The following is a 144,179-nucleotide window of genomic DNA, read 5'->3' on the forward strand; positions in this document are numbered from 1 at the left end:
GTGGGATTGTGGAAAGCCAGTTATTAAATCTGTTCCTATACCTCTTAGCTCTGAGATTATGGACAAGTAAGTTACCCACCTTCCTTGAGCCTCATTTTTTTTGTAAAATGGGTGTGATAATGGGCAATTCCATCACAGGGTTGTGAGCCAAACAGTTGAAGTATATGAAGTACAGTGTAAATGTTACTATTATGATTATTTCCCATTAAATATATTCCATATCCCCTTCTACTGAATTAAAGGGGAGCAATATTGTATAATGGAAAATATATTGGTCTTGTAGTTAGGATAAACTTGGATTCCAATCCTGCTTCTGATAATTATTGCTTTTTTTTTCTTTTTCTTTTTTTTAAATTATAGCTTTTTATTTACAAGATATATGCATGGGTAATTTTTCAGCATTGACAATTGCAAAACCTTTTGTTCCAACTTTTCCCCTCTTTCTCCCTCCCCCTTCCCCCAGATGGCAGGTTGACCGATACATGTTAAATATGTTAAAGTATAAATTAAATACAATATATGTATACATGTCCAAACAGTTGTTTTGCTGTACAAAAAGGATCGGACTTTTTAACAGTGTACAATTGGCCTGTGAAGGAAATCCAAAATGCAGGAGGACAAAAACAGAGGGATTGGGAATTCTATGTAGTGGTTCATAGTCATCTCCCAGAGTTCTTTCGCTGGGTGTACCTGGTTCAGTTCATTACTGCTCTACTGGAACTGATTTGGTTCATCTCATTGTTGAAATTGGCCACATCCATCAGAATTGATCATCATATAGTATTGTTGTTGAAGTATATAGTGATCTCCTGGTTCTGCTCATTTCACTCAGCATCAGTTCATGTAAGTCTCTCCAGGCCTTTCTGAAATCATCCTGTTGGTCATTTCTTACAGAACAATAATATTCCGTAACCTTCATATACCATAATTTACCCAACCATTCTCCAATTGATGGACATCCATTCATTTTCCAGTTTCTAGCCACTACAAAAAGAGCTGCCACAAACATTTTGGCACATACAGGTCCCTTTCCCTTCTTTAGTATTTCTTTGGGATATAAGCCCAGTAGTAGCATTGCTGGATCAAAGGGTTTGCAGTTTGATAACTTTTTGAGCATAGTTCCAAAGACACTTAATACCTTTATGGTTTTGGAAAAATTTTCTCCTCTGTAAACTGGGATACTTGTAACTATTCAGTTATTTTGGGGTTCAAATAAAATAACGCATGTAAAAGTGCATTGTAAAAACTTCAGTGGTCTTGAAACAGCAATTTCCTTGAAGTCAGAAACAGTTTATTTCCCACACTTTTGTACTCCTAGGACCAACCACAATGTCTGCTATATAGTTCATAAAATTTGAATTGAATATTTTCTATTTCAACCTTGGAGAAAGGAAACAAAATAGGGAATAAATGATGGCACCTGGAGAAGCCACAATTTGAAGGAGGCACTTGACCGTAACTGCTTCTTTTAAAGGTTGACACCTTCTAAAGATTGACTCTGGTCCTTAGTGGAGGGTAAAGAGTCATGAGGAGATTATGGTGCAGTCAGACTCTTCTTCAACCAGGTCACTAGAATGATGTGGTTGATGGGAACTCTGGACCAGCTTATTCTCAGGAATTGCTAAAACAGTCCATCCGTTTTGTGCCGTCAATCTCGATGGGAACTCAAGTTTCCCGAGGGTTGTCCTGATTAGCATATTTGAGCCTTCCCTGAGGGGGCTCAGTTTTTCCAGCATCAACATCTCAATACACGTCCTTATCTCTCCTTAAACGAATCAGATAGGTAATTTGTAAGGCTCCTTTCAGTTTTGATATTCATTGATTCAGAGTGTTACAGGTTTGTAATTGTCTGACGGGGATGGTAAGTTAGTGGGACTTGGCCAGTTTTGGGTGAGGGGTTGACCAAACCTTTGATTGCAACTGGTAATTTATGAGGATGAGTTTGCTTGTATTATACATACACTGTGATTAGTTTTCTCTCAGCTTGGGTGTAATGTTATATGGAGGCTCCTCAGGCTTTTGGAAGGAAGATGCAGCCATTTATGTAATATTAACAAATACATGTATATAAACATTACTGTAATATGCAAACATAAGTATGTATACATACAGTGGTAATACTATATTTAGGGTGGTTTATGAAAAATAGTGATATTGAATTAAAGTCAATGTTTATCATTAAGGATATATATAGTACAGGCTGTTTTACTCTAAGAATCTTCCTTTGGAATCTTTAAATATACACTCCTTGGCATTAAGTGCTTAGTAATGCTTGCTGACTGCTAGGAAGAAAAAAAAACCGGACTGGGAGAAGGAATAGGCCTTGAGCTTTATTTTCCCGATCCCAGCGTGCCCTCGGGCAGGTCCCTAATCTGTAGAATAAAGGGGTTGGCCTGGATGAACTCTTCTCTTGGGGGTTCTAGAATACCACAACTCGGTGACTCCCAGATCCCTTCAATAGGGGATCTGGGATCAAATAGTCTTCATTTTCGCTCCCTTTTTTCTCTCTGCCCCTCTCCCGTTGATTTCAAAGGAGATCATTTATTTGTCTATCCTTGAGCAAGTCCCAGGCTGCTTCAGCTCTTCATCTAAAAAATAACGGCACCTGGTACGGAGCTCTTTAAGCTAAAAGCCCCACAATTCTTTTTTCCCTAGCATTAAGCGCCTACCAAGTGCCCCACTGGACGGCCTTCTGGCCACCACGCCATTGTTTTCATCGATGTAGTGGATCACTCCCATTTCATAGCTCAGGAGACTGAGGCAAGGTGCTTGGGTTAAAGTTACGGAGGCACTGACTGCCACTGCAAAGTCAGCTCCCCCAAGCGGGCCGTGGTCATCCTCCGGGGCTCCTTTCACTGGGGGCGGGGGCGCAGCCCGCCCAGGCCACGACCTCTAGGGGTTCTTTTTCCCCTTCATCCGGCACTCCACCCAGGCGCACGCTCTTCGGCTATTCTCCCCACCCCGCCACTCCTCCTCCGCTTCTCCCCTCCCTTTCTCTGTTCGCTCGTTCCACCGCGCTGAGGTCACGCGGGAGACGTCACGGGGTTGTGACGTCACTGAGGGGCGGGGGGACTCGGGAGAGGAAGGGGCAGGGAGGGGGTGGCCCCCTCCACCCCCCGCCGGGCCGCGGCGCCTGCGCAGTGGGTGCGGCGCGGGAGGAGGAGGGAAAGGATAAGGTGGAGGTGGAGGTCTGGAGAAGCGGGGGGGAGGCGGCGGAGGAGGAGGCGGCGGCCGCGGCGGCCGCGGCGGCGCTGGGGGGGCGGGGGGTGGGGGCGGGGGCGAGCGCGGAGCGTGAGAGCGAGAACGAGAGCGAGCGAGACTTTGCCCCCATGAAGCGGTGAGAGGCCCGGGGCCTACCTACCTACCTCAGCCGGGCGGAGCGGGCTCGGGCTCGGGCTCGGCTCCGGGGGGTGGGGGGGGTGGAGCCGGGGGAGCAGCGCCCAGCGGCGGCGGCGAGAGAGGCACGGTTGTAGCGGCGGCGGCGGCGGCCTGGGCGGCGGGGTTGTCCGGCCCCCGCCATGGAGGGCATGGACGTGGACCTGGACCCGGAGCTGATGCAGAAGTTCAGCTGCCTAGGCACCACCGACAAGGACGTGCTCATCTCCGAGTTCCAGCGGCTGCTCGGCTTCCAGCTCAACCCGGCCGGCTGCGCCTTCTTCCTGGACATGACCAACTGGTGAGCCCGGCAGCGCGCCCGCCCCGGGCGGGACAGGGCGGACGGGGGCCCGGAGGGACTGCCGGGCCGGGCGTGAGGGGCTGGGGGGCAGCCTAGGGGCAGGGCCTCGAGCAGGCAGAGAGGGGGAGGAAGAAGAGGAGGTCCTGGGTCCGGGGCCCGAGGCGGCCAAAAATTAGGGGCAGAGGAGGTCCCGGGAGGAGACGGGGCTGGAGCTGGGGGGCAAAGATGAGTTGGGGGCGGGGAAGGGCCCGGGGAAAGTAGGGGAAGTTGTTCTTGGTAGGAGCGAGTGGGGCTGAGCCCTTAAAGGAGAGAGAAGGGATTGAGGAAGGTTTTGGGGGAGGGAGGCAGCCAGGAAAAAGGAGACGTGTTTTGGGGGGACTGAGTGACTTTTTTTTATTTTGTTGTTGTGGTTGTGAGACTAGGACCGTGGGGAATGGAAGAAAGGAGTAGTGGAGGTATGGTTAGGGTGACAACTCGAGGAGGGAAGAAGCCGCTAGAGAGTTCAGAGGCAGGGGCTGGAGAAAGTTTAGGAAAGGAAGCTACCTGGGAAGAAATCGCAATGCTTTGGGAGGAGAATTTTGTGAGGAAATCAGGGCTGTCTGAAGAAGAGAGGGAAGAAGTCTGGCTTAGGGACTGTCCTCATCCCTTTTCAGTAAGGGGCACAGTATCTGTGCTAAAAGGGAGGAGGGATTTAATGCGGAAGGGAGAGGAATGGAGAACAGTTCCAGTGCCTCACTTTTCACTAAGAAGCTATACTCTGGTCTGGAGGTGTGGAGGGGATGCCCCTTTACCCTTTGTGTTAGGCACTCCTCTTTTGACATGTGGCACCTTGTTTTCTTTGGCATCAATCCCACAGCCTCCTACCCTCTTTTCCTGAGTTCACTGAATTCTTTACTAACACATTTAAAGGACCACAACAGAAAAGTGACTGTAAATACAAGCTCTTGTTACAATTCTCTACCTGTCTTTGAGGTCACATGTGTTTATTGTACTCTGACACAAGCCAGGGAGTCCACTGCCACTGTCTATGTATCAGTCAGACAAGGCCTAATATTTGCTTTTTCCTGCTTCCTGCATCCTCAGAAATGCCTCCCTGTTTTCGCTTGGTAGTTTTTTTTTTGTTTTTGTTTTGTTTTTTTTTTATGGCTCTCAATAGGAGATTGAGTTAAATCCTAGTGCCTAAAAAACTTTGTCATAAATAGCAGACTGTATTTATAATCTTTTCCTATGTAGAATATACATCAGCTTTTGAGAAATTATTTTTGTATTCTACTTTGTGTATTATCATTTGATAATGCAGGGGTAGTGTGTTATGATTTAAAGCAGGCCTGTGAGGTAGGTGACACAGCTATTTCCGATGACCAAATTGAGGCTCAGAAACGAAGTCACTTGGTAGGATTATACCTTTGGCACCTGTCAGAGTTGGGATGAAAATTCAACTTTCCTGAATCTGTCTGTATAACTCTTTTCTCCATGGATGCTAGAGCTTACGGGATTCCCTCCCTTCCTCTGAATGCCTATGGCTCTCATTTTCTGTACAGCTATTTAGCATTTATCATATATTATCCATCATTAATCTAGTCTTTAAATAAATTCCTTGAGCACAGGGACTCCTTTGGATGTTCTTTATGACTTAGCATAATGCCTTTTACATTATAAATATTCAGTGAATAGTCAATGAAAAATTGAGAAGGAAACATTTATTGAAGAAGCATCTTTTGGGCATTTCTTTCCCAATTTACTAGCTCGTGTATGGTAGCACAATAATCCATTTGGCTTGGATCTCATTTGGAATAAATCATTATGTTCTTTAACTTACTAAATGTGGGAATAGTGCCCTTTAAATCCTGCTATTGTTAAGTTTAATGGTTTCATGATAGTCTTTATTTTTAGTAATAGGATAGGGTTAGGAGCTAGGCTTGTGATTTCATTGCAATATGGAAGTGAGGAAACACCTTCTATCAGTATAGTATAGGTCTTGGTAACCTACAGTTTTAGTTTAGAACAACTAATTGTAAAGTCAAATTATTTAACCAGGTTCACAAAGCCAGTATGTATCAGAAGCAACCTGCTTAATGAAAACCTTGCTGTCTAATGTAATGAATTTTATGAACCTGTTTTTGACATCTGAAATGTTTGTTTTTAAGTATTATGAAAGGTGCAGAATAGATAGTGTAAATAAAAATTTGTCACTTGAATTATTGGATTTTTAAAATTTTTAATTACATTTTTTGTTACACTTTTTTAAAAAAGCATTTTAAAGGGTGTATACTTTTAAAACCTCAAAAGTCATACATAATCGTGCAATTGGGACAATATGTAAATTACATATACATCTATGTAACTATGTAACATTAGACATAACAGTTTTTAGGGTTAAAGGTGAACTATTCAGATAAGTTTTCTGATAACTTTCAAAAAGTATGGTCTTTAAACCTATGTAAGCTTTTGGGATTTACCAAAAAGTTGTATTAAAGTTGTACTAAAGTTGTAATCCAGTTTTTAGTAACTGTATTTTTGTAGTTATAGAAGTGCTGTTTACTTCCTTTGCCTTAATTTATTCTTAATAAAAGAATTATTTAGAAAAAAAAAGTAAGAAAGGTTGTCCTTCCCATTTTATGAGTGAAAAAGCCTAAGTTATATAATCAGATACTAAGATTTTAAAATGTTTCTGTTGATCTGAGGAAAATAGCATATTTAGGTTTTTTAGTAATCAAAATCATTTCTAAATAAAATTGCTAAAAATTTAGAATGTTTTGCTAAAATAATTTTAAGTTTTAGAATGTATAGGCTTGCCTGTTAGTTAAAAGCAATTTACATGTCTATTGCTGTTGGGAATAATTGTCTTTTGGTTCATTCGAATACTCATATAGGCAGTCCTAATATGTTCCATTAGATAGTTGTACTTCTCAATGATGTCATAAGCAATATGTTTTAACTAGTAAATAAAATAACCATTCAGCAGCATAAGTGATCAAAAAATCCAGAGAAATGTTTTACCTTTGTATATTATCATGTAAAAATAAGACCAGTGTCATTCTGAATTATATGGTATATTAAGATTTTATTCAACAAGTGTGAATACTTTGCAGTTAACATATTTATTCTTTATAATTAGCAATGTAAATTAAGGTGATATCTGTCAAATCTATCTTAGTAACTTTTATAATAACTACATGGCTTCGTATTTTAGTATATTTTTGTATTATTTAGAATTTTAGATCCCAGGCTGTAAGTTACAGAACAGTTTTAAATATGCATTGATTGAGGAAGATTCCACACTAGAATTCCTATGCTAATGAATTTGTGGATCTGGCACCACCCTAAATTGTAAACAAATGCCCATTTCAGATTGAGTATTTTTGCAGTGTGTTCACATATGGAGTGGTATCAGGAAATGGGAATATGCATTTATAAAGTGCCTATTCTGTGCTGGGATTTGATCCTTACAGCAATTTTGCTAAGTAGATGCTTTATTATCTCCTTTACAGGTGAATAAATTGAGCTAAGTTGAGTAATTTACTTATGGTCTACACAAAGACTGTCTAAATTGACTAGGTTTCCTGAGAGTAAGTGTATGAGGCTGAATTTGAACTTTTATCTTTTGATTCTCCAGGCCCAATGCTCTCACTACACCAGCTAGCTAGTTGCCTCTTGTCTCCTGCTGAAGAATAAGTCTGAATTTCCCAAATGACGATGATTATAAAACAAAATTCAAGTGATGAAAAATAAGCCATGCAACTTAGCTTTTCTTTTTGAGATGATTTTTTTTAACAGAATTTGATATGTGATAGGGCCCTTAGTAGCTACCTAGTCTATCCCATAATCAAAAGGCACCCCTACTGTAGTTACCTAAATGGTCATCTACCCTTTGAAAGACCTTCAAGATGACCTTTCTTAGTAGCACATTCTACTTTTGGACTACTTTAAATTTTATAGGAAGATTTTTTTGACATCAAGCCTGAATTTGCTTCTAGGCAACTTCTACCCAGTGCTACTGGTCCTGTCTTTTGGGGCCAAATTGAACAACTAATTGTTTTTCCATATGAGAAGTTGGAACTTGAAATAACTTGTTAAAACAGTCATGTCCTCAGAATTTTCTTCAGACTAAGTAAACATCCCATATTCCTTCAACTGATCTTCATATAACATGGTTTCAAGACTATTTACCATTGTTTGGCTTATTAATTTCCTTCCTAAACTGTAGTGCTCAGAACTGAATACAGAATTCTAGATGTGGTCTGACTTTGGGCAGAGAACAGAGCTATTAGACACCTTATTCCTGGAAACCATGCTTCTCTTAAAGCAGCCCAAGATTGCATTAGCTTTTTTGGCTGCTACTTCATATTGCTGACTCATATTGAGTTTGCAATCCACTTAAACCCCCAGATCTTTTTTAGACAAACTGTTAACTATATTTTAATCATTTTCTACTTGAGAAGTTGATTTTTAAAACCTAATTATAAGACTAAGACTACATTTGTCCCTTTTGAATTTCAACTTCAGTTCAATGTTCAGCATATCAAGAGCCTTTTTAGCTCTTAATCCTGTCATACTGTGTTAATTTTATTTTGAAGCTTAGTGCACATTTGATGAAAAGGTCATATAAACCTTTTCTATAGTTTTAAGGCCCAAGATCAGTGATGTGCCCTATTATAGACATCCTGTCACATTGTAGACATCCTACCACATTGATATCTGACCATTAACAATTATTCTTGGAATCTGGTTGGTTATCTCATTAATTTTGGCTTCTCCGTCTTCACAAGAATAATGACATAATTTATTTAATGCTTTCATATAATTTAGGTATTACTGTAGCTACAGGATTCCCCAGATTTACCAGTTGAGTAGCCCTATCAAAAAAAGGTCTGGCATGACCTGTTCTAGAAGAAGCTGTGCTGACTCTTTGTAATCACCTCTTCCCTAAAAGTAAAGGATCTTTACTAGCTATCAATTTAATGATCTGTCCTACAATTTTCTTAGGAGTCAAAGCCAAACTCATTAGCTTATAATTTGCTGCATATATTCTTTCCTTTTTTGGAAAATTGAGACATTTTCCTTTCTCCAATCTTCTGGTATCTCTTTTTCTTTCCATGATCTTTCAGATAAATGTATTTCTGTCAGTGGGTTAGCAATCATACCCGCTAGTTATCTTAGTATCTAAAGGTGTAGTTTGTTGAAGCTCAGTGACTTAAATCGTTCAAGGACAACTAAATCTCTTACTGTCTGCTTTTCTTATCTCAATCATATCCCTTGTAGCCATTTTAATTGTAATTTCCAGTGCAAAGGCCATATATCTTGGCACAGAAAATAAGCAAAATAAGAATTGAACTGTTGTGTTCTCTCTTGGTTTTTGGTATTGTTATCATGACTGCTTTAAGTTCCAAGAAAAGATGACTTAGACCTTTTTTCATTCAATTTTTTCTTCAGTATAACTAAAAATTCCCCACTACTATACTAACTCCCTATCTTTAAGCTTCCTTTCATGCTTAACTTTAGCACTTCTGAATATTTCTATGGGGTTGTGCCATATTCTTTAAATCTCCTATACAATCATTTTTTTTTTTTAAATCTCCAATTTGTAGATGAGTTCCTGTCCATGTCAGTCTTTTTAAGTATTAACTATTTTTCTTCATTGGAATTGTTCCTTTTTATGTCTAAAGTATTTTATTCTTGAGTCTTTAAACTATCTCTGTAGAATTTTAATCCACAGGATCTTAACTTTCCTTTCTCTGTCCTGCCAAAATGAGAAGGCATATCAGAATACAACTGGACTTTCCTCTGTTTTTTACAAATTCTAGAAGAAAGTGGTCACTTCTCAGGATGTCCTTTCATTTTCACTCCAGCTATCAGTTCTGTGATATGAGAATCAAATTCAGAATAGAATTTCCCCTTATTAGTTCTTCCATTTTTTTAAAGACTAGAATTGTTAAGATAAGCAAAAAGGTTTGTAATTGCTTGGCTGTACCAGACTTGGGATCTGTTTCCTAAACATTCATTTATTTATTCTTTCTGTTTAGGTGGTCTGTAGTCTATTCTAATAACAAAATTGCTTATTTTTCCTTCTACTGACCTATACCCAAATGTTTTCCATATTGCTTCCTCTGCTTTGCTCCCTGGATTTCCTCGTGTAAGTTATTCAGTTTCTTTTGAGGAAAGTATTTCCATCCAGAATCTCAGTAATCATTGTGAGGTCAAATTTGCTTCCTTATTTGCCTCTAATTTTTGTTGCCTAAATCTTTTAGTCATTTGAAGTATGAAATAGTTAAGAATATATAGTAGTAAATGTTAAACCAGAAGAGAGCTCAAGCTCTATTGCATTCTAGTTTTTCATGAACGATTAATCAATCAATTAATGCCTAATCTTTTCTGTTTGTTGTCCTTTTATTTTTGGTTCCTCAAGGAATAAGACTTGTTAGACCTACATAGTATTTTAAATATAATTAAAACAAACATTATTTAATCAGTTTGCCAATTGTATATGGAATTCTGTGCTTAGGCATTAGAGGTCCAAGGAGTTTACAGTGTAATGGCATATGACAAATTCACATATAAAATCTTAACTATATTAGGGAAGTGCCAAAAAAACATGTTGGTAGGCTGAATGTGGAAAAGTTTTTTTTTTTTTTTTTTTTTTTTTTTTTTTTTTTTTTTTACTTGGGCTAGGAGACTAGGGAAGGTTTCATGAAGGTGATGACAGTATTTAGTTTGACTTTAAAGTATGGGTTTGAACTTTACATAGGAGATAAAGCATGATTATGAAAGGGAGAACTAACACAGTGAATGACAGTCAAGATTTAAAAAAATTTTTATAGGAGGACTCAGTAGTCCCTATCTACTAAGCTAGAATTTAAAAGGGATAAATGTAAACTTTAAAATTTGGCTTCAGAAATACAGAATGTGAAAGAGATCTGTAAATGTTAATAGAATGAAGGCTCAAAATGAATTTAAAAGTATGACATAGCAACCAAAAAAAAAAAAAAAAAAACACCAAAAAACAATTTAGCCTTGTACTGCATTTGGAATTCCAAGCCATAGTATCTTGATTAAGATAGGGGATAGATATATTGATTAAAGTATATCTGAGATATAGTATATTTAATTGTTGGTACCACACTCCTTTTTTGATTTTCCTGCAGCTTTGTATACATCAGATGTCAAATACATGATACTTTTTTCTATTAAATTAGCAGGAAAAAAAAGATTAGTGAAAGGAAGAAAATCCTACTCTATGCATTTTTGTCTGTGCTGTTTTTGGTAGAAAAGCCAGTAGGCAGATAGCAATAGCACAGCAAGAATCACAGAATTTGATAGTTGGAAGGTACGTCAGTGGCCATCTATTACACAAAGGAATCTCAGATACTTCAGTGGCCATCTATTACACAAAGGAATCTCTAATATAAAGCGCACATAATCTTTATCCAGTTGCTGTTTTATTGTAATGAAGTAGAAAAGTAGAATTAACTACCAGGTGAGGGTACCCTTCCATTTTGGACAGATCTAATTATTAGGTGTTTTTCCTGCTGTTGAACCTAAATTGGACTCTGCATCTGTTCTAGTTCTGTCCTCCAGGGCCAAACAGTACAAGTCTAAACCTCTTAAATATGGCAGCCCTTCAAATAATTGACCATGATAGTCACTATATCTTCCTCAAATTTTCCTCTAGGCTAAGTATGTTCAGATCCTCATATCAGGTCTCTTACCATCCTTGTTTCCCTTCTTTATACAGTCTCCAGTTTCTCAAAGTCTTTCTTAGAAATGTGGTGCCCAGAACAAAAATGAAGTGCTGCTGAAAAACAACCTTTTTGCCATAAACTGCTCTCCAAATGCAAGTAAATGGGAAGTATTACTCTATGCGGTCCATGCAAGCCATATTATATTAGAATTGACCCTACAGTTGTAAGTTTCATAAGTCAAGAACCATGACTTAATTTTTATCTTTCCTTGTCTCTTATTTGGCCCACATATCCAGTCACTTGCCATTTCTCATCATTTTTTTTTTCTATAAAATATCTCTCATCTTGATCCCTTTCTGTCATACAGCTAACAGCTTAGTTTAGGTTCTTTATTACTTTTTTCTGGCCTGTTACAGTAGCCTCCTAATTAGTCTCCCAGTCTCAAGTCTTTCTCTTCTCCAAAAGAACCTCCACTGTAGAAGGCCAGGAAGTAGGAATCCATCCCTTACTATGGTAAGGTAAGGTACTTGTCTCAACATCTCTTTTCTTTTAGCTCTCTTAAAGTATTCTGTGAACTAGTTCCTTAGGTATAATAAATTGACTTTTCTTTGGGTTTGTGTCTATGAGAAAGATCTGAATAGAAAGCCTGGGGGAGGGAAGAAGGTGATAATTCTTTCCCTCTTCCAGCATTCAAACTTCATAGTTTCTGCCCTCCTGTCTTCCTTTAGAGTACTGATAAAAGAATTTACTTTAAAGATTTAAGGAAACTGTGTCTGAGGGTTGGAGAAATACACCAAAATAGAGAATGCAGAAATTGGAAAATCTCCCAGTCCTTTTCCTTTTAACTTAATTAATGCTTTTCAGATATTATTCTTAGTCTCAGCTATCTGATTGATTTTGCCTTATTTAGAATACAATATGTATAGTATGTTAATATTAACTGGACAATAACCAATCTTATACATTTTATCTTATATATATATTCCTTTATGATATCTAATATCTTATATTTGATATCTTTCCCCTGTGTCAGTCTGGTGAAAAACTATTTCTAATGTTAAATTATTTCCAGTGATAAAGTGGTGATCATCTTCTCCCCCCCACACTTTATCCTCACTTTTTGTTATTTAATTCCCCACTTACCTGAATTGTACATGTGTGTCTAAGTGGTTACCCTTCCACGGAAGCTCTGTTCACTCGTGTGAATTTCCACTCATGCAAGGCTCAGCAGAGCCCTGTTTGAGCATCACTGTTGAGGAGTCCAGCTTCTGTAGTGAGATGAAGAGTGTGACAATCAAGAGGCCAAGCGAAAGAATTCAGTTAGAACTATTCAATTTTTATTGATCAGGACCACGAATATATATACCTTAAATGCTTATAGGTTTGATACAAAGTACACTCTTTTAGAAATGATTAAACCCCTTAAGCCCTGGATCTTGGTTACTTAGAAATGTAAATAGTTGGGATGCGCTTTAGTATAAAGTTTATTATACCATTATCTCCCAAATACCTAAATACCTTTAGTCTCCTTGTGGACATTCTTTCTTGTCCTAAGTTCAAAGGTTTTTCTGTTGAGTAGTGTTTGCATTTTGTTTCAGTCACTAGAATTACAATTTATAGTATTACCAAGCATGTCTCTGCTAATAATAAAAGAAAAGAAATGTTGGTGAGCCAAGTTATAGTAAGATTTAAGACCTGGGATGGAATCTTACCTCCTGGTACACTCCACATAACTACTAAGTTATTACCCCTTCTCAAATCATTTAATGTAAAGTTTTTTTTTTTTTTTTTTTTTACATTTTAAATTCCAAATTCCTTTCCTACTTAGTCTCTTCTCCACCCATTGAGAAGGCAAGCAAGATATGAATTATACATTATATAAATGAAGCTGTGCAAAATATTTTCATACTAGCCATGTTATCAAAAAAAGGCAAGACAAAGATAGAGAAAAAAGTATATTTGAATCTGCACTTAAAGAGTTAACGAGTTCTTTTTCTAGAGGTAGATTCCAGTTTTCATCATGGATCCTATGAAATTGTCTTGGATCATTGTGCTAATCAGATTACCTAAGTCTTTCATAGTTGATTATCATAAAATATTGCTGTTAACTGTGTATGATGTTCTCTTGCCTCTGCTCACTTTGCATCAGTTCCAAAAGAATATTCCTATAGCCCTAGTCTATCACTCTCCTACTCAGGTACTTTCAGTGGGACGTATTGCCTTTTGGACAAAATGTAAAACACGTCTTTTTTTTTTTTTTTTAAAGCTCTTCGTGGTTCATATTGAGCTACTTTTATAGACTTAATTTTCCCTTCATTCATTCTGCGTTGTAGTCAAATTGACCTTACTGTTTGGCTGTTCTCCAAATTCGTTATTTCTTACACTGCCTTGTTCCTATGCTTAGATTGTAGACCAGGCTCTCTTCTCATTTCCACCTCTTAGAATTCTTAATTTCCTTCAAGACTTGACTTCTGTGGCTATCACCTTTGAGCCCCTCTGTAGAAATTTCTTAGTGCTTTTTGTCTTAAAATTGTATACATCCTTAAATTGCCCATATGTTTTGTCCTTATCTCTGAAGTACAATGTAAATTCTTGAGGACATGGGTTATTTTTAAATTTTGGGTCCTCAGTGACTAGCATAGTGTTTTACCTAGTTGATGCTTAATAAATGCTTATTGTATTAGATTCTCTTTTGAGGCAATTGAATGTTCATGGAGTATTTTTTTTAAGCGAGATTCTTTAAGAAATATAACTTCAACATACTTTTAGAAATTCAATATAATCACTCCACAGCGATTGAACTTTGCATAGAGTTATCTCTGTGATAAAATTTTAGAATTTGAAGCATATAGGCAATAATTTTACCCTTTTTTTGCCCCTCTCATAAGTCAAATGATTTAAATAATTCCTGAAAATACAAAGTTTTCTTTCAGTTTATTAAATTTAGCTATCTTTTTATGTAACCTTCATTTCTGAAAATGTCCCTTACTCCCTCCTAACTAGTGAATTGTTTCTGGGAAGAAGTAAGAAAAAGGGAGAAAAAAATAAATCTCATAGCTACTACTACAGTCTATGAAGGGTCTCTGACCTGTAAAGGAGGGAGGGAGATAAATTTTCTTACTTCTTGTATTTAGTCACATAATATTCATAGCCATAGGATCCTTTGAGATTCTATGTATGTTCTTAATTTTGCTTATTTACTCTGCTTCAGTTAATTTAAGTTTTTTCAGGCTTCTCTTAAATTTTTCATCAACATTGTTTTTTTTACTGCATATTCCATAATTTATTAAGCTATTTCCTAATAGATATGCATCTTTTTTATTTCCTGTTCATCATTACCACAAAAAGGCTCCTGTGAATTTTTGAAATATATAGGATCTTTCTGTCTTTGACCTCTTAGGATAACATGTCAAGTTGGTGGTGGGATCTTTCTGGGTCAATAAGGATAATGCCAAATTACTGTTTAAAATGCTTTTTCTTTCAATTCTTAAATATTTTCATACAATAGAAATGACATTTTATCCTCTTGTTTTACATTAATAGTATACTGATAAAAATGTTTATGTATATAGAGCATAGGTTATAGTATGCATTTTTTATAGTATATATTCATTTTTATCCCATTCCATTAAAAAATGTTTCTTTTGCTGGTTGAATTTTGTATTTTGACTAGAACTTAAACTAACTTGGTTTTTTATATTTTCTGGCCTGTTGGCCATTTGTTATATCCTTAACATTTTTTTGAGGGGGTTGTAGATCATTTTGGCTCACAATGCCTTCCTATTGCTACTTACAGTAATTTAAACTTGAATTCATCAGGAGCTTTTAGACACTGCCCATATGGTTCTCCCTTAGGCATTCTGGATTGTATTTTCTATTCTAACTTTGCAAACTCAAGGCAGGGGAAATCCAAATGGGTCTCTTCCCTGCCTGGAGCTCCAGGTGGAGTTTCCATTAGTGTCCATAGTATATTTTAAAAAGAACCTAGAGGTATACTTACATCCAGTATGGACATTGGACAACTCTTTATATTGTTTATGGGCAGACATAGATTGGAAAAACACAGGCATGTTTTGATCTGTACTGATAAAGGGAAATAATCACATCGATGACATTTAGATTCATAATTACTGAAGCAATACTACCTCTTTCACAAAAAAATGCAAAACAATATATATTTGTGTGTATATACAAATATCTGCATATGTAAATGAATTATAGGTATTGTATGGTTGCCTTCATAAAGTTACCTACTTTTCTCATGTAACTGTCACTCAATACCTCTGGAAAAATTTCTACCTAATTTTCTTTGGCCAAGCTATGTCTTTTTCCTCTTTTAGATCTGTTGAAGATTTACTTCTTCCATGCAGCTTTTTCTAACCTTATCTGACTAGACACAGTTCATTGCCTTGCACATAGTAAATATTTGATTGCATGGCTTCTCTAACTTCTACTTTTTGTCTTCTCAGTTAATTAGCTTTTATATTTTGATTTTTTTTTCATAGTTATAGTTAGTCCATAGAATCATGATATTAGTGCTGGAGGGAATTCTAAGAATGTAAAAGTCAGTCTGATTTTATAAATGAAAGATATTTAAGCCCAATTGTTACATATGATTTAGTCTCATGATTCTTATGAGTATTTGTTTTTACATGTTATATATACATAATCGGATCTTTCTTGCTCAATAGATTGGTAAATTTTTGAGGAGGTAATTAATTTAAAACTTATGCACTAAGTGTCCAATAAATATTTTTGACCAACTTTGTCATTTTCAGATTGTCAGTCTGTATTGTGACAGATGGGAAAAGAAAAAAATTCAGTTTGCCTTCAGTATCTGTATCATGAAGTATTTCAGAGTAACTAGGTTCTTAATTAGATCAATTAACAGGAGATATAATTGCCTTCTTTTAGCCAGAATAATTAAAATTCAGGAAAGCTTTAAAATTAATTTAAACTATTAGATTTAAACTCTTCTCTCCCTCAACTTTTAACCCATCTATCAACCAGAAGCCAAAATTAAAAGTTCATTGATCCCCTTTGTCCAGGAGGTGCTGATGAGTCAAATGACCAAATAAAGCACTTTTTAATGGGAAGAGAGAGTTAGGGGCCTGGAATCATAACTTCAAGGATTGTTTTGTGCTTGTTTTGGCATCACATGTACAAAAATTAGAATGATACAGAGAATAGTGTAGCCTAGGATTACATGTAAATTCATGAAATGTTATACATTTTTGAACTGAGCATCAATTTGGTGAAAAAGCCAACTATTATATCCTTTGTTTATTTTATCTTAAATTTCCATTGAATTCTTACCAAAAATCCCAGCTTTGTTTTTGCTCCTCAGATGTTTGAAGGAAAAGACAAGGTTTCGTTATGAAAAGGTCTTTTTTGGGGTGAGATTTGAAGTGAGACTGATGTAAAAAACAAAAAGTTTCAGTAAGGAAAGGAATAGGTGTATGTGCTTTAGGTATACATTTCATTACACAGTATCTTTTTTTTTTAATTAGCAAAAATCTGCCTTCTCTTCCCTATTTTTATTGATGATGAAAAAGAAACAAACCATTTGTTAAAAATATTTTAGTCAAAACATTTCTGCATTGATTATGACATTCACATTTTTTATATTTATACATGTGTCTTTATTACCTACAGTATACATATTTACAGATATAGGGAAAGCATGCACAAAAATATAAGACTTGGAATAATACACACATATTTATGAAAACAAATTAAGGATAATCAAAACTATTTTAAGGTTTTAGAGACTTATTCTTTAATTTTGCACTCCGAATCCTTTGGAATTATAGGTGGCAAAATTCCAAAAGCTTTCATAGTTCTTTTTCTCTAAAGCATTGTTGTCATTGTTTAAATTGTTCTTTTGTATCATTCTCCATTAGTTTATATGGTTCTTTCCAGTTTTCTCTGAAACTGTCCCCTTTATCTTTTCTTATAGCATTCTTTACAATATTTCTTACAGTATTCCATCAGATTTATGTGTCATAACTTCTTCAATCATTCTCCAATTGATGAGTATCCTCTCAGATTCTTATTCTTTCGCTATTTTAGAAAGATGTTTGGTATATCTTAAAGTTTGTTTGGCTTAGTGATATGTTGGGTAGAAAACCTGTCCTAAATTCAGCCTTAGATACACACTATCTCTATTATGCTAGGTGGGTCATTTAATTACTGATTGCCTTAGTTTCATTTGTAAAACGGGGATAATAATGGCACCTATCTCCCAGGATTATTGTGAGGATTAAATGAGAATTATTTTAAAGCACTTACCACAGTGCCTGGCATCATCGTAAGCACTAAAAAAATGTTGACTGTTATTATTTTGGAATCATATGTGATAATAGTCTTTTTGGTACTTGAATTCTTTCTAGTTCCATTTGATATTTTTTTCTTTGACTGGAAGTTCTGGATTTAGATAATAATTTTCTGGGAAGTTTGGAATTATTTGTAGGAGGATTTATTGAGAAATTCAGAGACACAGGAGACCCCCAAAGTATAATGGGCTCTAAACTGATGTTACAGGTGTTCCAAAAGAATTTGAGAACTGAGATAATTTGAATCATGTGGCAAAGTTTTATTATATAATTAATTGTTAAGCATTAGTTAAAAATGGATAAATTCTGAGAGAGGATGATAGCAAAGAGCAGGGAGCAAACAGGTAAATTTGTAGAGATTTAGGAAGTACAGAACAAAGAGCAGAATAGGGTAAATGACATCATGGGATTGGTTGTCAGTATTGTTGGTGGAAATTTTGGTAATGGGCACTAACAATGAACCCCTTTTCTTCTTTCATGAAACTAAGAAGTCTTTATTGTTTGAGTCCAAGTGTGAGATACCTTTCTAGACTTTTGGATGACACACCAGACATCCTTGAAAGATAGCTTAGTGGAATAAAGATATCAGTCCCAACTCCCTTTCTTTCACACACATTCTCCAAGATTGAGCCACAGCACTCTCAAATAGCTACATTCCTAAGGTGAGATAACCTGAGGAGTAGTCTGGAGGTTTCCTGAAAAAATTTTGGGAATTCTACTGCATCAGATTCTTTCAGTTTTTACTTTACCCTCTGGTTCTGAAAGGTGGGAAGTTTCCTTTTATGATTTCTTGAAATATGTCTAGGCTATTTGGGGGCATGCCTTTCAATGACTAGAGATTAGATTTATAATTTAATTTACTTTGAATTCTTTCTTAATTTAATTCTCTTAAATTATTTATTAAATCATTAAAATCATTATTCTTAAACAATTTCTCCTGGATCTCTTTTCCAGGTCATTTGTTTTTCCTGTGACATACCTTATATTTTCTTCTATTTTTTCCCCCCTGTATTTTGACTTTGTTGTAATGTTGACTTCTATTTGATCTTTTCTAATTTTCAGGGAGTTTTGTTATTTGGGCCAGCCTGGTAATACCCTTCAGTTCCTCTTTCTAAGACTCATTTTTTTTCCCATTTTCTTTTTTTTTTTCTTTTTGTTTTCATTTGTAAAAATATTTAAAAATTCTTTTTAACTTGCTATGTTCCTTAAGAAGTACTAGTTGAACTTAAGTCCAAAACTTTCTTTGAGGCTTTGTTGTCATTTTCTTCTGTGCCTTGAGTGTTTTTATCACCGAGATAGCTTTTTATATTGGAATTCTTTTTTGGGGGAATGGGAAGGGGGTGGAAGGAGTTACTTCCTTTTTTTTTTTTTTTTTTTTTTTAAGATATTGAGAGTTGTGTTATTCTAGAATCTTGAGAAAAGCTCAGATTTATGAGTTGAAAGCTTTCTGTGCTCTCACAGTGGTTTGATCTAGGGCAGAGTTAGACAATCATTAGACTGGGACTCTTACATGGACCCTTTCATCTCTGCAGATTCCTTACTTGGGTTTGGGTACAAGTAGATGATACTGAACTTAGTTATTATCACCTATCTGCTAGTTCATAGAGACATCTGTAGGCTTGGTTTTTTGGGATTCCACCTTGGTTATTCCTCTGCAGACTTCAGACTGGGCTAGAAATTGGAACTGAGACCCTATTCCAGATCCTGAGATCTGAGCCACTGCTTGCTTCTGAACTTGTGTTTTGTTTTATACACAACTCCTCCCCCCCATGGATTACTTCCTTTAAGTGCAGGTCCTTTCTTCAGTTTATCTAGATTCTGTGACCTGGAACTGAGTGTGAGCAACGGAGCTGTCAGTTGCTACATCGTTTGGTATCTGACACAAGGTCAGACCTCTCTATTCCAGAACTAGGGCTTTTTCCCAACTGGTTCATAGCCACTCCCTAGTCTAGAATGTTTCATACCTACTAGCTCCTGGACAGATCCTATCCCATGTCCATAGACCTGCCTGTGTCTCCTATGCCATCCTGGGCTGGAAAAATTATTCACCTTTTTTTTTTTTTTTTTTTTTTTTCTTGGATTTCCTGATTCTGTTTAGTGAATTTTCTAGGTCTCTTTAAAGAAGAATAAGGTTTTTTGTTTGCTTGTTTGCATGGAGGTCAGTGATGGTTCTCTGCTTTGTTTTTGTTTGCACAGTAAAAGAATTATTTCTGAATTTTTCTAGTTGACTCTGAACATGTTCTTGTTGATGCCATTTGCTTCTACAATTTCAAGAATCTCTATGCAAGTGACTTCAGTTCTTAATCTTCAACTAAGACCTTTTTCTTCATGTTTTAAGACTCTATATCTGACTGTGGACACTTAGGTTTTCCTCTAGCTCCTAATTCAAGTTTCCCAAAATTGAGCTTACTACTATCCCTGCCTACACAATTTATTTTCCTTTCACTCAGTGGTATTTATTTTTTCCAATTACATGTAAAGCTAGTTTTCAACATTCATTTTTTATAAGATTTTGAGTCCTAAATAATAATTCACTCATTCCTTCCCCCTCCAAGATAGCAAAGCAATCTGATATAAGTAATACATGTATAAATGTATTAAACATTAGTCATGTTATGAAAGAAGAATCAAAACAAAAGGAAAAAATAAGAAAAAATTAAAAAGTGAAAATAGTATGCTTCAATCTGCATTAAGACAAATTCTTTCTCTGGATGTAGATAGCATTTTCCATCAAGAGCTTTTTGAAATTATCTTGTATCACTATAGTGCTGAGAAGAGCTAAAGCTATCATAGTTGATCATCACACAATGTTGCTATTACTGTGTACAATGGTCTGGTTCTTCTCACTTCATGCAGCATTAGTGCATGTTAAGTTTTTCTAGGTTTTTCTTAAATCTTGTTTGTTATTTCTTATAGCATTCCATTATACACATTTATTCTTACTTAGGTATTTGGTAATAAAGAATGTCAGTTTCCTACTCACTTGGGTCCACAAATTTGAATTTTGTTTTGAATTTGTTTTGAACTCTTGAATTTATTCTTTTTTTTTTTCTGCCTAGTTCAGATTCCACTAATTTTTTAGTTGCACTATTGCTATAACCTGCTCTCTAGTTATTTCTTCTTCTTTCCAATTCTGGCAATTATTGCTAGAGTCATTTTCCTAAAGCATAATTATATTCATTCTCTTTAAAAAGCTTCAGTGACTCCTACTATTGAATAAAGTTCAAACTACTTAGCTTTAGTCAAGATCCTTCCTATTCTGTTTCTAGCCAACTGTATGTTATACCAACAGTTAACTGTATTGCCTATATTTACCATCCCCAAATGAACAAAGGATAAAGGTTTGGAAATGGAAAGTAGAACACTACTTTTCCATTTCCAAACCTTTATTCTTTGTTGTTTCCTAACCAAAAATTTCTTGGGTCCTTAATGTACCCCCCTGCCTATTGAAATCTTATTCATTTTCCAGGCCATGTTCACTTCTGTTTTTGACTTGTGTGTTTTTGTCTTCACTTTTTTTTTCTTTTCTTTTTTTTGGGGGGGAAAGGCTCCTCTTTTCATCCTATCCAGTGTTGAATATGCTAAGTGTTGACCATGCTCTTTGGTTGCTATATTACTTTATGCCCCTCTAGCATCTATATGCCATGTATTTGTGCATGTAAGTTCCCCTTCTACATTTTGAAATGAAAAAATTAGATGAAAAGAAATTTTAAAATTTGTAATTAGACATTTTTTTTTGAAAGGACAGCTAAGATATAGCATTTATTTTAGTTCTGAAATAGGATTTTCATTTATCCTGTCTTGTTTTTCATTTTGTTTTAGAGCCTAAATGGGGAAGCTAGTGATTTTTTTTTTTTTTTAAGAAGGGGTAAAAGGGATGTAGAAATGAGTGAAATAAAAACAAAAAGATAATTTTTTTCAATTGTCAATGATCCATCCTTTGTTTTTTAAATGTATTTTTTACTCATCTTTTGTTTTTTATTACTTGTATTTCACAGTAGATTGCCTTCTCCTTGCCTTTTCCACAAAGAATAAAAAAGAAAAAAAGAAAACAATTCAGAAAAACTTAGCAATGCATTTGTCTTCTCTGGCATTTACATTGTTCCACACTTACAGTCTCCCATGTCTTTGAGGAAAGAAGAGAGCTATCTTTTTATATTTCTTTTTTGAGACCAGTCTTGGTTCATAATTTTATAGTATTCAGTTTCATTTGTTGTTTTCTTTCCATTTATATTGGCTTTATGTATGTTATTTCCTTGGTCTTATGCTTCATTTTGTAATAATTCATATAAATCTTCCCAGGCTTCTCTGTATACATGTGTTTTTTTTTTTTATTATTATAGCTTTTTATATACAAAACATATTGCATAAGTAATTTTCATTATTGACCCTTGCAAAAACTTCTCTTTCAACTTTTTCCCTCCTTCCCTCCACCCCCTCCCCTAGATGGTAGGTAGTCCTATACATATTAAATACATAATTTTAACCATTCCTTGGTAGATGAACATCTACTTTTTTGGTAATTCTTTGGTACTTCAGAAAATGATAGCATTTTTATCTTTAACCTCTTTGGCTAAAAAAAAAAAAAGTATATACACACATGCATATATTATTTGTGCATATATACATATATGTGTATATATATCTTAATGGAATCTTTGAATCAAAGGTTATGGACATTTTAGTCATTCTATTCTCATAATTATAAATTACTTTTATGGTAGCTTTTGCACACTTTGCCTCCTTTTCTCTGACACTCCCATCACCCTAGTGCCAGGCCCTCATCACCTGAGGTGGTGGACTATTATAATAACTTAGTAATTGGTCTCTTTACCAAAAATCTTTCCCTATTCTGATCCATCTTCCACTCAAGTGTAACGTGATCTTTCTAAAGTGCAAGTCTGGCTATGTTGTCCTCCCTTTTGCCTCCCTTCCTCTCAATTATAATGACTGATGATCAAATATAAAATCTTCTATATTGTATTTAAAGCCCTTTATAGCCTGCCTCCTTCCTCTACTTTTCCAGTCTTCTTTTACTCCTTAATGTACTCTTTTATCCAGTGATATTGGCCTCCTTGGTGTTACATAAAAAAGGTACTCCTGACTGAGGATTTTCACTACTTCTATGCTCGGAATGCTTTCCTCCTCACTTCTGCTTCCTTGCTTTTACTGAAGTATCAGCTAAAATTCTACCTTCTGCAAGAAATCTTTGCAAATTCCCTTTCATTTTGTTGATATTTTGATTTATCCTGTATATAGATTGTACATAATTGTTTGCATGCTGTTTCCTAGATTCCTTAGGAAAAGAGACTGTCTTTTGCTTTTCTTTGTGTCCTTAACAAACAGCCTGGCACATGCATAATAGGAGCTTAATAAATGTTTATTATCTGACTCATCACTTCTCTTTTGAAGTGATATATTTCTTTTAGCTGTTCATGTATCTTGAGGTCAAACTCTTATCACAAACATTTAAAATAAAGATTTTTTTCTTTTGTTATATCTTAGATATTTTAATTTTGTACACAAAAGCTTTTCAGTTTTACATAATAAAAAATTGTCTTTGTAATTTTTAATGTTCTTAATCTGGTTAAGAATTTACCCCACATAGCAAGGCAAGTTAAGCAGCAGAATTAAAGCAGAAGAGTTAGCAGGAATAGAAAAGAAATATACACAACACTACAATAAGGATCAGGAGTAGAATTTATTAGGGAAAAAAAATGTTTGGTTAGTAATCATTGATCTTAGACAAAGTCAAACTTGTAGATTTCTCTCTTGATTGAGTCTTTATTATATGTCAGCCATACTAATATTGTTTTAGATGCATGTTTACATATGGGCAAATGTGCATGAGCATGCATGGGTGTATATATATTTATACATGTTGCTCTATGTGTACTATATGTGGATGGGTGTGAATATATATGTGTGTGCATGGGATCTGGGGTGTTTTGAGGTGTGTGTGTTGTATGTATATATTTATATACATATATTTATATATATATATACATACAACACACACACACCTTAAAACACCCCAGATATAACACATATCTGCTAAAGTATAGCCTGCTTGGGAGAGGTGGGAGGGAATGAAAGGGAAAAAAATATTTTGAATCCTTCATGATCTGCTGGGCACTTGACAGAGTTGTTTTGTTTCTCTTTTCTGGTTTTCTTTTTTCTATTTTTTTAAAATTAAAAATTTAAAAAAATTCACTCCACATCCATAGCTGTTTTAAAAGTATATGATTTTATGCATCAAATTGCTTGCCTTTCTCAAGGTAGGGGAAGTTGGACAGGGAGGGAAGAGAATTTGGAACTTTGGAACTTAAATTTGGAACTTGAAATTTTGAAAAATATTAAAAATTATTTATAAAAAATTTAATATAGAAAGTAGGATTTTCTCTCTTTTTGTGGTATGCTCTTTGATATTTAGGTCATGACTTTATTGTAGAATGTGATATAAGATACTTGTCTAAGTCCCAATTTTTGCCATACTGCTTTCTAATTTTCTTAGTCTTATCAAATATGGAGTTTTCTCCTAGATAATTTATATTTTAAGGTTTATTGAACACTGAGCTCTTGATTTTCTTGATTATTGTTATTCTTGATTCTTCCTTGTCTGGCTTATTCTGTTGATTCTTTTCTGTTTTTTAGCCATTAATAAATAATGCTGATAGTTTTTGCTTTTTAAAGTAATTTCAAGTCTTGAAGTACTACTCCGTCTTCATTCCTACTTTTTCTCCATTATTTCCCTTGATGATTTAGATTTTTTGTTCTTCCAAATGAATTTATTATTTTATTTATCTCCATATAAAGTATCATTTTGATAATTTGATTGTTCTATCATTATATCTATAAATTGACTTTGATAGTATTGTTATTTTTATTTTATTGATTGCTGTGCCTTATTCTTTATTTCTTTTAAAGAACATTTTGTAATTGAGTCCATATAAATAGTTTGCTTTAATAGAATAAGTCCCATGTATTTTATGCATTTTGTAGTTATTTTGAATGGGAAGTCTTTTTTTTTCTTTTCTTTTCTTTTTTTTTTTTAAAGTTAGAAGTAATTGTTTTTAGAGGCTTTTGATGTGTTAGGACAGTATGAAATAATGGGAATTATGCAGGGTATATTGGGTATTACAAAACATAAAAAGTTAGGAATTTATTGAATTAGCAATTAGAATTTTAAAAAAACTTATAAATAAAATGTATAGAAAATGTCAGTAAATTTTAAACGCGATCCAGTTTTGTTCAGTCATTTTGTAATTGTATTCGAATCTTCATGACCCCATTTAGTGTTTTCTTGGAAAAGATATTGTAATGATTTGTCATTTCTTTCTCCAGCTTATTTTATAGATGAATAAATTAAGGCAAACTAGATTAAATGACTTGCCTAGGTTCACACAATTGCTGAGACTGGGTTTGAACTCATGAAGATGAGTCTGTCTGATTCCAAACCCAGTCCTCTGTCCACTATGTCACCTAACTACCCCAAATCTACTCTAGGGCTAAGCTGCTTATTTTTGTACTGTTTAGAAGTCTGTTTTTACATCTTTGAGTAAACTTTTAGTGTATTTTAAAATGTTAACTTGAAGTCTTTTTGTTGTTAGGTTTGGCCCTTATGACCACAGTTTGCTGACTCTTAGTGACTTGCTGACTTCCAACATGGAGTGAATTTTGAATCTAAACTCTCAAATTGGACCATTTATGTATTAATCAAATGGAAGAAATATAACTTTTTTTTAAAAGCTTATTAAGCATTATGTGATACTTAAATGTATGTGAACTCATCATTATAGGTTTTCTGACCAGGAAAGCAGATGTTGTGTGACATCTGTGACTTGTTTTAAATTTGTTGTAGTAACTCCACTCAGCATTCTGTAGGTGAATTTTTTTTTCTCTCCCTTCTTCCCTCCCTCCGTCCCTCTCTTTTTTGCTGAGGCAATTGGGGTTAAGTGACTTGCTCCAGGATCACACAACTAGGAAATGTTAAGTGTCTGAGACCAGATCTGAACTCAAGTCCTCTTTACTTCAGGGCTGGTGCTCTATTCACTGCCACAGCTGCCCCCTGATTTTCTCTTAATATTAAAAGGACATAGTGCTATACAGAGGCTATCCTTTGGTTATTCCTTATTCTTGCCTGCCATGTGACTAGCCCATTCTCACCACTTCCCCGGCTCTTCCCCCCCTCCCCCCGTTTTAATATTTAATATTTTACACTGCTTTTTCTTAGTAATTCCTTGCTTATAATATTGAACCCAACTTAAATTCACCTATCACCTCCCCCATTTCCCTTTGGGTGTGCCTCATTTTTAGTTTTTCAGAAATTGTAGTGTTATTGTTTGTGTTCATACAACACAGGAAGAATGTTGGTATTAAGAAGTTAAGTCTTTGTTATAGAGAAAAGCTGGGGAAAATTAAAAACAAAACAAAATTAAAAGTAACTTTACTTGTTTCCCAGAAGTAATACATTCTATTTGTCTATTCTTGTCTATTTTTGAGTTTCACTTATTGGCTTTTTACATTATCTGACTAAGGTTGATATGATGATGGGACTATTCATCCAATATGATAATTATAGTCTAGACCAATGTTCTTTATGCACTTGATTTTTCCTGGATATTCTTTTTTTTTTTTAAATAGTTTTTATTTACCAGATATATGCATGGGTAATTTTACAGCATTGACAATTGCCAGACCTTTTGTTCTAATTCCCCCTCCACCCCCCAGATGGCAGGTTGACCGATACATGTTAAATATGTTAAAGTATAAATTAAATACAATATATGTATACATGTCCAAACAGTTATTTTGATGTACAAAAAGAATCGGACTTTGAAATGGTGTACAATTAGCCTGTGAAGGAAATCCAAAATACAGGTGGACAAAAATAGAGGGATTGGGAATTCTATGTAGTGGTCCTATCTCCCAGAGTTCTTTTGCTGGGTGTAGCTGGTTCAGTTTATTACTGCTCTAATGGAACTGATTTGGCTCATCTCATTGTTGAAAATGGCCACATCCATCAGAACTGATTATCATATAGTATAGTTGTTGAAGTATACAATGATCTCCTGGTCCTGCTCATTTCACTTAGCATCGGTTCATGTAAGTCTCTCCAGGTCTTTCTAAAATCATCCTGTTGGTCATTTCTTACAGAACAATAATATTCATATACCACAATTTATTCAGTCATTCTCCAATTGATGGGCATCCACTCAGTTTCCAGTTTCTGGCCACTACAAAGAGGGCTGCCACAAACATTCTTGCACATATAGGTCCCTTTCTCTTCTTTAAGATCTCTTTGGGATATAAGCCCAGTAGTAACACTGCTGGGTCAAAGGGTATGCACAGTTTGATAACTTTTTGAGCATTGTCTGGATATTCTTACTAAGTGATTATGGATCCTATTCAGCAAGCTCACTGTTGTTGTTGTTTGACTTAATAAAATTGTCATCTGCAAATAGTAGCATTGCAGGATTTCAGGGAATTCCTTTTTAGTTTAGACTACATTAGATTTCCTTCAAGACAGTGGCAAACACCTTTAGTGAATATATTTTTTCCTGTTTGATGCCTCATTTGATATAAATGATCACTGTCATATTTCAAGAAATAGATTTCAAGAACTCTTGTCTTATTTTCAAATATGCATGAATGATAAACTTGTTGGGGAAGAACCTGAAATTTAAAATAGCATGTTGCTGTACCAGTTATATGGCATTAAAGATTGGTTGCCTTTTGAAAGCCTGTTTTTGTTTTTTTTGTTTTTTTGTTTTTTTAATGCCCTCTTCAATGATGATCTTGATTGTGTGTGGGCATATAACTTTGTGGTTCATAAGATTAGAAACTTAAAAGATGAGAAAATGGGACAAGATGAGGGGGAAGGGATGGGTGGCAGGGAAGAAAACGATTTGCTCAACTCATATCTTCTTAGTTCAGATAGCTCTTTAGTCCAGAGCTGGCATCTGAACCAAATCTTCTGTCTTAAGCCCTTTGCTTGTTCTATTCAACGTATATGGTTTTTACTCTTTAAAAAAAGAGTCTTTATATCACCTGCTGCCTTTAGAATTGACCCCGCAATACTTTTACACTTGTGTAACCTTTAATTACTAAGCCTAGGCTAGCAGCTTTTCCTTCTTCAGTGCCATTTGCAACATCTAATATTGTAATGAGTTGACTTCTGCTAGAGTGATCTATTAATTTACCATTATGTGGTGTGGATACTGTAAACCTGTGATCCTTGTGCAGAGAGATACAAGTAAAGATATTACTAGAGCAGTGTATGTGTGTGGCACATGGTAGAAGCTTATAATAAGTGTTTGTTGATTGGAAAAACCAAATTCTATACATTTCAGCATTTTTACCATAAATTAAACCTTAAAGACAGAAATTGTAGCAGAATGAAAAAAATAGCTAATAGGTTTCCCTGAAGATCCAAAGAAAGGATTTAGCAGACTTGGTTTTATTATATGTCCAGAAGCTTCAAGAAACATTGCATATGATGCTTGGTCATCTTCTACAAGATTATATAAGATGACAGTGCTCCTGAAAAAATATTTGGGGAAAATGTTTTGTGAATGTCTTTCTAGCTTATTGGTTGCAGAAGATAAAGAAGTAAGGGAAATTCTATAATGAATTCCTTAAGTTTGGCAGTAAAGATTATAATTTTATACAGATTTTTAATTGAATAATATAAATCAGTTACCATGATAAGGGAAATCAAAAAAGCCTTGAAAACACTTTTAAGTTAGTAAACACTTGACTTGCTTGTCAAGTGATAAGAGATGGGAACCAAAACCAACAGTATTTACCTTGTAATATCTTATAAAGAAGAATTATAGAAAATTATGAGTTAACTTGTTAGCCTCATAAAGCTGAAAGAAGTAGTAGAGGGTAATTATTAAGCAGTCATCTCCAGAATATTTAAGATTAAAAATGGAAGAATGATAACAAATAATAGAAAACTGAAATAGAGCAGCAAATTTTTTTCACCTTCAAATATGGTACAACTGCCACCATTGTATTGTAACACTAGTTCTAGATATATTTTTAGAATTGGTAAAATGAGAACTAAATAAAAATAGTTGGATTCGACAAAAGTATATGAAAACTTGGTGTGTTAGAAGTGACACAATTATAAGATTCTCAGAAGATACCCAAAGGAAGGAAACAATGCCAACAGATTTTAGGGGGAAAAATCTTGAATGTTGCTAATGATATTTAAAAAAGACAATTGAGAGAATATCAATTTACTGACCTATGTCCTTTCTTATAATTAGATAATAGATTTAGAACTGAAAGGAATCAAATTGAGTATAGCCTCCGTGATGTACAGATGAGGAAAATGAAGTTGAGACAATTTTAAGTGACTTGCCCATTATTTCACAGACAGTATTAGATAAAATAAGTATCTATTGCAGAATTTGATCTCAAGTCTTCTTGACTTCTAGTGTTCTCTCCAGGAGAGAAGAAACAATGGGGAGAGGAAAAAACAGCCATGAATTCTTCTAATTGCTTTACAAATATCTCTCTTGATTTTTACCACAGTAAGTGTTACTGTATCCACATTTTACACTGGGAATGGAAAACAGACTAAGTGACTTGCCCAGAGTATTTGTGTCTGTGATTGGGTTTTAATTTAGGATATCCAGTATGTCACTTAGTTGCCATGCCTGTTTATTCACAGTTTTTGAGATATCAATGTATACATTGAGGGGAATCCTTAAGGAAGGAGGAGGATATTGATCAAGAGTAGTCAGACTTTCACATGTGATATTAAATAGTAAACTATTTTTATCATTACATGATTAATTAGAAGATGTATAGAATATAGGATCTTGTGCTCATTTGTTAATTATGAAAAAAGCATTTGTGATTTGGTAGGAAAAGTGGTATTTAAATTCTTGCTTCCTATACAGTGTCTATCATTCACATATCAGAATCATTCAAGATTCTTTAAAGGTTATAATGATGTGACCTTCATTGAGTGATCATAAAAATCAAATGAGGAATAAAATGGGGAGAGGTATATATAACTAAAGAGTTCATTGTTGTATTGGAGGAGATCCAGCTATGCATCCAGATTGAAGGGGAATTTACTATTTTGGTTAAATCTTCCAGATGCTCTTGTTAGTACATGACAGTGATTGCATCAAGCTCTGGAATATTGCAGAGTCTTTTGGAAGGGAGCTGTACTTAAGAAATTGTCCTGATTAGCTGCAGAAAAGACCAAGTAGATAAAGAATGTTATTCATGCTATGACGTATATCTTATATACGTCATAGCATGAATAACATATCTTTTTTTTATATCTTTTGGACATATGTCCAAAGCAGGTTATGATGTTGCATGTAGATGAACAACTTATAGAAATCCTTCATTAGTATGAATTGCACTTTCTGAGACAAGGTACAAAAAAAGGTAAGTTGGGCTCAGAATTGTACAGGAGAAACAATGGGCCAAATTTCAAACTTTAGTGATCCTTTAATGAACTTAAATTTTGCCAGAAATAGGCCCGACTTTTTTATTAAAAAAAAAAAAAATTATTGATAGCTTTTGTTTTTTCTGCTACCTACATTTTCTAATATTTTCTTTCATCCTCTTAACTATTTCTTAAAGAATAGTAAAGAGGGAAAATAAACTGATTCTTTAAAACTTTTCAACTTGTTATAAAAGTCTGTTATACATAATGTTCCATGTATATAATTCCTTGCTCCATCCAAGAACCAAGTTAATCTCTTTAATTCTTATGGTGGTGTTTGGCTTTGAGAAAGCCATTATAAATGTCAGCAGGCTGTGTATATCACAATTGAAGATCTTCAAAGAAGAACAGAAAAGATATTAGGGAAATAGAAGATTTAAAAAAAGGTGAATTGATCAGCTGGCAAGACACAGGAGATAAACAGATTGAGTGTATTACATACATATATATGCCCTTGTTATTTCAGGAAGAAGTGAGGAAGCCCTATAGGTATATTTATTCCCTTTGGAAAATTTAGGAGCGGACATGGACAATAATTGCACAAAATGGATAGGTATGTATTACAACTTTGTCATCAAAGGGGAACTGCCAAGTCGATAAGGTGGCAGATTCATTTGAGTATTTGTGTGTACTTTGATACTTCTGTCACTTCATTGCAAAAATAGGCATGTCAGGGTGACAAAAGCAATGTGGGAAAATCATTCTAGATAGTTATATAAGGATATATTTATGTATACATGAATAGATATATGAATACATATACACACATAAACACATTTCTTTCCCCATATACACACACACATCATTCTTATCCTTGCTAACTCTTTGTTTTAATTTTTTTTCTCTCTTTGTCCATTCATTCTTTTTAAATCATGTGATTGTAATAAGTGGATAGGTGGGTGAGTAGACAGAGAACGGGAAAGTGAGATTTTCATCAGAATACACTGGAAAGAAACAAACTTTTATCACAGCCACTGCTGATATCTCCTGATGGACCAGGCCACTTCCATGGCACACACAATGGTACCAGCATCATGGCAACTGGGGTACCACTTGGTACCATACCTTCCCCTTGATGACCCAAGGGCCCATTCTTCACTTGCACCCTATGTTGCACTTTGAGTGACATGGCATAATTGGCATTTCAGAAGAGATTCATGGCATCCTGATGCAGTAAATTCATCACCCTTCTGGAACCACCCATCCTGGGGGGCAGCCCCATCCTCATTGATTTAGCTGACATAGATGCTAGGATCATTGGATATATATTGTTGATCTGTCTCTCCATGATGTTGAAGCCCAGCCCTGAGGATCCCTTGAAGAGGTTGATCTCTTCTATGACCAGATAATCCACTTTTCTATTCATGCTTTACCTAAGGCCCACAATTTTCCATAGTACCCCCCCCATTCCCCATAGTATTCACAGGGCTGAAGGTGTGTGTGGGAGAAAGCTCTTTGCTTTAGTTTTGCTTCCTAACTTGCCTTGCTATTACTTAGCCTCCCTTACCCATAGATTCCCTCCCTTGTCCTCTTCTCTCACCCTTTGCTTTCCCTTTCCACCCATCCCTCCCCCTTATTTCTTATAGATTTTAGAGGGTGCTATTCCTTCAGGGTATATATATATAATGTTGCCTATTTAACTCATTCCTGATGTGAGCTGGTTTTCAGAACTATGAGTTTGCTAATGTCTCTGTGTCTATTGTTCTTCCACAGCTCATTTGTAATAAAATAATTACTATTTTTACCTTAACTCTGCCCCACTCTTTCTTTTGAGCTGCCCAGTTGCTGATGTTAGTCTTAAACATATGATAAACATTTCTATGTAAAGTACATAAATAATTTGTCCATGTTAATCTTGAAATTGATCCAAATTGATCTTTGCTATGGGCTCTTATGTAGTCAATTTTCTATTGAGTTCTGGTTTGGTTGAAAGAAAGTTCTGAAAATCTGCAAGTTCATTGAATCTCCACTTTTTTCCATTCTTATAGATGAGATTTTCAAAACTCAGCTCAGATGCTACCTCCCCTACACCTTTCCAGAATCCTTCCTTGCTGCTAATGCCTTTTGTTTGTACATAAGTCCTTGTACACTTAATTCTAATTGCAACTCCAGCATATTTGAATTTTTTTTCATTTTTCTTATATTATTCTGTTGCTTTTTCATTCTTTATATTGTTTATTTCTTGGTCTCTTATAGCTTCACTGGTTTCTCCTTGCTCAATTCTAATTTTCAAAAAGTTATTTTTGTCTTTGAGACTCTTATCTCCTTTTTTTTAGTTGGGTAACTTTTTTTTTCATAATCTTTTTGTTTTCCTTGGATGGTTTTTATTTTTATTTTATACTTAATATGTCTTATTTGAGTTCTTCCATAAGTTTTTTCTGGGCAGAGAGTACTTAAAGTTGCTCTTTGGGGTAGAAGAAGCTTTTTTTTTTTTTTTTGCTTCATTGTCCTCTGAAGATGAACCCTGGTCCTCTGTTCCCATCATAAGTTTCTGTGGTTGGGTTCTTCTTTTCTAGTTAATTTTTTTTTTTAATGAGAAGTATTAGTGTTAAATCTCTAATCATGAGGTAGGAGGATAGTGTCTCTAGCTTCATTTCACCTCTCTCCTCTGATCTAGAACTCTAAGCCATCATCTGGCATGTAAGTACCCCCCAGCATGTAGCATGTCCCTACCCTACTGCCTCTGCATCCCAGTGTGCTGATTTCTTCTCACCCAGGGCTGCTTCTCTGCAGTACCATTAGGCCTGGTGTTCCTAATCAGCTGAGACTCAGATGCCCAACTCCACATGCTGTCCTAGAGGTGAAAATTCTGTGATTCCTGCTGAGACTACAGCTAAACCCAGGTAGCCCTAGAGGTCTCCAGAGGTACAGAGCTATCACAGATGTATTTGCACTTTCTACTGGTTACTCCCTAGTTTAGGATTGTCTTCAGATCTGGATTGTACAAGGAGAATCTCTGTTCTGCCTCAGGTTTTCTTGATTTTTCTGGGGGAAATCTGGAGAACTTGAAATTTACTGATCTACTCTGCCATTTTCTCAGAATCCTCAAGAATCATTCTAGAATAAAAAATCTGAGATACCAAAGAATTATAGGCTGCCTAATGGTCTCATGTATTTAGATTATCAATTATATCCTTTGAGACCTAATACACATAAAGTGCCATACATTCTGCAAATATTGCAGATGCAAAGACAAAAGAGAACAGAGGTTACATTCTCTCTCTATAAAGAGACAATGTGTGCAAATATAAGTATTAATAAACTTAGACACAGGGTAATATGAAAACAAAAGGCATTAGCAATGGAAAAATATAAAGTTGATTAAGATCCTCTACAAATTAAGGCCCTCTAGGGCCACTTGCAATAGCTTTCTTCTAGTTATATATTTAGAGCTTGTAGTAGAAACTATTGAGTCCAACCTCCTTTAATTTTTTTTCACTAGTGATGAAACTGAGAACAGAAAATTTAAATGACTTTTTATGACTGTATGTGGTATGAAATTTGAACTTAGATCTGATTCCAGCCCTTGTTGTCTTTCCTAACTGATCTTTGTATTCTAATTTATCCTCTATACTGCTGCCAGAATTATCTATTTTGTGAATGGTTCTAGTCCCATCGCTTTATTGCTTAAAATTCTTCCGTGGTTCCCCATTTATTTAAAATGCTTTGGCATCCAAGAGTGGCCAAAACGTGTGTGTCTCCTCCATGTCCCCCTTTTTAGTCATCTTTCATATTATTCCATTTCATTAGGCCATATGCAGAATGGCTAGTTTCTATCCTCCTTACCTTTTACCCTCTTTACTTTGCTGAAGAGAAAAAATGTCTAAAGCAGTTGAGAGTTCCAAATTATATAAAACTTTTTTTTAAAAAAAGAAAGATTTGCTTTGTGTTCTTTTTCAAATTCATCCAAGTATTTTTACTTTTTTAAAATATGTAGTTGTAATATAAATATGATTACAATTTCACTGATTTGGCTTCACAGTAAGTCGTATGCTATCTTTCAATGTTTCTTTTTTTGTTATTTGCATCTTTTTGTTTTATGGTTTCATTCTTGGCATTAATGTAATTCATTTGGCCAGTCTTCGCTTGTTAGATGTGTGAGGGTTTTTCCCCAGGTTTTTGAGATATTTTTCAGGGGAAGAGTTAGTAGCTAAGGATTAAAAATTTTCTTTTTCTCTTGGGTACCACATTATTGATGGAACAATTGTGAAATTTTGGTGGCTGTGTACCTCAGAGACATTGAGGGTTTGGTTCTAGACCATGGCAACTGGCAACAAAATGATTTGCAATAAAAAGCTGTGGACATTAATTTTTTTTTCCCTCAGTGCATTTACTCTGTATTTGTGGTCCATTAAGTGCAGTAGTATTATGTCTTTAAAAAGGTACATCTTAATTAAAAATACTCTATTGCTAGAAAAAATGCTAACCATTATCTGTGCCTTTGGCAAATTATAATCTTTTTGCTGGTGGAGGGTCTTGCCTTGATGTTGATGGCTGCTGACTGATCTAGATGGGGGTTGCTGAAGGTTAAGGTTACTGTGGAAATTGCTCATCTATATTGATTCTTTCTTGTATTTGAATACTTGTGGGGTTGTTTAATTTGCCCAATTTTAATAATGCTGAACCTCAGGGAATAGTAGGGCCTGAGAAGAGGGGGGGGGATGGCTGGTTGGTGAAGTATTCACAAGATTTAAATTCGCTCATATGTGGTTCATGGCACCCCAAAATACTTATAACATATTAACATCTAAGATCATATAACAGATGTAATAGTAATGACAAAGTTTGAACTATTGTGAGAATTACCAAAGTATGACACAGAGACACTATGTGAGCACGTGCTATTAGAAAAATGGAGCCACTAGATTTACTTGTTTATTTACTTTAGATAGACTTGGAGCTTGCCACAAACTTTCCATTTGTAAAAAATGCATTATCTATGAAGTTCAATAAAACAAAGTATGCCTGTATTTTTTGAATGTATTAAGAAATTGGCATTGCATTATCTATAGGTGGCAGCCTTACTTTCTTCTCTCTTCAAAGTAGGAGTGATTTGAAGTGAGATAAAAACAAGCTTGTGTGATTGTTACTTTTTAGATAACCTATGATCAGAAAATCCTTTTGTTAATTTAATTTTTAAAAATTGATGGAAACTGGAATTTAGACTCTCAGAAGATTTTTTTTTCTTTTTTTTTTCTTTTTTGATCCATGGAACCCTGGTGATCTGGTTAATTTATTAGTTGTTCCTAAATGTGGTATTTCTTCTGGTAGAACATGATATTTGCTTGCCTTGCCTTTATTCATAGTTATGGGGAAAAAGAAGGGTACCATATAGAAATTTCTTTAACTTTTATAACTTGGTATGTCAAATCTCTTGTCAAATGGAATTTATATTCCATTTGGAATGTTTAGAAGATTCTATTTTTGAGCTACTCTTATTCATACTAGAGAAAAGTAGCCACATAAAAATGTTTTAAAAATTTGATCTTGAAGAGCATGTCTCTTTCAAAACAAAATATGTAATTAGTTTTTTTTTTACCAAGTTTATTTCTGAGTAAGTTTATGAAATTTAAAAAATACTAATTAAAAATTATTTTGGGTTGTGTGTATGATACTTCTTAGAGCATAACTAGATAGTCCCAACCCTCTGCCATTTTTTCTTCATATTATCTTTTAGTATAATTATGGCTGATTTTGACTGATAATAAGTGTTACTTTTCATTTTTATAGTTTGATTAACATCACATATGCTTTAACTTTTACAATAAGATGCCAACACTGGTGCAGGTTTGACCTAAATTTTTTTCTATTAGATATATTAATTTTTGCCTTTCTTTATTTCACTAGCACTTAGCCCAATGCTTGGTACATAATAAACACTTAATAATTTAATTGTTATAGTCCTTGTGTATGTTCTTTAGTTTTGCTTTTTAAAATTCGGTACCTATCTTTCTCAGAATTCCTCATATGTTTCCTTCTTTATGATGTCAGTAATAATAAGACCTGATGATTGAGGGGCCCCCGGCGCCCATCATGTGGGGTTGATTGAACCCTAGGCCCAGTGTCACACAGAGGCTACATTTGAATTCTGGTCTTTTTGATGCCAGGTCCAGTGTTCTGTTCATTCCTTGTTCTCTAATGCAACTCTTCTTATTTTCTAATGCAACTTTGGTTATTTATTTGGAATTTATCGTAGCATAATGTATAAGATATTGGTATAAATCTGTTTTCTGCCAAGTTGCTTTTATAGCTAGCAATTTAAAATAATGTTATTATGTAATGTTATTCTGCTAATAGTTATTTTGTACTTAAACTTGTGTTTTTTTTTTTTTTTAATGCTTAAGTTTTCTGTTACAAATCTGTATCTTTTGCCATTGGTTAATTGTTTTATCAGATTTGTGAGATTGACAGTATGCTAAAAGTTTAGGGTAAATACTTTTCTTTAGCATTCTTTATCCCTTAGGACTTCTCAGTAATTGTTTCTTTACAAAGATAGAGTAGGTTTTCTGTTTTTTTGTTTTTGTTTTTGCATAGCCTTGTAACATTTTATTGATTTAGTGAAGTAGTATTGTGACAGTTTTTTTCTTTTCTTTTCTTTTTTTTAATGAATCATTGGTTTTCATATCATTCCTCTGGCTTGAGATATATACCAGTGAGATAATTAGTAATTAGCTAATTTTTTAAAGGTCTAGCTATATGCTAAGCACTAGGAATACCAAGAGAATAACCCCAAATCAAAAAAACACTAATTCTCCCACCACCCCAAAAAACACAAACCTAGTCTTAAGGAGCCTGCAGTCTCTTGAGGGAGGCAGAATATAAACAACAACAGATAAGCAAGACATATATAATAAATTGGGGGTTAGGAGGTCTTTGAAGGAAGGAACTAAGATTAAGGAGGGCCGGGGTATGATTTTTGCAGGAGATAGGAGTGTAGCTGAGACTTCAAGAAAGCTAGGAAAGCTAAGAGAGAAAAGAGAGTGTTTCAAACTTGTGGGTCAGCCAATGAAAATGTCTTTGATTTGATTTGATTTGATTAATGTTATAAGAGTCACAGAGAGCAGCAAAGAGGTGGTTGTCACTGAATGGTCTACTGTGTAGTTGGGAGTAAGGTGGGAGAAAGGTAGTTGAGAAGGAATCAAATTGTGAAAAACTCTAAAATGGAAACAGAACATTTTATATTTGTTCCTGGAAGTTAATAGGTAGCTACCAGAGTTGATTAAATTGGGAAGTGATATGGACTTAACTTGTGTTATCAAAAAAAAATTATTTTTAAGAAAAGTCTCTTAATTTTTTCCCAGTTACACATAAAGATTTGTAACATTCGTTTTTAAAAATTTTGAGTTTCAGATTACCTCTCTCCCTTACTCCCTCATGGAGGAGACAAGCAATTTGATAAAGGTTATCCATTTGCAGAAATGTAAATTTCCATATTAATCATATTTGAAAGAAGACATCCAAAAAACCCCAAGAAAAACAATATTTTTTAAAAAGCGTTTTTCAGTTTGTATTCCAATTTCATCAGTTCTTTCATTTGCATTTAATTTGGATCATTGTGTTGCTGAGAATAGTCACTCACAATTACTCAAAATAGAATATTATTGTTACTATATACAATGTTCTCTTAGTTCTGCTACTTATTTGTATTAGTTCTTATAATTTTTCTAGGTATTTCTGAAACCAGGAATTCTGTTCATCAATTCTTGTAGTATAGTATTCCATTACAGTCATATACCACAATTTGTACCTTCCCATATTGATGGACATCTCTCTACTCTCCAGTTCTTTGCCACTAGAAAGGAGTTACTGTAGGTATTCATATACATACAGGTCCTTTTCTTTTTTCTTTGATTCCTTTGTAATATATAGCTAGTATTGGTATTGCCCTAATAGGAGAGAGAGAGAGAGACAGAGAGACAGAGAGAGAGAGAGAGACAGAGAGACAGAGAGAGACACACACACACACACACACACACACACACACACACACACACACACACACCCCAGTGTTACATAATGCTTTAGACATTGTTCTCCAGAATGGTTGGTTCATTTCACAAATCCTTTTTCGTCATATTAGCCAATCTGATAGGTGTGAGATGGAATTAATTTTGCATTGCTCCAATCTGTAGTTATTTAGAGCATTTTAAAATATAATAATAGCTTTGATTCCGTCTTCCTTCTGAAAACGTACATGTTGATATCCTTTTGTCTTTTATTAATTAGGAGATGACTTGTATTAATAAATTTGACTCTTCTCTATGTGAGAACTAAGGCTTTTATCAGCAACACTTGCTGTAAACATTTTTTTCCCATTTTCTGCTTTTTTTCTTATCTTGGATGAATTGATTTTGTTTGTGCAAACCCTTTTTTAACTTAATGTAATGACAATTATCTAGTTTAAAACTTGTAATGCTCTCTGTTTTTTTTCAGTCACAAGTTCTTTTCTCATTTATAGATTTGACAGTAAACTGTTCCTTAATTTGCTTGTTGTTTCACCTTTTATACCTAGATCATCAAAATCCATTTGGATTTTATCTTGGTACAATATAAAATGTTAGTCAATACCTAGTTTCTGCCAAACTGTCTTCTTGTATTCCCAATTTTTGATCAGATAGTGAATTCTTGTTCCCAAAGCTTTGATCTTTGTTACCAAACACTATTGTCCTTACAACTGTATTGTATACCGAATCTGTTTTATTGATATACATAACAGTTTATAATCTGGTGAGACTAAGCTACCTTTTAAAACTTTTTTTTTTCATTGATTTCCTTGATATTCTTGACCTTTTTGTTCTTCCAGGTGAATTCTGTTATTTTTTTCTAGTTCTGTAAAATGATTTTTTGGTGGTTAGATTGTTATTGCTCTGAATAAGTAAATCAATTTAGGTAGAATTGTCATTTTTATTATATTGAGTCAATATTTTTCCAGTTGTTTAGTTCTGACTTTATTTGAAAAGCGTTTTGTGCTGTGTATAGTTCTTGGATTTGTCTTCATAGATAGACTCCCAAATATTTGATATTGTCTATAATTATTTTAAATGGAATTTCTCTTTCTTGCTGCTGGATTTTATTGGTAATATAAAGAAATGTTGATGATTTCTGTGGGTTTATTTTGAATCTTTTAAAAAATTTTAATTAGACTTTTTTCATTTAATAGTATTTTATTTTTTCAATTGCATGTTAAGTTTTAAACATCCTTTTTTTTTTTTTTTTTTTTTTTAAGATTTTGAGTTCCAAATTTTTTTCTCATCCTCCTCCCTTTACCAAGTCAGCAGGCAATCTGATATACAGTCATATTAAACACATTTCTATATTAGTCATGTTGTGAAAGAAGAATCATGACAAAAGGGAAAAATAATGAGAAAGAAAAAAAAACAAATGATAAATTTTAAAAATCTGAAAATAGTATATTTAATTTGGATTCAGACTCCATAATTCTGTCTCTTCATGTGGACGGCATTTTCTGTCATAAATTTTTTGGAATTGTCTTGGATCATTGTATTTCTTCTATTCTTTTCTTTTCTTTTCTTTTTTTAAATTAAAGCTTTTTACTCACAAAAGCATACGCATGGGTAATTTTCCCAACATTGACCCTTGCATAAACCCCTGGAACAAATTTTCCCTTTCTTTTCCCTTATCCCCTTCCCCACCCAACAGGCAGTCCAATATATGCCAAATACGCCGAAATACATGACAGATTCAATATGTATATACATATTCACACAGCCATTTGGTTGTGCAAAAAAAATCAGATCAAGAAGAAAAAGAAAAACTGAGAAAAAAGAAACAATGCAAGCAAATAATAACAGAGTAAGAATGTTATGCTGTGTTCTACCCTCTCTTCCCATGGTTCTCTTCATCATTGCACAAATGGAACTGGTCTGAATCATCTCAATGTTGACGAAAGCCATGTCCATCAGAATTTATCATCATATAGTCTTATTGTTGCCATATATAATGATCTCTTTGTTCTGCTCATTTTACTTTGTATCAGTTCATGTAAATCTCTCCAGGCCTCTCTGAAATCATTTTGCTGGTCATTTCTTACAGAACAATAGTGTTCCATAGCATTCATATGCCATAATTTATTCAGCCATTCTCCAACTCATGGGCATCCACTCAGTTTCCAGTTCCTTGCCCCCACTACAAAGAAGGCTGCCACAAACATTTTTTGCACATGTGGGTCCCTTTCCCTCCTTAAAGATCTCTTTGGGGTACAGAGCAGTAGTAACACTGCTGGATCAAAGGGTGTGCACAGTTTGATAACTTTTTGAGCATAGTTCCAAACTGCTCTCCAGAATGGTTGGAATCACCGTATTTCTAAGAGCTAAGTCTGCCATAGTTGATCATTGTAATGTTGCTGTTCTGCTCAGTATCAATTCATGTAAGTCCAGCTTTTTCTGAAACCATTCTGCTCAACATTTCTTATAGCACAATAGTATTCCAATACAGTCATATACCATAACTTATTCAGTCATTCCCCAGTTGATGGGTATTCCCTCAATTCCTAATTTTTTGCTGTCACAAATAAAGCTGCTATTAATATTTTTGTACATCTAGGTTTTCCCCTTTTCTTATGATCTGTTTGGTATACAGACCTAGTAGTGGTATTGCTGGATCAGAAAGTATACACAATTTTATAGCTCTATAGGCATAGTTTCAAATTGTTCTCCAGGATGGTTGGATTGGATTAGTTCATGACTCTACTAACTCCACCAACAACAATGGGACACTTGGTTTATTTTGTATGATTCTTATGGATTTATTTTATGCTCTTACTAAGTTGTGTTAAATATTTCAGCTTGATTTTTAGTTGAGTTTGTAGGGTTCTCCAACTATATTATCATGTCTCCAAAGAGGGATAATTTTATTTCCTTATTGCCTATTCCAGTACCTTTAATTTTTTTTTCTTATTTCTGTAGCTAATATTTCTAATATTTGAATATTTGAATAATAGTAGTGATAAAAATCATCCTTGTTTCACAACTCTGCTCTTATTGGGAAGACTCCTAGTTTATCCTCATAATGCTTGCTCTTGGTTTTAGATAGACCTTAACTAATCATTTTAAGGAAAATCCCACTTATTCCTGTACTTTGCATATTCCAAATAATAATGTTTTATTTTGTCAAAAGTTTTTTCTGCATCTATTGAGATAATCATGAATTTTGATGTTTTTGTTATTGATATGGTCAGTTATTAATAGTTTTCCTCTTATTGAATCATACCTGAATTTCTGATATAAATTCCACGTGGTCAATTCCACGTGTTATATATGATGTATTATAATCTTCCTAGTATTTTATTTAAAAATTTTGCCTCAATATTCATTAGGGAAATTATAACTGGTCTTTGTACTCTTCACGGGTTAGTTATCTGCACCATATTTGTGTTATAAAAGGTATTTTGTAGGACTTTTGCTTAGTTTTTCAAATAGTTTATTTAAGTATTAGAAGTAGATATTCTTTAAATGTTTGGTAGAATTCACTTGTGATTAGAATATATAATTCAACAGAGTTCATCTGGTTTGGGTTTAATTTCTTTTTTTCTAAGGTAGGATTGTTTAATTCTATTTCCTCTTTTAATCTGGGTAATTTAAATTGTAAATATTCATTCATTTCATATAGATTGTTAGAGTTATTGGCTCTTAAAACAATTGCTTTAATTTCATTGCTGAAGAATTTACCCTTTTCATTTTTTGATACTGATAATGTGGTTTTCTTTTTGTAAATCAAATTCACCAATAATTTTATCTGTTTTATTGTTTTTTATAAGACCAGCTCCTAATTTTGCTTATTAATTCAATTTTTTCCTTTGATTTTCAGATTGTTTGTTTAATTGGGGATTTTTAATTTGTTCTTTTTCTAGTTTTTTAAATTGCATTTCCAATTTATTTTGATTGGTTCTTTTTTCTAATTTATTGATAATAAGCCTTTAGAGATAGTTTTCCCCCTAAGTATTGCTTTGGCTGTATCTCATAAATTTTGGGATATTGCTTCATTGTCCTTCTCTTTAATGAAATTTCTGACTGTTTCTGTGATTTGTTCTTTGATTCACTCATTCTTTAGTAAGCCATTAGATGTGACAATTAAAAAGGACATTAGTGGGGGCAGCTAGGTGGCGCAGTGGATAGAGCACCAGCCTTAAATTCAGGAGGACCAGAGTTCAAATGTGATCTCAGACACTTAACACTTCCTAGCTCTGTGACCCACCCTGCACAAGTCACTTAACCTCAGCCTCAGGGGGGGAAAAAAAAGGACATTAGTAATTTTGGATAGAAAAAATTCAATTGATTGACATTAGAAACCAGATTAAAAAGATAAAAGAAGATAATGAGAAGAAAAGAAATGGAAGATCAATAAGATATCCCTTGTTGAGAACTATTGTCAGAATCATAGTGTTTGGATATGGGTAAATTTCAAATGCTCATCTGATGAACTGAAATGACATTTTTAAAAATTTTAAATAAACTTAATATTCCACAATAAATAATAAACTAAAAATTTAAATTATGTTGGGATAAGTCTCCAAATAAAATAAGGAAGTTTGAATCATTTGCATTTTGGTTGAATAGAAAAATAATATAATTTTATTTTTAAATTTTTAAATTTTAAATTTTTGTTGATTTGTTTTTCTGTTGATCATATTTCCAAAAGTATCCCACTCCTCTCATCTCTGCAGGTCATAAAGAACATAAAATTAAGGGGAAAATTAGAGGGGACTCTTGCTATAACCCCTTCAATGTTGACTATTGCAACATTTTTTGTAATTCTTGCTTATTGGTGTGAGGTGAAACCTTAAGATTGTTTTGATTTGCAGACCTCATTTTATGAGCGGTTTGTGTCAGTCTGTTTCTGTTGTCTCTGTTGGATATAAAACTTGTACCTGAGAAATATATTTTTCCTCCCAGTTTATCAGCTCCTTTCTTACCCCAGATGCATTAATTTTATGAAAAGCTTTTAAATTTTATTCAATAAAAATTATTTATCTTCTACAGTTCCCTCTATCTCTTGTCTGGTTAAGAATTCATCTCTACTCTTAGCTGGGAAGATAAAACATTTTCCCCTCTAATTTTTTAAATATTTAGATGACATACCCATTTATATTTATTGTGGAATATAATATAAGGTATTGGTCGAAGTCTAATTTCTGCCAGACTGCTATTGGGTTTTCCTAGCTTCTTTTAACAAATAGGGAATTCTTTCTTAATTGATTTATGGTCTTGGATTTGTGTACCACTGTGATACTGAGTTCCATTATTTCTGATTCTCTAATTTATTAAATAATCGGATCTATTACAAAATTCATTACTAAATGATTTAAATAATTAATTGCTTTCTAATATAGTCTGATATATGGAAATATTATTCCCCTATTCATATATATATAATTTTTCATTATTTTCCTTGATATTGTAGATCTTTGTTCCTCCAAATGAATTTCATCTTTATGTAGTTCTGTAAAATATCCTTTGGTAGTTTGATTATAGTATTAAATCGAGGCAGGTGGTACGGTGGTACGGTGGGTAGAGCACCAGCCCTGAAGTCAGGAGGACCTGAGTTCAAATTTGGCCTCAAACACTTAACACTTTTCTAGCTCTGTGACCCTGGGCAAGTCACTTAACCCCAATTATCTCAGCAAGGGAAAAAAAGATTATAGTATTAAATCTGTAAATTACCTTCCGTAGTATTGTCATTATTCTCTTTGTACCATTCAAATATGGAAACTGAATGTTCATCTAATTATTTAAATTGTTCTTTAAAGAATATTTTTGTGATTGAGTCTATAACCTCTATACTTAAGTAAAGTGATGGGGTTTAAGTGTATATTAAATTTAACACTATTAACAAAATTGCTCTACTTTTCTGTTTCCTTTTAAACCTTTTCCTTATGTATATTTTTCCACAGTTAAAATGTTTTCCATAAGTACCCATTCTTTATAATAAATTGTATATTTTTTTAAAAAATCAATTAAAAATAAGGAGAAAAAAGTTTAATTGAAAATACATTTACTGTACTGTAACACTTATGACCCTCCTACCTGCTCGAGGAAATTGTTGGGTCTTGTTCATTAAAATTTTGCATGGTTCATATCTTTTTTTGGTAGTTCCTTTCACTTATATTATTATTTTCATTGTTTTGGAGCTTCTAGGTAGGGAAGTGGCTAGAGCATCAGACCTGAAGTCAGGAAGACCTGAGTTGTTCCAATTATGGCCTTGTACACTAGCTGTGTGACCTTGTACAAGTCACTTACTGCAAGTCACTTAACCCTATTTGTCTCATCTGTAAAAATGAGCAGAGAGAGAAGGATATGGCAAAACACTTCAGTTTCTTTGCTAGGAAAATCCCAAGTGGGGTCACAAAATTGGATACTGCTGAAAACGATTGAGCCAACAACAAAGTCATTGTGTGTAATTCTGATGCATATTTGTTAATATTTCATTGTCATTTTCCTTTTTGGTTTTGAATCAATTTTTGATTATTCATAGCTTCTCTCATTTACCTCCATAGAGAATTTCCCTTATAACAAATAATCAAGGAAAAATCTACATATGTGTCTAATTCTGTATGATTAGTTACCTCATTATCAAAAGCCAGAAAGCATAAACTTTATTATTGACCTTCTGAAGTCCTGATCAATGTTATGAGCTGTGAAATCCTTCTGGAAGCAGTTTGCAAACTGTGAACAATGCCTACAAATATCTCTTCCTAACTACTTTTGAAATGGATGAGTCCCTTAAGTTGCTTAACTATGATATGAAGGATCTTTTTTGGTCCTTTCAAGGTTTTAAAAAAATATAGATGCTCAGGTCCTCTCTTCTCTCAAAATGACAACTTACAGATCCCTTGTTCCATCACACTTAGTCAAATATTTTAGAAAGAATAGGTTAGGGGGTAACTAAGGGGGTGCAGGAATAGAACACTATTCTTGAAATTAGGAGGATCCTTAATACTTCCTAGCTTTGTGACTTTAGAAAGGTCATTTGATCCCAATTGCCTGGCAAAAAAAAAAAAAAAGTATTCTTGTGCCTTCTACCCTTCTACAGTGCTTTAAATGTGTAAAGTATTCTAAATATTATCTGATTTTATCTTTAAAACAATCCTGTGAGGTTAGGTGCTATTATGGTCCTCATTTTATAAATGGCCATGGAGGTAGGAAATGTGTGTGAATGTATATATATTTTGTTTTTTGTTAAAGAGAATGCTTCAATCTGTATTGAGATACAATTTATTCCTTCTCTGGGTATGGATAGGATTTTTCACCATAAGTCCTTCAGAGTAATTGGATGATTTTACTACTGAGAATAACAAAGTGAGAATACAAATGGTCATTCCAGAATGTTGCTATTACTTTGCATACAGTATATTTTGCATTGTTCATTGAGGATTTTCCAGGTGTTGTTTTTTTTTTTTTTCCTGACAGCATTCCTGCTCATCATTTCCTAGAGAATAGTAATCAATCACACATTACTACAGTTTATAAAGCCATTCCGCAGTTGATGGGCATCACCTAAATTTCTTTCCCTCTCCCTCTCCCTCCTTCTCTCTCTCCCTCCTTCTCTCTCTCCCTCCTTCTCTCTCTCTCTCTCTCTCTCTCTCTCTCTCTCTCTCTCTCTCTCTCTCTCTCTCTCTCTCCTTTTCTCTCTCTCTCTCTCTCTCTCTCTCTCTCTCTCTCTCTCTCTCTCTCTCTCTCTCTCTCTCTCTCCTTTTCTCTCTCTCTCTCTCTCTCTCTCTCTCTCTCTCTCTCTCTCTCTCTCTCTCCTTTTCTCTCTCTCTCTCTCTCTCTCTCTCTCTCTCTCTCTCTCTCTCTCTCTCTCTCTCTCTCTCTCTCTCCTTTTCTCTCTCTCTCTCTCTCCTTTTTTTTGTCCTGCAAAAGAACTGCTATGAATATTTTTGTATATTTAGTCATTTGCCTTTTTTTTTCTTCTGATCTCTTTTCATATTCATACCTAGTAGTAGTATTGTTAGATCAGAAGATATGAATGAATTTGCAGCCCTTTGGGCACAGACCTTTTGATCATTATTTATTTATGGCTTATTTTTTATAAATTTGAACTCAGATCTTTCTGATTCTCTGTTCTTTAATATCTATCTACATAACTCAGTTTTGCAGTTTAGCTTTCATTACTGTGCTCTATTCTAAGGCTTTTTTGAAAGTCATCAGTAATTACTTAATAACAAAATCAAAATGCATTATTACTAAATGTTAAATGCAAAATGTTTTTTCTTTATCCTTTTTAACCTTTTTGTAACCCTTATTTATAATTCCTCCCCCTCCCCTCCCTTTTTAAAGTGACTTGGCACTTGACCCTTATAATTTGGTTTTCTTCCTTCCACTTGCTTGATATGGAAGCTTTTCTCAAGGCACACTTATAACTTTTGTTCTTTTCCAGAGGCTTCAGCTATTAAACTTTATGCAGATAACTCATATTTATTTCTCTAACCCTAAACTCTCTAAAGACCAGATTTTATTTCCAAGTGTTTATTGAAAGTAATATCCTACCAGCATATCAAACCCAGCATATCTAGAATGGAATTCCTCTTGTCTGTCTTTTTTCAGCACTTATTTTTCTTAAAATTACTCTTTCTAATTTTATAGATGAGGGGACTGAAGCTTAAAAAGGTGGTGATTTGCTTTTTCGTTTGACTTTATCTTCACCTTTATCTTTTGTCTTGCTTTTTCTCTCTGCTTTTTTTTTTTTAAATGTTACATTTATTTCTCATTAATTTTCTTTTCACAATAGAAAAAAGTTAAGCAAAATTGCTGGATACTACAATTATATATCATTCTTAATTTATAATGTTATATCTCTTTGCTTAGAGGCAGATAAGTGATATATCATTGAGTTATATACATCTTCGTGGTTTTCTTTATTCTGAGTCAGGATAGATAATTTTTAATCATATATGGTATAAGTAGTGGGATGAACAGTTTAAATAGTTTTTCTCAAATTATTAAAAATTGTTTTTCAGAACTTGCAATAACTCACCTTTCCACCAATGGTGTGTATATATACCTATATCTATACCTATCTCTGAATATCTATACCTTTATCTCTGAATATAATAGTAATGAGGGGAAATTTGAGGCTTTAAGCCTAGATGGATCAGCTCTTTTTCTGATGGTGTGATTACCTCTCTCACTTTCCCCAGAGTAACCAAGGACTGGTCCAGATAGCGAATGAATTCACTATCAATGCTGTACTTAAAACAAGGTCTTTATTGATAGTAAAGGGATAGATAGGCATTTGGCCTCCAGAAAGGCCAAACTGCCTGGCAAGGGCCAGGATGCCAGAGCAAGTTGGCGGGTACAAGGCAAGGAAAAACCCAAGTTCGAGAAATACATTTTTAGAAATTCTTTTTATACATAACCAGGGTCATAAAACAACATTTGCACAGAGATGTTATCCAAAAGGTTCCATAGATATTTGTAAATAAAACAGGAATTTCTCTTAATCATGTGTGTCTCAAGTTATCTCCTTTAACTTATCCCAAGACAAGAATTTCCAGTATCTTGAGCTATCTCTTTTTAACTTTATCAGTAGCACTCTGTAGTAATATTAGCTCCTGTAAAGGCTAAGGCAAGTGGATTGAATTTAGGAATTCCTGCATAACATTAAACTAAGTTGATTCTTGGTATCAATATGTTGACTCTCAGGATTGGGGATGCCCCCAGTTTGTTCTCCAACATTGAATATTTTTGTCTTTTATTTTCTCTTGCCAATAATTTTTTCATTATTAGTGATATGGAACACTTTCATATGATTGTTGATAGCATTTGTAATTTTGAGAACTATTTGTAACCTTGTTCTGTTTAATTTTGATAAAAATTCCGGTTTTATAGATTTTAAAGTATTTGATGTAAAGATTTTCCCAATTTTTTTTTTCTTCTCACTACATTGGATTTATTCAGATTTCTCAGTTTTTTTTTAAAGCTGTTAATCTTTACAGTATTGTTGTTATATAAATCTTTCTGCATTTCACATAGTTATTCCCAGATGTTTCTGAAAAATAATAATTTTCTCCATTCTTATGGTATAATATTCAGTTGCATTTATATAGCATAATTTGTTCAGCCATTGTACTGGGAGCTCTGCTACAGAGAACTATGCATATGAGTCCTTAACCTCTTTCTTTCTTGCCCTTGTGTTAGTGTTATTACTGGGTCTGAAGCTTTGCACAGGTTTAATTACCTGGAGCATTTACTTTCAAATTGCTTTCTTAAATGGCTGGCTAAATATTTGCTGTTTTCTTTCTTTCTGGTTTTACCAGTCTGATGATTCTGTGGTCTTAGCAATTGTTTTAATTTGCATTTTTCTAATTGATAATAATTTAAGTGTCATTTTTATTCTTCTTACCTAAATTATTATATCGGCCTAAATGAGCATTTCTCCAATTATTCAGGTCTATTTTTATTTCTGTAAAGAGTGTTCTGTATGCCATCTGCATCCAAAGAAAGAACTATAGAGACCGAATGTAGATCATAGCATACTATTTTCATCTTTTTTTGTTATTGTTTTTTCTGATGGTTTTTTCTGTGTGTTCTAATATTTATTTCCCAACATGAATCATGGAAATATGTAATAAATGGTTATGTGTGTAACCTGAATTTGGGGGATGGAGTGGGAAGGTAAGGGAAGGAAGGGGGGAAAATTGACATTCAGAATCTTACAAAAATGAATGTTGAAAACCATATTTATGTTGAGATTGGGAAGGGACTGATGTGTCCTGAAGTGTCTCAAAAGAAATTGAAGGCTGAAATCCACACCCAAGTACAGGGGCAAAGTTTATTGTAATTGTAATGCCAATTGAAGTGGGCTAAGTTCCAAAAGAATTTAGCAAAGACCTGAAAAATGGAGGCACATTTATCCAGTTATTCATGTCATTGATATATGCTAATTTTATGGCCTAGAGGTAGAACTGAGGAATGATTTCAGGAATTTGGTTATATGTGACCAGCAGATGAAGGACAACCCCTAAGGCCAAAAGACTTGACAGACAAGATTGTCAGAACAATAGCAATCTAAGATTAGAGAGTCTCAGGATCACTGATATCTTCCCTAAAGTCTAAGGGAAGAAATATTACTAGGCCAGAAGACTTTTACAATCATTGATAAACAGATTGCCAGAACAATAACACTCCATGGATATGTGTGTGTGTGTGTGTGTGTGTGTGTGTGTGTGTGTGTGTGTGTGTGTGTGTGGTGGGGAAAAGGGGTGGGGAGTATCTCAGAATCACAGATTTCAAAGCCAGAAGACTTTAGGATCATTGATAGAGTGTTAGAACAGAAGTACCCTAAAGTTAGGGGGACCTCCCTAGTGCTGTCTCCCCTAGAAGCTGTGCTTTTTCATTTATATGTAAATGGAAAAATAAAACATTAAAATAAAATTTTAAGGAAAAAAGTGTTTTGTATAGTTGCATTTATAGTTATAGTCTCTGTATGTGTCTTGGTTGATAGATTTCAAAGTATTTTACACTTTGTAATTATTTTGAATAGTTGGCATTTTTTTTCTTCCCTCCCCCTTCCCTTCCTTCTCTCCCAAAAATTTGACTACTTGTGATTATTATATTTGATTGGCATTTTCCCTTCTTTTTTTCCCTTTATTTAAAAAAATTATTTATCTGGTTTAAAATATGATAGAATATGGGGGCAGCTAGATGGCGCAGTGGATAGAGCACCAGCCTTGAATTCAGGAGGACCCGAGTTCAAATGTGGTCTCAGACACGTAACACTTCCTGGGCAAATCACTTAACCCCAGCCTTAAAAAAAAAAAAAAAAATTTAAAAAATTAAATAAAATATGATAGAATATGATATATGATAAATCATCTCATTACAAGTATGGTTTTTGGGTAAATATACTTAAAAAATTTTAATTACTGACTGAAAATTATGAAATTTGTATTAGACTGGTTAAAATTTCATGAAAACCAACAAACACTTGTTCAAAAAATTGAAATAATACTGACTTATTTTCTGTATCAGTAATTCTTAAATGTGGTGTTTATTTTGTATATTTGTACTTTTTCCTATTTTACTCATACCTCAGGTTTCCTTGGAAATTCCATTTGGCAAGAACTTTAAGAGAGTCAACTTGAGCACAATGGCAGCTTGCTTACCATTTCAGGAAGTACTTTGATAGTTTAAATTGAGTCAGTAGATGCTGTAGGTGTGAAATGACTTCTAAATGACATTTTTTAATGGAAAATCTGAATTCTTGGAAGTTAATTATGGTGAAGGGAATGACTAAGCAAAAATAAAACCACATATTAGATACTCTTTCCCTTATTGGCATCTTTATAATTTATATCTTGATGGCGAGATTACATAAATATAAAGGAAAGGAAAGGGAGAAGCTTCAGAAATTTTTCCCCTATCTGAAATTTGGTGTAGATAGACATCAAATTCCACAGGGAAACAAGCAGAAATAGATGGGGGAGAAATTAAGAGAAAGGAGAGGGAGAGACTAGTCACCAACAAAACAAATTTCCTGATTCTAAAGGGAGAATTAAAAAGGAAAAATGACATTTGAATATAATAGAATATTATTAAATTGTAAAAAATGACAAGAAAAAATTATGGAGAACTCTGTATCTTATAGTGAGCAGAACCAGGAGAATAATTTATACAAGGATAAAACCATTCTCTACTTATCTGTACTCAGATTTTTCTAAATCAAGCTTACACACTTTAAAGAAAAATAGACTGAGACTTCACCTGCAATGGTCTTTCACATGCTCTCCTTGCTTCAACTCTCTTCCCACTCAAATTCATCCTTCACAGATATCAGTCTGAATATGCAACTGCTCGGTCCCACTCTGGTGTGTATCTGTTATTTCCAGAAACATATATAACCTCCTAATATTGAGCTTATAAAACACTTCACAACCTAGCCCCAAACTCTGGCCACAATAGCAGAAATGACTGCTATTTACATTTTAGGACCCAAATATCATACATATCCTTAACTACAGATGCTGTTATTTCTTTTGTACCTCTGAACCACACTCCCCCTCCACCCTCCCTCAGAAGTTTACTGACTAGATTTCTTAAGAACCAGGTCTTAAACCAAATTCAATATGATTGTAATTGGTCGACAATAGGTCCTAGGCCAAGCTCTATTTGGTCATTGTTTAGATCCTAAAATGTTATTTCTGACATTTCTGCTTTGGCCAGAAACCCTGAGTGTCTTCAACTCCCAGAATTTTTTCTTTATTTATTTGGATCTTTTTTTGGACTAGGTGAAAGAGGAGATCCTTTGTCTCAATTCCTACATAGCCTTAATCACTGAATGGGTGCTGCCTCAGTCAAACTGAGACCTGTTGAAGACCTCAGCTTTTTTGTTTTATTACAGCAATTTTATTTTTAATACATGTTGCTTTATGAATCAAGTTGGGAAAGAAAAAATCAGGGTACAAGGGGAAAACCATGGGAGAGATAAAAAAATAGAAACAAACAAAACTCCCCCAAAACTGAGTCCCCTTTCCTTTCATATCCCCAAAACTATGTAAATTTCCAATAAAAAAAGACAAACAAAAAACCTAATTTTTGAAGGGGTTTGCTATAGGCTTCACTTTCTGCCAAACTCAAATTCCAGACACAAATTAAAATTAATCTCAAATCAAGATATAAATTGTAAAGATCCTGATATTTTTTCCTTTTTCCTTTCTACTCTGCTTTATTATTCTTTTCTCTGTAAGCTCCCAATGTAGAATTAATCCACCAGTATGACATTTTTTAATTTAATTCTCTCAAATAGTTTTTGAAGACTTCTGAAATAAAACTTCTTTCCCATTAGACTGTTAATACTATGCCCTCATATAGTCTCTTCTATGTGTTTTTATTTCAAAAAAATTTTAAACAACCTTAATTAGGCTAATTATTACTATACTAGCTCTTCATCCATGTCTTCTACAGGTGAGTGTCTATTTGCCTGGTTAATTAATACTGTCAACATCTTGTTAGTGGTCCCAAAGAGATCATAAAAAATGGAAAAAGGATCCACATGTGCAAAAATGTTATATACCTTTTCGTGGTGGCAAGGAATTGGAAACTTGAGTGGATGCTCATCAGTAGAGGAATAGCTGAATAAGTTGTGGTATATGAATGTAATAGAACACTATTCAGAAAGGCCTTGAAAGGCTTACATGAACTGATGCTAAGTGAAGTGAGTAGAACTAAGAGAACATTGTACATAGCAACACGATTATGTGATGATCAACTGTGTTGGACAGGGTTCTTTTCAATATAAGGTGATTCATCAGGCCAATTCCAATAAACTTGTGATGGGAGACAGCCATCTGCATTCAGAGAGAAGACTATGGGGACTGAATGTGGGTTGCAACATACTATTATTTTCACCTTTTTTGTTGTTGTTTGCTTGCTTTTTGTTTTCTTTCTCCTTTTTTTTTTTTTTTTTTTTTTTTTTTGGATTTAATTTTTTCTTGTACAGCATGATAAATGTGGAAATATTCCTGGCTTGAAGAAACCCTTGACAGATGAGAGATGGAATATTGTGTAAGGCAAGTTGGCCAATGTGGCTGGATTGTGGAGTTATGGAAGGAAATGATGTGTAAAAAATTTTGGAAAGATAGCAAGGGGCTAATGCTAAATGGGAATTTGTATTTGATTTTATTGGTAAAAAGCAGCCTTTGGAGTTTAAGTAGAGGAATGGTGTGCTCAGATATTTGTTGTAGAAAAATTGCTTTTTTAGCATTTGTGTAGATGATACATTTGGGTAAGAGGAAAACTTGAGGCAAGTAGGTAGTCCATAGAAGAAAGTATGGGTACTGACTAAGAGCAAGGGTTGTCTTGGAAAAAAGGGGAGAAATAAATAAATTGCAAGATTTCACAATTATTTGGATATGTAGGATGATCAAGAAAGAAATTGGGGAGGCCATTGAGATTGTGAAGTTGGAAAGATGGGTTATGCCCTTTACAGTAATAGAGAAATGTGGAAAAGAAATAGGTTTTGTAGGGGAAGTTAATGAATTCTGTTTTGGACATGTTCATGTTGAGGTGCTTATGAGACATCAAGGTTCCTATGACCAATAGACAGTTTGTGATGTGGGATTAGAGCTCAAGTAAGAAATGGCCTGGATAAATAGATCCAGGAGTCAGCTGATACTTGAATACTGGGAGAGTTGATGAAATCCCCTAGTATACAGAGGGAAGAGAGGGCCAGAGATGAAGAGCTAGCAAAGGATAATGTAAGAAAACCGAGAGAGTGGTTTTACAGTATTACATAAGAAAGGAAAGAGTATATCTAAGAGAGATACAGAATAAGAAATCTAAGAGCAGCTAGGTAGGTAACATAGTACACAGAGCACTGGGCCTGGAGTCAGAACTTGTGTTCAGATTTGGTCTAAGACACTTAGTAGCTTTATGATCCTGGGCAAGACAATTAATAACATTGCCTGAGTTTCCTCGACTATAAAATGCAGATAATAGTGTCTACTTTTTGGGATTGTTGTAAGATTAAATGATATAACATTTGCAGGATCTTTACTTGGGGCATAATGTTACATAAATACTTACTCTTTCCTTGCAACAGTGTCAAATGCTGCAAAAGGAGTCAAGAAGGATTAAGAAGAAATCATCACATTTGATAATTGAGAGCATTGCTATCTTTTGGAGGGAGCAGTTTCATTTGAGTTAAAAGTCATATTGCAGAGGGCTTATTAGTGGAATGGAGAGAAAGTGGAAGTAAACCCAGTTTAGGTTCGTTTTTCATGGAGTTTAGTGAGGAAGGGATAACATACAAGATAACAGCTATTGGCCATGATAGGATATAATAAGGATTTATTACAACATGGTGAGACTTGAGCATATTTGTAGGGAACAGAAGGAACCAGTAGATGGGAAGAAAGGTCAGAGAAGAGGATTAGGAATGCTATCAGAGGCATTTGGTTGCAGAGTGTTTGATTAAGTAATATGTATTTTCATTGATATCAGATTTTCTATAGATTCATTCTGTGTGCTAGGTATCATTCTTAGGTATATTCTCTCTTCCCCTTTTCCCCCCAGTAAAGCTTATGCCAGGGAACAGTGAACTTCTAGGGAATGGAATAAATATTTATATGTACCTACTCTGGGCCAGGCATTGTGCTTTTTACAAATATTTCATTTGATCCTCACATTTGATCCTTTACTTGTGAGATAAAGTGCTATTATTATCATCCCCGTTTTACAGAAGAGGAAAAGGAAGCAAACAGATTTAAATGACTTGTATTCCAGGCTCAGTGCTCTATCCACTGAACTATCAGCTGCCTTAAAAATGGCCAGTTGGGATTTGAAATACAAGATAGATAATTTGGTTTAAGATTTGCAAAGCATTCTACAAATATTATCTCAATCCTCAAAACAACTCTGAGAAATAGATGATGATGTTTTCTTCCCCTTTTTACACTTTGTCTGAAGCAGATTTGAACCAGGGATGGTCTTGATTTCAGATCTCGCACTCTGTCCACTGCACTACCCAGCTGCCTGGTTAATTAGCTTTTATTTCATTTTAGTCTTAGAGCAAGTACAATTGATGATTTCATGTATTCCTACAGTTGCAAAAAAATTACATATTTTTTTAAAAAGAATTTCTCATAAGATTACATGAAGATGTAAGTCTTTGTTTAGAGAGTTTGTATTTTTCAGTCTGTCTTTTTTGAGTGTGCTAGGGTTTATGTATTGCTTGGCTTTCTGTTGGCCTTTCTCTTTTAAAATTTTAATTTGTGCATTAATCTTTTACTTAATTGTAGAATTGAATAACTGATCACAGTATAGAAAAGAAATAGTGTTTTTTTAATAATACTTGTTACACTTATAGATTAGAATCTTTGTCTTTAAAATGAATTAATCGTTCATATATTGTTTCTTTAAAAACATATACAAAAGCAAAATCCAGCATAAGAAGTTTTTTGTGTCTCATCTTTTATTTTTCCTTGAGGTTTGCTAGTTCTTACTAGGACTATGACTCTACATTTTTGTTGCTCTGAAATATTGATTATAATTTAAAACAAATTTTTTTTGGCCTATATCACTTCTGAGTGGTTAAAAATAGTATTTGAAAAATGGGTGGAGATTTGGCATATTGGAAATTTTTGGTCATAATCAATAGGCTGGAAGTAGATCATATGACTAGAAATGAGAAAGTGTTTGAAAAGCAGCAGCAAAAGTCAGGCAAGTAGAACTTTGAAGTGTAAAAAACCCAAGTAAGACTGAAAAGTTCACAGATTAAATGGAATTTGACAGTGGAGTTGAGAGTAAGTCTAAGCACAGAAGAAAACAAGCACCACCAGCCCATAGTGATGAGAAATTTGTTATGGGCTGTGGGTTTCCACCAAAGAATGCTATGGAGATGATGGCCTGGTACTAATGAAAAGAAAACTTGTTCAATTTGTTCTGTGACTTCAAGCAAATTGTTTAATTTCTGAGATGCTCGGGTTCCTCATCATCTACACTGAAGGGGTTTATATAAGATAGCTTCTAAGGTCTTTTCTCGATCTAGATTTTGAATCCTAGGCTGGACTTGGAAAAATGAAATGTTTTGCAGACAGAGTTCAGTAAATATGGTTAATGGTATTGTAAAAAAGAAGTTTGAAACCTTTTAAAACTTGAGTTCAGTTCTCACTTGAGATATTAGACTTAATCTTAAATTAATGTCCTATTTCCTTTTTAAATTGATTTGTGTGTTAGAGAGATGAGAAATGACATTAGGATAAAGGAATAAAAGTGGTACAGTTGAGTATACCTGAGTTACAAAACCATATCTCAATTTGTTTTCCTATGCAATTTTCAAAGTCTAATCCTTGTTTAAGAAGTTGACATCTCATTGTTGGTGGAGTTGTGAAAGAATCCAATCATTCTAGAGAGCAGTTTGGGACTATGGCCAAAAAGTTATCAAACTGTGCATACCCTTTGATCAAGCAGTGCTACTACTGGGCTTATATCCCAAAGAAATACTAAAGAAGGGAAAGGGACCTGTATATGCCAAAATGTTTGTGGCAGTCCTTTTTGTAGTGGCTAGGAACTGGAAAATGAATGGATGCCCATCAATTGGAGAATGATTGGGTAAAGTATGATATATGAATGTTATTGTGGTATATGAATATTATTGCTCTGTAAGAAATGACCAGTAGGATGAATACAGAGAAGCTTGGAGAGACTTACATGAACTGATGCTGAGTGAAATGATCAGAACCCAGGAGATCATTATACACTTCAACAACGATATTGTATGAAGATGTATTCTGATGAAAGTAGATATCTTCAACATAGAGAAGATCTAATTCAGTTCCAGTTGATCAATGATGGACAGAAACAGCTATACCCAGAGAAGGAACACTGGGAATTGAGTGTAAACTGTTTGCACTGTTGTCTTTCTATCCAGGTTACTTTTACCTTCGGAATCCAATTCTTATCGTGCAATAAGAAATTTGGCTTTACACACATATATTGTATCTAGGATATACTATAACACATTTAACATGCATGGGATTGCCTGTCATCTAGGGGAGGGAGTAGAGGGAGGGAGGGGAAATTTTGGAAAAGAAGTGAATACAAGGGATAATGTTGTAAAAAAAAAAAAATGCATATGTACTGTCAAAAAAAATTATCATTATAAAATTAATTTTAAAAACCTAAAAAACAAAACAAAACAAAAAACCAAACAAACAACAACAACAAAAAAGAACTTGACATCTGATTCATTAAAAATTAATTTTATTATCAAACAGCAAAATGTTATATTAAGAATTTGGGGCCAGTGTTGATATTTGATTTTTTTCTACTTTCAGATATGTTAGTTTTTTTATTAGCTTAAAAGTTGGTGGTAATGAGGAAAGAATAATTTCTTTCTTTTTTTATTTTATAATTATTAAATTTTTTGACAGTATATATGCATGAGTAATTTTTTTAATAACATTATCCCTTGTATTCATTTTTCCAAATTATCCCCTCCCTCCCTCTACTCCCTCCCCTAGATGACAGGCAATCCCATACATTTTACATGTGTTACAGTATAACCTAGATACAATGTATGTGTGTAAATCCAATTTTCTTGTTGCACATTAAGTATCGGATTCCGAAGGTATAAGTAACCTGGGTAGATAGACAGTAGTGCTAACAATTTACATTCACTTCCCAGTGTTCTCTGGGTGTAGTTGTTTCTGTCCATCATTGATCAACTGGAAGTGTGTTGGATCTTCTTTATGTTGAAGATATCCACTTCCATCAGAATACATCCTCATACAGTATTGTTGTTGAAATGTACAGCGATCTTCTGGTTCTATTCATTTCACTCAGCATCAGTTGATGTAAGTCTTTCCAAACCTCTCTGTATTCGTCCTGCTGGTCATTTCTTACAGAGCAATAATATTCCATAACCTTCATATACCATAATTTACCCAACCATTCTCCAATTGATGGACATCCATTCATCTTCCAGTTTCTAGCCACTACGAAAAGAGCTGCCACAAACATTTTGGCACATACAGGTCCCTTTCCCCTGAAAGAATAATTTCTAACCGGTTGTTGTTGAGTAATATTTGTAAGCCTCAAAAATGTGGTGGTTTTTTTTGTTGTTGTTGTTTTGTTTTTGTTTTTGTTTTTACTTTTACCTTGAAAGACTCAGGTTGAGAGAAGAGGAAGTTCTGGCAATTGACAAAATTAAAAGATTAGTAGAAAGCATAGTACTTTGGCTGCTTTAAAAAAAAAAAAAAAAAAAGCCTAAGAGTAATTTGGCTGTAAAAAACATGGGGATCCTGATGTGTAAACAGTAGCTATTTAAACAAACTTTTCATAACGTCTCTTTTTGTTCTTGATTTTGCATATTGATTTACAGTAGCCCCACTTAGGAATTTCACAAACATCCCTTTCTTAATTCTGAGCCCTATTTCTTACCTGCAGTTATTTTTCTATTCCAAGTACATGGTCTGTTCCATTCTAGACTGAAGCAGATTGACTTCCCCTGGCCTTTCTTTTAACTTGCTACTTTAAAGTTCATTTAAAAATCAGGTTGCTCCTGTTGGTGTTGCATTAGCTGTAAGACTTTGGCAACTTTAGTTAGGATAGTAAAATACAGTTTAACATAGATCATCTGGGTTTTTCCAGCAATTCAGGATTGTTTCGTTGTCTACCACTTAAAATTCTGTTTGTTGAAATGGATGGTGGACCTCTTAGATTTGTGGAGAAGGAAGGAATTTTTGGCCAAATTAAAGCCATTTCTAGTCAAATGAAAAAATGCTCCAAATCATTATTGATTAGAGAAATGTAAATTGAAACATTTCTTGAGGTACCACTTCACATCTCTCAGATTGGCTAAGATGATAGTAAAGGATAATGACAAATGAATGTTGGAGGGGATGTGAGAAAACTAGGACATTTTTTGGAGTTGTGGACTGAATCAACTATTCTGAAGAGCTATTTGAACTATGCCCAAAGGACAAACAAACTGTGCATACCTTTTAATCCAGTAGAGTGGCTATTGGGTCTGTATCCCAAAGAGATCATAAAAAAGGGAAAAGGACCCACATGTGCAAAAATATTTGTACTAGCCCTTTTGGTAGTTGGCAAGGTACTGGAAACTGAGTGGATGCCCATCACTTGGGGAATGGCTGAATAAGTTATGGTATATGAACGTAAGGGATTATTATTGTTCTATAAGAAATGATCAGGCTGATTTCAGAAAGATTTAGATTACAGCGAACTTATGCTTAGTGAAGTGAACAGAACTAAGAGAACACAGCAATAAGAAGATTATGTGATGATCAATTGTGATGGACTTGGCTTTATTCCACAATGAGGTGATTCAGAGCAATTCTAACTTGTGATGAAGAGAGCCATCTTTATCCAGAGAGAGGACTATGGGGACTGAATGTAGATCACAACATAGTATTTTCACCTTTTTTGTGCTGCTGTTTTCTTGTTGTTTTTTTTTTTCCCCTTTATTTTTTTTTTCCCCCTTTTGACCTGATTTTTCTTGTGCAGCATGATAAATGATAAATGTTAGTTTACTTGTTGTCTAAGGAAGGGAGGGAGAAAATTTTAGAATACAAGATTTTGCAAGGGTGAATGTTGAAAATTATCTTTGCATGTATTTTGAAAAATAAAAAGCTATTATTAAAAAAAATTCTGCTTGTTCAAAGAAGAGGGTGTTTTTTTATTCAGAATTAGGGTCCTATCAATATAGTTCTTTTAAAAAAGTACTTAAATAATCTAGAAGTAAAGATCTTTCTGCTGTCCAGAGTTCTAGGTTATTTACTGCAAGGCCTGTACAGGTAAAGGGAAATCTTAATCATCTCAGCTGACTTCGATAATCGAAATTTTTGTTTACTATAACAAGATCATGTATTTATAGCTTTAGACCATCTAGTTCAACACTTCTACCATATTACAAATGAGGAAACCGAGGCCAAGAGATGTTAAGTGATTTGTCCATAGTCAAACAGTAATAAGTGGTAGAGGTGGTATTTGAACCCAAATCTTGACTCCAGAATCATTGTTTGTTTCTTTGTACTAAAATATAAGGTGGAGGTATGGAGATGCACACAACAATGGTAGGTCTGTCTGTTAATGCTCAGGAATTGAAACCTGAGAGATTGTATTCCTACTGTTGTTTAGCCCAATGAGATTGTAAAATAAATTATTTGACAGTGAGGAGTTTTATATCTTTCTAGGTAAATTTTGGCTAAAAAAATCTTCTCTAAACTTTAAGCTTAAGTAAATTTGCTCTGTCATTCTTATTACTTCTGCTTTGCTACTTTCATTTTCAGTTTGACCCTAAAAATAGCTGTTTAATCCTTGCCTGTATAAGCATTATCATTTGCTTTGATTATTTGAGAACAAATTGTGGAGGTGACAACCTGTTTAGGTAAAGTAGCAAAAATTTTTTTTTGTTTTTTTGTTTTGTTTTGTTTTTTTAACCTGCAGCTGGAGAGTATTTAACTTTTTGCAGTATTCTGAATCTCATCCTAATTTGGGACCAAGTGGTGAAATGTGACACAAGACAGAGAATGGAATTGGCATTAGGCCTGGAAGAATAAATAGCTTCTTTAAAGTATATTTTATAGCCAGGGGACCAGAAAGGAAACAACATTTCTCCAGGCTCCTTGTTGAGGAATTGAAGAAAGAAACTTGTATTGACAGCAGGAAACATTGCTTCCTTTAAAATAAAGCCAAAAACAAAACTTTTGAAAGAATAGCAAACCAAAAAATCAACAAGACTTACACTAAATATGTAAACTGTGCATCAAATTCTGAGATACAAATACAAAAATGAAATAGACGGTTCCCAAAGAGTGTAGCTTTTGCTGAAGGGGGGGGGGGATAATATACATTCACAGATAACTGAATGATGATTATAAAATTAATACATTTAAAAAAAACCTTTATTTTCAAAACATATGGATAATTTTTCAACATTGACCCTTGTATAGCTTTGTGTTTCAGATTTTCTCCTTCCCCCACTGTCTCCCCTAGATGGCAAGCAATCCAATATATGTTTTACTAACAACTAGAGAAATCAGGAAATGTCTCTTGAAATAAGTGGCACTGGAGATTAAAGGAATGTAGAAGTTTGAAGACATAGATTAGGTGGAGACAATTTTATGAAATAAAGAGTCGGATAGTGAAATATATTGCAGTAGGGATCAACAAAAAGGGCAGTTTGTCTGATGTTCAGAGAGTGTGAGTGGATATATAAACTGTAGGTTGGAGCCACATTATGAAGGACTTTAGTGCCAAGTATAGAAGTATGTGTATTGTATTGTAGGGGCACTTAGGACTCATTTAAGTTTTTTGAGTAGTGGTCATATGTATTCTTTTAGGATGATTGGAATGTGAGTATAGATTTGAGACAGAGGGAGAATGCTTTTATAATAGTTTAATAGTTTGTGTGGTGATGAGGGCCAGAGCTAAGGTTGAGTGGTATGAGATGAGAGAACAGTATAAATATGAGAAATACAAGATAGAATGGATTGAGATTCATTAATTGATTGGCTGGAAGGATGGGGTAAGTGGGATAGAGAAGAATGAAGAAATAAGGATGACTGAGGTTGCTGACCTTGAGTGATTGAAAGGTGGTGCCTTCAACAGAAACAAGTTAGGGGACCAGTTGAGTTTAGAAAGTTATATTTGGTTTTAGATATGTTCAACATTAGGTGGTTGGTGGGATAACTTGCAGATGGAGATCTTAGCAGGCTAATAGAAATCTGGGAATTCAGGAGAGAAATGAGATCTGAATATGTATATCGGGTGTCATTTATGTAAAGATAATTGAATACATAAGAAATGATAAAATCACCAAGAAGATGCATAGAAAAGAGGTCCATAGATACAGCTATTCATTGGAAGTATTGGAATGGTGGGTAATTAGTATTAGAGGAGAATACAAAGTATCAAGCAGTTAAGTGAAGCACACAACCATGCTTTGTTGTGAAAACCCAGGGAGAAATGAATATCTAAGAAGAGAACAGGTCATCTGTGATTAGTATTTGGGGAGAGAATTAGTTGTGAGATAGTGGAAGTAAGTGTTATCAAGTATTTATAAAGTGCTTACCATGTAAGTAAGTATGACGCACAGTAGGGATCTGGAGATATAAAGATAAAAACCAGCCTCTGTCCCCGTGAATCTAACATTCTCTTTAAGGAGAGGAAGGAAGTATGGGGGCTTGTGGAAGAGTGGGTGTAGGGTACAATATCAAAACTGGCATCTGAGAGACCAGAAGAAGGGCCTCATCAGCAAACAAATCACAAAAACATGTGCCAACAGTGTGCAAGTACTAGGAATAAAAGCAGAGTAACAGTTCCTGCTCTCAAGGAGCTTAGGTTTTATTGAGGAAAAATTATGTATAAAAGGAACTTGGAAGTGGGGGGAAGATGAAAATACTTGGCCTAGGAGCCTGCCTATAAAGGAATGAAGATTTTGGTGGTTATGGGAAGTTGTGGGAAGAACCTGGAAGTCTAAGGGAAAGGCTTCTTGCAAAAAGGTGGCACTTAAACTGAGTTTAGTGTTTAAATAATTTTGTAAGGATTTGACTATGAAAAGGAGAGGAGAGTTAGGATAGCTTGAAAGAAATCTGGGTGTGTTTATAAGGCTGCTGGTTTAGGGTATAGTGGATCTGATGAGATTGAAAATTAGAAATAGAGGAGAGAAAAGGCTGACTCTCCAGAGAGATGAAGGGAAGAGGAGAAGGGAGGTGTGATCAAAGATTCATAGGCAAGAAGAAAGGCTTTTTACTCATCCTTTGAGATTGTAGCAAAGGGAGTGAGAGATTTGGAGAAAGAGGGATGATATTGAAGGGTTTTGAAGCTTGGAATTAGGAAGGAGCTGTGAAGATTTCAGTTTTTTGATTGAATTGTGAGATGTGAAATCTTTTTAAGACAATGTGGAAAGGTTAAAGGAAGATATTAGTTAGTGGCTTGAGGAAAAGTTTGGTGTAGATACTATGGGAAATAACTTAGTCAATAGTTATCCTCACTGGTTTTCTTTCCTATTCCATTCCACTGACTCCAAAATCTATACTTCAAGATCTGGTATAGTAAATAGGATCTTAGCCCTTCCTCTGTTTTATGTAAATTGTTTAGCCTATCAGTGACATCATAATACTAGTCAAAATTGATTAATGTTAGAGACATTCATTTCATAAAGTTTGACTGTGCTGGCCATTTTAGGGAACATAAAACTCTGCAGCTGCAAACATTTGCAGCACCAGTGAACATTCTGGCAAGAAATAAATTATTGTTAATGGCATGTCTGCCACTGGCAGTGTGCTGTGTTTACAAACACTTTAAAGGAGCCCATTTGACTTACCTGCTAATGTAAGGACTCTCATGAGGGGGAGATATAATTGATATTATTGCTTGCTGAAGGGACTTCATTCCACTAGTCCTATTAGAAAAAGAAGTAAGCAATTAATGTAATTACCAACATTTCTTTGATTAATAAAAATTAGTAATGAAAAAATCTTACATCTGAGTATTTTTCTTTCTTTTAGCAGTCTATATAATTAACATTTGGTGTTAATGAAATTATGAATCCTGTAGTGTGTACTTATTAATAACATGATGGGGCTTTCAAGGAATTGTTTAAATTTTAATTTATTATTTTCATATTCCAAAGTAATAAGTACAAACAACCTCTGATTCATATTCTCCATTTCTCTGCCTGTCTTCTAACCCTTCCCCTCCCATCTCTGTTTATCTCTCTCCCTCTCCCTTTCTCTCTCTGTCATTTCTTTTAGTATTTGGTAGTCTTTTGTTTATAGAAGTATATTTTGTTTTGTTACTTGGTAATAGTGAGGAGAGCTAAAGATTTTTATAGGAATATGAGCATTTGTCATAAAAACTGGAAAAGAAGTCTTTTCCATTGAGTTTGAACTACTTCAGTTTACTGAAGGATAGATTTAATTCTCTTAAGGAAAGCTTTACTCCACTGGGACTGAAGTGTGTTGCATTCTTTCTTGATTTGCAGGAACCTGCAAGCAGCTATTGGAGCCTACTATGATTTTGAGAGTCCAAACATCAGCGTGCCCTCTATGTCCTTTGTTGAGGATGTTACCATAGGAGAAGGGGAATCGATACCTCCTGACACCCAATTTACAAAAACCTGGCGGATACAAAACTCCGGTAAATGTGTGGCCAGGGAGCTTCCCTTGCCCACAACTTTTGGTTTCTCCTTAAACTAAAATTTAATAAAAGTTAAGAGGTAAATGTTTTAATTTCAGCTATATGATTGTGTAACTTTGTTTTTCTTCTTAAACATGGTTCAATATTTTCTTGTACTGCCATGTTGAACAAAGATCACTACCATTGAAAATCAATGTCCCTGACTAGGAAAAATAATTGAACTCTTTTCTCCTGTTCTCTTTTCTTCCACTGAATCACTTGTGACTTGGCAGCATATAAACATATTTGAACTTCCATGTAGGAATTGGAGAAGAGAAGTTGTATATATGTTAGTGACTTCACCTTCTCCTGTTTCCCATTTTAGTTCTGCTCTAAATAGACTTCATTTTCAGGGTATTACTAGTGTGTAGTAAAGAGTTGTCTTTCTGAACAAAATTGGGTAAAGGTCAATTCCTTTAAAATTTCTTGTCATTTGGTACCATAAGGATAATTCTATAAACTGTTCCCTGGGGCCTGAGTACTTGTCTATGATATTATAGCAGTGTAACTGTACTGTGGAATTGGGGCCAAAAATTATTGAAAAGAAGGAAAGCTCTGATTGGAAAATAAAATTTCATTGTATTGATAGACTGCATATAGAAACATCTTAATTTTAAGGAATGTTTACTGTATTCCATTTCTTAACAGTAAATCCAAATAAGTAATTCCGTAAAAATATTAGAAATCTGTCTTTACTGGCTCTTTTTGTGTGTGTGTGTGTGTGTGTGTGTGTGTGTGTGTGTGTGTGTGTGTGTGTGTGTGTATGTATGTGTGTATGTGTGTATGTGTTAAATGTGAATTGGGGTTTTACTTCTTCTAGTCTTAGTGCCTGTTCTATTAGCTAATGAAGGAACTTTGAATGAATGAAGTCCTAATAAGTGGCAATTAAGTAAAAAGTCTGTTAATAAGGACTCTCATAAGTGAGGTGAAGCTCCTTTAAGAGGGTAAAATTTACTTGTAACCTGTGGAAAAGGCAGTAATTCAGTTCTAGAATGATGATCTGATGTGAGATGAAACAAAATTCTGGTCTCAGAATAAAACCCAGAAAGACATTATGAAAATGAAACTTGCTTTAAATTTTTGCTTATATTTTCCATTAAGGAAAAATCTGAAGACTAGTAAAGTGAATTCAACCTGTCTTAATATATAGTATGTCTCACGTATTTTAAGAAATAGTCACAATTGAATTGAAGGATCAGTACAGTTAATGAATAAGAAACTTGAAATAACTCTGCTTTATAGTGTGTATTTGTTTTTAAGAATGATACATTAAATGTAATGCATCATAGTGGCTTATGGGGGGAAGGAAAGATCAGATTTCTGTAATTTTTTTGAGATTCTTGTTCAAAGTTTGCTTTTGTGTTTTGTTTTGGTCCTCCCATTCCAGTTTTTTTTTTTGGGGGGGGGAGTGGAAGATAGGGAATGAAGATTAATTTTCCTTTAAGGAAACACTTTCTACCAGTGCTGACCCTTAACTGTTTTACATTAATTTGGGAATCCCTGGGACTATGGGGAGCTGTGATTACCTCTGAATCTACAGTAGGTGTCAGATGAAAATCTTAAACCCATATGTTAGAGACTTAGAGACTAGCCCCATTACCTGCTAAATATGTTCTCTCTCTAATTTCTTCTATGTCTATGTTGATTTCTATACTTGTTTTGAATCTAGTGATACTAGAAAGGCACTGAATAGAGAGCTGGGTTCAAGCTTCAGCTGATTATGACTTTAAGAAAGTCATTTAATTTTTCAGTCCCCAAAACAACTTTCTTCAGATTAGGTGTTGCTGCATTAAAGATGTTTGCTTACTTTTTAGAGGATTTTTCTTTATGTGAAGACTCCATGAGCCATTGAAATCACCAGGCTAGTCCTTATCTCTGATATCACAATGATTCTACAATTTTGGGCCCTTTTAGCACTGATGGTTTATTATGTTAATTAATAAAAAACTAATTCAGTTGTCTTCGGCCCTAAGAGAGAAGTTTTTTACAAGCCATTTACTTTTCTTTTGCCAGAAGTCAGACTCCACTTCCCCCTCCCCCCCAAATGAAATCAAAGCCTTATTTATTTTTATCAATGGCTTATCCTAAAATCTTGGAGTTCCTATGAGTTACTCATAGTTTTAGCACCTAGGACAGTGAAACATAATTGATACTTTATAAAATCTTGTTGATTGATTTTTTTTTTTTAAATTAACTGTTTAGAGTTCCTTTTAAGAATGTTTAGTATTGTGTTTCAGGAAAATGACTTAAGTTTATATAAGTCCAGGTAAAGTCATGATTTGGCAATTAGCTGGCTGTCTTTAGAAGTATTGGGAAAATAGTGTTAGCAGTGGCTCAGATTTTAAATTTTAAAATGTCAACAGAATGAGGAATCTGAACTCGTGGATTTTAGCCTGAACTTTCAAGGTTTGTGTTATATACCAAATTTTTTTAATGAATGTTGATTTTTTTTTTCTAAGTCAGAGTTGCTGGTGATTAAAAATTTCCTTGGCAGTTGTTTAGAAAGTACTAAGAGTTATTTTTATTTTTTTAGCTAGAAATTTGTCCATTTTAAAATTAGTTTTGTAATCTCTAGATTATTGTTTTGAAGAAACTGATATAAAATAACACATAGTTTGAAAGAGCTGTGATTTCACACAAAATTTTTAAATTGCAATATGCTGGAGCCCTTTGATATGTTATTTTAATGTTTTGGGTTGGGGATAATAATATGCTGCTTTGGATAGCTTTAATCTTTCTGCCTTTTTTTTTTTTTTCTTTTTTTTTTTTTTGCCATACTTATTAATGCCTTTTATTCTCCTTCTAGCACCTAAGTTTTCTTAAGTCATATGCTACAGTTTGCTTGCATCCACTTATGTGTTTCTTATTTGGGTTTTCTCTAATTTTAATTCTTAAGAGCTTTTTGTTGGTCATTGATTCATAGGCATAGTGTCTGTGGAAGAAGGTTAAGAGAGAAAAACTTACGCAATCAAGAACAGTTTGGGGATCTCTGTATGATATTTTTAATTCTGTCTAGCTCAATTTCTTCCTCTTACTTGGTTCTGAGCCTAACATTATTCATATGCAATACTGGTCTAAGATAGATGGATGGATGAACTCAATAGGTATGCCATAATCTGGGCATTATATCTTGGACATGCTTTGTCATGTGCCCCTGTCCTGTCCAAAGATTGGATCACTCCAAAGAGACAACTAGATGGCACAATAGAGAGTACCTGGCCTGGAGTCAGGAAGACCTTATTTCAAATCTAGCCTCAGACATTTACTAACTGTGTGATGCTGGGCAAATCACTTCATTGCTATTTGTCTCATTTTCCTCAACCAAAAAATAGGAATGATAGTCTTGAAAGGTTGTTATGAGAATTAGAAAAGTACTTAGCACATAATGTGCTTAGCGCATAATGGTGCTATAAAAAATACTTTTTCCTTTTCCCCTCCCCTCTACCCTCAATATATTACTGCAGATTTCATTGAAGAGGCTTATGGTATTGGGAATTAATGCTGTTTTTACATTTTCATCTACAAATAGATTTGGAGACTCTTGTGTCTCTAGGAAATTTCCCTTTTGTTTAGACTTTATTAGGTAGAAGATCTTCCATAACATTGGTGAATAAACTAGCGAACATATGTCGTCTTTTCTTGTTTAACATGTTGTTTTGATGTTCATATTTAGCAGATTGTTCAATGATACAAGTTGTATCTTTTGTGGAATTTTGTATATTTTCCATGTATAACTGAGAAATCAAGAGAAATGTCTTGTCTACAAAGAGATTTTGAGGTCAAATGCTTACCAAATCAAATGCTTAAAAAAAAAATCAGTGAGATATCTTATATTTTGTACACCGTTCATTCATATAAATGTAATATGCAAAAGCCTGACTCCTTTCTTCTTTTGGTCTTGTGAAGCACAATGTGCATAGGCCCTTTTCATAAAAATTGTGTGTGTGTGTTGTGTGTGTGTGTATGAAAGAAGGAAATAATACTAAGAAAACAAGTGAATACGTCAGTAGATGCTAATTTTTAAATTAAATTTTAATCAAATTAATGCTTTTTATTTTTTATATCATTATCATTTCATTTGTCTCTATATTTGGGTAACCTTCCTTATCATAAAATAAAACAATTAAAGGAAAACAAGCAATACAGTAAGGATTATATACTTGCCAGAGTGGTGTGTGGGGGAGGGAGGGAGAGGGAGAGGGAGAGGGAGAGAGTGTGTGTAAAAGAATGATTTGTGATCTTTCTCATTCTTTTGGAATCTTCCATCTATATTGAGAATTGATTGAAACATTTCCTTCAAAAATTTTTGCCTCTAGCACAGGTATTTGTTTAAGACAATTAGTTATTCTCAGTTTTATCTTAAATTCTGTTTTATATATATATATAATTCATATACCTCTGATACCAAGTTAGAACTGTGCTGCATTTGGACTCTCCCACCATTGTTATCATTGAAAATACATCATTGTAAAAATGTCATTTTCCATCTTCATATGTTCTTGGGAAAAACCATTTTTAACTGTAATTATATCAAGATGCCTGTACAATTTTTTTTTTTCTCAGCTGCTTTTTAACTATTTTTTTGAAGTGATACTGCTTATAATCTTCTGTTATTTTCCTTGGTATAATATCTTACAAATAAGCTTGTACCCCCAAACAGATATCCTTGTCCATAGAAGTTTGCTAGTTAGGATAAGTTTCTAAGTTCTTTGAGCTTTCTTGTGAACCAGGTTACTATTAAGATTAAATTAAAAATTACCCAAAACAATGCCCATTTTGTGACCCTCCACATTCTTATACTTTCCAGCCTTGTGTATCTAGGATCTGACAAATAGCTGCTTTTCTATGAAATTATTTTATATCAAGTATTTTTCTCCTCCTGAATAATATATGCTTGCTAGGTTATAAATGTCCTTTATGATATAATAGAAATAAAAATAGTACTTGTATTTCTTCTTTAATATATTTGCTGTTGTATTGCCATTGATTATTTTGCCTTCTGTTCAGAGAACCTTGGCTAGCACTCTTCCACCCTCCCCTTTTGAGGAGACACGTCAAAATACCAAAAAAAGCCCAAATCAAAACAAAACAAAACAAAAAAAGCAGCTCTGAAAGAGGCTTTCTCCTTTATTTACATCCTCCACTGTCACTTATGCTTTGGGATAGAAGGGAGAGGAACACTATTGTGGAACTTCATTCCTTGTCCTCAAACTCAGTATTTATTTTTCAGTGCTAAGTACCTCAAACTAAGCTAATTCATTAAAAAAAATACAATTTTGAGAAATTTAAGAGTCTGAATCAGAGAGATGAGAATCATTTCCATATTTGATATTTTAGTAATTTCTTTGTTCTAGATTTCTTTACACCTACAGAGTTTCTCCTCTTGTTTTTTTTTTAGTTTTCTCTTATCAAGTATACTTTTCTTCTGAACCTCCTATTTTAAATGAGAACCCCCTTTTTCTAGGCAACTTTGATTAGTAAATAGGAAAGTAGATTTGTCTCATGATCTCCAATTAATGTAGAATTATTTCTTAGTCTTGTGATTCTAGGATTTGACTATCATCAACTTTGGAAGTTTTTCCAGCTTTTCTAGCCTCTTTACCTCCAAATTATTTAGTCTTTTCTGGCTGTCTTTATTGTAAATTTTTTTCTCTCATAGCTCAACTGTATTTTTTAATTGTATAGAATGCCTATGTCCAAAGCTTTTGTAATCTGCTAGGTAATTTCTAATCCTTGGAATTGAAAAAACAGTTAACATACATAAGACAATAGGAGAGGGTTGCTGATCACAGAGAGCCTTTTCTATCAGACACATTGCAGCTCCGAATATCATTTATTTGTTTATTTTTACCAAATTGATGCTCTGTAAATAAGTTAAAATGTATTCTAAAAACAGGGTTTCTGTGTTTTCAGAGGATCTTTGCCAAAGCTTTTTTTATACATTTGAAAGTTGTTGGCCAAAACCTTTTGTATCTCTCAGTAGAGAACATCTACACTGATTGTCAGACCAATAGTGCTGGACTTTTTTTTTTCTTTAATAAATGTGTCAACTCCAAAAAGGTTGAATTGCCACTTGACTCTCATACCACATTTCTGCCTTGGATATCTCTACTTAATGGACACAGGAACGAAATAAAAGCAATAATTTTTTTTTAATTTGGAAATATGTATGTGATTCCACTTGTTCCAGCCCTCAGCAAATGTTAATAAATTGAAGAATCAATGAACAAAAATGAACAAAATGACAGTTTCATCTTAGGTGCAGCTTAAAAAGTTAAAGACCAAATAGTAAATCTTGAATAGTAAGAGAAGCCATCAAAGGTTTATTGATGTAGATGGATGACATTTTGTACCCTTTGTACCTGCAGTTTCTTAGTACAGTCAGTATAGTATAGTATGATATATCCTGTGTTTGTTATTCTTGAGCACTTGTTTTATTCTGCTTATATGTCTTTTTGAAGATGTGAATTCTTTCATTGATCTGAGGTTATTCTTTCTGGCTAGTTGTGAAAATGATATAATTCAAGGAAATAAATAACTTGTGTGTGTGAAAGGGAGACTATAGAAAGTTTGAGCCATTATTTCAGATTGCAGACATGTTACAAGGCACACTAAACGTGGAATCACTAATGTCTTAACTTTTTTTTTTTTTTTTTTTTAAATAAACTCAGGAGCAGAGGCCTGGCCACCAGGGGTTTGTCTTAAGTATGTTGGGGGAGACCAGTTTGGACATGTGAACATGGTGATGGTGAGATCGTTAGAACCCCAAGAAATTGCAGATGTCAGCGTTCAAATGTGCAGTCCCAGCATAGCAGGAATGTATCAGGGACAGTGGCGTATGTGCACTGCTACAGGACTCTACTATGGAGGTGAGTCTGTTATCTTGTAATTCTAGATAAGGAGTGCACTCATTGCTCACAGAACCTACTTGTGCAGGATCTTTTAAACAATTCCCAAATATAAAGCTAAAATAACTACTCTTTTAAACCTTGATAATTTGACTTAAAATTAACTTAGTTAAAAAAAAAAAAAAAGATGCTAATGTATTTCATTGAATATTGCTTAGTATTGTGCTTACTACATGATGTGTTAAGTACTATACAGAAAACAGTCTCCATATTAACCATCCATAGGAGATTAATAGATATCTGCCATAGTAAACAGATAAATAAAATACGTAGACTTTTGTGTAAATATCTACTACGTGATATGCTAAGAACATTTCTTTCTCTTTACTTTTTTCCCTTGCTTTTTGGTGCTTTTAAATAAAAGGAAATAGGTGTATAATATTTTATATTAATTCTTTTATTCCAAAGATCACTTTTTATTTTTTTCCTCTTGTTCCTGAGGATTGTAGTCTTTAGAACTTTGCTTCCTTTTAGTTTAAGTTTTGGAAAATGATAATTTTTATATGTGTAATATCAGTATAATTTTTAAAAAGTAATATAGCCAGCAGTATAGATTTTCACTATATATGTGTGTGTGTGTATGTATATATATATATATATGTGTGTGTGTGTGTGTGTGTGTGTGTGTGTATATATGTGTATATATATATGTATATATGTGTGTATATATATGTGTGTGTGTATATATATATATGTATACATATGTGTGTGTATATATATATATATGTATATATATGTGTGTGTGTATATATATATATATATATATAGTCTAGGTATCATGGGACTCTTAGGGATGGAAGGAACTCACTTAATCCATCCCATTCTTGAACATCTTCAGAGAGATGAAAATATCTCTTGTTGTACTCACATTATGTTTTTACTAAATAGAACTGTCTTTTTTGGGAGTAAAGGGAGAAACCTTAGCTATTGTTTAAGTCTTAAAACCCTAAACAGAGAGAGGCATATGAAGTAAAATATTTGCCTAAGATCTTAGAGATCCAGATTTGATCTCAGGTTCTTGTACCTTTCCATTGGACCACAATAATTTCTTGGATTAAGTCTCAGAGGGTCTGATTTTTTTTTTTTTTAAAGAGTCCATATGCCTGGAATCAGGAAGATCTAAAATCAAATTTGGTTTCAGACACTTATTAGTTGTGTGATCTTACGCAAGGCACTTGCTTGCCTGAGTTTTCTCAGCTATAAAATGGGGTTAAAAACAGCACCAATTTTGTACATATGACCTTAGGCAAGGCACCTGTTTGCCCAAGTTTCCTCAAGTATAAAATGGGATTAAAAAATGTACTTGTTCACTCAGCATTCATAGGTGATATATAAATATTAGTTAGGGATGGCAGGACTCCTGTAAATGTGAAAAACTTAGAATAACTTCAGTCTCACACCAAATCCTTATTTTTAATAATTCATATCATATTTATTTAACGCACAAAACAAATAAAACATCAAACTGCAATTATAAAAAACTTGGCTACTTTTACAAGAGATTAGTTTCATACTGTGCATTGTCTTCTAAACTGCTGGTGTACAGCAACAACTGCTTCATGAATTTCCTTCACAAAGTGTAAGATTCATCATTCAAAGATGATGAGAAAATCATGTGACTGAGTCTACAGAGATAAAGAGGAAGCATTCTCAAAGAGATTGCTTAGCCTGTATTTAGTCATTGAAGCTTTTAGCAAAATTTAACTGTTTGTAATCAATTTATGAATGTATATACTAGTAAAAGAAAGTCAATTAATAGCATGCAGGATTTATTCATTTATGACGTAAGTAATTTTTATTTTAGTTTTCTTTACATTTGTGTGTCATCTGTGATTTTTCCATAGTACATTTGCAAATCCACAAAAGTTCCCATTTAATTTTTGATGATCAATCTGCAAATAACAAAAAAAAAATCTGAAATCCACAAGGGATAGTTGTATTAGCAATTAAGCACTTTTTATATGAAACTTTTTCTGATTCCATGAATATCATCTTACTTGCCAGCTTGGAAATTGTATGTATATATTTCAGTGTGACACAGTAAAAAGGGAATTGTTCTCAGAACTAGGAACTCAGTTCCTGCCTCTGAGATCCACTGACTGTTGCCCTAGACAAGTCACTTAACCTTGTCAGTGCTCTAGTCCATCAGAATCAAATTCAAACTGAAAGAGATCCCTGTGGGCCACATAACTATAGTGTTGTACTATATGCTCAACAATTTGTTAATTATTTCTCAATTACGTTTTGATCTGGCTCCTCCATGAGCATTTCAGGGCCACAGGTAACCTTGAACCCCCTCTCTGGTCTTGCCTTGCATTGACAGAGGCAACTTCTTCACTAGGTCCTCTCTACGCCAGTTAAATCACATGTCCAATTCCTATCCATCCAATTCCTATCCATATGCCTACCTTGCTTCTCTTCTTATCTGTACATATTGTTTCACCCAGTAGAATGTATGCTCCTTCAGGGCAAACAAATTTTACTTTTGTCTGTGTCCACATTGAATATAGTAACTGGCACACACACAGTACCTTAATAAATGCTTATTCATTGATAATTTTTATCCTTGGGGGGAAAAAGTGACATGTGTTATTTATAAAATGAAATAAGGAGATTGATTGGATGACCTAGAACCCTTCCAGCTCTAAATCTATGATTCTATAATTAGGCTGGGTAAGATTGGGATTACAAATGACATTTGACCTGTTAGAATATGTGAGAGGAGGGGGGGGGGGAAGAGTTTTTGTTTTGCTTTTGGACAAAGATACTAAAATGTTTTGTAATTTCCTTTTTTAGTTCATTTTTATAGATGAGGAATAGTGTTAAGTGATTTGCCCAAGGTTACACTAGTAAGTGTCTGAGGCTGAATTTGAATATAGGTCTTCCTGACTCCAGGCTCTAATCATTTTGCTACTTAGCTGTGATTGAGACCCTAGACTGGGATAAGTGGTGTGTGACTAGATGTAGATAGATATGAGAAATGTTTTGGAGATAAAATTGACAAGATGTGGCTACAGATTGGCTATACATGGATTGAATGAGAGTAAAGAATCAGTGATTCCATTATCACAGAAATGACCCCAAGTTTCTCCCTGAATCCAAGGCCCATCATTTTCCCTTATCAAATACTAAATGTTTAGTTTTTATTTTTAGACTTTGAGATTTCTGATTAAACAGCACATTCCTCAATCTCTTTCCATATCCACAGCCTTTTCTCTGAGTTTGTTTTTTGTTGTTTTTTAAATATAAAGCTTTTTATTTTCAAAACAAATGCATATAGTTTTCAACATTCACCCTTGCAAAACCTTGTGTTCCAAATTTTTTTCTCCGTCTTCTCCCTACCTCTCCCAAATGGCAAGTAATCTAATTAAAATGTTAAGCATTTGCAGTTCTTCTATACATATTTCCACAATTATCATGAAAAAAAAATCAGATAAAAAAGAGAAAACAAAACGCAAGCAAACAGTAAAACCACAAAAAATGAAAATACTATGTTGTAATCCATATTCAGTCTCCTGTTGAGACTCTATTCATCTCAAGACCATTGGAACTGAAAGCCCATCATTTTTTAACACTAGTAGTTTGATGTTGTCAAGTCTAACTTGGTGGTTACTCAAAAGGCAATATGGAGATGCTTGGAAGGCACAGATAAGCTATTGTTCAGTTATTTCAGTCATTATTATTATTCAATTGTTTCAGTCATGTTGAACTTTTCATAACCCATTTGGGAATTGGTGTTCTAGGTGATAATCAGAATTTTATGATCAGAAAAGTAGATAACGCCATTCATGTAGCAATTGGTGCCTACATAATGGCAAAAGAGCTAGAAAAAGTCCCCTAGCGTGTTGAATGGGTCTTTGAGGAAGATTTTTGGGGGCATATATAGAGCCTCATAGAAAGAGAAAATACAGATATTGTTGCAGGGAATTCTCTCTTCCTTGAAATAAAAGGCCCATTGAAATATCCCAATACATGCTACTGAAAAGTTTGCTTTGTAGTTGATGTACATTACTTCATTTGATCTCAAAAAAGCTTTATGAGTATGATACTACATGAAGCTTCATTCTATTTTAAAAAGACATACCTCTATGCATACACACTTTCTTTTGTTAGACTAAGCTAATCTTTTAATTATAATTCCCTTATTGCTTTAGAGAATTAAAAAGGGAGTTAGAAGAAATCATATCTTCATCACAACATTCTAATTCTCTTTTTATGGTCTTTAAAATCAGTTATGAAATTTTAGGCCTTTCTCACTATTAATATGTATATGGACTTTCATTTAAGATGATAATGCTACTAAATATTTGCTATTAATAAGATGTACTGATACTGATGAAAATTTAAACCACAGAAACAACTTTGTAAGCAACAATTTTTTATCTTAGATTTTGTTAAAATAAATTCATTATTCATCTGTCTTTTAAGCCACTCTAGTTTGAACCTTCATGTTGGTTTTGAATATGAATGTAAGTTACCTTGTCAAATTTAAGCCAGTTCATGTATTTTTCATTTTATATTTAATGTTCCTTCTCCATCTATCAGCAAGATAAACCTTTTAACTAAAAATTTAAGAAGAAACCAGGGGGAAAAAAATTAATTTACCAAAACCAAACAACACATTGACCTTCCCCACTTCTTCAGTAAAGGTGAAGGGAAAAATCTCTTCTCAGTTCTTGGCTAAAATTATTTAGTATTCAGTTTTATTTCCTTGTGATTTCACTTTATGTAGTTGTAGTCTCGTGTATACTCTTTTCACTTTGCTTTTTTATCTCTGCATCCATTCATGTCTTCTCATGTTTCTCTTCCTCATTCAAATTTTGTTACACAGTAATATTTTATTGTATTCACATACCAAAGTTTGTTCAGCCATTCTCTAATTAATGGGTACCTATTTTGTTTCTAGATCTTTGCTATCACAAAAATATTATTTGAATGTTTTAGTATGTGTTAGTTTTTTTGTTTCTGACTTTGAATTCTGTTGAGTATATGCCTCGAAATGGGAGCACTTTTGTTTTGGTTTTTAGCTTAAACATGAAAAAAAATACTAATAAGTTTTTATTTTTCAAAATATACGATTTCACCATATTTAAGCTGTATTGGACTACCTGCCAGCTAGGAGAAGGGGTTGGGGGAAGGAAGGGAAAATTTGGAATAAAAGGTTTTGCAAGAGTCAGTGTTGGAAAATATGCTTTGTATGCTTATGCTTTGTAAACCAAATAAATAAATATATATATGCAAAGATAATTTTCTAGCATTCTCCCTTGCAAAACCTTGTGTCCAAATTTTTCTCCCTCCCTTCCCTTTTTTTCCCCTCCCCCAGACAACAGGCAATCTAGTATAAATTAAAATAGTAAATAATCGAATATGGGCTAAACATGTACAGTTCTTCTAAATGTATTTCCACATTTATCATACTATATAAGAAAAATCAGATCAAAAGGGGAAAAAAGAGAGAAAAAAAAAAAAGCAAGCAAACAGCAGCAGCAAAAGAGGTGAAAATACTATGTTAAATATAAAGCTTTTTATTTTCAAATATAGTTTTCACATTAAGTCTGCATAATCTTCTTTCTGGATGAAGATGGTTCTCTCCATCACAGATTTATTGGAATTGCCATGAATCACCTCATTGTTGAATAAAGCCAAGTCCATCATAGTTGATCATCACATAATCTTGTTGCTGTGTACAATGATCTCCTTGTTTTACTCACTTTACTTAGCATCAGTTCATGTAAGTCTCTGCAACCTCTCTGAAATAAGAAATAAATTTCTTATAGAACAATAATATTCCTTTACATTCATATACCATAACTTATTCAGCTATTCCCCAACTGATGGGTGTACACTCAGTTTCCAGTTTCTTTACTACTACAAAAAGGGCTCCCACAAACATTCTTGCACACATACAGGTCTTTTCCCCTTCTTTATGATCTCTTTACAATACAAGCCCAGTAGAAACACTGCTGGATTAAAGGGTATGCACAGTTTGATAACCCTTGGGCATAGTTCTAAATGGTTCTCTAGAATAGTTGATTCATTTGACAACTCCACCAACAATATATTAGTATCCCAGTTTTCCCACATCTTCTGCAATATTTATCATTATCTTTTCCTGTCATCTTAGCCAATCTGAGAGGTGTGAAGTAGTAGTACCTCATTTTCTTCATTGGTATTTCTCTAATCAGTAGTGATTTAGAGCATTTTTCATTTAGAGCATACATTTCATCTAAAAATTGTTCATATCCTTCAACCATTTTATTAATTGGAGAAGGACTTGTATTCTCATAAATTTGAATCAGTTCTCTGTGTAATTTAGAAATGAGGCCTTTGTCAGAAACACTGGATGTAAAAGTTTTTACCCAGTTTTCTGTTTCCCTTCTACTCTTGACAGCATTGTTTTGTTTGCACAAAACCTTTTTAATTTGATATAATTGAAATGATCCATTTATATTTCATAATATTCTCTAGTTCTTCTTTGGCCATAAATTGCTTCTTTCTTCACAAATCTGATATGAAGACTATTTCTTGTTCTCCTAATTTGTTTACAGTATCACCCTTTACATTTAAATCATGAACCTATTTTAACCATATCTTACTATAGGATCAATGCTTAGTTTCTGTATAATTCCCCAGCAGTATTTGTCAAATAGTTCTTATCCAGGAGATAGACAATTTAGTCGCTTTTTGCACTTAATTTCAAGTTGTTATCCAGAGCAGTAAAGACACAATTCAGAACTCCATTAACAGTGCCAGTGTTTCTATAGCCCTTCCAACAATTCCTGTTAATGGTTAATGGAAGGTTTTTTTTCTTATTGTTTTTGTTCATCTTTGCTTATTTTTATAATATTAGGCAAAGTCCAAGCAATGTTTTTAATTTATATTTCTCTTACCATTAATGACTTGAAATATTTTATATGATCATTTTAAATTTTCTGTTGTTAAAAACTTTTCCTGGCCTTTGATCATTGTATGACTATTGTTATTGAAATCCAAAAGATCCTTTATATCATTACTTACTTTTCTGAAAGTTCATTACTATCCCTAAGAGAATGTACTCTTACTTTACTTACTTATTGAAATTTTCTGAAGAATGATAGTCAGCTCACTGACTATGAGGTTCCCATTTTCTTTCCCACCCTTTTAAAAAAATTAATATTGGGAAAATATTTTTCCATTTTTGAGTACTGTTCAGTATTTTTCTGTTTTTTCATTAGCTTACAAAATTCCCTGACGTGAGCTCTGCAATCACATCTGCCTTTTTGTTGTTGTTTTTGTTGTTCTTTAAATTGTAAATCATCTCAAATTTGGCAATTTTTTAACTGATCAACTAGGTGGTTACTGCTGTCTCTTCATTTATCTTAAGTTTCAGGTCTCTTTTAGCTATTTTTATACTCTTCTAATTATTTTTTAGGAAAGAACAAAAGCAGACTTGGATTTGAATTACTTTACTTTCATTCTGAGTTGTCACTATCTTGTCTATGTTGACCAAAAGTCAATTTGCTGCTTCCCTTGCCCTGGGAGCTCCTATTTCTTTCTGAGGCCAGAAACACCAAGTGTAGAGAGAGACCATTTGAAACCCTAAGTCGAGACTCTAAAGTAAGCCAATATCAAGAATGTTACTTTCCACCTTTTGTCACTGGAACCACTCCCCATCCACTATTAACACTTAATTTCTTGTGGTCCTTGTGATCCTGAATTCCAGATGGTAGAAAAAATGTTCTTCACTTCTCTTCTCCCCAAATCTTGCATTTTCTACTCTCTTTATTTCCTTTGGCCTCAGCTCCTGTCCTCTCTATTCTTGTGCTGTGTATCTTCCCACTTTTTCAATGGTATCCTCTGGAATTCTCACACTATATTAAACTATATTCCTTTCCTTCTAGACTGCTTTATTTCATGTTTCTTTCACCTTTTGCCCCCCCTGCACTGAGACCTAGCTCCCCCTAGTAACAACACTTCTTTTGTTTTCCTTTCTAATACTGGTTGCATCTATCTTCTCTCATATTCCCCAATTTAGTCTCAGAGGTAGAGCTTGGAATATTTGTTTGTCATCACCACTGTTAGACTCACTGTCACTGAATAATCTCTTCTCCTTTGAAGGATGACTGTGCAGATATATCACTTGAGCCTATTTCTGGTGATTGTTAACTGTTTTCCTGGACACTCTTGCTGCTTTATTTACCCTGATTTGTTTCCTTTTTTCATCCTACTCCTGCCTGTAAAGGGCTGAAACTCTTGAGTTAATGCACTGAGGTTGGACAATGGAGCACTCGAGGCTAATTATCAATTGGACAGTTCTCTATAAGAATATGCTTGGAAAATGGCCCTTCCCACTATCCTGTGCTGGCCCAATCATTTGGTGTATACAGAGAATTGTGGGAGGGACTAGGAAGTGCAGGGAGACTAGCCAGAGTCACTTCTGGGCTGGAGAGGAGGAGGTGAGGTCTCTTCCCCTTGAGGTTTACCGCTAAAGACCAAGAATAAAGGGCAAGGACTTTTGCTTATCCTGATTCCGGCTGATTCTAAGGTATCCAGGGTGCTAACGCAGTCGTCACACCTGCCCTCATACTAAGAGACTTCAGCAAATTTAATGATATTCACTCAGTCCATCCTAAGAATCACTTTTTTTTAAACTTCTCTACAGCTATATATATAGATAATCACATCATATCTTTCTTACTAGGTTTTATTTTTGTTTTATGCTAAGCACTTTTGTAATCTTGAAATGACCAATTGTCAAACTCCCCAATGATTGCTCTCAAAAATTAGCTAACAAGCCCCCAGCTTGGCCAGAGCTGGGGTTCACAGGAAAAAGTCAGGCTTTTTTTTTTTTCCTTTTTAAGGTAGGAGTCAAGGTATTAAGAAATCTTTCCCAATGTTTCTAACTACATCATAGAAGTTTTTCTTCTTGCTGGCTGCATTTTAAATCTTTCCAGGTAACAAATCTAGCTCACAGAATAAACATGACACAGCCATTCTGCACAAAGATCCAGAGAGAAAAATGACATGGAAGGACTGTCCTATCCCCACACAATGATGAGTCATATCTTATCATTTTCTTTTTATCTTTCTCTTTATACTTTGGTAATTCATATATTCAGATTTTTGCTCCAAAGATTGGGTTTGGACTGCTTCTTCCCCATTTCCTTCTGGGGAGGACAGTTCTAAGCTAATGACTTGTGATCCTGTAAACCACAGAGCTAGCTATCTTCTTGATCAGATCTCCATCCAGCAGGACCCAGCATGCCTCTGCTCTGTGCCATTTATCAGGACTTCCTTCTAACTTATTAGGTGCCACCCTCTTTCCTTAGATTACCAATCCTTGATGATCCCAGAGTCCCATTCAGCCTAAGGAACAGACCAAGGGCACAGGTAGTGCTCTTACCTCTGGATTATGCACGCACAGGTTACCTGTCTGTCTTGTCCTCTGGCTTCTTCAGAGACTTTATAAGTCTATTTTTATCCAGGGCCTCTGCCTCAAGCCCATACTTCACATTCACAAAGAGGAAGGCTGAGAGTCTAATCTTGAGGATGGTTGGAGAAAGCTCAACCTGATATATGTCTCATATTAGACCCCCCAGCCATCTCTCTGAGAAGTCACAGATCCTAGATGAACCCCCATAAACTGTGTAGAACAAGATGTTTTAGACCCTCCTTACCCAAATTGACTACTCAGAGCCATCTCCAGATACAAACAGAAAAATTTAATTCAGTTTTTGCAAGAAGTGAGGCAACTTACTATCTGGAAAGTCCAGAATAGAGTAACACAGGGCAGAAACAGAAAATGGATGATATAGCAGAAAAACAAAACAAAACAAAACATGAGTATACTTCCCCTTCCTGTTAATTTTTAAATTCATTGGATGGATTAAAAAGGAAGTCAGCAACATGGTCTACTCCTGTGGGTCATGTGACTTACTGAAACTAAGGTCCTACAGTCTGAGAAATCTTCATCTTGATGTGGTTTGAGTGGTCTCAATTCCTGGTGGTCAAGAGGTTAGTGGCAATACGAGAGTTGTTAAGAATCCCCTTTAAATTGGCCTCAGGTTTAGGAATGAAAGAATTCACTCATTCCTGAATATTAGTTGCAAAATGAAAGTTTATTGTTGGATAGAAATCAGTTTACCAAGAGAGACTGACTTCTATAGTGGCAGATCTATGGGATATGAGAGAATGCTTTTCTCAGTGGGCAAAAGGATCTTGGCAGCTGAAAGTGACAGAGATCTCAAACTACCTAGGCCCATCTGCAAAGACCTTAGTTGAGGGAAGCTGCTATATTGGGTATCTTGGTGGGGGCTGGGACAGCCCGAGCAGAGCAGACCAGGTGAGAGCTAGGATAGCTCAGATCAGGAGTCCTTAATTGAATGAGAATTTAGCATTTCTATGGGAGTTGATTCTCTCATCCAGAAAGGTTTGGGCTCTGTGAGATGCTGATCAAAGGGGACACAATCTCAGAGTGATAATCTTAAAGGGACCATAACTTATAATAAAGAAAACAGTTCCCTCCTGCTTCAGTCTGGTCCCATTTAGTTACTATTTTCATATCTGAGAAATCACTATAGTCAGAATTTTCATATATCAAGAGTAATTATGATGAATGATTCTACATGATTGTAATCTATATATTCTGTAACGAAGGCTCTATGAGAATTTTTTGTTGATTTGTTTTTTTTTGTGTTTTTTGTTTGTTTTTTTGTCTACAGGTATTTTATTTTACTTACTTGTTTTTTTTTAATAGTTTTTATTTACCAGATATATGCATGGATGATTTTACAGCATTGACAATTGCCAGACCTTTTGTTCTAATTTTTCCCTTCCTTCCCCCCCCCCCTTGGCAGATTGACCAATACATGTTCAATATGTTAAAGTATAAATTAAATACAATATATGTATACACGTCCAAACAGTTGTTTTGCTGTACAAAAAGAAATAGTGTACAATTAGCCTGTGAAAGAAATCCAAAATGTAGGCAGACAAAAATAGAGGGATTGGGAATTCTATGTAGTGGTTCATAGTCATCTCCCAGAGTTCTTTTGCTGAGTGTAGCTGGTTCAGTTCATTACTGTTCTATTGGAACTGATTTGGTTCATCTCATTGTTGAAGAGAGCCACATCCATCAGAATTGATCATCATATAATATTGTTGAAGTTTACAACGATCTCCTAGTCTTGCTCATTTCACTTCAGCAGTTGATTTGGTTTTTAACAAACTTCTTACAGCAATTAATGGCAAATCCAGTAAAAGAAGTAGAGGAGATTAGAAAGGTTAGTAGGCAGAGCAAAGGAAGAAAGCTTCCTTGGTAGGGACAGTCAGAGAAAATTACCCAAATCAGGAAATCGAATGCCTTTTTTTGTGAAATTACCAGGAAGCCAGTGTCACTAGATTAAAGGGTTATGTGTTATAGAATAAGATATAAGAAGACTGGAAAAGTAGAAGAAAGGTTAGGTTATCTGGTTTATCTGGCTTTGAATGCCAGATAAAACATTTTGTATTTGATCCTCAGAGCCACTGGAGTTCATTGATATGGTTGGACTTCTGCTCTAGGAATAATAAAAGAATAGACTACCTGAAAATTATGATTAAAAAAATCTTGTCAACATTACAAGAAATATTACAAGAAAGGAAAATTGCTAGAAAAAGCAGAAACAGGGAAAAATCCATCAATCACCACCTAAAAGAGATCCCTGCAGGCAAGTTTCAAAGCTCTTAATTTAAAAAGAGAAAATTTTGAAAGCAGTAAGGAGAAAAAAATTTAAACATAATGGAGCTATAATAAGAATTACAAAACTTATTAGCAACTACTGTGTTGAAGGTCTTTGAATACTTTTAAAATTTAATATGAAGAAGCTCATATAGAGAGGAGGGCATGTGGTACTGAAATCTTATTCTCAGCAATGTTAAAGAGGGAACAACATAAAGAAATGAGAGGGGGGCAGCTAGGTGGCATGGTGGCATAGTGGATAGAGCACCAGCCCTGAATCTGGTCTCAGACACTAAATACTTCCTAGCTGTGTGATCCTGAGCAAGTTATTTAACCCGAATTGCCTCAGGAAAAAGAAAAGAAAACAAACAAAAAGAAATGAGAAGATAAGGGAGGAGGGAATAGTTGGACAGAAAGAGGATAAGAAAAAGGGATTCCAAGGGGCAGCTAGGTGGCACAGTGAATAGAACACCAGCCCTGAATTCAGGAGGACCCAAGTTCAAATCTGGTCTCAGACACTTAACACTTCCTAGCTGTGTGACCCTGGGCAAGTCACTTAACCCCAACCTCAAAAAAAAAAAAAAAAAGAAAGAAAGAAAGAAAAGGAAAAAAGAAAAAGGGATTCTTGAATGATTGGGTAGATTAAGGAATAGGAAGTCACCATGTGGGTAGAAGGAAAACAGAAGGTTGAGGAGGGATAGAAATGAGTGAGAAGGCTAGTGAGGAAAAAATAGAAAGAAAATACTCGATTAATTATAGTGAATGGGAGCAGATTTAAAATTTGAATTTAACATATTGCTTTCAGGAAATGCTATAGGAATGAGAGATACACAGACAAGATAAAGATCGTGAGTAAAATTTATTCTAAAAAGTTATATAGTAATCATGATCTCAAAGTAGATTGTCTTATTCAGTATTGTTTTAGATTACTTAAAATAATTAGGCAAATTTAAAGCTAAAATAGATTAATTAAAAGAGAAAATTAGAAAAACTACATCGTAACAGCCATATTATTCAATATTGCTTTAGATCATTTAGACAGTATAAAATAACTTAGTTCTGTTAGGTACATGACAATGTTTTTTCTCATTTTGTATTTAAGTTTAAAATAAATTTTAAAATTTATCAAAAAAAATAGTCACGCAAAATAAAAGGATAAAAGGAATTATCTGGTATGGGGAAAGGTTGAGAGTGATGGGAATGATGCATTTGGAGTGGATCTGAATTTCAGTGTTTCTAACTCTAGTCCCAAAATCTTTATTATTTAGCCATTTAGCTCCCTTAAGCAGAAAGATTTGTTTTTCCCCAGTGCCTTTCACATGGTAGTTTCTTAATTTGAGATGAACTATGAAAGAAAAGAATGCGAGAAAGATCTAGAGAAAGATGGGGAAAAGGTTTGATAGAGAAAGGACAGTGAATATAATGCTAAGCTAACTTGAGTATAAATTACTGGGCCATTTTGAACAAGCATGTTCTCATAAGCTTATGAAATCCTGAGCAAAATGTCCAAAACCGTGAGGGAATGGGACACTAGTGGCATTTTTCATTTTTATTACCACTACTTTATGATTGAAACTTTGGAAAATAACAAATTTGGCAAGTTAATAACTGGTTAAAAAGCCAATAGAGTCACAGACTAAGGGCTGAAATGGACCTGAGAGACCAAGATATATGGTATGTTTCTGTATGCATCCAGATACTATAGTTCTTGCTCTGGATATGGATAACATTTTCCATACTGATTTTTTTGAAATTGTCTTGGATTGTTGTATTGCTGTATTGCTGAGAAGAGCTGTCTTATCATAGTCAATCATTGCGTAATGTTGCTGTTACTGTGTACAATGTTCTAGTTCACTTGGCATTAGTTCACATAAGTCTTTCCAAGTTTTTCTGTTATCTACCTGCTCATCATTTCTTATTGCATGATAATTAATGAATATTCCCTCAATTTCTATTTCTTTAGCAGCATTTCTTGAGATTTTCTTCCCTTTCCTTTATTAGATATTTATTATATATGATATATGTATATATATATATATATATATATACATACCAATTATGTTGAAATAGTTATCAAAATATATTTTAAAAAACAAGGGCATGAACCTTTCATTATAAATTCTTAGTCTAATCCAATCTCTTCATGTCACAGATGAGTGATGGAATCCAGCCCCAATATCCTGACTTTCTCTAGAACAAAAGAACACGCGTATCCTATCTGAGATTTATCTAATCACAAATAGGATAAGCATGGGAAAAATTTATTTTATTCTAATTTATTTAATATGCTTAATAAGTTATCTAATCATAGGTCTTTTTTTCCCATGTTCATCTTATCTGAGGTCCAGATGTATCCGAGATTGTCCAATTTTCTTCCTTTGCCCAATTCTTGTGTTCTTTCTTATTCTTACTTCTCTATACAAACTCTTGCCTTGTTCTTATGGCCTTCTACCTCCTTCAAGGAGTCTAGCCCACTGAAGGCAGAAACTTTATTAAATGCCTAAATTGGTTTAGGCAATTGGAAATTGACTTGGAAATGGTCTGTCTTAATTCTTTAGAGATACTGCCACACATGCCTTAGTAGCCAGTGTTCACCAAGCACTTGGTTGGATTTCTGGGGTCCGAATGCCTATAGACCTTCCCCTAAGTGCAGCAAATTCCCTCTGTATGAAGCATCCTCTGTTTGTGAGCCTCTTTGCTCATAAGTCCTTTCCCTGAAGGCCAGAGTACACAATAGATAGCAGAGTGGAAATTGAACCTTGGTCATCTGTTTAAAAATAATCCTGTACTTTTCACCATATTAGGCTGCCTCTTGTTAGACCCATTTCTTAAAAGAGTATTATTAGATGTCTTTTTAATCTCTATATAAGGAATTTTAGAAATTAGTCTTAACTCAAAGCAATGTTCTTGGTAAAATGGATCATGCTTACATATATAAGTTGAATGACTTTGCAGTATTTTGGCAATTGGTAGTCATCTCATTGTCACTCTATTGTAATTTTGCAAGTTTAATTGTCTATAATTCTATTCATAGTTTTTTTATTACAAAGTCAGTAGACTTTGACATACATTATAACCTAAGTTGCTTGTTATTCCTTTAGAGCAGGATGGGACAAATCCCACCCAAGGACCATATAAAGTCTTCAAAATAATTTGCTAAGGTACTTGAAGGTGAAGATAAGCTGAAAGCTAGGTACAATAATATCCTACTGTTGATAATTTTGCATGATTTGCACTTGATAGAAAAATGTTACTCTACCTCTGCTTTAGCAAGTCAGGACTCTAAAAGGTTATACTTAATCTTTTAAGACTAAAGATTGTCTTTTAAAAGACAATCTTAAGTTTGGCTTCTTTACCTCATCCTTGAACGGAAAGTGCTCTGTCCAAAGTTATCATTGATTTCTTCATTGCCAAATCTAATGGTCTCTTCTCGGTCCTTATCCTTCTTGATTTCTCTACAGCCATTTTAAAAAATGTATTTTAAAATTTTACTTTGTTAAATATTTCCTAGTGATATGTAAAAAAAAATTTTTTAACATGCATTTTAAAAATTATCCAGTTCCAAATCCTCTCCTTTTGTCCTACCTCTTGAAAAGGCAAGCACTATAGTATCACTTAAACATGTGAAATCATAAAAAATATTTTCATATTTATTACCCTGTAGGAAAAGAAAACACATATGAAAATCCAAGGGGGAAAAAAAAAGATTATTTTAAAAATGTGTTTCAGTCTGAGCTCAAAAGTTTATCAGTTCTCTCTCCAGAGATGAATAACATTTTTCATCATGGGTCCTTTGGAATTGTCTTGAGCTAAATCTTTCATAATTGATCATTGTTACAATATTTTTATTATTATGTACTATTGTATTGATTCTCCTCACTTCATTTTGTATCAGTTCATTTTTATGAAATCATCTTGCTCTTGATTTCTACAAACTTTGATACTATTGATCCCCCTCTTTCCTAGATATTTCTCTAGATTTTCATGACACTTTTTCCTGGGTTCTTACTTTTCTGATCAGCCCTTCTTAGTTTCCTTTGTTGGATGTTCATTTAGTTAGGCTCACTTACTGTGGGTGTCTTCTCTCTATATGCTGTCTTATTTGATATTATCAACTTCTATGGATTCCATTATCACATCTCTATTTTATCTTTATAGGCAACTCTGACTTCTAACTTCTAGTTCTGTAGCACCAATTACCTAATAAAAATCTCAAACTGGATGTCTTAATGCTATATCAAACTCAGTATGTCCAAAAAGAACGCTCATTATATTTATCCCCAAACCCTTACTGTTTCCTAACTTCACTGTTAAAGAACACCATCTCTCCAGCCTAGATTGGTGTTATCCTCAGCTCCACTCAAAACTACCCCACATGTCCAGTCTTGTCATTTCTACTTTCACAGTCATAGCTTATAATCCCCTTCACTACTTCCCCATAGCCACCACCTTGAATGCAGGTCTTTGTAATAGCCTTATACTGGGATGTTGCAATAACCTTTTGGTTGCCCTTTCTCCCTCAGGTCTCTTCTCCATTCCAAATTAAATCTTCTACTCAGCTTTGAGATTACTCAAAGTAATCTTTCTGAAGTGCCTAATTTGATCTGGCTAACCCTTGCCACACACATTCCTCAATTCACTCCTTCCCTACAAATAAACTCCAATGTTTCCCCATTATTTATAAGATAAATATAAAAATCTTCTTTTTGACTTTTAAAGTCATATTCTGGCTTCTTTCCATCTTCCATGTCAAAGTCTTTCAACACTAGTCTTCCTTCTATATAATACACCATTTCCTGACTCTATGCCTTTTTAATTGGCTATTCCCCATGTTTGAAATGTTTTCTTCCTCACTTCCTTCAAGACTCAGCTCAGACCCCACTGTGAACAAATGACTTTTCTTGGTTTTCCTTTTGAGATTATATACTGTTTGTACTATTATGTACACAGTTGTTTTCATGAGAGTTCGAGTTGGGGAGAGAGGGACTTTTTTTGCCTTTGTATCCTTGTTTCTTAACACATAGTAAATATTTAGTAAATGATGATGATCATACTTATCACCATTATTTCTCTTCTATTTTCAGTTTTATTTTCTGATTTGTGAACAGTAACCATAACTTCTTTGTTTTCTCTATATCTCATAGAGATAAAATTCCTGAAAATGTACCAAGTTTGTTTTTAATAACCAATTTCTTTGTTACCTCCATCCTCTTTTCCACTATACCTTACTCACTCTTAGACATAGAAATTTGTGTGGGAAGTAATTTCAGTTGAACATTTATAGTAGAAGTCAATACAGGGTCCCAATTGTGAAGACATATACTATCCCCTGCTGTTGTTCTGACTCTTATTTCTCAGGCCCTTGCTATTCTTTCTTTGGTTCCATAACCCCCCCACCATTCTGGGTGATGGTTTGCCCATGGGAATTCCAGGGAGGTATAGTTCTTTCTCAGATAAGGTGGTCTGTTCTGTAAATTCTTCACATATCATGTTCCTATCTCTTAATTGTTGACAGCATAGATCTTTTCTCTCATAGAAATGTTCTTTAGTAGAACCTTTTCCTATTTCTTTTCCTTTCTGGGACAAGAGCTGCTTTGTCCAAATCAGTCTTCACTGTTGCTTTTAATCCCAGTCTTCTTCTGCACTTTCTCCTTTTTACTCTCCTATTCATGTTCCTTATTGAGAGAGTATAACTATTTATCATGTTTCATTGTTCATCTTTGAACTTTGTTGAATGTATGCTCCATTATTTTTTTCCTCATTCATGTAACTTCCCACTGTTATTCTTTCACATAAAAGATGTTGGTGCTTTTGTCCTGGAGTATTAATTTACCTCTTCTATCTTTGCTTCTACTTGCTTATATTAGTTTTTCTTAAATCTTTAGCTCTTTAAAAAATTTTTTTTAATCCTTTAATTTTCTGTCTTTTAAAAAAACAACAACAACCCATTGAGCATTTTTTTCTTTGAAAATAAATAAGAAATAATCATGAGAATTTATTTCATTTTCATTCAAAACCTTTTGGTATTGGCTAAGAAATAGACTAGTTGATCAGTGGAATAGGTTAGGTTCACAGGACAAAATAGTGAATAGCTATAGCAATCTAGTGTTTGACAAACCCAAAGATCCCAACTTTTGGGATAAGAATTCATTATTTGACAAAAACTGTTGGGAAAATTGGAAATTAGCATGGCAGAAATTAGACATGGACCCACACTTAACACCACATACCAAGATAAGATCAAAATGGGTCCATGATTTAGGCATAAAGATCATAAATAAATTAGAGGAACATGGGATAGTTTGCCTCTCAGACTTGTGGATGAGGAAGGAATTTGTGACCAAAGAAGAACTAGAGATCATTATTGATCACAAAATAGAAAAATTTGATTACATCAAATTAAAAAGCTTTTGTACAAACAAAACTAATGCAAACAAAATTAGAAGGGAAGTAACAAACTGGGAAAACATTTTTACTGTCAAAGGTTCTGATAAAGGCTTCATTTCCAAAATATATAGAGAACTGACTATAATTTATAAGAAATCAAGCCATTCTCCAAATTGATAAATATCAAAGGATATGAACAATTTTCAGATAATGAAATTGAAACTATTTCCACTCATATGAAAGAGTGTTCCAAATCACTATTGACCAGAGAAATGCAAATTAAGACAACTCTGAGATACCATTACACACCTGTCAGATTGGCTAAAATGACAAGAAAAAATAATGACGAATGTTGGAGGGGATGCAGGAAAACTGGGACACTTATACATTATTGGTGGAGTTTTGAAAGAATCCAACCATTCTGGAGAGCAATCTGGAATTATGCCCAAAAAGTCATCAAACTGTGTGCATACCCTTTGATCCAGCAGTGCTACTACTGGGATTATATCCCAAAGAAATACTAAAGAAGGGAAAGGGACCTGTATGTGCCAAAATGTTTGTGGCAGCCCTTTTTGTAGTGGCTAGAGACTGGAAAATGAATGGATGCCCATCAATTGGAGAATGGTTGGGTAAATTGTGATATATGAATGTTATGAATATTATTGGAATATTATTGTTCTATAAGAAATGACCAGCAGGATGAATACAGAGAGGCTTGAAGAGACTTACATGATGCTGAGTGAAATGAGCAGAACCAGGAGATCATTATACACTTCAACAACAGTACTGTATGAGGATGTATTCTGATGGAAGTGATTATCTTCAACAAAAAGAAGATCTAATTCAGTTCCAATTGATCAATAATGGACAGAAAAAGCTACACCCAGAGAAGGAACACTGGGAAATGAGTGTGAAGTGTTTGCATTTTTGTTTTTCTTCCCAACTTCTTTTTAACCTTCTGAATCCAATTCTTCCTGTGCAACAAGAAATTCAGTTCTGTACACATATATTGTATCTAAGATATACTATAACATATTTAACATATATGGGACTGCCTTCCATCTAGGGGAGGGGTGGAGGGAAGGAGGGGAAAATTTGGAACAGAAGGGAGTGCAAGGGATAATGTTGTAAAAATTTACCCATGCATATGTACTGTCAAAAAAAATTATAATTATAAAATTAATTTTAAAAAATTAAAGATAAATTAAAAATAAAAAATTAGGATAAAAACCATTGAGCATTTTTTCTTTGAAAATAAATGAAATAATCATGAGAATTTATTTCATTGTACAGTTTTATTTTGATAATTGTACTTCTTATACTTTTATTGTTTGGGGTATTTGGCAAGTCAAATAATCTTGCCATCTCTTTTTTCCTAATTTTTCAGATGTCTGTTGTCTATTTCTAACCATTTATTACAATAAAGACTGTAGATTGAGCTACTTTGCTTTTTACTAGTTAATTCTGATTTTTTTTTTAATTAAATTTTTTTAAAAGTTAAGAAGCATTAATTTCTCTCTGTTTCCCATTTCCCCTTCCCCCAAAGGAATACAAGTCCTTGTAATAAATATAGATAATTAAATGAAACAAATTCTCATATTGGCCATGTCCAGAAATATATAGCTTCAGAGCAACTAATGAATAGAACACTGGCCTTGGAGTCAGGAGGACCCTGAATTCAAATACATCTTCTGATACCTGATACTGTGTGAACCCCTGAGCAAGTCATTTAACTCTGATTGCCTTGTCACTCTCCTCCTCTCTTATCTTTCTTCTTCTCACACATACTTACACACACACACTACACACACAACACACACACACATCACACAACCTGCTGACTGGAGGTAGATAAAATTCATCAGTTGTACTTTGGAATCCTAAGAGTTCTTAAGTCCTTTTAAAACCATTCATTTTTACTGTGTTGTTGATTTTGTATAAATAATTCTCCTGGCTCAGGATGCTTTACCTTGCATCACTTTATTTAGACCAGGGGTTTCTCAAACTACGGCCTGCAGTCCAGATGCAGCCTGCTGAGGACGTTTATGTGGCCTGCCGGTTATGGCCAATGGACTGAGGGGCGGAGACAGAGTGTGAGTTTTTGTTTTTACTATAGTCCAGCCCTCCAACAGTCTGAGGGACAGTGAACTGGTCCCCTATTTAAAAAGTTTGAGGACCACTGATTTAGACTTTCCTAGATTTCTTTGAAACTGTTCCTTTTGTCATCATTTAGAACACAATAATTAGCATTCCATTATGTTTAGACATCATAATTTGTTTAGCCATTCTCCAAATGATGGCTTTCTAGTTCATCATCACCCTAAAAAAAGAGCTGCTATGAATATTTTTGTACATATTTTTCTTTGCTCTCTTTGGGTTATAAATCTAGTAGTGGTATTGCTGGGTCAAAGGGTGTGCCCAGTTTCAGGCTCTTTTGGGGGCATACTTGATCAAAGTTACTTTAATTTGCCTTATCTAATTATATTATGTTACAGTTAACGTTCTTTCATATTTTAATATTTGTTCAAAGTGTTTTTTTTCTTCTTTTCAAAGTTTTATTTTTTCTTGTCTTTATGCTTTTTGGTTTGTTGTCTGCCTGTGGCTTGGACTTTGTCTGCTCTCTTTGCCCTCTTAGTCTTTTGATTTTTAGCATTTTCTATTATATCCCTCCTCATTTTTTGTCTCCTCCATTTCCTTCTAGAGCTCCATCCCTCAGACCGAGGCTTCCTGATTTGGTTGTTCTTCTATGGTGATTAGCTAGTCTCTATTCATGTTGGAATAAGGGAGGGGAAAGGACAAGAATTTTAGTTTCCTTTCCCTCCAATTTATCACTGTTTTCTTATCGCCTATACCCTCTGCATGACAAATCTTGCACTGCTTGCATCTTTTATTTAACCCATGCTTTTTCTAGACTTTTTTTCAGGTTCATGAATGAGGGTATTTCAGGAAGAACTTTTGAATTTTGAATTAGACTATCCCTCTTCAGTAAACATGTAATCAGTTGGAAGGAAAATAGAGCTTGTTATAGGATGGGGGGTAATAAAGGGGAGCTCTATTCTTTAAGTTCTCTAATGTTAATTCATGAAATTTTACCTTGCATCACTTCATTTAGACCAGGGGTTCTCAAACTACGGCCTGCAGGCCAGATGCAGCCTGCTGAGGACATTTATGTGGTTCTATTTTCTTATGGATTCAATTGTTAACTATATATCTGACTGTTAAGTCATTTAGGAAAAAATGGGATTGGGAACTAGAGAAGTTTGTAAAACTATATTTGTCTATATTTTAGGCACTTGATTTTTTTAATTGATGTTTTCTGTTTTTACATTGTAGTCATCATGTAGACTAATTCCTCCTTCTTCTTTCATTCATAAGCCTTCTCTTGGTAACTAAGAAAAACAGTTAAACAAAAACCAAGGAATATGACTATGTATGAAATCATATGAAACATTCATAGTTCTTCTGTTGGAGGCCCCAGTTTGGTATTGTATTTGGTTTAATTTTAATATTTTCCTTTAAAAATTTTTTATTGATTTTTTTTAAAAATTGATGGTGTCTTTTTAAAACATTCTTTTCATTTATATTTAAGTCATTGTCACAGTTTATTGGTTAGGAGAATCATAGATGGTTTTCACTGGATGAAAGAAAATTTTGTGAGGAGAAAGAAGTGTTGAGGTTGAAGACCAGGAAACTAACTTTGAATAAATTTCATTTCTCACATGAATTCATTTCACAAATTGTGCTTCATGCTGGAACCAGCTTATCCCACTACATCTCCACCTGTTGAATTTTTTTTTTCCTTTCAAAACCCTTGTGTTCTTGCCATGCTAGAATCCTGTGCTGTTTGTTTATGTAAATCTTGAAACTTGGCTCTGTCTAGATTGAAGATAACTTTCTGCTCTCTCTTCATAGGAGGCCCAGCTTTTTCTTTGTCATAGTGTAGTAATAGAGGACTTTATATTCCTTGGTTAATTAGGACTATTTGCTGTTAAGTTAACAGCAGATGGCACTATATTCCCATTTACATTAGGATTTGGACTTGTTGAGAATTTGAGAGCCATTTATATGTTTCCATTAAGACAAAATATTTCCCAAATACCTCTGAACATTTTAACTAGGAAATGCATTCCAAACTGAATGATTTCATAAAGACAGGGTTGCAGAGTATTAGATTTTTAACTAAAATTGAGTTAGAATAGTTTTTACCTTGTTTCTCATTATTTGCTAGCCTATAACTCCTAATCAGTTTTTAAATTTATCCCTGTCCTAGCTGTTCATCAATTACCTGAGTGGGTCGATTGATCTGTTTATCTAACTATCCTTTTAAAAATGAAAATCCACCAAGAATGTAAATACTACTATTCTCTGAATCTTGCCATTTAGGTTTTTTAACTGCTTTTCCTTTCTTTTTACTTTTGTTTCTAACTTAGTCTGTCAGTTCAGGAAATTAGGAACTTAAATTTTAAAATTTAAATATGTATACCTTAAACTGTCTGCTTCACTGTACCCTAATCAGGGTTTTCATTTGTTTGAGGCACAATTTGTATTAAATTGTACAGAATAATTTTTAAATTATAAACTAATCATTAATAAAAAATAGGCCTATAAAATATTCATACCTTATTATATAAAATCCTAGAGTTTATCTCAAAGCTAAATGAACTAGCAAAAAAAAAAAATTGTTCCATTTCTCATTCTAGGCTTGACTGCAAAGTTATTCTATCTTTGACTTTACTTTCTTCATTTTAAAAAAAAAAATTGTTAGTATACATACAGTTTGGTGCTATTTGTCTTTCTTTGCATCATACACACACACACACATATGTTTTTGCCTGTTTCCTTGTATGCTTCACATTTATTTTTTATGTGCCATAATATTAAATTACGTTCATATATTATGATTCATTCAGCTATTCTCTAATTATTGAAAATATAAGCTGTTTCTGATTTTTTAAAAATAAAAAATAGAACAGATATGCATATTGCAGTAGTTCTTCTTTCCCCTTTTATGATTACTTTGGATATACTTAGAATTGGAATCTGTGAGTTAACAAATATGATCAATTTTACTGATTATTTTTTTTTTTTGCTATAACCAATCAAGTTATAAACTACTAAGATCTTATCAAAGACAGATCAGATATGTTAAAATAGACTGCAGATTAAAATGGAAATTTGGAAATAAAACTATAATAGAACATAAATATTAGGTTCATTCGGAATCTAATGCTTATTGTGCAACAAGAAAATGGTATTTACACACATGTATTATATCTAGGTTATAATGTAACACAAGTAAAATGGGATTGCCTGTCATCGGGGGGATAATTTGGAAAAATGAATACAAGGGATAATGTTATAAAAAAATATATAATAAAAAAATTTATTTAAAAAAATAAAATAAAAAAAATAAATATTAGGTTCAGTGTGCAGCTTTCAAGAATTTATTCCCTTTTGAGTTTGATACTGTTTTAGGTGACCATGATAATCCCAGAAAATAGATAATGAAGCATACTTCCTTTGTCTTGGTGTATGGAACCATAATATTGCATATGCTATTAGTAGTAGTGAAATTGGTTTTCAGCTTTGTTCTTTTCTGTTACATGGATGGATTATAATGGTGATGTGGAAAGGAAATAAGGAAATGACTGGTATAAAAACAGATAACTCTTTTAACTACCCTCCCCCCCAAATCATCAAGAAAGTTTAAAACTCATGAACATAAAATTCAAGTATTTGTTTCCCCACAATTCTGCTACTATTGGTGAAACCAGTTTTTTCCCCTCATTTTTGCCATTTTTAATGAATATTAAATGTATGAATTCTTGATTTATACATCTTTGCTTATTAGGATATCTTAGTAGCTTTTTATGTGTTTATTAATGATTAATATTTTCTTTATTTAAGAGTTGTGACTCCTCTATCTGTCTGAATGTACTTAAAGTGATGACATAAACCACAACTATCCAGTTACTTGGAATTAATACCTTTTATATTCTTGCCTAGATGACCATTTTACTACAAGTAGGACGCATAAAAGTTGAATTCTAAATTTAAAAAGAAACTTTGTGTAGAAATGCCACAACAGCAGTTCTTAAATACATAGCTCTACTTTGGTGCTTGTTAGATGTAGTATGGTCCATAGACTCATTCAGGGTTAGGTTTCCCTCTGTCATAGCCTGAGGACAAGTCCTTGTATTGATGTGAATTGGCTTTATTTTTCAGATGTCATCTGGGTGATTCTCAGTGTGGAGGTGGGAGGACTTTTAGGAGTAACGCAGCAGCTGTCATCCTTTGAAACCGAGTTCAACACACAACCGCACCGCAAGGTAGAAGGAAACTTTAACCCATTCGCCTCTCCGCAGAAGAACAGGCAACCAGATGAAAACAACTTAAAAGACCCTGGGGGTTCCGGGCTAGGCACTATCAGCAAAAACACATGGGTTCCTGCTCCTGACCAAATTGAACAAGATCAAAACGGACTGTCACAAAACTCTGTAAATCTCTCCCCCAGCAGTCACTCAAACAACTTATCGGTAGTGACTTACAGTAAGGTAGGTGCCCTAGGAGAAATGGAGAAGGGGTAGGTGATGGGCCTTGGTGTTTGTTGTCATTGCAGACTTCGAAGCCCAGAATGCCGTTCATCTAAGGAGTTTCTTTTCAAACTACTTACCTCTCTTGTTGGCCCTTACGTTTTGATAATATCTTAAAACAACAACAACAACAACAACAACAAAAAAAAAACCAACCCTACTTTAAAAAATCTTCATGTCCTGTAGACTTTGCTACATCCACATTTTCAAATTTTCTTTAGTTGTTTTGGTCTTTTTTTGAGTGCTTTAAAAGACAGTGAGGTCCTTCAATTTCTTGAGTATTATTTAAACAAAGTCAAAATATCACTAGTTCTGCTTCTAGGTTATATGTAGATGCCCTTATAAGTTCCCTAAAAGAGTTTGAAAACAAAATTTGAATTTGTCCAGGATTTGTGGTTCTAATGGAAAAGACCAGTGCAGTACTTTGGACCCAGGCATTGTCATTGGGTCTCTTCAGATATTCTTATTCCAGATAGATGCACTCTTCTCTGTACTCTTTGACTATTTTTGCCCAATAGCCTGTTCACATAAAGATTGAGTGAACTATGTGATCTAAATGGTATTTTGACTTTAGCTTTTCATGTATGGAAAATGCATGTTGAGTTTTTATGATTTTTTTAAAAAATCATTTTATTGTTGTAAAATCTCACCTAGAAATTTGCATACTTGTCTTTTGTCTGTATGATAGTTGGTTAAAACCTTTAAATCATAGCTTATTGTCTTCCAAGCTCTGTCAGGGTTATTATGCCCAGTTGTTCATTTTTCTTGCTTTAATAAAGTCCTGATGCTGGGATCTGTACTGTTGCAGGTGATTCATATGGTTGGGTCTCTATGAGTATATTTCATATATTTTTTATCATTTCACTCTGACTGATAATACTGGGATGAACCCATCATGATTTGAATTTAGTCAGGTGTTAGATCCAGTATCCCTTTCTGTTGTAATCGTGAAAACAGTTTATAAAATAACTTTTGCATTGCTTCAAAATGCATTTAGATAAAGGAAGCTAAAATAAGACCATTTTATTTAAGGGGCAAGCTGTTGCATTATAATCCTAGCTTTTAACATCTCTGGCCAAAGGTTTATCCCTAGCATAAATCAGGAGCCATAGAAAGAAAGTTAATAGTTTTGACTCATGTTTCCCAGTGTAGCCACATAGGAGCAACCATCAAATAATAATGGAAAGTTCATACAAATATGTCTTGTTGAAGTTGTGATCAGAGCTGTGATATCATTTCAGGACATACTGTAGAAATAATCTGAAGATCTGGCTGACAAAAAAGGTAGGGAGGTAATTTGTCTCACTATTCTTCTGTGCTGCTCAGACTTCAGAAGTATTGTTCTGTTTGGGATACCACAAATTAATGAATTGAATTGGAGTATGTTCAGAGAAGTATAATAAAGTAGTGAGAAGGAGCTTTTAGACAATGCCTGAGAATTTTGGTAAAGAGAAGAATTAATAGAACATAATAGTTGAAGGGTGGTGGATTTAGGCTTGTGGAAGAGGCAGTAGATGTAGAATTTATAGCTGAAGATAAGTGTAGAGCCAATGGGTGAAACTTATGAGGAGACAGATTTTGTCTTAGAGTGAGGGAAAGTTGTTTAACCATTAAAATGTTTCCCAAAATGTTCTGCGTGCTGCCTTTTGATTAATTTCTGAATGGAGTGGTACACCTAGCTAGGTGACTTCTAAAGTCCCTTTTCTAATTACTTCTAAGATGTTCTGATAGTTTGAGAGCATGTATTGATTGGTTGAAGTTTAAATTGTTCTCTCTTTTACTTGTGACTTTTATTTTTTACTTATACTAGTGCCTAGTGCCTTTTATAATGAGAATGAATTGGGTTGTGGTTTTTTTTTTTTTCTTTTTTTCTTAACCTTGTGTTAATAAGTTTTTTTCTGATAGTCCTCCTTGGATTTGCAGACCTTGCAAAGGTCTTCTTTGGAAATGTTACTTTATAATGAAGAGGCTTTGATTTCAAATCAAAGTTTGGATAATACTGTTACAGAACTACTTCAAGTTTTTCATGGACGTATTGGAGACTGGAGATAATTGTAGTTGGGGTTAAAGTTTGAAAGGAACTGTGGCAAAGAGCAAGACTCTGAAGATAGTACCCACAAGGAAATAACATTGACTATGGGGCATCTGGAGAGATAAAAGTTAGACTCCAATTTGAAATTTGATCCCCAGATTCTCCAAACCTGAACAGCATCCTGGTCAGAAATATTAAATCACTGCATTTGGCCTTATTATATAAGGCCCCCTGCTGGCATTTCAAGCTAAGGTCCAGTCATCTCCACTTCTTATCTCCTAAGTAGAGTAGAGCTCCTGGACAATCAATAAGTATTGAGCACCTAGAATGTGCCCAGCAGTTGCCTAAGCACTGTGCAGAATCTCCTCTTTCTCTCCCTCTTCCCCCATCTGCCCCATGTGACATGATCCTTGACAAGTTCACAATCTAATTGAAGAGATAAAACCTAAACAAAACAATTAGAGATAATTCAATATATATTAAAATACTCACCTGTCAAGTACAATTAAATGGTCATTTACAAAGTTTTATAACGTTTGTTCAATTGAATTGAAAGTGCCAACTTTATGGTACGAACAGTGAGTCTAATAAGAGAGATTATTGTGGGACAGAGTGATCAGGGAAAGCTCCATGGATCTTGAAAAATGAGTAGGATTTGAATAAATGGAGAGGGAAGATATTTAGGGTAGAGAGCCAGGGAATACCAGGGGGAGAATTAAGAGAGAGGTAGGTAGGGTGTGTGTGTGTGTGTGTGTGTGTGTATGTGTGTGTGTGTGTGTGTGTGTGTGTGTGTGTGTGTGTGTGTGTGTGTGTAAGAGACTCATCCAAATGGTACTGAGCATTTGTTGGGAGTGGGGTTAAAGTAATAGGATATAAGGTAGTTGTCTATTTCTAGTTTCTTTATATAGTTTGTAGTTTATTTTTAGTTAGAGTGATAAAATTCCCTTTCCTTCATACTACCGCCAGATTAATCATCTTTCAGATCACAGTTCTGATAATGTCACCCATTCAAAAAAACTTTTCAGTGGTTTTTCTATTCAATGCCTGCTGAAAAAAAAAAGTTCAAACTTCTCAGCCTGACATTAAGCAGAAAATTCTCCTACTTCTCCCTACTCCATGTCATCTCTCTCTGCACTAATCTTACTTATTCTTAAAGAAGTATTAGACATATATGCTCTATTATATATGAGGACCTTCCTGATTGATGTGACTGGCAATCTGTCCTCTTAAGTCACCAAAATATTTTGTTGCTTTAGGTGACATTATTTATCTTGTTTAATAGTTATCTGTATGCTATGTTTATACTCATTTATAAACTTTTTGAGGACAGGATATATACATTGTTGCTGAAAATATCTTCCACCAGTTTTTATATCAGTGTTGGGTGATTTGTTGAGTTGAATTACCAGAATGAGCATGGTAACTATTTCTTGCTGTCTCTGTCTCTTTGTTTTATTTCTCTTTCTCTTCTCTAGGCTCACATGTGCACACGCGCGCACACACACACACACACACGCACACACAGAGTACGCTGTGCATAAGGTTTTAATTATTTTTGATGATGGAGGCAAATAGTGGCAGATATTCTAAAAGTCATTTATAATTGTAGAATTAGGAATTTTGTATCTTTTTAATTAAGAATATGTACTGAAGATACATTGTGACTCAAACTAAATGATAAAATCTTCTTGTAGAGACCTGTCTATGGAAAATATAAAAATTATTACCCTGAAGAATAGTGCCTTCACCATAACTTAAACTGTATATTTCTAAGCTTATTGTTTGATTCATCCATTTTGGGCAGAAATGAAAAGTTAAAGATTTTTTTGTTTAAAAGATCTTTTCTAGTGTTATAACTTAGAACTTTTGCTTTATCTTCCTAAACTCCATTGAGGAAATAAACCAAATTTATGAATAAGATCAACAAAAGAGTTAGGTAGGGTAACTGAATAAGTCAACTGAGATGAAGCAGCAGCATCTCACAGATAAATGGGAGGTTGACCTATAACACCTTTTTTCTCCTAAAAACCCATTCCCATGTGTTGTGATGTTTATTTGAATAACTTTTATGATATCTTATTTGTCCTTATAGATTTGAAGTCTAAAGGAGCAGAAATATTATTTTTTTATTTATCATAAAAGAAAACTGAAACAAAGAGAAATTTATTGTTTTGCCAAGAGAATGTTAGTGTCTAAGTTACCTGATTCTTATCCAGAATTTATGTTACTGGATCCTAGTGTGTATTGAACACAGAAATAGCAACATGGTGTAGTAGGAAGGATTTTGAACCTGGGCTCAAAATACTTTGTTCTACCACTTACTACTTGTGTGATCTTGGGGAAGTTTTCTTATATATAAAATGAAGGTTTGGAGTAAAGGAACTCTGAAGTCCCTTATAGAGCTAAATCTTTTAATTCATATTATTTCTCTTGGACGATCCAAGTAGAGAGGAAACAACCTTAGCATCAGAAATCATTGATTAAGTGTAGCTGGAAATTTAGTTTGCCTTAAAAGAAACTTTCAGCTTGGCAAATGTATCATGATATGATGTTGGTAGGTCATGATAGCAATTAAAGAAGGCAGGTACAAATTCCTGCTGTCGAGGCAGCTAGGTGGTGCATTGGATAGAGCATCAGCCCTGAAGTCAGGAGGACCTGAGTTCAAATTTGATCTCAGACATTTAACATTTCCTAGCTCTGTGACCTGGGGCAAGTCACTTAGCCCCAATTGCCTCAACAACAACAAAAAAGAACAAATCCCTGTTCTCTTCACAGTTACAATTTAACTTGTTAAGCTTGGCAAAATAAAATTAAAAGATTGCTTCATCCTGCTTTTTTAGGGCTGGGTGGATGTGTCAACATAATATGGTACATCTGTCACTGTCAGGAACTGGATACCTTTGCTCCATATTTAGAGCTCCTCCCCATCAACAGTTTAATAATATAAAGCTCTTTGGGTTTAATGAAATGTGCCCATTGGGAAGCTGCAGGTGGGAATGACTTCTATCTGCATCCCATACCCCAGGAGTTCCTGAGAACCTTCCAAAGGTAGCTTGAAAAGTATATGCTGACCTGTTCTACTCAGTCATAAATCTGGTTTTGTTATAAATTGATTAGTCTATTTATAATAGTCAGCTCAATTGTAAGTAACCTGTCCCAGTGATCACTTATTCCTGAATGTTAGGAACTGTTTTAATTAACACTTTATATGCCCTTATCTAAAAAGCCTCTGTAACAAAACAAGAATACAAGTGAATAGACTCTTTTTTTTTTTTTTTGACACAAGCTTAATCTTGCAGATGTATTTTTTTTAAAGGCAAAATAGTTTCTATTTTGAAATTTTTCATCTAGCAAAAACCAATTTGAATGGTGTAGAAGGATAGACTGGAGAAGAGATTTTAAAATGAAGCTATTTCTCTTGTAATTTTGCTTTTTAAACTTTTTAAGAAATTTAGTTTTTTTAGTTTGAAGTAGTCACTATCCCTCAGACCAAACCAATAGGTTTCTTTCTGAACATAAGATCACTTGAAAATAAGACTAGCCCTGGATCATTAGATTTGCTCTTTACTCAGTAACTGACATATTTGGAATGAGTAATCATTTATGTTGAACAAGAAGAGAATCTTGAATTCATTTATTAACTATCTTGACTGGGGGTAGGGTGTTTTGGTTTTGCTTTTTTAAATTGTTTCTGACTGCTTGACATTTCCTAGACGAAATGATAGTTTGAGAATCTGTTACTGTTTCCTCAAATGTCCTGTCAGAATGATTACCTTGCCATTCTTTTGTCTGTATAGAAAGGTTCACTTTGTTTCCAAATGTTCATTTATCCACTGCTGAGTCATCTCCTCTACTTTCCCTATCCCCCTTAGTCTACTTGTATTCTCTTGAAGATTTGTCTTCCTAACAGCTTCTGTTTAATAATGTACCTAGAATTTTAGCAGAAGTCAATCTGTTTTTATTAGGGAAGAAGTAGAAGAAAAGAACAAGTGTTTATGTAATTCCTATAATGTGCCAGGAGCTGTACTGAGGACTTTTTACAAATACTTCTCATTTGATCCTCAGAACAACTCTGTGAGGCAAATGCTATTATTATCCCCATTTTGTAGTTAAAGAAACTGAAGCAAACAGAAGTTAAAATGACTTGCCCAGAGTCAGTCATACAACTAGTAAGTATTTGAGTCTGAATTTTAACTTTGATTTTCCTTATTCCCAGGATAGCACTCTATCTATATTAAAGTATTAAATAACAACTTAATGATTAATAGTCATTGTCTGTAATAACTTAAGTATTTAAACTAAAGTATCGGTTCTTCATTTCAGTTTTTGGGAATTTGAGCTCGGGGCAGGAGGTTTAGCAAAGGGCAAGTGCCATCCTTTTGAACTAGCTTTCTGAAGTATATTGAAACTAAGTTGGATTCTATTATGAACATCTCATGGTAATAATAGGCTTTTGGGAAGAGGTTGGAAGTTTTGGCAGAATTGAGATATGAAGATGACCTCAATTTGGAGTTTGTTTAAAAATAGCATGCAGCATTCAATACTGGTAATAGTTGTGGGCATTTAAGAAAACAGTTTACTGGTATTCCTACTGTTATATGGTCTATTGCTGTGGGGAGAATGGGTTAAACATGCTTATAGAGTTCTTAGGATTCCAGGTCAGTGAGATTTTAATTTTTAAATGGAGGGAAAAATGTAAGCCACCACTACAAATACTTTTCATGGAACTCAAAGGAAAGTATAAAGTTAGAATATGGATGTAATCATCATTTATTTTAGCAACTACTCTATTAGTGTTGTCATCCTTTTATATAAAAACTCAAAAGATAGTTTTTAGAAAATTAAATGGATTTTATAGCTCTTCCTTTTTTTATCCAATCAATATACAGTTTGTGTCAGGTGTCAGACTGCAAACCTTTTCTATTTTGTTGACAGAAGCAAATAGTGTCATCAGTTGTGCTGTTTAGAATTGTGATGTTTCTGTGGTGCCAGCCTTTTTGATAGCTATAGCAAAAATCTAACTATAACAACATTGATATGTGATACTGTGAACCTCTTATTGCTGATTTAATTGAAATTCATTTTACTCACTCTCCCATTCTCCAAACAAGGAATGTTTCTTCAAAAGCCTTCATTTTTTTGAGATTACTGCATTATAAGCAGCACTTTTATTAGTTTCTTGTGGCAGCAATAGGTTTGAGAAGCAACATCCTTCTCAAAATAACTCTTCTGTTCTGTGCCTCTGATTATATCTAAGATGGTATAATGTTTGAACTTTGGTTGTCCATCATTAATCACTAGTGATTTTAAATTTCTTTTGAATTTATTGTTGTGCGGAGTTCTAATTCTGAAATACACCTAAGCACAAATTGGTCACGTTTTGTTCTTGGGGGTGTAGATTTCTGGAAGATCTATTTTCCCAAAAGAATCAAGTCTTGGAACAGTAAGTAGTTTCCCCTCACCTTTGTTCCTCTAAGGGCAATCTTCACTAGGGGTCTGTAAACTTTTGTATAGATCTTCACCAGAATGCCAAAGCTATTCACAGTATGAAAAAGCTTAAGAACTTCTATTCTAGAACTTCCTTGCTGAAGAATTCATGGCCATGATTAGATACCTGGTTCTTTAACTCTCCTTGAATAGCCTGTGGTGGTAAAAGCAAATAGGCTAAGACTTACCAAGTTGTAGTTTTAACGTCTTACAGGCATTTAAGGATACAGTTTACTGGTATTCCTACTGTTATGTGGCCTATTGCTGTGAGGGAAATGGGTATGTTTACATAGTTCCTTAGGATTTTCAGGCCATTGAGATGTTAGTTTTTAAATGGAGAGAAAAATAAGCCACCACTACAAATGCTTTCCATGGAACTCAAAGTAGAAAATCACATATAGATATTTTTTGTCTGAAATTCTTATCTTCCTAAAAGAGTCTGCAAAATTTAGTAATAATGCTATATAGCCATATAGCACTTTATACTGTGAAAATCCTTTTGCACATGTTATTTCATTTGATCTTCAGAACATCCTGCAGAAATGTGCAGGTGTTTTATCACTGACAGAGGAAAGGAGACAGAGAAATTATGACTTACCAAAGGTCATTCATGAATCTCTAGTTGACCTAGGATGGCAGACTGGGTCTCCTGACTTGTATTTATAGTTCTGCCATACTAGACATAGACCGTTATGTGTTCTTTGAAGTGCTAAGGTAAGTTTTTTTTTTTTTTAATGGCCTTGTACTTTTAATTGTGATGTGGATTTATACCTCTTTTTTATTTGTCAAATAGGATGCAATATGGGATGATTTAAGGAACTTGCCATGGATTGAGGCAGATTAATGCATGATCATTCTATACTCAGGAGGGGTTTGCCAGTTTTGTTTGATTTTGATCATTCTAAAGTAATTCTTTTTTTAATATTGGTTAAAGTCTTACTATATTCTCCTGTATTTAAATTGACAAATGTCAAAATAAATTAACCAAACATTATGGGTTTAAAAACATGTCTCTTACTTATTACACATTAGAAAGACTGAAGATTAAAATTAGGTCCAAGGGCTGATCTTTTTTCCTTATTTAAAAGGAATGTTTTATTTATTTTTAGTGGCAGCAAAACCATTAAGCTCTATTTTGCTTATTTTTGAATAATATCCAGATTCTTGAATGTATTTGCTAACAATCTAAAATGGAGTTTGTTTTTTATGAATGCTGTGCTGTTTGGGGAATGAGAGGGAAACTTCTGTACTATTATACTAATAGTGCCAGTCAAACCTAGTAGAAGTTTGAAAATAGTAAGTTTTTCAAAAATTGGACTGTGGGGAATTATACAGGGATATAATAGGGGATAATCATGTTTACATATTTTACAAGTACCTGACAATTTTATTCCTCATTTAGTTGAAAGTATCTATATTCTGAATTCATTCTGTTATTAGGTTACTATTTCAAGCCTATTAGAAAATGTAAAATCTGACATTGTTTTCCACCAAAAAGAAACTGGGCCCCCTAAGTTACCTTTATTTCTTTAAAACCTCTTCCAAAGATTTGGTCATGTTCCAGCAGGAATATGTATTTTTACTGCCATTTCCTCTCCTGGAGACCAGTTATATTTACTCTATATATTCACATATACACTATTCTGGTATCGATAATATACTACTCTAGTATCAATCTGTATTCTTAAATATTACCTAAGAAGCACAATGATAGTGATGTAGAAAAATATGACACAGCCCTTTGTTTCAACGAATGTGTGATTGGAAAACTAAAGCTAATGTACTTGATGAATAATGAACTATATGAAAATATATGATTAAGTACTAGGTTGTAAGTCAAGGGCCATAGAATTCAGAGAGCTAGAATATACAATCTTAGAATGTAAGAATACAGGGAAGGTTTATGTACTCTCTGCTACTCTGTAGGTATTCAACATATGGACTACTGACCCCAGGTTGCAATCCTCCAAAAGTCTTTTCTCATAAGCTTGCATTAGATGTGCCTAGTATGGCCTGCTTCTGTAACACCTTTGTGTAGCCAACTACTAACAGGTTTGGATTAGTTAGTATTTGTAATTTTTAGAAAAGTTCATATGTACCAAACACTGTTAACTAGTATAGTATCAGATCTGAATCAATTCCCTCATTTTATAGAATACTGTGAAGAGAGGGGAAGGAATTGTGAATATAGAATACTGAGTAGGCAACCCTTAAATAGAATAACAATGCATATAAAGAAGTATAGTGGAAAATAAGTATAGATAGAATGTAGGGCACCAATTAGGAGAGTCATGACTTTAGTGGAAAAGTGGACTTTTTGTTGGATTGGGAGGAAGGAAAACTATTGACTTATTTTGAACTAGGGAATGATTTGAAAGCAAAGTATGATAAAACTTGGAAGTTCTTTGTTTTGTTTTATTTTCTCCTTCATTTTCTTCATATCCAGCAACAGCTTGGAGAATGAAGTAATTGTATTCTGAGGAAGGAAATAGAATTTAGAGAATACTGCATTAATTTGAATAGAAGTTCGACTAGAATTGTGGGACTTGGGGGGGGGGAGGGATAGAGGGGAGTGTCCGTAAGTCTCAGCCTATTCCTTACCAGAAATCCTTATTTGAATTCAGACTTCTTCCTTGCACCAATGTCAGTTTGTTTATATCACCAGGAACTTGGATCTCCATCGGCCAACAGACCTTCAGACTAGATCCTCTCCATTGGGTTTCCATCCCAGCGGGACTCTACAGGTGTTTGAATCCAGTTCTTACTCCCATTATAGTGTTCTCCCCTGCCTTAAGATAGAGAAAAGGCCACCAGGGAGCTCTGCCATTAATGATCCCACCTGGAGTCCAGCACACTTCACTATTGGAGAACCGTTTTGTTTTTTGTTTTTGATGTTTTTTTGTTTTCCATTATTCCAAACAGTTTGAAGAGTGCACTTTCTAAACTTTTTACTTGAAGGGGTGTGTCTAACCCAGCTAGAAGCCTCCTCTGTCTTCTTGTAGACCTTTAAACAACATGTTCTCATTCAAGTTAGTGTTTGAGTTTTATTCTTCAGAGTGCTTTTCTTGATCCTTAAATAGTAGGGGAGGGCTTCTCTACAAGGTAGGATAGGATCTGCTCTGCCACTTTTGGGTTGGGAATGTCCAAGTTGACTCTGGGAGCTGCCTTTGACCATGGGAATTCTGGAACACATGAGTGAATCCGAGGGGACTGACTGCCCCCAGCAGGGTTGAAGAAGTTAGTTTGCAGCCACAAAAGAACTGCTGTAGGCGGTAAGTATGGGGAATGGTTAGCTTTTTAACCCTTTCCATTCTGTGGCATGCTTGGAACTTTGTGGCACAGTATAACAGGCATCGCCAAAAAATTCATGAACTTAGCATGCCCTGCTCATAACCAAGCCATGCTAACTTCTGCTCATGCTGGTTCTTTGACTCATCCTTGGCCAACATTTATGTTTTTTCATATATGTGTGGATCTTGTTATTACATTGGAGTTTTTTGTTTGGTTGGGTTTTATGTTAGTGTTAGGGTGGGCAGAAAACTTTTTTCCACTAATAACATAACCACTAGCATTTTTCAGCATGCTGGTTGAAAAGCACTAGTTTAGAAGAAATGGGGAAAAGAAATCACATTTGACTAAATGATCTTCACCCATATAAAAGTTAACATCCCTAGCATCTTTACCAATATTTAGTATGTTTTATTTTAGCTGGCAAGTGACTGATGGTTTGAAAAAGTGTCACTCATTTAAACCAGGGTAGCCTTGATGTATATAAAAAGACTGGCCTTACCTCTTGACCACACCATATTTGCATTAATAGAACTGGGATAGAACCAAGTACTAAACGCCGTATTCTTCTTTGTTTGTATTCAGTGTACATAAGTGATACAAAAGAATGAGCACTAGTCTGGAGAAGCATTGAGAGCATTGACCAGGAATGACCCAGGAAATGATCTAGAAGAGAGAGGGGTCTCATGATGTTATCTGATGCTGCCATCAGTGTTACACTGGGGAATTTGTTATTTTGCAGCCATGCTCTTTATTAACCTCTTTGAACCTTTTTATTTAAATCAAATCACAAATAAAAGCAAAATAAAGACAGGTGTGTGATGTTTTCGTGTTGTGGTGGTTTGTCCAATAGCAAACTCACTCTTTTGAAAAGGGTAACAAAGAAATAGATAAAGGCCTTCAGCAAGGTATATTGATAATTTATCACAGCAGTAATTTGGGTTTATCAGACTTCTAGAATACTTTAAACAAATACAGTGAATTTCAGTCTTGATTTAAAAAAGTAATTAAATGCCTATTATGTATATCACATTGTACCAAAAGCATTAAATTAGAGGGATCAGGGATTGAGCATGAGACAAAAACATACAAAGTATGCTCTCTGCACTAAGCTGTGACAAAATTTGTCATCTGTATAACACTTCCCAGTTTAAAAAACACTTTTATAGTTTTTTTCCCCGATCTTAGATCCTTACTAAAATTTTGTGAGGTGGTCATTGGGATGGGTGATGAAAACTCAGATTTGTTACATTTTAAGATTTACAGAGCATTTTTCTCAAAGAATTGTTATTCCCATTTTACAGATAAAGAAACTGAGGCTCAGAGGGACTATGACTTGCCCCAGAATCACATTATAGTTGATAAATGCCATGCCTGCACTTTGGCCTCTTGTTTCCTAACTTCAAATTCTGGACTTTTTCTCTCTTCATTTGTCAAATTAGAAAGCTAGAAATGAAGTGATTTATTCCAAGTTGCACAGTTGCTAAGTGGAGGAAATGAAACTAGTATGCCAGATTTTGTGATTCTGAATTCTAGGATTCTTTGTTCTACACCAGAGTGCTAAAAGTAATTGGTGAATAACAGAAAGGACTAGTTCTTCTCTCCTTAGTATGTTGGCTCAGTAAACATTTTCTTGTTCAGTAGTAGCATTACTACTACTTCAGGGCAGAGTATTTTAGTCAAAGCTACAAAGTGCTTCAAGTGCAGACTCAAATAAAACAATTGGTAAGAAAATTATAGTAAGTAGATTTTGTATTGTATCATATAGGCATATTATAAACTATCATCCTGCCTATATGTTTACTTTTGACAACTGTAAAAGCAAATAGTCTGATGGTTTTTTTTTTAAGTTTTGATCTGATATTGCTGTGATACTAAAGGTGGGGGTGGGGTGGGGTGGGCTGAGAATTTTCAGGAGCCTGAGTTCAAGATAGATGGAAACTTGTTCTTTTGTCTAAATTTCATTTTTTAAAAATCTTTTAAAATGGATTCTAGTTATCTCTGGTGACTTATGATATAAATTCTGGAAGATTTAGGAGCCTAGATGACTGCTATAACATCTAATTGGCTTGGTGGTCATGTTCCTGCTCCTCACAACAGAGCAAGTTCATGTGAAGAACAGAAAAGAATTCCTGACCCAGATGAGATGTAGGAAACCACTCTGTACTCCTGAGAACTCCTCTGCTTCCTTACTTGAGTCAGGACTCTGGTTCCATTTCCAACAACTGTGATCTAACAACCACTGGATGTTGGAATTCCCCAACAGATGTTGGGGAAAGCAGGCATGCTATTTGAAGAATGAGTTCTTTATTGTTGAAAACTTGTTACACTTTTGTGTAACAAAAAGTTTCACTCCTACATGAGTTAAAGTCTGCCTCAGAAAGCATAATTACTTGTTCAGGTAAAGCCTCAAACTTTAGCTACTATATTTTCACTACAAAATATTGGGAGAATGTTCCGTTTCCCATAAAGACAGCATAGCAGCTCATCAGTCATCTGCAAACTCATAGATTTAAACTGGGATGTAAGCATACAACTTCTGTATTATATAAAGGATTCCTGTTTAGATATTGGTTAAATTAAAATAATTCTTGAAATCCCTTCCCACTCAATTTTGTGATCTTTGCTTGAGATTGTGAATGAAAATTATTTCATACATATCCCTTAATATGAGTTTTCTAATGTACTTTTGGCCACCATAATAACATTGACCTCTATTGCTATGAATTATTAAGAGTCACTTTGAGTTTCAGCTAGAATTTGAAATGTACAGTAAAAAGTGTTTGCTGATAAATGTTTTCCTGGGCAATGAGATGTGAACTACATGAATTTCCCAAATAAGCATTGTAATAGGCCTTGTGACCCTAGTGACCTTTAATTTCATGTGTCTTGTTAAATTCTGAACTTCACTGTTACCACCTGTTTTATCCCTTCTGCTGTTATGTCATCATCATTGGTGTGACTGACTTCTGAAAGAAATTGCTCCTGAGACTAAGTCAAATTGAGTGCATTTGGTCATGCTCTCAAAGTGATATTGAATCTACCTAGTTTGGTCCTTAGTTTAATTTCACAAATGAATTTCTATACTCACCCTATTTGTGCAGTGAAAAAGTCATTTCCTTGTATATGGAAGACTAACTGTCTTAAGATGGAGGCTGGTCCTATTGGTCCCAATACTTTGTTACCCTGTCCTTTGAACTGCTAGACTGGTAATCATGAGAGTGGAATTGCTCACCACCTTAGGCTAAGATCTCCTGGGTTTTTTGGGGGGAGGAGTAAGAGTTTGTGTTCTGCTATGAGACAACCTGTACAAGCTGTGCTTGGAAATTCCTTCATTTCTTGATTTTTTTTCTCTTTACTTGAACAATTAGCTCTCAGTATTTAAAATCAAGCATATTTTCAGCTGATGCTTTAAACTATTTGAAAATAGTTTCTTTTCTTCCTTAAAGTGATACTTTGGTGGTGGGAGAGCAGTGAGAAAAGAGGGTGGATGAAAGGAAAAAAAGAACCTGCACTAGAAAGTACCTTTCTGCTTCACTAAATAGGCCTTCAGCACTTCCACTCTTGAATTACTGCCATTCCTTTGTAATTAGGAATCATTTCCTCCCTTCTCCCACCCCTAAATGTCAAAGAAAATAGTCTAGAGGATCAAGGCAAGCTTGTATAAAATAGATTAAATACCACATTGTAAATAAGCAGTCTAAGGGTCAGAGCATTAGTGTGGAAATTTTAAATTTGTTCTTCCATCTATGTCTGCTAACAGGCTGAGGTTTTAATGTTGCCTCTTCAAATAAAATAAAGACATGTCTTGAACTCGGTGCTTTTAATTAGGCTTTTAATTCCAGGCAGTTCAAATGTGCATAATGGGAGTTGAGGATAGAATAGTGTGCCTCATGAAGGGCTGTTCTACTGAAGTTTGAAGGGCAAGGCTGAGAATTTTAATTTGTTATGAACAAACATTTGAGGACAAGTGAATACTCTTCATATCAAGAACTAAATGAAATTTTCCTTCACTGTGTGACCCCAAGTGTCACTCAATCTCCTATGAGTTTTCTTTGTCTGTAAAATGGCAAAAAAAAAAAAAAAAAAAAAAAAAAAAAAAAAAAATACTGTAAGAGTCAAATGAGATCCAAAAAAAATTGAAAACTTTAACTATAACTCATTGGTTATAACAAAATGTTTTCCTCTTAACTCTTTGTAGAGCAAGTAGTATGATTTTTATTCTCCTTGTTTTATAAAGAACCTGAGATTCAAAAAGATAATGCCATGTTCAGGATGTCACATGGCTTAATTTATTATAGTTAAGACTTAGTTGTGTGTCCATTCAAACTCCAGGGCTTTTTTCCATTATGTGAAGTTTGTAGTGCAACTATTATTTCCCTTTGACAGATGAGAATACTATGGCTCAAGGAAGGAAAGCAGTTTTTTCATAACTTGTAAATTGACTTAGTCTTTACTTCTGACGACCAAATACAGTGCTGTTTCTTCTATAGCATGCTGCCTCCCATAATATTTTTCTAAACCAAAACTCAGCTGGCTGTTTTGATATGTTATGGCAGACTAGGCTAAATGTTTGAACTGTTGCTGAGAATTGAATTTGAGCCATTTATCTTAAAAGCTCCTTCTTCATTCAGTAACTGCAGTTCTGCTTGGAATTGTCTAAAGAATCTTTTTTATTTTTTTCTTAGATTGTAGGGAAGGATGATTTCTGTGGACGTGAAAATGATAGCTCCCAGGGGTTTTGGTTCAGTGACACCATTCAATAACTGAGATTTTTTTTTTTTTTTTTTGGGTGGTGTGGAATGGCAGTGGTTGGTAAGTAGAAGAAAATCTCTGATTAGCATTTATTTAGTTGAGATTGTGCTTGACACTGAGGACCCTTCATCATTCTTTCTGGTCACTCTAATTTCTAGGCTTGAATATAACCTGGATCGTTTGTGGCCTGGTTCGGGTAGATTTTTTGCAAATTTGAAAATGAAATCACTAAAATATTGGAACTGAAAAGGATCCCAAGATTTCTAGCCTAAAAAAGTCCTTTTTTTGAGGCGTGGAAGCCTGTGAACAACACCTCAGAACCATGTTTTTAAATGCATAAAGTAAAATACAAGGGTGATCAGTTATGTTATAATAAAAGTGTCATTTTTTTTCTTCAAGTTCATGGACTCTTTGCAATCTCTCCACAGTTGTATTGAGGAGAGGTCAGTGGACTAACACAAGGTTAAGAAACCAAGCTCATTTGATAGAATTGAAAAGGGAAGCTCAGAAAAGATTTGACTTGCCATAGAGTTAAGCTATCAGTCAGTCTGTGATAAAACTGACCCTCCTGATCCACAGTCCTCAGCACTGTTCTTGCCACTATACTAATGCTATTACATTTGATTCATACAGGACAGGGCTAGTATTCCCACAAGTTGGTAATGTAATGTGCAAGTGCAATTAATGAAATAAGTCTGCATATCTCCTCTAGGAATGTATGCTTTGATCTATATTTCTAGTTGTTCTCCTTTTTTTACTTGGAGAAAGTAGGCATGCTTCTTTCTTAATTCTCTTTATTCCTTTGAGAGTTCTAAGACTTTTAATTATTGCTTCCTTTTACATTATTGTGGTCTTTTTGTGTGTGTTTCTCTTCTGATTCTGCTTACTTGGCTCTGCACCAGATGATAAACATATTCTTAAATTTTCCTGAATTCTTCATATTTATAGTTTCTTATGGGGCAATAGTATCTCATTCCATTAGTTTATCATAATTTCTAGTTTTCTACCACAAAAAGTTAATATCTGTTTTAGCAACTTTTTCTTCTTGACACTTTTTATGTGATTAGCTAATGTTCCTTAATGAAGTGGGGTTATTTAAATGTATAAATGTTAAGTTACTTATCAAACAAAGAACTTTTTGGTCAAAAGGATTTGGTTCCCAGAACTTAAAATTGATCACAATAAAAAGAGAAATGACCTAATAAGAATAGGGTGATAGTTGCAATATTGAGAGAATAGGGGAGAAGGAAGGTCATTTCTTTGAATAGGTGTAATTTTTTTCAACAGATGGAGAAATAAAATCATGAAACTTTGGATGCCTATATATGGGGGCGTAGGTTAGAAATGTTATCTTTAGGATTAGGGACAAACTTTCTTGAAGATGGGTGACAACAGGCAACATATACATAGTATAGCATGTCTAAGTTTGTAGGTGAAAAACAAGTGTCATGGTGGCTGACTACTTTTGGGAGGTATTATACAGTGTCATATCTGTTATTTGAACCTAGGCCTTCTTACTCCCAAGTCCTTGGTTCTCTCCACTATCACACTGACTTCTGGTAACCAAGGAATCCCTTTGACAGTTAAAATGGTAGAATAAAATGTATTAAATGCTTGTTGATTCTGTTAACGGTTTACTTGTCAACAGTGTCTTTTCTGCTATCAAAAATAAATCACTGATTTTCTCTAACTCTTTTCTAGGGGTTCCACGGCCCTTATCCTTTTGGACAGTCTTAATACGGGTATCATCGTGAAGAGAAATTTACAAAGAAGGATTGACTTTGGGGGGGAGGGGGGCAAGAGGTTCCTTTGGATTCCAGACAACACAATATGGACCTCTGGCTCAGACTCCACATCCTGGATGAAGAGGAATCTAAACAGACTAGTTTCAAGTAAACTCCGTATGCATGTGTGAATGCTGAATTGCGGGAATGCTGATTGAGGCTACAAAGAAGAAATCCTCACGGTCAACTGTGTTATAGGAAGGAGGGGAAGGGGCTGTGGGGTTTTTTTTGTTTTGTTTTATTTTTTTTTTTTAAGGTATCACAAGTGATTAGGTTGCTCAGGAGGGGAAAAAAAGTTTAGAAATGGGAGAGAGAAAAAAGCCATCTTTTTAAACAAAACTTATTTTGCCTATAGAGAGGCTGTTTGTTATTTTGAGAAAAATGTTAAGTCGTTTTTTGATTTGTTTATCCCCACTCCCACTCTCTACCCCCACCTTCTCTCCCTATTCTCCAACCTCATTTTTAAAAAACAAGGGGCAGCATGTGTGGTTTTGGATTGGTTGTTTTACTCCTTGCTCTTAGCAGGGGGGTTTGAAAGCTCGAGTTGTGTGTGTTTTGGGGGGTTTGTGTGTCATAGCATTGAGTGTTTATCTGTTGTTTAATGTGAGGTTAGAGCAGGCACTGACCTTGTGTTTTGAATGGCATCTGCCATTTAGTTGTTGCTCTCTCTCCTTACTCCCCCACACCAGTCTTGTTGATTTACCCTTTTGGTATTTGAATTAGCCAATCCATGGCTCTTTATCTTAAGAAAATCTCTCTAAAAACCAAATTCTTTCTGTGTCTTCAGCAGTGGAGGCTTTTGGAACAGATCTTACATAATGGAGGCTTTTATTCAACTGAAGGAATTCCTGACACATGTACATGCATGCACATGCATTCAGAAATCTATAATAAGAAACAAAATTGCTTTTCTTCCATAATTCTCTTTATTTTAGAGAAATATTTTCCATAGGTGAAATACTATTTGTGGTTTTTCATGCATTGACTTTCAATAATAGGGGACATGCCTTTATGTTCCCTTCTCTCCTCCCCCTCCAAAAAAAAAAGTATATGTTTCTTGGTGTAATTCACCAACTAGTGTATAGGGTGTAAGTTTTAAAGTGTCATGTGTTTCTGTTTTCACCAAATTTCCTTTCCTGTATTTTCCTTTTAGTCCTCCTTTGTGATATGTTACAGACAGCCTGTGGAGGCTGAGCTGCTGCTGTCTGGAAATATTGAAACTAGAGCCGGAAATGTAATCAGCCATAGGGGAGAGCCACATTCAGTCACTTCTCAATCTTAAGAGGCCACATTAGTCTGGAAACGAGAGGTCCTCTGGACAGGGTGCTTTGTAGAAGTGGCTGGGAACTAGGATTAATGGGCAGGGGAGGGGGGAGGGGGGAGTGGGGGTGGGAATTTCAGCCAGAGCTAGAGTCCAGCTGCTGGCTACACATCTGTTTCAGGCTCACATCTCTGCATTGCCCTTGCTGCCTGTTGGCTCTGGGACGTGTAAGATATAGATAATCCTAATGGGAAGCTTGAACCAGGCTAGAACAGCTGTCTGCCAAAGATACAAGAATATGCAAAGTCCTCTTCCAGCCCCTATCCTTTCCCCTTTAGCATACCCCCCCCACTCCCATTATCCTTCTCCCTAAACCACACTAAAAAGTCTTAGCAAATAACCAAGTCAGGAGGGTTTGTGTTGTCTCTCAGTGAGTAGATCTGAAATGCAGTTGCAATATTGTCTGCCCATTGCTACTGCCAGGGTGGCATTAAGCTTCCCAGACTAGATATGCAGCTGCAGGGGGTCTTGTAGCCTCTGTTCGTATGTGTGTCTTTGTGTGCTTGAGCGAATGTATGTTTAAGGTTTTTGGTGTCTCTGTTTGAATGATAGTTCTAAGAATGTTGTCCTCCTCATCCTCCTCTTATACTGATGTTTTTTAAAAGCATGATTGTAGGAAAGGGGCTTATGTATATGAGAGAATGAGAAAATGAGAGAGTGAGAGAATATGTCTGTGCACTATAATGAGAAGATGGCCTTTTGCCTAATAGGGAAGCCCTGGGCAATGTTAGGAGCCAACATGATCATAAGGGGGCAATTGTAGACCAGTATGAGACTGGGGGTAATGTTTATACTGCAGTAACATTTTCTATGCACTTGCTTGAGTGCCTCATTTTTCCCTTAGTTAGAGGGGAAAATGTGCTGAGTGATTGGAGCTGAGCTAAACCAGTAGAGTTCCAAGTTCTATGTAGAAGATTGTGGAATTCTGGGAAAAGGCATAGATTTCTACTTCAGTTACCATCTTCTGCCCTTTGAAACTTTTTGTGGGCTTAGCATATATGTTGAGACCCAGGAATCTTCTGCTAGTTCTTTCTTTTGTATCCCAGAAAATGGAAAATCAGCAACTCCTCCCAATTTGCCTTTTGCTACATTATACTTGGACCTAATTTGTATTTGAGTTTTCCCACCCATTATAATAGCAATAGGGGAATTGGCTACTGATGACATGTCAACCTTCTTAGATCACAGGTCTGACCCCTTCCCAGAAGTTGGGTGATGATTCTTACCTGGAGTTATTTTTAGCTTAAATTCCCTTAAAAAAGTACAAATCAAAGAGTGAGTGCTGTCTGGGTCAAATGAAACAGTATATAACGTGGTCAGCAGGTCTCATGGGGATAAAGAGAGCATCAGTCAGATGTGAGTTTTTAGCTGCTGACTTGCCCATTTGTTTTTTCTTATTTGGCTAATTGGTGGAATGCTCCCTCCCATTCCTTCTGTCCTTATTTTGAAATACATCCCACAATCCTTATAAATCTCTGGGCAAGCTTTCCTTTTGAGATAAGGAGGGAGACATTTTGCTGCCTTGTCTGCAAAATGGGAAGTATTTCCCCTTTGGTGCTAACTCATGGTCTACCTTGTTTAGGCCAATGGGGAGTAGCTAGGGGCTCAGGGTGAGATCACTATGTGTGGTGTATGTGTGCATGTGTTCCTTTGAGGGAAGGAGTGATAAGACTGTTTGGGGCGTAACTCTAAAGTAAATCTGTGTTTCCTTCTGGAAGAGATGCTCCAGACCATATAATAATATGGTCTAAGGGTAATTAAGAAGGGAAGGTGAAGGGGACAGAACCTCCAGGACTTGGTCTGTGCCCTAATTAGCACTTGGAGTATAAGGATGCTGGGCCCAACTGGAAATGCAATGCACGATGTTCCTGCTTGGGCTTTCCTTCCTTCTTTCTGGTCATTGGAGAGAGGTGGCATGAAGGAGCAGCAGCAGCTCCAAGCTGCCCCTCTTATTAGGGTGGTGATGCATGTGGAGAGAGGAAGGGTGAGGGGGAGAGGAAAGGGGAGAGAAATTGAGAGAGAGAGAGCGCACGAGCGCATGAGCACGAGAGCATGTGAGTGTTGGATGATGTGGTGGGGCCTCACAGTGCCTGGGAGGAGATGGTGAAGAGGCTTTTCATTACTGTATAAATGAATATTTGTATGATTAAATTAACGCAGAAAATCTACATCTGTTCGAACATGGTGTGTTTCATTGAACTCGCTTATCAAGCTCTTCTACTACTCCTTTGCACCCCAAAAATTTCATTCACCTGATTGTCAAACTTGTGCCATTTTGCCTGTACCTAGTTTTCGGTTTGTAGGGTTCTCCCAGTCATTAGTCATCTAGACTGTGTAGACTTACTCTGCTACAATTTGAGAAATAATCAACTACAACCACATATTTTAGTCTACCATTATTTTTGGTGCTTATCTCCTCAGAGGATTAAGAATCTGCTCCCAAAGAATAAGTAGTAGTTTTGTTTTTTTAAAATAATATTTTGTTTTTCCACGTACATGCAAAAACAGTTTTCAGCATTCACCTTTGAAAAACCTTGGGTTTAAAATTTTTCTCCATTAGTCTCTCCTTCCCCCTTCCCAAGACAACAAGCAAACCAATATAGATTAAACGTGCAGTTCTTCTAAACATATTTCCATGTTCATTATGCTGGCAGAAGAAAAATCACATCAAAAGGGAAAAAAAATACAAGGAAAAAAGCAAATAAATAGCAAAAAGGTGAGAATACTATGCTTTGATCCACATTCAGTCTCTTTAGTTTGTTCTCTCTCTAGAGGCAGATGGCTCTCTCCATCACAAGTCTGCCTTGAAAAGAACTAAGTCCATCACAGTTGATCATTATACAATCTGACTGTAACTATGTACAATGTTTTCCTGGTTCTATTCATATCACTCAGCATCAGTTTATATAAGTCTTTCCAGGATTTTCTGAAATCAGCATGCTCATTGTTCCTTATAGAACAATAACATATGCCATAATTTATTCAGCCATTCCTCAATTTGATGATAATCCACTTAATTTCCATTTCCTTGTCACTATAAAATGGACAGCTACAAATTTTTTTTTTTGCTACTTTTGTTTGTTTTGTTTTGCTACAAATATTTTTGCATATTGGGTCCTTTTCCTTCTTCTATGATCTCTTTGGGATACAGAACCATTAGAGACACTACTGGATCAAAGGGTATGCACAGTTTGATAGTCTTTTGGTTTTAGTTCTGAATTGTTCTACAGAGTCGTTTTGCAGCTCTACAAACAATACATTTAGTGTCCCAGTTTTCCTACATCCTTTCCAATATCTATCATTTTTTCTTGTCATCTTAGCCACTGAAAGGAAGATAGCTCAGAGTTGTCTGAATTTTTGCTTTACTCTAATCAGTAGTGATGTAGAGCATTTTTTCATATGATTAGAAATGGTGGTAGTAGTTGTATTAAATTATTACTGACCACTTACTCTTAAGTCCAGCTCTGCTTGGTCCTGAAGTGATGGGGGAGAAGAGGGAATGGCTTGGTAGGGGCCTCTAGACACAAGGCTGGATTTTCTTCCCTTATTGAGAGCCTTTTGGGTTGGAAGAGTCTTCTTTGTTCCATTTGGAAGTTTGGGGCATTCTCTTTTGAGTATTACTCTAAAGTAAATTTGTGCTTTTTTCTGGGAGAGATGCTTCCAGTCTGGGATAAAAAAAAATCTGCCCACATAGTAATAGGGCCTATGGTTACTGATAGAATGTTGTCTCCCCATAACTAGCTTCATTGGATAAAGTCTTTGTTCATTTTTATTTGCTGTCCCCCTACCCCTATCCCTTATAAACAAAGAGAGTTGCTGCTATGGCTTGGCTGCTTCATGATGAGTAAGAGGCAGGGAGAAGGATTGTGTTCTTTGAGTTGGAATTTTGTGTTTCACACAGAAACCATATTAAGAACAATATGTGGATACTGAACAAAGTTTTTGTAGATATGTTGAGAACCTAACCAGCATTTTAAACATTATTTCCCTGGAAATATGTCCTGTTTTGCTCATGGGAGAACAAACTGGGTAAGTCTTATCTCTGCCTATAAGAAAATATCAATCTAGTTAGAAAGATGGCATGAATATACTAAAAGTTAAACACCACTACAAGGATCAGTAAAGACAATATGAATTGACACAAGGCAGTGTATTACTTTTTCTTTTAAACATTGCTGTTTGTTTTTGCCTCACATTGATTTTTTTTTAATACACCCTTCCTTCCCCTTCCTCTTACTCTACAATGAGCTATCCCTTGTAACAAGATGAAAAACGTCCTGTGATTGATGTCAGATGAATGGTGAGTTCAGTTCAATAAAAATATTAAGTGCCTACTCCTTTGAAGGTAAGATACTAGATCCTTAGGGTACAAAGACAAAAAATGATGATATGCCGTAAAGTCAGAAAAAATAGTTCATACCTTCTAAGGGGATACAATGAATCTAAGATCATTTAAGAAAGAAGAGTGCTATGAATAGTAAGGGAGAGAGAAAGAAAGGCTTTCCTTTAGGAGGTTGTACTGAATTGAGCCTGTAAGAAGATAGTAGTGGCCGATATATAGCTTTAATGTTTGCCAAGTCCCTTGTATAATTAAATCATCTGGACCTAACAACAAACCTGGGAGGTAGACACTTTTATTCTTTTTTTACATCTGGGGAGATTCATGTCCAATATTATCTGGGACTGTAGGTAGGGATTTCAGCTTGAGTTTCTCAAATCTAAATCTAGTTTAACAAGGATCTTTAATACTTCTGTCACTCAAAAAAATGAGATGATGAGATTGAGATGTCTTAAGGTCTCTTCCATTTCTAAATCCTATGATCCCACAAAAACAAACAAAAGATTCTGAGAGTCAGAGGTGAAAAAAAGTGAGAATAACCTGTTTAAGGACATGGAGATTAAGATGTCTAGAGAATAGCCTTTTTCTTTGGGACATTGATTATATTGTAGACAGTAATGTGAAATGTTAAGGAATATAGATAGGAACCTAAATAATATTTTTAATTTGAATGTCAAACTGAATTGGCAGTAGAGACACCAGTTTCAGAAAGATTATTTTGTCAAATATGTGTAGGATGGATTAGGGAGGAAAGAATGAGGCAAGGAATCAAGGGAGAACTATTAGAATTTAGCATAGACCAGAGATGACTTGCCTTTCATGATACTACTCTTCTTTATCCTATTTGTATGACTGCTCAATTTCCTTGATAAATCATTTGATAGTGAGGAGAAATAGGAGGTACCTAGCAACAGGAAATAAAAAGAAAATGACTTGGGGCTTCAGTACATTCAAACACCAGTTACTCTGGTTGTCTCCCTAAGCCTTCTTATCTATGGAACCTTTCCATCTATTTTCTCATTTTGTCTTTGAGGAGGAGGGAATAGCCAGGTTGTTTCTACTTGTTAGAAGCAGGGAAATAAAAGCTCAGGAGAAACCAACTTAGATAGCTAGTGGCAGAATCATATTTAAACCCTTGTCTTCTAGCTTTTAAGAATAATACTGTTACTATTCTGACCTCATAGATCCCTGAATTTTTCTTGTAAGAAGTATCTCTAGATATTTTAATAGATGATATTTAGTTAAGGGAGACAAGTACATAAATATATGCAGCATAAATATAAAGTGACAGAACAGTACCTGTCACATAATAATTGTTTATTAAAAGCTTGTGTTTTGAAAATAAATAAATAAATGTAGAGTGAATGAATATAAATCTGCTTACAAGGTAATTTGGGAGGATTATGAAAAACTTCATTTAGGACACAGTCCTTGAGATTCTGTCTTCAAGGAAGAGAGGGACTGAGGAAAAGGTAAATATGGAATGTATTCCAGGCATATGGAACAGCCAGTGCTAAATAATAGAAAAAAGAGATGGGGTGGTTTGTGTGAGGAACAAAGAAAAAGCCGGTTTGGCCAGTTCACAGAGTATAGGAGGAGGAGTAATGTAATGTCCAGTGTGGCTGGAAAGATAGGTTGGATCCGGATTTTGTAGGTTTTATTTAAAGCTAAACAGAGGAATTTGTTTTAGAGGGAATAAGATGCCACTAGAGTTTATTGAGCAGAGGGGGAGTGACTTAGTCACCTGTGCCCTTAAGGAAAATGTCTTTGGAAGTGGTGTGTAGGATGAATTGGAGTGATGAGAAATTTGTGCGAGGAGACTTGTTAAAATCATCTAGGAATGAGATGAAGAGAAACTGAAGTAAAAGCTGCGTGAATCAAGTCTTAAGAGATGTAAAGGTAGAGACAGCAAAATTTGGCAGGAGATTGGATTTGTGGCGTGAGGGAGAGTCAATAATCAAGCATAATGCAGAAGTCACAAAGTTGGAATACTGAAAAGATAGTGCTAATTTTGGCAGAAATAGGAAAGGCAATAAATTAAATTTTTGTCATTTTAATTTTTCTAGGGTCATGTCTCTTCTAAGTGTCAGAAACTGAACCCAAGTTTCAGCACCTTTTCCCACTTTGCTATGCTGCCTCCCAAGGTAACTCACTTATTAGTAGAACCAGAACAGCAGGGCATTTGTGCCAGTTAACAAGTATTTATTAAACACTAGTTCCAGGTACTGTGCTAAGCACTTGGTTACAAAGGAAGATAAAAACATAAACCCTGCCCTCAAGTTGTTCACATTTTAATGGTTGAAGGACTTTATTTAAGACTTTATACTTTTATGAGTGCTTTCTATGATAAAGGCTGTAAGTTGCTGGAGCAGAAGCAGGGCCTGTAACTTGAGTAGTACTGCTGTTCCTGGTTCTTTTGGCCTTACCTGCCCATCAATGGCAGCAGCTGACAAATGATTGTAAGTAATGTTGTTGAGAAGAAGGGCTAGAAACTGGGCTGAGTAGTTCAGTGACCACTGCTATTCCTAAGATTTTTGGATTCAGGGTCCTGGGTTGACTCCACTGTGATCTGAGGTAAGGTGATGGCAGTAGTTTGACCCTACTGGCATGTTGCTCTCATCTCTCCTTCATTATGATAACCCAGTTCACTTCCCTCAGAAGTGGCAGAATAGTATAAATGGCAGGACCCTTGTTCGAAAGAGTTAATAGAAAATTATTTACCCAGTAATAGAGAAGGAAAATAAATTATCAAGTTACACAGGTAGTAAGTACTAGAGGCAGAATTCATATCCAAGATTTTCAGATCTAATTCATGATCTTTTCCCTGTGCCACTGGCAACCCAACTTGACACAAAATGAATAGTTGTGTATTCTGAAAAGGAACATTTGAGTTCCTTGTTGCATTTTCTGCTGCCTCTTAGTCCTCTCTGTGCCAGGATGAGTAGGCCCTGAGAACTGGAGATGTTCTCAGACAGTTCAGCAGAGGAGCTGGCCCTAATGAGCAGGATAATGGGGGATGAAGGGTTGCAGAAGCAGGAGATCACTTGTCTCTGCAAGCACAACTGGAGTAGGATAGGGTGGAGAATGGGACCTTAGTATAGTATGGCTGAATGCACATTAAAAAGACATTAGAGATCAACCCCCTAAAAATTTTACATAGATTATTGTTAACTTTTGTTTTTATATCACCTTCATTTCCCTTTGTCTCTTTTTCTCCCAGACAATTATCCCTTAAAACAAAGACTTTTTAAAAAAGAAAACAAAAAAGGCTCAGATACTTCCTAGCTGTGTGACCTAGGGCAAATCACTTAATTTCTTCCAAGGGAAAAAAAAATTAGGAAGGCAAGACCAATCCCTCACTCTATGAGAAAGAAACTTAGGACCAAACAGAAAAAAAGATTTACACAGGATCATATAGATAGTAATAGAGCTGGGATTTGAACTCAGATCCTCAGACTCTAAAAAGAGAAACATTCCCCCTTCAGAGTGGAGTTCTTCTAGATTGAGTAAGTGCTTACTGCCCCTAACCCTTACCCCACCCCTATTCTATGGCTCAGGCCATGAACCCATATCCTGCTTCCAGTGCCTGTAGCTGTTTGTTCTGGTAGGGAAATGCAGCCCCTCCACCCCATCCCACCACCTGACTTCTTTCTCTCAGGACTGCCCCCCTTTGCTACTCACCATCATACACATACCCACACCTCTTTCTGTCACTGCGCAGCTAAATACTTGACAGAATCTGTTTGTCTTTGGGGCTGTAACCTGTCACAAATCCACCGGGCTCAGGAAAAAGCAGAGCAGATCAGATGGCGCCTCCTCACCCAGGTCATTCCCACGGGGACTTAGTGACACAGGTGAGGGCTCTCAGCCATAGTTCTGTGTATGTGTTCGTTGGAGGGGGGAGGGAGAGTAGGGGGCAGGATGCCAAGGCCCAGCCCTCCTGGCAAAACAAATGAGTCCCCCCACTGAGGTTGCACCTGGGCCAGCCTTACCTCCCACCCTGTTCTTCAAGCATCCTGCTGGGCACCTTCTGGTGCCCATACAACTCTTTCCCAGAGCAGAATTTTGGATGCCTTGGTCCTGTTTGGCAGTAGAGGAAGCCTCAGGTCAAGAATTGAACACACCCCACACCACATCCTGAAGACCAGGATGGTGAACCTTAACTGAGGCCATGGTGGCAGTTATTATTAAGATTATTGTTAATATCATTTTTATTTATTTGTGGTACAGCCAAAAGACTTGGATACAAAGAACTCTGAAGATCCAGATTTAAGTATCAGCCCTGACACTGGCTTAACTTGGGCAGGTTGCCAGGTTTTCGTTTCTTCATGTGTAAAACATGGAGGTAGACAGTATGGACTTTTGTGTCCAAATACTGTGCTAAGCTCTGAGGACGAAGCATGACTAAAACACTTCATACCTAGAGGAAGCTTACATTCTAATGAGGGAAACAAGCACAGAATTAAAGGTACCCAAGAGAACAAAGGCATTTGTTCTAACTAGTTCTAACTATTTTTAATAGTTGGGATGAGGAAAGGTTTCGGTAGAAGTTGATGCTTGAGCTGTGACTTGAAGAGGGGATGCCCTTCTAGTTCTTACATTTCAGTTGCTATTATCATTAATACCATTTGTATTTATATAATGTTTTGAGATTTTATAAAGCACTTCATAGAAATTTAACTTGACTAATGGCAAACCTATCAAATAGGTAGTATAAATACCATCCCCATTTTATAGATAGGTCAATTGATCAGAGTTTTTAAGTGACTTCCAAAGTTAAACATTAAGTGGCAGATCAAGGTCTCAAAATTCAAAGTTGTCTTACCTCTAAATATAGCATTTCTGCATGGTCAGTATGGGTTGCTGAGCTTCTCCTTAAGAATAAGTCTATTGCTTTGGCTAGAATGGGAGGCATAACTTCTTTTTTTCTTGTTAGGACAGTCTATTGCTTTTATACCATTTTTGTTTTTATACCATGGTTATTTCTGCTAAAATACCTCTCTTCTTCTTGGACCTACTTTTGTAACAAAGAAATGTGAGTAAATTAAACTGACTAATAGAAGCAGTTTCTTGAGACAATATACATCACATTCCACATTCGTAGTCTTGCTTCTTCCCCATCTCTGAGAGGAAGGCCATATGTTTGACAATTATAATTAATCCAATTGTGTGTATGTGTGTCTTCAGTTACAATATTGTCACTGTATCTGTCCAATAGTTTGTTTTGTTTTACTATATATCAATGTATTATAAAGCTTTAATAAACCAGGAGACTAGACAGGATTGACGTCTAGGAAATCTGGGGATTCTGTGCACAGATCTGTAGTCTCTTCTGGGAAAGGCATGAAGAAGGGTGACAGCTTTCCCTTTTCTGGATAGAATGCCTTTGTGGCAGAGCCAGATTGAACACTGACTACTTTAAGATATTATCTTTATGTTCAGAGAGAGATTTGGGCAAAACCTTGCTTCCTTGTAAAGAGTAACTTAAAGTTTTTCTAACACTATTCATATATTTCCTTATTTGATCCTCGGAGTAGCCAACATTTATATAGTGCAGACTGTCCAGGCAAATGCTAAGCGCTTTACAGCTATGGTCCATGGGATCATGAAGATAGACTCAACTAAATAGCAACTTCCTATCATTTAAGGTTTCCAAAAAGCCTTACAGATATTATCCTGTTTTCGTTCCACAACAAACAACCCTGAAATCTATGAAAGATATTTTAATGACTTGCCTAAGGTCTTATAGCTAATGTAGTAATAATTTTGGTTTTTTGAATATCTTTTTCTTTCCTTCCAAATATATGCAAAAATTATTTTTAATATTTATCTTTACAAATTTTGTGTTCCAAATTTTTCTCCCTCACTCTCCATCTCCTTCCACAGACAGCAGGCAATCCAAGAAAAATCAAATCAAAAGGGAGGAAAAAAAAACATGAGAAAGCAAATAACCAAAAAAAAAAAAAAAAAAAAAAAGGAAAAAAAAAGGGAAAAAAAAGGGTGAAAATATACTTTGATCTACATTCAGTCTCTATAGTTCTCTGTCTGGATGCAGACGGCTCTCTCCAACACAGAACTATTGGAATTGTCTTGAATCACCTCCTTGTTGAAAAGAGCCAAGTCAATCATAGTTGATCATCACATAATCATGTTACTGTGTACAATGTTCTCTTGGTTCTGCTCACTTTACTCAGCATCAGTTCATGTAAGTTTTTCCAAGATTTTCTGAAATCAGCATGCTCATCATTCTTTATAGAACAATAATATTCTATATATACCATAACTTATTCAGTCATTCCCCAATTGATGATAATCCACTTAATTTCCATTTCCTTGTCACTATAAAGAGGACTGCTACAAACATTTTTGCACATGTGGGTCCTTTCCCCTTTTTAAAGATCTCTTTGGGATACAGAGCAGTAGAGACATTGCTGGATAGAATGCCCTTGTTTGATAGTCCTTTGGGCATAGTTCCAAATTGCTCACCAGAAATTGAGCCATTTCACAACTTCACCAACAATGCATTAGTTGGCTCAGTTTTCCCATATCACTTCCAACATCTTGTCCAGCCCATTGGTCATCCTGAACCCCAAGATGATTGATCAGGGCTGGAATTGGAATGTTGCTGCTAAATGGGTGGGTAAGCCAGAGCTTGGTTGGGTTTTTTAATTGAGGCATCATTGTGATTCAGGCCAGTTCCAAAGATCTTGTGATGGAGAGCCATCTACATCTGGAGAGAAGACTGGGAAATGAGTGTGAATCACAACTTAGCATTTTCACTTCTTTTGTTGTTGTTTACTTGAATTTTATTTTCTTTTTCATTTTTTTCTTTTTTGATTTGATTTTTCTTATGCAACAAGATAATTGTATAAATATGTATGCCTATATTGGATTTACATATATTTTTTACCATGTTTAACATATATTGGATTATTTGCCCTCTAGGGGAAAGGGTACAGTGAAGGGGAGGATTAGAAACCAAGGTTTTGCATATGTTTTGAAAATTAAAAAGCTTCAATTTAAAAAAAAATTTTTTAATTGAGGCATGATTAAACCTTTGAAGGGTATTGGTCATCTTTTTTTTTTTTTTTTTTTTTTTGCACATAATTTGGATTTAATTGAGGCATAGTTGAGCCTTACCCTTTCATCCAGAGTCATCAAAGTCCTATGGCAAGGCAGAAGTCAGCATGATAAGCAATGGTCCAGGATACTGTAGATGATCTTGGCAATTTTAATGTCTAAGCACTTCACAGTATCTGCTTTAGCCACCTTTGTGCCCTTTGCAAAATATAATTATTCTTATCCACCCATTCTGCCAAAGAAAGTTTTCACAACATTCCCTGGACTCACACTGACAGGTTTGAAGCCTGTCAGTTACTTAACTTTATCCTAATTTAGCCTTTCTGCTAAAATGGTTTTACTGAGGTATGGCTGCTTCACATGCCACAGTTCCTTGGGGTCATATGTAAGACTTGGAGGGCAGATGGACACCAAAGGTAGATAAGCAGCCCTGAAAAGTACTTCACAAGCCCTCACACCAGACATACCAGCCCTCCTTGAACACCCCATATATCCTGGAACTTGAAGGTGCTTCAGTGGTCAACATTAGCAGTAAGCATTTACTAAACACCTGCTATGTGCCAATAACTTTACTAAGTGCACAGGAGAACTAAGAAATTTAAAAAATAAAAACACGTCCTGTTCTCATGGAGCTCACAATCCAATGAGGGAAACAATATATAAATAAATATATATAAACAAGACATACACAGGATAAATTGGAGAATAGAGGGAATTTAGTAACTTTGAGGATTGAAATGTTAATGTTTCTGACTCTATATTTTGTTTATATTATACTTTTTATATTGTTTATTATAATTATATGAATAATGCCTAATGTGATGCTATTCTCTTTGTGGTAGGAATTATTTGCCCCTATTATGGAAGACAGATTACAGTTGGAAGAGGGATTTCCTCTAGATCAATCAAGAAGTAATTATTATTTGCCTACTCTGTGCTTGGCACAAATATAACAAATGAAACAAATCTCTACTCACAAGTAGCTTGTTTTCATGGGAGAGACAAGAAGAATATATATGTGTGTACAAATGAATGTAAAAAGAACAGAATCAGGGTAATTTGAAAATGAAGTAAGACTTTTAAGTGGTACACGAAGGCACATGCTCTGCTAATTGGATTCTTTATAAATTCATATTATTCAGCTTCACCTAAGTTCTCATTGCAACAAATCAATCTTTTTATTATTCCCTGATTTCCTCCCCACAAAAAAAGCTCTTCTAAAGCTCTCTTGCCTCTAATACACTACACCATCCATATTTCTGCCACGAAACTTGATGCCCACTTTCTTTAGAACTGAGAAGGGTGTGCTATATGAGAAACTCACATATGACTCCTCTTTTTCTTCATACTTTCCCACTCTCCTTTTAGTTCCATTCTCTGTCATGAGGTATTCCTTCTCCCTGCCTGTATATATGGGACTTTCATTCCCATCCCCTTCCATCTTCTGCAGCATCCTTATCTTGTCCCTTTCCAACCTCTTTCTAGCTACTGGTTCCTTCTCTACTTCCTTCAAACATGGCTAAGGTCTAGAGGCAGGTTTGGGGATCAAGGAATTAAATGGAGAGGTTTGGCTCCCCTGCTTCCCCTTGGGATTCAGCACAAGGGTAGGGAGTTTCAGGGAACTCCCTTCTGGCAATGCAGATTATCTATAAAGGAATTTACAGACCCGAAAACCTAGGTTGATAAAAGAGGTTTAATTATAGGGATTGGGAAGTAAGGTTAGAAATCCTGACAGAGAGGCATATAAAGTCTCATTAGGGAAATAGGTGAGGATGAAGAGAGGATAACACTGGAAAACAATATTCCAGCAGGCAGAGTTCCTTGGCATCTCAAGCATGGCATAGCTGGCATGTTTGGAACCTCTGCAAAGAGAGGATTGTAGTTTGGCTGTTCTATAGCTACAAACTGAAGGGAAATCATGGGTGGAGTTTTGAGCTGGGTTTCAGCTTGAGCTGAATTTGAATTCAATGAGTTTCTTTCTAGATATATTTTCAGAATGAAACTGTTTGTCCCTTTGGCGGGGCCCCTCACTGAGGCAGAGTTGAAGGAGATTTTCTCTTTCAAGGATTTTTAGAGTTTCAGGGTCCCCTCTCCACTAGTGCACAGGACACTGGATTCAAAGATCCAAGACTAAGGTTTGAATCTTGATCCATATAGCTTCTTAGTTATGTAATACTGGATTCTTTCTCTGGAGATAAGTGTATCTACCTCACAAGATTATGATGAGAATCAGATTAGAGAATCTATGTACAGCCCTAAAAGTGCTGTATGAAAGTAAGCTATTATTTTGAGCTTGAATAATGTATTTCTCTTTATTGAGATAGTCCAGTGAGGGAGGATATCATGTTTTGACTGGCTTCCTGAATCCAGACTGGTTGAAATCTCATTTCTTTGAGGTGATCAGATGCCAAATGCATATTAGTTATTAATAATTATTATCCCTCCCCTTGAGAATGCCTACCATCATTCATCTTGCTCCTGCTCTCTGAAAAATTCTATTCCCTACCCCACAGCTCTTTTGAAAGGCTTCTCCCTAACACTCCAGTTTTCTTCAGGTGTAAAGTTTTGGAAGCACTTGTCAATCTTTTCATTTTCCCCCCAGATAATCCTAATTTGACAATTTATTGATTGGAGTCCCAGATTTCTAGTACCTTGCTGGTTTCAGAAAGCAGGGCAAGGAAGAGACACCTTTAAATTAAGACAATCCGGGGCAGCTAGATGGTACAGTATTTAGAGCACTAGCCCTGAAGTCAGGAGGACCTGAGTTCAAATGTGATATCGGGCACTTAACATTTCTTAACTCTGTGACCCTGGGCAAGTCACTTAATCCCAATTGCTTCAGAAAAAAAGAAATAAATAAAATAAAGTCAATAAGCATTTATTAAGTACTTGATCTATGCCAAACGTTGTACAAAATCAGAATAGTTAGTTGCCTTCAAGAAGCGAACTACATACAAAATAGATATCAACATCAAGTCAAAAGATCTTTCTTCTTGATAGGGGAGAAGCAATCTCTAAACCTTGGAAGAAGGAGTGGAATGAGGATGTTGAAGTTTGGAGGCCCTCCTTTGACTTTTTGGAAATTAGCCTTATGTGTCCAAGAGTTTGCCTGCTTCCTGGTGCCATATTCTGAGACTTTGAAGTCTGAGGACTATGGAGTCATGATTATTGAACAGTGGAGCTGAAAAGAAACTTCATTACAGTCTAGCCCCCTCATTCTACAAATCAGTCCATCACAAGTATTACTTAAGCACTTACTATGTACCAGCTACTATGCTAGAGACAGAAGCGGAGTCTCCCAAAGGACCAAACAGGACTTGGAATCTCTCTTTGATTCCCATCTCTTACTTTTATTTCCAATATACTAATCTGTCTTCTCCCTGCTTGAATCTAGCCTAGTGCTAGCCCAGACCATGTCACTGGTGATGGCAGCCTCAGATTTTCTACCGCCATGTCTTGACCACCTTTTGAGCCCCCAGTTCATACTTGCCTGTAGTGAATAGTTTGAGCCAGCAGAGGGCACTGAGTGAACCTATTTTTCATCAGGTCTATGGATTGACAGGTTTAACTAGGAATTCTGACATCTAGAACAAATTCACTAGAGATGGAAGGGGGGGAGTAGGGGAGATTTGAGGCATCATCTATGGATGGCTCACGTGGTTTGGCAGCAACATGGAGTTGATATTAAGGAACTAAGGGGCCAGGTTGTTTATAAAGAGAGAAGAGGTTGGAGTAGAGGGAAAAAAGCTAAGGAGGGAGGAGTACCTGGGAGTCCACAGGGGAAAGCAACAAGATCTGGGCAGTGTGAGGAAGGTGGTTGCTGAGTGATGCTGGCAGAGGGAGTGCCTGAGAGTGGCAGTGGGGAGCAAGAAGCCTGCCAAGGCTTCATCCTGGCCCTGTGTGCCAGGAAGTGCGAAAAATGAGCAGCTGGTCTGGAGAGGATGCCAAGAGATGAGGGGCTTTTAGGAGAATGCGTGTGAGTGATATAAACCTTCGCAGAGATTTATATTGAAATTATAGATTTAGAACTGAAAGGAATTTTAGCTAATAATGATGACAGTGGGCATTTATATTATAACACTTTGAGATTTGCAAAATTCTTCCCGTATTCCCTCATTTGATCTTCGCAATACTTACCAGAGATGGGTGGTATTATTATGCCAGGGTTTTTGTTTTACATATGAGAAACTGGCAAAAGATTGACAGCTAGTGTCTGAGGCAGCATTTGAATGAGTCTTACTGATGTCCAATGCTTAATTAAGTAGGTATTTATTTCTCTACCTAAAAGCTATTTAATGCAACTCTCTCTCCCCAGTTGTGCATATTAGAAAAAGAAAACCCAGAGTGGGATTAAGTTTAGGATTTGAACTCTGATCTTAAATCTAAGGATCCTTTCAACATACTGTAACAGAAGAAAGTTTTCAAAGAGGGTACAGTGGAACAGGAATAACTGGGAAGAGCTAGGACTGGAGATGTGGAAGGCAGGTTGAAGAGGTAACCTGAATCTCCAGGTCAGACAGCTCAACTGGCAGTGGCCAGCATAAAGATGATGCTTTTGGGATGTGATTGCTGTGAGAGACACTAATGATTCTGGGAATGGTAGCCTTTCCCAAGCCAGGATATCAGAATCTGGAATAAAATCTTGATTGCTTTATATCAGTTCCAAGTGGAGGAAGAGAGTGAGAATTCTAGGCTGTGGTAATTGGGCTGGAGTCTGATGAGTGACAAAGCTGGGGCAGTAATCTGTTCTGGACCTTGTATGAGATGAGAGTGAAGAAATATAGATACAGGTGACAAACTTGTCCCCCTCCCTTTTATTTTTTCTTATAGCAGGATGTCCAACTTCTTCAATTTATATCACTTCATTCACTAGGAAAAAAGGAATTTTAATATGAGATAGCCAAAAAATCCCTGGTTGAACAATTGACAGTAAATAGATATAAAATATTTGGTTAGAGAAAGGGAGATAAAACCCTCACTTCTGTTCATGCACAAGGGACAAGTAGAGTCTGGCATGAGTGGGACTGAACTGAGGATATTTGTTGAAGGATTCTGAGATAAAGTGGAATATATGAACAGAGAAGACTTTGGGAGAGAGGAGGAACTTGGAATTTCAACTCTTACCTAGTCTACTCCCTGCCCAACTTAAGACTTTTTCTGATGCTATAGTGCCCTTGACAGATGCACCTCTCTTTGAAAATGCTAGTTACAGTTTGGGAGAAACAACACTTGCTTCTTGTTTGAGATCATCTCAATATAGATGACTCCCAGATGCATATTTTCAGTCTTGGTGTTTTAACTCCATATCGCCCAACTGCCCATTGGACATTTCAAACTAGATATCCCTCAGGCAACTCAAAACAACATTCCAAAAAGAACTTTACACCTTTCTCCCAGAATCTATCCTTTTTAACTTCTCTATTCCTGTCAAGGATACCACCATTCCTCCAGTCTTCTAGGTTCATCACTTCACATAATTTTTACTCTGGTTACTCCCTAGATGTCCAAACAGTTGTCTTGTTGACAATACTCCCTAGATGTCCAAACAGTTGTCTTGTTGACAATTACCTTTATGATCTATCTCCATCCATTACCTTCTCTCTACTATTACTGCTGTCATTCTAATTTAGGCCTTCATTCTTTCAAGCCTCTGATGTGTCTTCTCGAATTATTCTTTACAGAGGAACTGCTGCTAGTTATTTTCCTGGGATATAGGTCTAACCTATGAGTCATTTTTCTCTTCAAAAACTTTATTGGCTTCCTATTATCTCCTTTAAAGCCAAACTCTGCTTCAATCCACCTTTCCATCTTCTTTGTTCAATAGTCTCTCTCATGTATTAACCTCCTTTCAAGATGCTATAGATAATCTTGTACCATCTGGCCCTAGTGGCTGGAATGCACTTCCTTCTTCACAAATATCTCCTAGGTAGACTTCCTAGTTCCCTTCAAAGGTTAACACTTTTTTGTTTTTTCTGGTTTTACATGTACATTTTTTTTCAATCTAATTGGTATTGTTTAATGAAAAATTAAAGATTTGAAATAATAGTTTCTTCTACCTCATTTTATGAAAGGAATAGGCTTGATGTTCATCTTCCTTTCCCAATCTCTTGACACTTCTGTGGATTTGTTCTTTGAAATAGAAATGAGTTAAAAGCATTTGGCCAGGAGATAATGAGGTTGTGGTTGATAGCAGGATAATCTTGTACATAGCTAGAAAGGTAATAAATGACTTGTGATCATAGCTTCAAGTCATAGCTTATAAATGTAAGTCTTCCAAGGTCCATTCCTAATAGTATTCAAAAACACTTCTGCAGCATTGTGCCCCTAGTATCAGGGAAGAAAGGGAAAACTATCTGTTAAAGTAGAGAAGCAACTTTACATTTCACAATGTACATTCTTTAAAAAAAAAAAAAAAAAAAAAAAAAAAAGTTTCCTCGTGAATCATCAGAACAAAAGGAGAAAACCATGAGGGAAAAAAAAATGAACATAGCATGTGCCAAGTTCAAAACTTTCTACATAAAGCCTTTCCTCATCTTCCATCAACTCCCACCATCCCTTCCCCCCCATTACCTTGTATCTAGTTTACAAGTTCCTTGAGATGCTTAATTTTTTTCTTTGTATTTCTCAGCACCTAATACTAGTGCCTGGCAAGTAAGCACTTTTATTAATTGATCAGAAGAGAGGATAATTTGCTAAGCAGAAAGGAAGATCTCTCAGGGATGAGCCTTTGCAGGATACTGTGATTGGTCTTTGTGTTTTAAGTGGAGACTGGTTAGAGTAGTTGTTTTTAGCCAGCTTTATGGGGATATGATCTTATAGTAGTACTTATTTAGGGCTTAGGTTCAGTTTTTTAATGCCTCAAGCTCCCATTCATTGCTCATTCTCTCCAAATAACTGGGAAGGGAATGGGGACTATTTGGCCTGGTTGCACCAGGGGCTTCCAAATGATGGCTTGAGGATTCTGTGGCTAGGAACTGGTTTGGCAAGCTGTGCTTGGCCTGAGCTGCTGTGGTTTACCACTTCCGAGCTGGTCTCTTCAGCTGATGGCAGCTGGGAGGACAGGAGTGGAGCCCATGTTGACACATTTTGTCCTCTGTGCCTGAGGAGAACAAACTGCCCTATAGGGATGAAGGCCAAAGTGACAGACCTGGTCTGTCCCCAAAAACCCCAAAAAAGGGTTTGGGTCTGGGGAGGGCTCCCAAACAGGAAGCTCTTCTTGGCTTGTTACCTGTGCTCATTTTGTTTACAATAACAACAATGACCTCCATTTTTATTGCATTTTTCACATTTACAACCTGCTTAACTGGGAAGGTGGCATAAGTATTATCATCCTCTTTTAAAGAGAAGAAAATGAAAGCTCAAAGATCTAAGCAATCTCTTAGCAAAGTGGATGGAATACCGGCATTGGAGTCAGGAAGACTTACTTTGCCGAGTTCAAATCCAGCCTCAAACAGTTAGTAGCTGTATAATTATAGTTAATTCTCCCCCAGTTTTCTTATCTGTGAAATGAGCTGGAGAAGGAACTAGAAAACTAATCCAGTATCTTTGCTAAGAAAACTCCAAATGGGGCCATGAAGTGTCAGATGCACAATAATAACAATAGGGCCATATAGATTTAGAGTTAGAAAGAACCTTAGAAGTCATCTAGTCTAACCCCTTCATTTTTGCAGATAGGAAAATGAGACCCAAGTAGAAGTTACTAACCCAGAATAACAGAGGTATCAAGTAGTATATCTGGAATTTGAACCTTCAGACACAACCAGTATATGTTAGACATTTACTAAATGTAAGAATCAACCTCTAAAGTCCCTTTCAGCTCTTAAGTTTATGAATTACCTTTCCAGTCGTCATACAACTTCTAATCAAAAGGTATCACAGCATCATTATCAAAATTAGATCTCTGCCCTGCCCCACTTAGCATTAGCCACATTAGCAGACACTGAGGCTCTATTGCTTGGGGAAAATTCAGGGGAGGGCCTGAGCACCATGAAACTTTCAGACTTTAGTTCCCCTTGGACAGTGGGGGGAGGAGGTCCTCTGACATGACCCAGTGCCCCAGGTATTGCAGTAAACATGAAGAGAATTCTCTAGTCTAACCTGGAAGCCCCCTCACCCAATAGAATCTTTTCCCTACATCCTGAACACCTCTCAGGCTTTTGTGCCTCTGGTAGGCTTAATTTGGGGTGGGCGATGGCAACAGCACAGAAGATAGTCCAAATTCGGGTGTAGTCATTCTGGGAGAGGCTAATATGGCTTGGTGGGTAGGACATAACACTTGACATCAGGAAGGCCTGATTTCAAATTCCACTTGAACTTACTAGCTGTGTGATACTGCCTAGCCTCAATTTCCTTGTTTTTTACAAATGAGAGGTTAGATTCAATGGCTTCTAAGATCCTTTCCCTTGTAATTCATCTATGATTCCTTGATCTCTATAAGAGATGAAAGAAAAGTGGGCTCTGGGAGAAGGGTCATCTTTGCCCTATGGGTACCCACTTGGATAGTCACCTCCATGTTATATCTCGCTTCTACCCCAATCTCTAAGGAGTTCCAGTTAATCATTCAGAAGATGAAACTATCCTGCTAAGTGATAGTTTCTTGATGGCCAGCACCAAGCTTTTTGCCATCTTCTCCCTCCCTTTGTCCTCAGGCATGGAATAAAGGAGAGATCTTGGGATAAAGGAGAGATCCTTGTTGGGGGAAGACAGACAAGACTTCTGATGGATCCTCCAACAAACTTACATGGGTAGCTACCTCTACCAGGCTACAACAAACTGGGCAGTGTGATGGGGATGGTTTCTTGGCCAAAGAGAGAAAATGAGATATTGAGAGAGAATTTTCCCAGGCCAAGTAGAAAACTCAATTGCAAATATGCAAAACTTCTAAAGCTTTGGGAGAGTAGCAGGAGATCTGTTTTCCCAGGGATGCCAAGGGCAATTCCTCTTCTGGCAGCTGGTGGGGGTAGGAATCCTGACCCAGGCTAACAGTAGTAAACTCAACTAGCTAGGATCCTGGGCTGATGATAATGTTCATGATACAGATTAAGTACATATTGATCAGAGACTGTTAGCTAACATAGATCAGGCCTATAGGCCCTAGTCACGTGATTTTAGATAAGGCCTAGGCTATATTCCATTATCCAAAGGAGGAGTAAAAACATATGTGCGGAAGAGGCTGTATATCACCTTGTCTACTACATTCTACCGACCAAATAGGGGAATACAGACTTATATGACCAATTACAACACATAGAGGGTGGGATTTTGGAGGTTCTTTGTCTGAAGTGTATAAAAGCTGTGAACATTTTCAAGGGAGTGGCTCTCTCTCCTGCTGTGAATTTGGCTCACAGAGCAGGATGGGGTCCGTTTCTCCAAGATACTAATAAATAATTCTGCTTTCTATGAGTGATCTCTTGAGTAGGCAATTTGAGTAGGTCTTTTTGTCCCAAACAGAAGGGAGAGAAAGTTGAGGATTAAAATCTACAAAAGGGCTTCTCCTCCTTTGCATAGCCTTTCCTCTGGGATTACCTCCATTTTATTCTGTATCTTCTATGTACATAATTTATTTCCATGTTGTCTCCCCATCAGACTGATCTCCTGGAGGACAGGGACTGTTTTTGTCCTTTGTATCATCAGCATTTAGCACAATACATGGCACATAGGCAACTAATAAATGCTTGTCGACTTGGCTTGTCCTTTCCTCTTCTTGTTTATCCCCACTTCTAGTGTAATACTCATAATGTTGGAGGGAAGCTTAGAGATCATTAAAACCCCTTCATTGTACTTACTCAAGGCTGTAACTTGTCCATAGTCTCTCTGCTAGTCAGTGGTAGAGCCCACGAGATATCTATGCCAGGATTCTTGGCACCCGCACTGTGGGTGATAATGGTAGATTATGGTGAGCAAAGAATTCATAATAGAAGAGAAACTGCTCATTTCACAGCAGTGGTTCCTACTTTCTGGAGGATGGGAGAGAGTCCAATCTCAATCTGAATGTTTGGCCCTGGGGTATTGGGCACATGGACAGTTTTGAGCTCGCAGGGATCATTTGCATGCAAGGAAGGGAAATTTGCATTCTGAGGAGTAATTGTGGGAACAAGGAAAAGAAGGAGGAATGAAGGGAAATGAGGTGTTAGTGAGAAAAAGATGTTTTTTGTTGTGGCTAACAGGACACTTAACTTTTGGGGAATCTGGAAACTAACCCTGGCTGAAAGGCATATTTTGTTTAGTGGAGGGTGAAAACAGGTAGTAAGGTACTTTATTCTTCCCAACCTCTCATTACCAAATGATCAAACTGATAGGTTTTGGTTTCAGACTCTTGCTTCAAGTAGTCAGAATTCAGGGAATATTTACATGAACCAGATGATCAAGGATCCACATGTCCTCTCTCATTCACTCCTAACAAATGGCAGTTTGTTGGAAAAAGCTCTAGAGACCATATAGTTAGTTCAATTCAGTTTTATAGTGGAGAAATTTGAGTACAGAATCACATGGTAGTCTCAGATTCAAATCCAAGTCCTCAAGTTTTCATATTGCTTAAAAAACTCTACATTTTTGTTGCCATTTTGCAGAAGAACAAACCGAGACTCATAACTCACCATGATTGTGATGAGGTTCGGCTTCCCGGTCAGGGAGCCAAAGATGATGAGGTTCATAGCAGGGCAGGGAGTTGTGGGAACCCCCTTCTGGTCAGCACAGGTCCTTACAAACTTGAAAAGTTAAATTGGCAAAAGAAGTTTATTATTAGAACTGAGAAGTCAGCTTTTGCAGATTGACTTCTTTAGTGGCAAAGTTCCAACAGAGAAGTAAAGATCTAGGAGAGAAATCCCCAACAGAGAGATAAATAAGGTCCTACTAGGGAAATAGGTGAGAGAGAGTAACACTGAAAAGAGAATGTCTTAATGGGCAAAGGATTGCAGCTATGTCAAGGAGAGAGAGGTTCCTTGGCATGGTTAGGTCCTCTGCAAGGGATTGAGCTGAAGGAAGCTTGTTATATGGGCAGCTCTTGGTGGGGCCTGGGAGCAATTTGAATGGGAATCAGAAAAGAGAATCTCCAATTTAATAAGAGTTGGATAGAAATCTCGATCTCCAGCTCAGGCTAAGTGGGAGTAGTCTTGGACTCAACTTGTCCCACCCAGATAACAGAATGAAGCCACTTGATCTTGATTCCCTGAGGTGGGTCTTTCAGGGGAGAGCTCTGAGGGAGTTCCCCCCAAAGTCCAATACAGAGAGAGAGAGAGTTTTGGAGCTCCCCTCATCAATTGGATTTCAGGTTCCCAAAGAAAGATGGATGTCTAACAAAGCAGTTTTCCTTCACTTAGGGAGAACTGACTACAAGCTTGAAGAGAGGAGTTGATGCAAAAAAGAGCAGGCAAGATATGATTGAAGTATTAGTAGCAAAAAAAGGATAATTGGGGTCTGCTTGAAATATTAAAGGCAACAGTGAGAAACTTATAGTTGCACTGGGGCTTTGACAGGATTCTGCTGTTGTCAATCAAAGGCAGTTAGGAAAAGCTAGCATCATCTGAGAAAAGACAGGAAATCTGATAGAAGTAAATATGACAACCTCACTGGGGAATCCCCAGAAACTAAACTGCCAGTGTTGCTAATTGGAAGTTTGGCTATGAAAACTGTTCCCAAGAACTACCCAGGAAAGTGATGGCATCTCATAAGTATGAATGAGAAGGAGGATTTTATACTGACTTGCAGAGTTTTGTTATCCTAACAATAATTAATATCAGCTATGCATACTTGAAGTTTTGAGTGAATCTTCCTTCTAGAAGAGATGGTTAAAATGACTGGAGAAAGTTGAAAGTCTTTAGGATCAGAGGTTCTTAATATTGTTAATGGAATGAAGCATAGCCCACCTAAGCAGAAGGAAGAAATAGATGAGTTCAGGAAATACCACAATATACCAGAGGTATGGCATAGTAAGGAGATTCTAACCATACAGATATCTGCTGGAATTCTCTCTTTCTGTATATCCTTTAATGAAATTTTTATTTGGCTTAATAGCAATTTTAAGTATTCCAAATGTGAGAGGAATCATGAAGAAAATTACTATTCTGAATTTGATTATGACCAGTGTGCTAAAGGAGAAATAATGGGAACTTCAGAAAGAAGTCATTACTTCTGAGAATTCATGATAAAGAAGAGATAAACCAGTAGATAGCTTGAATTTTGGAAAGGAAGTTTCAAAGAATTCAGAGAAGGTATAGATAACATCCCATTCCCTAAATCCTATGAGAAAAGGCAGCTCAGGAAGAAGGAAAAGTCTCAAGAATGAAATTCTGAAACCCCAAAGACAAACAGTTCTGATTTGGAGAAAAAAATGTGCTCTGTTAGCAGAAACACAGGGAATTTATCTACTAACTTAGTTTTTTTGTTTTGTTTTGTTTTGTTTTCTTTTTAGACATCCATAGAAGATAGATAGAATCAAGGACACTTGGGACAGTTAAACGGTGCAGTAGATCAGAAGTCCTGAAGTCAGGAAGACCTGAATTCAAATCCAGTCTCAGACAGACATGGAACATTAAACACTTACTAAGCTGTGGGACCCTGAGCAAGTCGCTTAACCCCAAATGCTTTGGAAAAAAACCAAACAAACAAAAGAAAGAAAGGACACAATATAAGAGTGTCTTAGCCCTAGAGTGTTAAAATTCAGAATGAGCTAAACTTTTTAAACTAAAGATTCAAGTGAATTGGATACTGATAGCTGATAGAGAGGGGTAAAACTTTGTTGCTGAGTCATTTGGGGCTTACGTCTGACTCTTGGACACCTCATTTGGGGTTTTCTTGTCAAATGATATTGGAGTAGTTTGCCATTTCCTTCTCCAGCTCATTTTACAGATGAAGAAACTGAGGCAAATTCTTCAATTGATAAATGATCAAAGGATATGAACAATTTTTAGATGGAAGAAATTAAAACCATTTCTAGTCATATGAAAAAATGTTCTAAATCACTATTGATCAGAGAAACGCAAATTAAGACAACTTCCAAGGTATCACTACACACTTCTTAGATTGGCTAAGATGACAGGAAAAGATAATGATGAATGTTGGAGGGGATGTAAGAAAACTGGGACATTAATATATTGTTGGTGGGACTGTGAATGGATCCAACCATTCTGGAGAACAATATAGAAATATACTCAAGGAACTATCAAACTCTGCATACCCTTTGATCCAGCAGTGTCTTTATTAGGCCTGTATTCCAGAAAGATTATAAAAAAGGGAAAAGGATCCACATGTGCAAAAATGTTTGTGGCAGCCCTTTTTATAGTGACAAGGAACTTGAAACTGAATAGATGTCCATCAGATGGAGAATGGCTTGAATAGGTTATGATATATGAATGCTGTGGATTATTATTGTTCTATAAGAAACGGATCAGCAGGATGGTTTCAGAGAGGCCTGGAGAGACTTATATAAACCGATGCTGAGTGAAATGAGTAGAATGAAGAGGTCAGTGTATACAGCAACAGCAAGATTATATGATGATCAATCCTGATGGATGTGGTTCTTTTCAACAGCAAGGTGATTCAGGCCAGTTCCATGGACTTGTGATGCAGAGAGCCAACTGCACCCACAGAGAGAACTGTGGGGACTGAGTGCGGATCACAACATAGTATTTTCACTTTTTTTGATTGTTGTTTGCTTGCATTTTGTTTCTTCTCATTTTTTTTCTTTTTGATCTGATTTTTCTTGTACAGCATGATAATTGTGGAAATGCTTTTAGAATTACAATTACACATGTGCACTTTAAATATGTGTGTATGTGTGTAAGTGTGTATATACATATACAATTGCTTACTGTTTGAAGGGGGAGAGGGAAGGGAAGGAGAAAAATTTGGAACAAAAGGTTTTCCAAGGATGAACGTTGAATACTATCAATGCAATATGTTTTGAAAATAAAAAGCTTAAAAAAAAACCACTGAGGCAAACAGGGTTTAAGTGACTTGCCCAGGGTCACACAGCTAGGAAGTATTTGAGGCTGGATTTGAACGCATGAAAATTAGTCTTGATTCCAAGCCCAGTCTACCTACTATGCCATTTGGCTGCCTCCTGTTCTTATCTTGCCACTGCATTCATTGCCAAAGAATCCTTCTGACTGAGGATAGAGATAAACTGACTGATAAGAAGTTGAAATGTAAGATAAATCAATGTCAACAAGCATTTGATAAAACACCTACTATAAAAAAGGGCAAAAGATCATCTCTATCTCAAGGTACTAGTAGTTTGGGGTCAGCTACGTGGCTCAGGGTACCAGAACTGTAATCAGGGGGACCTGGGTCCAAATCTGCATTCACATATCTACTAGTTAATCCTGATTGACTCCTCCCTCAAAAAAAAAAAAAAATGCTAGCAGCTTAATAGGGCAGAATAGGTTCCAGAAGAAAGTACAAGTTTAAGGAGGATCAGGAAAGACTTCTTGCAGAAAGTGAGACTCCAATTGAGTCTTGAAGGAAGCCAGGGGAGTCAGGATTTGGAAATGAGGAGGGACAGTGTTTCAGGCATGAAGGATAAGCCAGTGAAAATGGTGAGTCAGAAGATTAAATATTGGGGAATAAGACTGGAAAAGTAGCAATGAACCAGATTATGAAGAACTTTAAATGTGAAACAAAGGGTTTTATATTTTATCCTGGAATTGATGAGGAGCCATTTGGATTTATTGAGGGGAGAGAAAGAGAAGAGGTATACCTGTATTTTGGGAGAAGCCGTTTGATAAGAAGAACATGAGCAGAAAAGAGAGACCAGCCAGCAGAATATATTGCATGAGTCCAGGGATGAGGAATGAGATGTTTTGAAAGGAAATGACTGGATTGCAGAAATTACATTGGATAGAGGCAGCAGTGATGATGGAAGAGTTCCTAAACCAAGCATCTTTGATTCAGCAAAGTTTTAAGACCTAATGAAACATGGAAGGAAGGAAATAAACATTTACCAACTTTTTTGGGGTGGGGAGAGGAGGAAGAAAAAGAACCCACTATTTGCCAGGTACTGTGCTTAAACAATTTACAAAAATTATCTCAGTTGACACTTCCACCTCTCAGTATGAGGCCAGGGAGCAGCAAGGGATAAAGCCATTATAGAAAAGAAAATTTTAACTTTGATCTCAATTGCTGTTCAATCAAGTATGTTTATAATCTCTCTTCCTTCCTCCTTCCCTCCCCTCTCTCTGTATAAATGCATGTATATAATATATAAATAATATTTAGATCAATTATTAAGCATCTGCTATACATCAGGCCCTAAACTTAAATGCCTTGGAATTAAAATACAAAGAATGAAATAATCCCTACAATCTTACATTATAAGGGGGAGGTAAGTATATCAAAAATATAGTAGCATAAATATGAAGTAGTTAAAAACAGGGCTGTTTGGGAGGGAGGGCATTAGCAGGGGGACATCAGAAACATTTCATGCAGAGGATAAGCAGCATCTTGAAGGAGAATTTTTTTTATGTGTACCATAATTTTTTTAAAATTATGTTTCCTTTAATTACACAAAAAGAAATTCTTTGAGGAGATGAGTTATGTAAATTGTGCTGGTCTCAAAAGCAGGTGGAACCTACCAAAAAGCAGGGTTGATGAACTCAATAGGAAACTCAAGTTCTTGATCCACTTGAAGGAGAATTGTGATTGTAGCCTTGGACCACCCAATGCTAGAATAAATCCAAAGAGACTGTATGTATTCTTTTCAATAGCAGCCCAGTCTCATGGTGTTTGACTCTTCTTAACAGCACCCGGGGTTCTTTTCCTTGCTTTAAAACAAGGCTAGTTCTCTAAGTCTGGAGGACTGTTTGGATCCCTGGAGAAGAAGAATTCATTGGAGGGAGAAGAATTATTTTGACTTTATGGGCTTAGGTTTAAGTTCTTTGCATTTTTTCTATTTAGTTAAATAAAATAAAACCTGTCCTATATTTAATGTTTTGCTTAGTGCAAAGATTTCATAAGAGCTGAGAGGACTTCTTTTGTTGTAGAGAGCTAGACATAAGCCAAATTCTAATGTGCCCAGGGGAAACTCTGGGTGCTGGGGGGGCGGGGGGGGGGGGAATGAGCCAAATTCTAGTTTCTCAGGGAGAATCCTGGGTAGAGACATAATCTAAAAAGAAAGGTTTTATCAAAAGTCTTGACAATTGAACCCTGTCTTTGTAAACCCAAACTCAGGTAGTGGGTGATAAGTTGCAGTATTATTAAAAAGGAGTAAAAGTGGGGAAGGATGGAAATAAACATATAAATACAAATGCCAGGCCTTGTGCTAAGTACTTTTATAAATATTATTTCACTTAATCCTCACAACATTTCTGAGAGGGATGTGCTATTATTTTCTCCATTTTGCAGTTAAAAACACTGAGGCAAGTACAGATTAAGTGACTTGATCCAGGATCACAATTAAGTATATGGGCTAGAACTTAAGGTCAAGTTTTCCTGACTTCTAGATGCAACACTTAACCACTGGGCTATCTAGATGCTTCTAGAAAGTTATATCTAGATAGCAGATCTGTCGAAGGTGGAGGGAATTAAGGGGGGGGGAATCAGTGGATTGTAAACTTAGTTGGGCAGCTAGCAGACAACAATGGATAGATTTGTTAGAAAGACTCATCTTCTGAGTTCAAATCTAGCCTCAGACACTTAACTAGCTGTATGACTGAGCACTTAACTCTATTTGCCTCAGTTTCCTCATCTGTAAATTGATATGAAAAAGGAAATGGCAAATCACTCCAGTATTTTTAAAGCCCAAATAAAATAGAGTCATGAAGAGTTGAACATGATTGAAAACAATTGAGTAATAAGAGTTCAATTAGCTGTGTAGTGGTGTCCTGTAGCGAGCTGTCGTCTCTAGAAGCTGCCGGATCGCTCTCTGGGAAGAGATCTGCTGTGTCTACTCAAATCTTTAAGACAGATTCTTCTTCCTGTAGTGAACCGTTGTCTCCAGGCAGTTGCTGTTAACTCTTGTCCTTAGAAGTGACTTCCCTTCCTGCAGAGAGCCCCGTCAGGCCTGATGTAATGCAGAGAGTCTTCCTCTTTCTCTGAGAGTCCTCTTCTTTTATTCTCCCAGAGAATGGGCGTGGGATAATGCAAGGGCTTCTGGGAAGAACCACCCCAGCCAATGAGCTTGCCCCCTCTATCAAGTCAACCTGAGTTCTCACCTTGTAATTGTCCAGAAAACCTGAATTTCACCTTGTCACTGTCCAGACAACCTCAGTTCTCACTTAGTAATCCTAACAGTGTCCAAAAAGAAAAAATGATTTTGGAGGCAGTTAGTGGCTCTGAGCCTGAGGTCAAGAGGTTGTGAGACTCAGCAAAGGTCTCAAATTAGATAGCAGCTCTGTGACCCTGGACAGGTGATTGAGCCTCTTCTTATTTCTGTTTCTTCTAAAATGGGATTTAAAAAGCATCTTCCTCCCAGTGTAGATCTGAGAATCAAATGAGAGATATTTGTAAAAAGTATTTAGCACAGTGCCTTGGCATATAAGAGGTACTTAGTAAAGGTTTCTTGCTTTCCCTTCCCTTTCCCCTGTGTTAAGAGAAAAAGTGTCCATATGATTGTTCTGTTGTCATCCACCTGGTCAGACCACTTCTGGGTATGGCATTCAGGCTTAGCCACCCCATTTCAAGGCAGACATTTCTAAGTTGGAGCACACACAGGTGAGACCACCATGGAGAGAGAAATAGAGATGGAGGGGTTGGGCACAGTCTAGGTCATGATAATTGTCATCTTCATATATTTGAAAGGTGTGATATAGAAGAAAAATTAGGCCTCCTCTGTTCTTATCCAGAGGGCAGAATCAGGAAAAAGAGGAAGAGAGGCAAATTTAAGCTCAACATAAAAACTACAACAACCCAAAACAGAACACAACAAAGCTTCCTAACCATTTGCTATCTAAAGAGGTAGCTAGAAAGCTAAATGGATTTAGGGCTGGATTCAATGGCCTGGAAGACTAGGTTCCTGTGCCATCTTGATATTTACTGGTCCTGTATCTTAGGAAATCACTTGACTTCTCTCTGCCTCAGTTTCCTCATCTGTTAAGTGGAAATGATAATAACATGTACCTCAAAGGGTCACTGTGAAAAATCAAATGAGATAATACAAGGTAACCCAAACGTCTTTCCATAGCTAGATGACCAGTATCCATAGTGCTTTGCTATGTGCTTTACTAACCTTTGAAGCACTATATAAATGTTATAAATTTATAAACTTAGCTCTTCATACTCTAAATGTAAAATCTTTACTCAGTGTTCAGTGTAGACTGTAATCCTATCAATTTTGACAAACTTGCATAAATGAAACCAGAAGACAGGAGTTAAATGTTAAGGTGGCCCACAGGGCCCTCCTAAAGAACACATAAAGAAAAAGGACATTTGTCCAAGAACAAAAAAAAAAAAAAAAAAAAAGCATTTCATGGGAAATTTGGATATCTTTCTTTGTGATCCTTATGATCAGTGTTTGCAGAGACCGTTGTAAAAATAACCGCAGTTTATGTACAACATCTGGTGTAGAAGATGAAGAGATGGAGAAATTCTATAAAGAACTCAATCCTTCAACTTAATCTTATGAATTAAATTGAAATATTTGATACTCATAATGGAAGCCAAGGTACACAAAAGCTTCAAGAAAATGTTTAACAGTATCAGTACTATGGAGATGTTGAAGAGGATGAGGAATGAGAAAGGCTATTGGA

At 35.4% G+C, this 144,179-nt stretch overlaps 1 protein-coding gene across 3 annotated transcripts; it reads left to right on the forward strand.

Annotated features, from left to right (window-relative positions):
• Positions 1-3,424: 3,424 nt before the first annotated feature.
• On the forward strand, positions 3,425-116,248 carry ILRUN (inflammation and lipid regulator with UBA-like and NBR1-like domains). Of its 3 annotated transcripts, XM_074311223.1 has the most exons (6): positions 3,425-3,676; positions 63,634-63,788; positions 70,499-70,696; positions 95,046-95,374; positions 105,598-105,676; positions 106,806-108,034. In XM_074311223.1, exons 1-5 carry the CDS (start codon positions 3,519-3,521, stop codon positions 105,634-105,636), a joined length of 879 nt encoding a protein of 292 aa, XP_074167324.1. In that variant the 5' UTR covers positions 3,425-3,518; the 3' UTR covers positions 105,637-105,676; positions 106,806-108,034. The 3 variants fall into 3 exon arrangements, with proteins under 3 accessions (XP_074167324.1, XP_074167323.1, XP_074167325.1); XM_074311222.1 differs by having other exon boundaries at positions 105,598-108,057; XM_074311224.1 differs by lacking the exons at positions 105,598-105,676; positions 106,806-108,034 and adding an exon at positions 112,677-116,248 and having other exon boundaries at positions 3,426-3,676.
• The last annotated feature ends 27,931 nt before the right edge of the window (positions 116,249-144,179 follow it).

Source organism: Sminthopsis crassicaudata, chromosome 4 (assembly GCF_048593235.1).
Source record: "Sminthopsis crassicaudata isolate SCR6 chromosome 4, ASM4859323v1, whole genome shotgun sequence".
In the NCBI taxonomy this organism is placed as follows: Eukaryota; Metazoa; Chordata; class Mammalia; order Dasyuromorphia; family Dasyuridae; genus Sminthopsis; species Sminthopsis crassicaudata.

What these genes read in the sequence shown, in the direction of transcription:
- ILRUN (XM_074311222.1), top strand. Translation starts at nt 3,519, where the DNA reads ATGGAGGGCATGGACGTGGACCTGGACCCGGAGCTGATGCAGAAGTTC. An exon ending in CTGGCGGATACAAAACTCCG is followed by an intron (nt 63,789 to 70,498) that starts GTAAATGTGTGG and finishes AAATAAACTCAG; the next exon opens with GAGCAGAGGCCTGGCCACCA. An exon ending in TACAGGACTCTACTATGGAG is followed by an intron (nt 70,697 to 95,045) that starts GTGAGTCTGTTA and finishes TTTATTTTTCAG; the next exon opens with ATGTCATCTGGGTGATTCTC.